The 124,645-nt window shown below is 52.9% G+C and overlaps 4 protein-coding genes across 9 annotated transcripts; 2 read left to right on the forward strand and 2 right to left on the reverse strand.

Moving 5' to 3' along the window:
• Positions 1–33,295: 33,295 nt before the first annotated feature.
• On the reverse strand, positions 33,296–74,416 carry LOC309890522 (ATPase family AAA domain-containing protein 2-like). Of its 5 annotated transcripts, XR_014319430.1 has the most exons (12): positions 73,786–74,416; positions 72,827–72,899; positions 70,570–70,680; positions 70,025–70,130; positions 69,089–69,211; positions 68,758–68,860; positions 68,422–68,537; positions 67,288–67,462; positions 66,834–66,922; positions 66,342–66,501; positions 66,074–66,214; positions 65,826–65,973 (listed from the first exon to the last, which is right to left on the reverse strand). XR_014319430.1 is itself a non-coding variant. In XM_082784951.1 (11 exons), the coding sequence occupies exons 3-11, from the start codon at positions 70,574–70,576 to the stop codon at positions 33,306–33,308; spliced, it is 936 nt and encodes a 311-aa protein (XP_082641077.1). In that variant the 5' UTR covers positions 70,577–70,680; positions 72,827–72,899; positions 73,786–74,416; the 3' UTR covers positions 33,296–33,305. The 5 variants fall into 5 exon arrangements, 4 of the variants coding, with proteins under 4 accessions (XP_082641077.1, XP_082641078.1, XP_082641075.1 ...); XM_082784951.1 differs by lacking the exons at positions 65,826–65,973; positions 66,074–66,214 and adding an exon at positions 33,296–33,362; XM_082784952.1 differs by having other exon boundaries at positions 65,826–66,196.
• On the reverse strand, positions 74,167–81,024 carry LOC309890520 (ATPase family AAA domain-containing protein 2-like; the record flags this gene model as incomplete). Its single annotated transcript, XM_082784947.1, has 5 exons — positions 80,820–81,024; positions 77,550–77,692; positions 76,451–76,497; positions 75,346–75,451; positions 74,167–74,215 (listed from the first exon to the last, which is right to left on the reverse strand). The coding sequence occupies exons 1-5, from the start codon at positions 80,943–80,945 to the stop codon at positions 74,167–74,169; spliced, it is 471 nt and encodes a 156-aa protein (XP_082641073.1). The 5' UTR covers positions 80,946–81,024.
• A 209-nt stretch (positions 81,025–81,233) lies between these two features.
• On the forward strand, positions 81,234–90,800 carry LOC309890517 (protein N-terminal glutamine amidohydrolase-like). Of its 2 annotated transcripts, XM_082784943.1 has the most exons (6): positions 81,234–81,407; positions 81,595–81,694; positions 82,454–82,504; positions 83,714–83,862; positions 84,209–84,333; positions 90,251–90,800. In XM_082784943.1, the coding sequence occupies exons 1-6, from the start codon at positions 81,331–81,333 to the stop codon at positions 90,382–90,384; spliced, it is 636 nt and encodes a 211-aa protein (XP_082641069.1). In that variant the 5' UTR covers positions 81,234–81,330; the 3' UTR covers positions 90,385–90,800. The 2 variants fall into 2 exon arrangements, with proteins under 2 accessions (XP_082641069.1, XP_082641070.1); XM_082784944.1 differs by lacking the exon at positions 82,454–82,504.
• Positions 90,801–108,518: 17,718 nt separating this feature from the next.
• Positions 108,519–110,252, forward strand: LOC309890518 (maestro heat-like repeat-containing protein family member 7; the record flags this gene model as incomplete). The annotated part of the gene is made up of 5 exons (XM_082784945.1): positions 108,519–108,693; positions 108,778–108,879; positions 109,089–109,191; positions 109,404–109,463; positions 110,125–110,252. Exons 1-5 carry the CDS (start codon positions 108,619–108,621, stop codon positions 110,250–110,252), a joined length of 468 nt encoding a protein of 155 aa, XP_082641071.1. The 5' UTR covers positions 108,519–108,618.
• Positions 110,253–124,645: the final 14,393 nt, after the last annotated feature.

The raw sequence follows: 124,645 nt of genomic DNA on the forward strand, positions 1-124,645 counted from the left end.
AGATAATTTAACTCCAACCCCCCTGCCACAGACAGGGTGCCCCCCAATTCCTTAGGGTGCCTCTCCCTTCCCTGGGGTCCCTGGGTGCCCCCCCAATTCCTTAGGGTGCCTCTCCCTTCCCTGGGGTCCCTGGGTGCCCCCCTAATTTCTTAGGGTCCCCCCCCCTTCCTTAGGGTGCCCCCCCGTCCCTGGGGTCCCTGGATGCCCCCCCCAATTCCTTAGGGTCCCCCCCCCCTTCCTTAGGGTGCCCCCCCCTTCCCCAAAGTCCCCCGGGTGCCACCCGGTGCCAACCATCCCCATCCACCTCAGGCAGCTTCCCCCACCCCCATGTGTGTCCCCCCTCCCCCCCACGGGTGTCCCCTCACCCCCCCCACCCACGGGTGCCCCCCCAGCAGCTGCGCTCTGCCCTGCGCTCGGCGTCCTCCCCCCGGCGGTGCCCCGGGGCCTCCGTGCGCTTCGACCCCTTGGTGCTGCTGCTGGACGCAGCCCTCAACGGGGGGCTCGACGTGGTGCAGCAGGCTGTGGCCGAGGTGGGGGGGACACGGGGACACGGGGGGGGACATGGGGACACTGGGTTATGGGATGGGGACACTGGGGACATGGGGACATAGGATGGGGACACTGGGATATGGGACATGGGATGGGGACAGGGGACATGGGGATGGGATGGGGACACGGGGACACGGGGACATGGGATGAGGACATGGGATGGGGACACAGGGACACAGGCTGAGTATATGGGATGGGGACACAGGGACACGGGATGGGGACACAGGGATATGGGATGGGGACATGGGATGGGGATATGGGGACACAGGGACATGGGGTGGGGACACAGGGACGTGGGGACAGGGGATGGGAACATGGGGACATGGGCTGAGGACATGGGATAGGGACACAGGACATGGGATGGGGACATGGGGACACAGGGACATGGGATGGGGACAGGGGATATGGGATGGGGACATGGGATAGGGATGGAGTCAGGGGGACCGGGCTGGGGACACGGGGATGTGGGATGGGGACGCAGGGGGACAGGGACATGGGCTGGGGACATGGGATAGGGGCATGGGATGGGGACAGGGGACACAGGCTGGGGACACAGGGGATGCAGGGGACATGGGTTGGGGACACCAAGGACACGGGCTGGGGACATGGGGGACACTGGGGAGATGGGATGGGGACATGGGGACACGGAGACAGGGGATGGGGACATGGGGGGACAGGGCTAGTGACACTGGGATATGGGATGGGGACATGGGGACACAGGACATGGGATAGGGACATAGGATAGGGACACAGGATGGGGACAGGGGACACAGACTGCGGATGCAGGGGACACAGGCTGGGGACACAGGGGACGTGGGATGGGGACACGGAGGACACAGGCTGGGGACATGGGGGACATGGGGTGGGGAAATGGGACATGGGGACATGGGACACGGGCTGGGGACACGGGGGACATGGGGGACACGGGATGGGGACATGGGGACATGGGATGGAGAGATGGGGGACATGACGGGGTTATGGGGGGACATGGGGGTGACAGGGGTGACAGGGGGTGACACGGGGGGGTGCCACGTGGATGGGGGGGCACTGGGGGGCACGGGGATGGGGGATGAAGGGGGACGAAGGGGTACGCTGTAGGGGCAGGAGGTGGGATGGGGGGGACAAACGGGGGGCTGTGGGACAGCCCGTGGGGTGGGGGGGGCAAAGGGGTGCTGGGGACCCCCCCGAGGGTACTGGGATCCCCCCCCCGAGGATACTGAGACCCCCCCAAGGGTACTGGGACCCCTCCAAGGATACTGGAAAGACCCCCAGAGGGTACTGGGACCCCCATAAGGGTACTGGAAACCCCCCCCGAGGATACCGGGGAACCCCCCCGAGGGCACTGGGACCCCCCAGAGGGTACTGGGATCCCCCCCCGAGGATACTGAGACCCCCCCCGAGGGTACAGGAAAGACCCCCAGAGGGTACAGGGAACCCCCCCGAGGGTACTGGGAACCCCCCAGAGGGTACTAGGGAACCCCCTGACGGTACTGGGAACACCCTCAGATGGCACCGGGACCCCCAGGGACGGGCACCCCACGGCCCCCATCCCCACGGTGCCCCCCCCCTTGCCAGGACCCCCCTGCACTGCGCGGCCTCGTGCAACGACACGGCCATCTGCGTGGCCCTGGTGCGCCACGGTGCCGCCTGCTACGCCACCACCAGCGACGGCTGCCTCGCCCTGGACAAGTGCGACCCGTACCGCGACGGCTACGCCGAGTGCCACAGCTACCTCACCGGTACGGGGGGGACATGGGGACGACATGGGGACACGGGGGGGACATGGGGACATTTGGGGCCATGGGGACATGGGGACACAGGGGGACATGGGGATGACATGGGGTCTGGGAGGGCTCGCCAAGTGCCACAGCTACCTCACTGGTACGGGGCTGGGGGCATGGAGGGGCTGGGGACATGTCCCTGTCCCTACTGGTGCCCCTACTGGTGTCCCTGTCCCCACTGGTGTCCCCAAACCTCTCCTTGGCCCCACTGGTGTCCCCATCCCCATGTATGTCCCCACTGGTGTCCCCATCTCCACTGGGGTCCCCATGTGTGTCCCCGTGTCTGTCCCTGTCCCCACACATATCCCCACTGTTGTCCCCGTCCCCATGTATATCCCTATTGGTGTCCCCACTGGTGTCCCCATCCCTTCCAATGTCCCCACTGGTGTCCCCGTCCCCAGAGGTGGAGCAGAGCCTGGGGCAGCGGCACGGCGGGGTGGTGTACGCGCTGTGGGATTACGAGGCGGCGCAGGGGGACGAGCTGAGCTTCCGCGAGGGCGACCCCGTCACCGTGCTGCGGCGCCAGCCCCCCGGCGAGCACGAGTGGTGGTGGGCGGCCCTGCGCGGCCAGGAGGGCTTCGTGCCCCGCAGCTTCTTCGGGGTGGGGGGCACCGGGGGGTGGGGGATACTGGGGGGTAGGGGGCAACCCTGGGTTATAGGGGAGCACACAAGGGATGGGGTGGGGGCACCCAGAGGGTGTGGGGGGCGCACCAGTCCCAAAGATACATGTTAACGTGGAGTCTGCTTGTCAGCATCGATCCCCCCTATCGGAAGGACAGAGGCAAACACAACCTGTGCCCCTGATCCTTTACGTAGTCGTCCCAAAGCCATAAAGCCCCCTTTTTTAATACGTGTTAGTAACAAAAACTTGAACAAGGTGGGGGTAAATTAAGTTGGCTACAGCATTAAAGATGAGCTTTGCGCAGTGGTCAGTTGCTGGCTGGCTTGAGGCGCGTGGCTGAGGGTCTCTAACCAAGTGTATGACTGATTCGGGCACGTGGACAGCGCATGTGGTTACGGGGAAAGTATATGTAGCAGAGAAAAATGGCAATAAACGCCTTCTGCTCAAGAGGCACCAGGAGACCATGTCTTTCATCCCTTCAGGTCTGCCGCCTTCCAACTCAGGATATTCTATGATTCCAAGTGTGGAACCCAGCATTTGGCCTTCAATGCCACGCAGCTGGATGCGGCCCGTTGATCCAGCCTGTCCAGATCCCTCTGCACAGCCTTCCTGCCCTCATGGGGGGCCCATCCAGCCCAGGCGCGTGTCACAATGGCACCCATTGTGACGTCACTTGCTGACACCCCAGGGCTCTGCCTTATAAGAGCGCAGCCGTGGCTCGGACCCTCAGTGTCGGTGCACGGCAGTGACGGACAGGGCAGGAGCACAGGGCCTTCGAGGAGTCCCCGAGCATAGCCCACGTCCCACAATGCCGCAACCGCCCGTCCAGGGGAGCCGCCGGTTTCTCCTTGTGAGCTCTCCCACTCCAGAGGCTCTTTCTGAATGGGATGGGGAGGGAGCCATGCCCCCCAGGCAGCCCAGGCTGGCCTGGCAGGAGACCTGGTCTTCTAGGGGCAGCAACCGGCCAGCAGAGGCCATTTTGCCGGCAGAGGAAAGAACCCCGGTAGAGGCCATTTCTCCGGCAGCGGGCAGCAGCCTGGTAGAGGAGAGCAAGGACGAGTCGCAGCTGCTGGATCCCAGTGAGTCAGGGTCTTAGGGATGGGGTGGGGAGGGTTTGAGACACAGAGACCCCTGCTTGACTCCAGGACTCCTTTCCTGGGTAAAGTGGCGCTTGGGCTGATGGGGCTGGCTGATGGAGCCAGGGGAGTTTTAGGTTGGATGTTAGGAAGAACTTCTTTACTGAAAGGGTTGTGAGGCATTGGAACAGGCTGCCCAGGGAAGTGGTGGAGTCACCATCCCTGGAAGTCTTCAAAAGACGTTTAGATGTAGAGCTTAGGGATATGGTTTAGTGGGGACTGTTAGCGTTAGGTCAGAGGTTGGACTTGATGATCTTGAGGTCTCTTCCAACCTAGAAATTCTGTGATTCTGTGATTCCTCCGCAGCACCACAGAATCCCAGGATGCTTTGGGCTGGGGGGACCTCAGCGATCACGATGCTTCCCCCCAGCCCAGGCTGCCCAAAGCCCACCCAGCCTGGCCGTGGGCAGTGCCAGGGAGGGGTCACCGCAGCCTGCGCCAAGGCCTCACTGCCCTGGGCGTGAAGGAGAGAAATCCCTGCCTGTCCAAAAGAAACCTGCCCTCTTTGAGGTTAAAGCCGTCACCCCTTGTCCTGTCGCAGCAGTCCATGATGAAGATTCCCCCCCAGCTTTCCTGGAGGCCCCTTTGGGCACGGGGAGGCCGCAGCGAGGTCCCCCCGCAGCCTTCTCCAGGCTCCACAAGCCCAGCTCCCTCAGCCTCTCTTCCCAGCAGAGCTGCTGCAGCCTCTGGGCATCCCCGCGGTCTCCCCACTTCCTTCTGGGGCTGGGACCCTTCCTCTCCTCACCCCTGCATTCAGCCCCTCTCTGCAGCACTCTTTGCTTTCTTCCTTTCCAGATAAGGCATGGAAACTGCGCAAAGACTCGGCCGTGAAATTCATCAGGGCATATGTCAGACGGAAAAGAAAGGTAATGGCAGCCGCTTGCATCGCAGCTGTGCTCCTGGAGCTGCCCTCCAGGGGTCCCACACAGCTCCAGACCCCTCAAGGCTTTGGTCCTGCTGGCCGTGGGTGTCCCCCTAATGCTCTGTTGGTGTCTTTGTGGCTGCCAGGACGACGAGGAGCAGAAGATGCTGTTCCTCAGCAAAATCTGCGATCTGTGCAGGATTGTCACAGAGGAGGGTGTGCCGGTGAACTTGCATGCCTTCTACTGCAAACATAAGCTGGTGAAGAACATCATGGTGAGAGGATGTGCAGCGGGTTGGGGAAGGGGACAGGCCCCCCGGCACCAGTCCCCTGGGAGGCGAGGGCTGGGGCAGCGCTGGCTCTGCTGCTGCTGGGTGCCGGTGGCTCCAAGGTCTCATCCTGCTTGTGCTCTGCAGGCGCTGCTGGAAAAGGAGCCCGTGGACAGCTTGCGCACCGAATTCCGGCAGAAGGCCATGGAGACTGTCACCGTCCTCAGGTACGTGCCCAGCCCCTGGTTGGGCCAGCACAGCCCCAGGGCAATGCCCTGGTGGCCCTGAAGCTGGCAGGGAGGCTGCCCATCCCTCCCAGGGATGCCTGGCCAAGGGAGGTCCGTGTCCTCCTTCATAAGCCTCGAGGCACTGCGTCCAACAGGCTCCTCTCTCTCTCCTTCAGCAACACCGTACCAACAGTACTGCGTGGCAAAAAGGAGGGTCTCCTGAACGTGTGCTGCAAGAGCGTCTTCTTTCTGCCTCCGGAGTCGGATGTGCCAGAAGCAGAAAGAGCGCTCTACGCTGAGGTATGTGCTGGGTGAGGTACCGGCACCCCCAGTCCTGCTGAGCTGCTGCCTTGCTTCCCTGTGCTGACACAACCAGTGCAGGGCCGGGGCCCAGATTTGCTTTCCCAGCCTCACCCCTTCCCCTTCCCCGACCTGATCTTGTGCTGCAGGAGGTCTGCACACAGCGGCTTTTTAGCCCCAGAGCCACCCCTGAACTCCAGAGGGGCTCAGAGCCAGCTCCTAGGGGTAAGAAGGACCACAGAAGTAATTCGATGCTCTTCTGTCCTCCCTGCAGACTATGAGTGCCATGGACCTCATGCTGGCGGCCTTCGTACACAACTGTCCCAACACCAGTTCCACCAGAGAGTTGCAGAATATCTTGCAGGTTTGGCATTTGCAAAGAATTTCCAGAGAATCCTCTCAGGTTACATTTGCAGACCACTGTCAACCCAGCAACTTCTCTCCTCGCAGGTGCTGCTGGCCTTTGCCCACTCCAAAAACCCAGCTGTGCGTGAGAGAGCTATGAGGAGGATTGAGAGGCTGGCTGATTTCATCGTCAGGTATTTTGTGACCGAGGTAAGGCACAAGGAACCCTCCACCCTTTCCTGCATCCCAGAGCATCCTGCCACTCAGGGGTGCCTGCGAGGCAAGCCTGGATGCACGTGAGTGCCTCAGCACTGTGAAGCGAGGGTCTTCGTCCCTCCTTTGCCCCTGCTCTTCCCTCCTCAGGCCCTGCTATCTCAGGGGCTGGCTCTGCCTCCACTAAGCCCTTTGTCTCTCCTCCCTTCCTCACCCAGAACTCAGATGACTATGAAGACAGCCACGATGATTCCAGACAGATCTACATCCCCATCCTGGGACAGCTGCTGGGCCACCTCTTCATTTTCAGCAATAGCGATGATTCCTTCGGACGCGCAACCGTGGATGCTCTTTTTTGGTTCTACAAAATCGTCACAGAAGGAAGAGGTAAGAAGGTGTGGTGGGCAACGTCCGTCTGCACACAGATATCTACTGGTTTGTCTGCCTGTTCTCCCCGAGTATTGTGAAGGATTATTCTTTTGCTTGGTGGAGGCTGCCCACGGAATTCTGCCAGGTTCCCTGACCTCCTCTGCTCCTCACAGCAGCTTCCCGCAGCATTCTGGCTATCGTTTTCCGCAGAAGCTGGACGCTCACCTGACGTCCAGGAGCAGTTCTCTGCTGCTGTCCTTCCCAACCCTCCCCAGATCACCTACCACGCTGTTTTGTGGTCTCCCCCAGTCTAAGCCATCAATCGATGAGCACTTCCCAAACCGCATCTTCCCCGAGGAGTGAACAGCAGAGCCAGCCGTGCATCAGCAGGGATGGTGACGCCCTCCAGAATTCTCCCTGACTGTTTGCTCCCTGCCGTCTTGCAAGCAGGTGTCAGGGGGCTTCCTGCACATCCTGACCCCGAGCAGAAGGGGGTCTGTGACACGCTGCTACCCCCGCGGCACCCAACGCCATTGCTTCTCCTCCTTCTGCATCATCCCTGAGGTCCCTCTTGCTCCCAGCACTCCTCGCCTTGTGCTTTACATCCCTGCCCATCACTCTCCTCACCATGGGTCTGAGCCTCCCTCCTCAACCATTCCTAGTGAAAGTGCTTTTCACCATTTGGCAAGCTTGTTGGCAGAGATGCTCTTCCCTACTGACTCTTCGCTGTTTCCCACTGTTTAGAATGGAGATTGAGAGAGGACATGGAAAATTATGCAGAGAGACACAAGAATTTGGAGGATACAACACTTCCATTTTCTATAACATCAACTCCCTGTGAAATTGCCAAGGTAATGAGCTCTGGCCTTGCTGGGGATCTTGTCCGCAGCATCAGCAGGCATCTGGTGTGAGCAAAGGGGTCCAGAACCGGTGGGGCTGGCACGGCCTCACTCGCCCTGGTGAGAGGGTTCCTCTTGTCCCCAGGCTGGGGCTATGCGAAGGCTGCTCCCCTGTGTCCCGGCAGCAGCTCCAGCCCTCCTGGCCACCAGCAAGCCCTGGTTACCTGCAGGGCCAGCACTCTGGCCCCATATGCCCCATCCTCACCCCTTCCCCCGAGGGCCTTCTCTCCGGAGCTGCCCTTGCTGCTCAGCTAAGCAGCACCCTTGGGACACTCAGGCATGTCTTCGCTCCTTCTTCTTCCCACAGGGGTTTGGAGGATACCTCTTCCCTACTGAGAGGCTGGACGTCATCCTCACAGTCCTTGAGGCTTTACAAGACTCCAGCATCCATGACAAGGAGGGGGCCTGCAGTGTGCTGGACGCAGTCCTGGAGGACCCTGACTACTGGCTGACAGATGTAAGTGGCCTGTGGCCACGGCCCTGCCCTTGAGCTCTTCCAGGCGTTGTTCCTCTCTCCTTCCCTGCCTCCCTCCCTGCCTCCCTTGCACATCGGGGTCTCCTGTGCTCCAGAAGCCACCTGAGCAATGGAAGGGGCCAAAGTTTGAGTGGCAGCTGTGGAAATGGCTGCAGTCTGCTGGTAACACCATTCCCACTTTGTCCCCTAAGGTGCCAACGATCATGGAGTGCATCAGGAGAAAACTGGGCAGCATCCACACGGCATCGGCGCGGCAGTGCCTGGACTCCCTGCTTCTCCAGCTGACCAACAAGATGTCCAGGGAAGAAGTCAAGAACCTGCTGCAGTTCTCTCCGCCATGTGACAGGTCCTGGCCTTGACATCCTTGAGGGCTTGTTCCATGTTGGGAGATGCACCTGGAGACTCTCTGCTTGCCAGAGCCATGGCAAAGAGCAGGACATCCCCAAGGAGCACAGCCCTCCTTCCCACCAATGTGTTCCAGCCCTACTGGGCCAGCCAGGGCTGCAGCAGCCCAGCTGTCCAAGGCAGCCCAGAGTCCCCCTGCCCCCAGGGAACACCAGCTCAGCCCCCTCCTGCTTGCCCAGGCTGGGCCCTCAGTGCTCCCCAAGTCACAGGGGCTGCAGGACAGCCTGGCTCCTCTGGGGCTGGCCCAGTTTGTGGCCCTGCGGCTGAGGCAGCCTCACTGACAGAGTATTCTGGGCTTGCAGCACTGACCTGGGCATGTGGGAGGTGATCCTGGCCATGCCGCAGACGTTGGAGAAGGTTTTAAACACCATGATGGAAGACTTGCCGCCGTGCGGCTGGTGCACTGGAGTAAAAGAAGACACCTGCATCCGTCGCTTGGCTGTGAGTTCCCAGATGAAACCTTGCTCCCAGCAGGGCTACGTGTGTCCCTTCAGGCACACAGGCACAGCCCTGTGCCCATCTACCCCCAAACTGCCAGCTCCCGCAGGACGTACGGACGCATGGTCCCTGGGGCCGGCAAGCCCCCGTAGCTCCCCGCGCCTGGTGCCTCTTTGGTGCCAGCTGGCGCTGCCCCATCCCTGCCCAAAGGTGGGAGAAGAAGAGGCTGCAGGGAGCCCTGCAGGCCCTGCCAGGCTCTCACTGCTCTTTCTTGCAGATGCTGGCCCAGAATCACATTTCTGAGGAGGAGTTTGGTAACCCAGTGCACCTCCAGAGCTACCTGAAGCACCCAAGCCCAGCGATGCGCTTGATGGTTCTGAAAGTGCTCTGCACCGTGTCAGAGAGCCCTGAGAAGGTGAGTGGGCCATCGTCAAGCAAAGCCATGTTGGCAGCCTGGGCCTTTGCTCTTCTGCCCTCCCGTCCCTCCCCGCTGCCAGGAAGCAAGGCAGGAGGCTGGTGCTCAGGAACCAGAGCCCTTTGCCCAGGGTGGTCTCTGAGTGCTTCACGGAAGGGAAATGGTGTCTTTCCTACAGGCAAGAAAACTTCAGGTCCTGCTGCCAGACATCGTGGAGGCCCTGCAGGACAGCAACACAGATGTCATGCTCAAGGCCCTGCTTGTGCTGAGAAACGTGATGGCTCATGTGGAGAAGAAGGAGGCCAGAGGCCTGGCTCTGCGGCTGGCTGAGAAGCTCCTGCCACTCTTTGACCACGTAAGTGTGCTGTGGGAGCCCGAGCCCACAGCTGGGCCCCCTGTAACGAGGGCTGCCCTTCAGCCCGGCCCTGTGGGCAGCACTCAGGCAGGGCCTTCCCAGTCTCCTCGTCAGCCCAGGCGCTGGGGAGCTCTGCTTGGGCATGGCTGGTGCTGCTGGTGGCGAAAGTGGGGTGGCTGGCGGGCAGCCTGCGATGGCAACCGATTGCGTTGCCCTTCACGGGCACCAGGCCTTGCAGCTGCCCCGAGCAGCTCCTCTGGGAAGGATCCAGCGCTGAAGCATCTCACAGTTCTGTGAGCTCCCTTCACATGAGCCACGCTAATGCTGAAATTCCTCCTGTCCTCCTCCCTGCCAGGAGTCCAGCCAGGTGCGGGAGCACTCCATCTGCCTCTTCCAAGCCGTGACGGAGGCTGTGCTGCAGCAAAGGAAGAAGGAAATGAAGAGGAGCGTGCAAAGGAGCCTCCTCCCACTCTTCTTTCGTATGAAAGACCAGAGTGAGAGGGTAGCAAAGGTACAGATCTCAGAGCTGAGCAGGGGACAGAGGGTCTCCTTCCCAAGGCTGTGGTGCTAATTCCCAACCTCTGCTGCTCCGCAGGCCTCTGGGGAAGCTCTCGCCACGGCTGCAGAGTTTCTGCGACGGAAAGAGCTCAAGCGCTTGGCCATAACAGAACAGACGTGGAGGATCGGGGAGTGCTTGGTAAGGACCCAACTTGGTTTGCCCCAGCTGGGCAAACGTGCCCGGCCAGAGCCCGCTGCCTGCAGCCGCATCCTCGCTCCCTTCCTTCCAGCACAGAGCCCCAGGGGGCTCTTCTGCAGGCCCCTCTGCCCTCCCTGCCCCCAGGATGCTGGAGGAGACCCTGGAGAGGCTGTGCAAGCCCCGTGACCTTGCGTTCTCTCTCTCTCCAGCTGCAGCAGGACAGAGGCAGAGTAGAAGAATACCTGCAGCAGAGCCAGCCCTACCTGCAGGACACTCAGACCAACTTGCGACTTGAGGCCGTCAGATTCATTGGTGAGCCCAGCCCCTGGGTCCCTCTTGGGGCAGCCTTTGGCAGCCCCAGGCACTGCCCTGGCAGTGAGGCCCAGCCCTGTTGCCCCCAGAGCCCCCCGACTGGGCCCTTGCTCCAGGGTGCAGGAGGGGGCACAGCCTGGCTGGCCAGGCCAGGGGCTGCGCTGCTGGGAGCGTGCTGGGGAGCGGGGCTCTGATGGGATCTCTGTGTCTAGGTCTTGCTGCGCGCTACTGCAAGGACCAGAGCGAGGAGAAGCTGAATGAAATCCTCAGCGGTGAGTGAGGGCAGTGGGGGGTGTGCTAGGGCTGGGGGGACAGCGGCAGAGGCCCCCGTGCCTTGCCCTGCTCCAGGGAAATGCTGAGGAGGGCGGAGGAGCAATGCAGGCATAGGAACGAGGGAGAGGAGACGGGGTGGCCTGTGGTGTCAGGGAATGGCCTCCCAGCCTGGAGCTGGGCAGTGCCGCTGAAAGGGTTGAGTGTCCCTGAGGAAGAGTCAGGGGAAAGGGCAGTAAGGCTGACAGAAGGTGGGAGCCTGTTGTAGAGCACGCAACCAGGACGAAGAGGGAGATGAAACAGCCTACAAGCAGCTAGGAGCAGGGTCATGATTGCTAGCCCTTGCTCTCATGGGGAAGCACAATAGCGAGAGGAAAGAGTCCAGGAGATTCCTGGAGTGTGTGAATCCTCCCAGGGGATGGAGGCAGGTGGTGAGGGAACCAGCTTGTGAAGGTGCCCCACTTGACCTGTGGTGCGCGGGTGGGGAAGGACTGGTGGGTGCATTTGGGACATTGCTGAGCAGCAGCTTTCAACGGATTCCTTTGTCCCTCCTGCTCCTCCTGGCCTGGGGAAGAGTCGAGTGGGGCTGGCATGGTCTGCAGGAGATGCCTGGGGATCTCTGCAAGGAGTGGGTTTTCATCTCTGCTCTTCTTTCTTTGGCAGCCCTCCAGCCTTCAGACAGCGACCCGGAACCCATGGTCCGTTCCCTGGCAGTTCAAACCACCCTGATCCTGACGTCAAGGCATAACGCAATGTCAGGACGGAGATTTCCACTGCTGTGGTGCTGCTAGCCCCGCAGCAGTCCTCAAAAGAGCAATATATATTTTAATAGAACTAGGCTGTTGTCTCATTATTCCAGCAGCTCCTTCAAAGTGACTCGGTGCCATGACACTGAGCTAACTTGGAGGCCACCAAGGACGTCTTTTCCCTGGGCCCGGCGACTGCTTGGCGCCTACTCAACCAATGAAAGAGTCACAGAACCCTTGTGCTTGGAAAAGGGCCTTCAGCTCAAGGCCAAGCGTCAGCTAACACTACCAGGCCCACCACAAAACCACGGCCCTTAGCGCCAAGTCCACGCATTTCTTTAATAGCTCCAGGCCTGGGGACTCCAGCAGTGCCCTGGGCAGCCGGTTCCACCCTTTCCATGAAGAAATTCTTCCTGACATCCCATCTAAATGTCCCCTGGCACAACTCGAGGCCGTTTCCTCGTGTCCAGGTCTCAGGCTGCAGGGTGTGCGCGTGTGTTCTGTCAGGGTCTGAGGGCAGTGGTGAGTCCACCTGTGGTAGGTGCGCCCAGGTAGAAGAACTGCTCAGCCTCCTGGCAGAGCTTCGGGAGGAGGTGGGCAGGCTGAGGAGCACCAGGGAGTCGGAGAAGGTTGAACTGTACTCTGCCAGCCTTGGGACAGATGCGTCAGGCAGACACAGCAGAGGAAATGGAGGATCCCCTACCCTCTGTCCGTCAGGTAGAAGGAGTGGATCTCAGTGACGAAGGGATGGAAGTTGAGATCTGCTCGGGGCAGCAGGCGAACCCCTCCTTGCCTACCTCACCTTCCTTTCAGGTGCCCTGAAACAACAGACTCTGGAACTAATGGACACACAAACAATGATGTGCATGAAGGTCCGTCCAGGTTGGAGGCGTGTTCAAGGGCAAGTCAGCCTTCCCCAGTATCACGACCACCTCCATCAAGAAAAAGAGAAGAGTTACTGTCATAAGCGACTCCCTTCTGAGCAGATCAGAGGGCTGCATATGCCGACCTGACCTAACCCATGGAGAAGTCTGCTGCCTCCCAGGAGATCAAGGTAAAAGATGTTTCTAGAAAGCTCACTTGCCCCGTAAGGACCTCTGAGCATCATCCATTATTGTTCTGTCCCGACAGAATCTGCTAAGTGGCACACCAAAATGGGAGGGACTGTGTGCTAGTGAGATCCTTCTGCCTGCTCCATGCCACGCTGGGTACACTGGAGCACATTTGGAATGTTTCTGCACCGATGCACCCAGCAGGAGGGATAAGCAGGAGGAGCTGGAAGCTTCAGCTCCGTCCCAGAACAAGCGAGACTTGGTGTGCTGTGATGGACGGTTATGGGCTCTTCAGGAAGGATAGGCAGGGAGGTGAGGCAAGGGGCTGGCACAAGGACGCGGCTGAGAGCCTCTGGGTAAGGATTAAGGGAGAAACCAATCACTTGGATGTTGCAGTGGGAGCTTGCGATACCAATGAATTATTCGCTAAGGAACTAAGAGAGACCTCTCTTAGCTCAACTGCCCTTGTCCTGATGGGGGACTTCAACTTGCCAGACATTACCTGGGAAGACCACACAGCTGATACAAGCAGGTCCAGGAGATTCCTCACACACCTTGATGACAACTCCTTGGTACAGCTACTGAGGGAGACAACAAGGAAAGGCGCCATCCTAGACCTGTTGCTTGTGAACACAGAGGGTGCGGTGGGTGAAGTGGTGATGGGCGGCCATCTTGGCCATAGCAATCATGAAGCAGTTGAGTTTAAAAATCTTTGGCGATAGGAGGAAAACTGCCAGTACACCTGCTTTTGGCAGGGGGGTTGGACCCGATGATCTCTTGAGGTCCCTTCCAACCCCTCCAATTCTGTGAACTTTGGACACGGGGAGGGCAGAGTTCAGGCTGCTCAGGAAGATCCCCTGAGAAGCTGTTTTGGAAGGTATTGGGGTCCATCTTTTTAAGCACGACCTCCTAAGAGCACAGGAGCAGGCGATTCCAAAATGTCGGAAGTCAAGCAGGCGGGGCAGGAGGCCAGCTTGGCTGAGCAGGGATCTTCTTCTAGAGCTTAAGTGGAAAAAGAAAGTGTGTGGCCGCTGGAAGCGAGGTCGTGTGACATGGCAGGGCTACAGAGGTGCTGTTTGCCTCTGTTGGGAGAAAATTCCGCCACACACCAGCCACAGGACTCATCCCACCAGGTTTCGCTTATGCCGATAATGTCGTAGCTGTGGGACAGGGCCAAGACTTCTAGCTCATCCATTTGATTCCTCATAGTGCCTGCGTTTGTGTAGAAGCACTTCAAATGCGCCTCCCTACACGCAGCGCCTTGTGGAGCTGACCGCAGGACCTCACTAGCACACCGTCCCTCTGATTCTAGCGCACCATCCCTCAGCTCATCAGCGGCGTGTCTGGTTCTATCCCCTTCCTCCTTCGACTCTAGTTTAAAGCCCTATCTATCAGCCCTGCCAACTCCTGAGCAAAAATCCTTACCCCTCTCTGAGAGAGTGTGGTGGTTTTACTTGGGTGGGCAGCCGAGCTTCACCACGACCGCTCGACAAAAGCACCTTCTCCCCCATCTACCCTCTTCCACCTCCTCCCCCCGAGCAGTGCAGGGGAACGAAGGAACGGGGGTTATGGTCAGTCTACAGCGTATCTTCTCCGCCGCTCCTTCTCGGTCATTCTCGTCCCTTTTGCTGTGGGATCCCTCCCACGGGATGCAGTCCTTGCTGAACTGATCCGGCGTGGGCTTCTCACAGGCAGCAGTTCTTCCAGAACTGCTCCAGATATGGGTCCGTAGCATGGGGTCCATCCCTCAGGAGCAAACTGCTCCAACCTGGGTCCCCCACGGGCAGCAGCTCCTGCCAGGTCACCTGCTCCTGCGTGGGCTCCTCTCCACGGGCTACAGGTGTGGCCCGGAATCTGCTCCGGCAGGGGTCTTCCACGGGCCGCAGCCTCCATCGGTGCAGGTCCACCTGCTCCACCGTGGTCTCCTCCACATGCTGCAGCGTGGAACCCTGCTCCACCGTGGTGCTCCATGAGGCTGCAGGGAGACAACCTGCTTCACCAGGCTCCTCACCACAGGCCGCAGGGGACTTCTGCTCCGGCGCCTGGAGCACCTCTCCCCCTCCTTCTACACGGACCATGGCACCTGCAAGGCTGTTCCTCACTCCCTTCACTCTCCCGGCTGCTGTGTGGCGCAGCGTTTTTTTCCCTGTCTTAAATATGCTCTCACAGAGGCGCAAAACAGCATCGCTTATTGGCTCGGATCTGGAAAACAATGGGGCCCTTCCCAAACATGGGGCAGCTTCTAGATCTTTCTCACAGAAACCACCCCTATGGCCCCCTGCTACCAAAACCTTGCCACGTAAACCCACTACACAGAGAAAATCAACCAATTCCAGTCACATTGAGATTGGAAATAAGAAATTCAATGAAATCTTTATTATTATTATTATTATTATTATTATTATTATTATTATTATTATTATTATTATTATTATTATTATTATTATTATTAAATTTGGAAACCTAAATTTCCACTCCAGTGACTGTTTGATAATTAAGTGTCCTAGGTGCAACCTTGCAATGCGAGCCATTTAGTAAAGAAGAAGCATAGGTGTAGAATGAATTTCAAGGGGAAATGCCTGTTTTGTAAGGGGGTTGCAAACTCAGGGCCATGTTTGTATTGTGTATCAAGGTACTGCTGAGCGCTGGCAGCTTCCCAGCTCTGTGGTGTTGCGGTGCCCATCAGCAAAGCCTGCAAAGCAAGTGAGCTACTACTTCCAATTGCATCAGCTTGCCTTTGCTATGGGCTAACTTTACTCCCACAGTCATGAACCAAATCTCAGCTGATGCATTTACTGGCCTGTGTGAAGCTGACCACAAACGTAAGCCCTTAGACACTTGCAAAATGTGTCCACCAACCTCAGTGAGAACAAAGATGTCCATTGAAGAGGACCTACAGAGCGGCTCCACAGGAAGAGCTCTCCTAGAAAAATAAATGAACAAGATCTCTGTAAGAGCGTGATTTTCCTCCAAAATGACGGTCTCTTCTCTGAATCAATGGAGCCAGCTGAAAAAGTGGAGTTAGAAAACCTAGGAAAGGAAGCTTTTTCAGGAGGTAAAGACTTCATGGCTGTGTTATAAAACCATGCTCCATCTTCTGTAGTTGCTGTCATGTACAGCCAAGTGTTTCCCTCTCTCCATCAATGAGATTGCCCAAGATGTGCCTCAGCACGGGACCATGCTGAGCTCCCTCTTCCCAACATATGGCTGTGGGCAGCTCACCAGCCCAGCCATGAGCTACCAGTGATCTCCCAAGCAGAGATCTTGAGGACTTTTTATTTCTAGGGTTTGTCACCATGTAACGGGTATGCTTCCTCCAAAGCTTTGCATGTCACATTGCAACTTTTCTTGTTTTAACCTCACAGAATTGTGTCTCCACAGAGCAAAGAGCCTTTCTGGGGTCAACATTTCCCCCAAAGGAAATACTCAGATTTCCAGTCCTGTGTCTTCACTGTGAACATCACTGCTCTTGCCATTAAGCAGAAGGTTTTGGTGCTTCAGTGTGAGGTGTTTCCTCTGTTCCAGGGTTTTGTATATTCCCTTCCTACCCATTTTAGTTACTCAACACCCTCTTCGAAGTCTTGTCTGCATCTCGGTTTTGAATGACCAGCCTGATTGACGAGGGGAAGAGCAGCGGCTGCTGTCTACCTGGACTTCAGGAAGGCCTTTGTCACTGTCTTCCTGACTGACAGAAAGGGATCTGGGGGTCCTGGAGGACAGCAAGCTGAACAAGAGCCAGGCGTGTGCTTTTGCCACAAAGAAGGCCAATGATATCCTGGGCTCCCCAGTACAAGAGACACAGAACTACTGGAGAGAGTTCATGAAGAGGCCCCGAAGATGATGAGATGCTAAGAGATATAGGACTCTAGCTTAGAAGAAAGAAGGCCCGGGGTGGATCTTATCAACATATATACCTGAAGGGAGGGTGCAAGGAAAATGGAACCATGCTCTTCTCAGTGATGTCCAGTAATAGGACAAGAGACAGTGGCACAAACTAAAATACAAGTGGTTCTGCCTGAATGTCAGAAAATCCTTCTGTACTGTGTGGGTGATGGAACAGGGGAACAGGTTGCCCAGTGAGGTTGTGAAGTCTTGCATTGTCTGGATTTAACCTGGCAAAACTGCAGCTGCTTGTCATAGAGATCCCTTTTTGTGCCAGCATTCCCCCCACACAGAGGATATTCTTATATGTAATCCTGTCGCTTCAGTGTTTTTCTTTTAAGCCATTAGACCTTCAATTTTTTTGTGGGTCTAGAATCAGAACGCGCTGCAGCAATACTGCCCTGACCAGACGCAGCAAATAGGAGGTGGAGTGGAGAATGGCAGGCAGGGTGCCACAACCCCGGGAGGTACCTGGGAACTTCTGGTGGCCTTTGGTGGAGTGCTTTACAAATGGCACTGTGAAAATCAGGCACCAGCAACAGCAACTTGAGTCCATGTTAGGTCAGAAAAAAAAAGAAAGGATTGCATAAGGAAGACGCACCTGCAAAAATGATTCAAGCTAGAGGTGGTGAAGGACCAACATTTCACCCACACAGCAAGAACCTAACAGCTTGCAGAAGGAAAAACTTCTCCTTTCTGTTCATCAAAATCAAACCAGCCAAGTCCTTCCCTTGTTTAATGTCTTCCTACATCGAGTCCTAGTTAAGGGTTTCAATAATGCAGTTGCAGAATGGTTCCTCAGATAATTTTGCACCCGCAGGGGCTGCTCAGGGACCCCTCCTAGTCCTTGGCACATGGGTTGAGCTCCTGCCAGGCAGTGGTGCTGGCAGTGAGGGCTAGGACACTCTGTGTCCCATCAGGGGCACCACACCTGTGGAGAAGGTAAGAGGCTGAAAAGGCTTTTCTGAGCCTGAGCCCTGCTCAGGGCTCCATCAGCTTCAAGGGCAGACCCAGTCCTACAGGGCCATTTGATTCTTGCTTTGTGGGAAAGATCACAGGAGGCTGTGGGATGGTGCATGAGACAGTCAGCTCATCTTGGTTCTCGTGCTACACGCTCGTCGTGAGCAGCTGCCTTTGCTTCATGCTGGCAGCGACACAGGAGATTTCTTGCTGTCCCTGGCTGGCACCAGCATTATGGCACCTTCCACCACGGGCCTTGAGGAAGGCCATCAGAGGCATCTCAACCACCAAGAAGGTGGTCAAGAAGGTGCTGCCTTGGATGGTCCCTTCTGGGGTCCCATTTGCAGCCATAGGCAGCCCTGAGGACATGGGGGATCCCGTAAGCTGTCATGATCCTTCCCTCCACTGAGCAGCAGAGGACAAAACAAAGCCCTGACCCAGAGAATCCCACTGGTTTGGAGCCAACTTTTATCCCTGGTGGTTCCATGGGCTGTAGGATTTCTAATTGTAATTTCCTTCTGTCACTGAAACTGATAGAAAACAAACACCAAGTATGAAAGGCAGTGGTCTATGGGGGACAAAGTTTTGACTCCAAATGCAGGGGCACGTGGTTTCTAACCCTAAAGTAAGGTTAGAGGCAGACACCCCCAGCTGCAGACAGCTAATGGGAATGTCAGTTCTCTGGTCCAGAGACTCAGCTGTTGGATGCTGCTTCTCAACAAGGTATTTAATGCCATTTCATCCATAGAATTGTAGAATCATAGAATGTCTTGAGTTGGAAAGGACCCTAAAGATAATTTAACTCCAACCCCCCTGCCACAGACAGGGTGCCCCCCAATTCCTTAGGGTGCCTCTCCCTTCCCTGGGGTCCCTGGGTGCCCCCCCCAATTCCTTAGGGTCCCCCCCCCCTTCCTTAGGGTGCCCCCCCCTTCCCCAAAGTCCCCCGGGTGCCACCCGGTGCCAACCATCCCCATCCACCTCAGGCAGCTTCCCCCACCCCCATGTGTGTCCCCCCTCCCCCCCACGGGTGTCCCCTCACCCCCCCCACCCACGGGTGCCCCCCCAGCAGCTGCGCTCTGCCCTGCACTCGGCGTCCTCCCCCCGGCGGTGCCCCGGGGCCTCCGTGCGCTTCGACCCCTTGGTGCTGCTGCTGGACGCAGCCCTCAACGGGGGGCTCGATGTGGTGCAGCAGGCTGTGGCCGAGGTGGGGGGGACACGGGGACACGGGGGGGGACATGGGGACACTGGGATATGGGATGGGGACACTGGGGACATGGGGACATAGGATGGGGACACTGGGATATGGGACATGGGATGGGGACAGGGGACATGGGGATGGGATGGGGACAGGGGACACGGGGGGGGACATGGGGACACTGGGATATGGGATGGGGACAGTGGGATATAGGGACGTAGGATGGGGACACTGGGATATGGGATGGGGACACTGGGATATGGTACATGGGATGGGGACAGGGGACATGGGGATGGGATGGGGACACGGGGACACGGGGACATGGGATGAGGACGTGGGATGGGGACACAGGGACACAGGCTGAGTATATGGGATGGGGACACAGGGACACGGGATGGGGACACAGGGATATGGGATGGGGACATGGGATGGGGATATGGGGACACAGGGACATGGGATGGGGACACAGGGACGTGGGGACAGGGGATGGGAACATGGGGACACGGGCTGAGGACATGGGATAGGGACACAGGACATGGGATGGGGACATGGGGACACAGGAACATGGGATGGGGACAGGGGATATGGGATGGGGACATGGGATAGGGATGGAGTCAGGGGGACCGGGCTGGGGACACGGGGATGTGGGATGGGGACGCAGGGGGACAGGGACATGGGCTGGGGACATGGGATAGGGGCATGGGATGGGGACAGGGGACACAGGCTGGGGACACAGGGGATGCAGGGGACATGGGTTGGGGACACCAAGGACACGGGCTGGGGACATGGGGGACACTGGGGAGATGGGATGGGGACATGGGGACACGGAGACAGGGGATGGGGACATGGGGGGACAGGGCTAGTGACACTGGGATATGGGATGGGGACATGGGGACACAGGACATGGGATAGGGACATAGGATAGGGACACAGGATGGGGACAGGGGACACAGACTGCGGATGCAGGGGACACAGGCTGGGGACACAGGGGACGTGGGATGGGGACACGGAGGACACAGGCTGGGGACATGGGGGACACGGGGTGGGGAAATGGGACATGGGGACATGGGACACGGGCTGGGGACACGGGGGACATGGGGGACACGGGATGGGGACATGGGGACATGGGATGGAGAGATGGGGGACATGACGGGGTTATGGGGGGACACGGGGGTGACAGGGGTGACAGGGGGTGACACGGGGGGGTGCCACGTGGATGGGGGGGCACTGGGGGGCACGGGGATGGGGGATGAAGGGGGACGAAGGGGGACGCTGTAGGGGCAGGAGGTGGGATGGGGGGGACAAACGGGGGGCTGTGGGACAGCCCGTGGGGTGGGGGGGGCAAAGGGGTGCTGGGGACCCCCCCGAGGGTACTGGGATCCCCCCCCCGAGGATACTGAGACCCCCCCAAGGGTACTGGGACCCCTCCAAGGATACTGGAAAGACCCCCAGAGGGTACTGGGACCCCCATAAGGGTACTGGAAACCCCCCCCGAGGATACCGGGGAACCCCCCCGAGGGCACTGGGACCCCCCAGAGGGTACTGGGATCCCCCCCCGAGGATACTGAGACCCCCCCCGAGGGTACAGGAAAGACCCCCAGAGGGTACAGGGAACCCCCCCGAGGGTACTGGGAACCCCCCAGAGGGTACTAGGGAACCCCCTGACGGTACTGGGAACACCCTCAGATGGCACCGGGACCCCCAGGGACGGGCACCCCACGGCCCCCATCCCCACGGTGCCCCCCCCTTGCCAGGACCCCCCTGCACTGCGCGGCCTCGTGCAACGACACGGCCATCTGCGTGGCCCTGGTGCGCCACGGTGCCGCCTGCTACGCCACCACCAGCGACGGCTGCCTCGCCCTGGACAAGTGCGACCCGTACCGCGACGGCTACGCCGAGTGCCACAGCTACCTCACCGGTACGGGGGGGGACATGGGGACGACATGGGGACACGGGGGGGACATGGGGACATTTGGGGCCATGGGGACATGGGGATACAGGGGGACATGGGGATGACATGGGGTCTGGGAGGGCTCGCCAAGTGCCACAGCTACCTCACTGGTACGGGGCTGGGGGCATGGAGGGGCTGGGGACATGTCCCTGTCCCTACTGGTGCCCCTACTGGTGTCCCTGTCCCCACTGGTGTCCCCAAACCTCTCCTTGGCCCCACTGGTGTCCCCATCCCCATGTATGTCCCCACTGGTGTCCCCATCTCCACTGGGGTCCCCATGTGTGTCCCCGTGTCTGTCCCTGTCCCCACACGTATCCCCACTGCTGTCCCCGTCCCCATGTATATCCCTATTGGTGTCCCCACTGGTGTCCCCATCCCTTCCAATGTCCCCACTGGTGTCCCCGTCCCGAGAGGTGGAGCAGAGCCTGGGGCAGCGGCACGGCGGGGTGGTGTACGCGCTGTGGGATTACGAGGCGGCGCAGGGGGACGAGCTGAGCTTCCGCAAGGGCGACCCCGTCACCGTGCTGCGGCGCCAGCCCCCCGGCGAGCACGAGTGGTGGTGGGCGGCCCTGCGCGGCCAGGAGGGCTTCGTGCCGCGCAGCTTCTTCGGGGTGGGGGGCACCGGGGGGTGGGGGATACCGGGGGGTAGGGGGCAACCCTGGGTTATAGGGGAGCACACAAGGGATGGGGTGGGGGCACCCAGAGGGTGTGGGGGGCGCACCAGTCCCAAAGATACGTGTTAACATGGAGTCTGCTTGTCAGCATCGATCCCCCCTATCGGAAGGACAGAGGCAAACACAACCTGTGCCCCTGATCCTTTAAGTAGTCGTCCCAAAGCCATAAAGCCCCCTTTTTTAATAAGCGTTAGTAACAAAATCTTGAACAAGGTGGGGGTAAATTAAGTTGGCTACAGCATTAAAGATGAGCTTTGCGCAGTGGTCAGTTGCTGGCTGGCTTGAGGCGCGTGGCTGAGGGTCTCTAACCAAGTGTATGACTGATTCGGGCACGTGGACAGCGCATGTGGTTACGGGGAAAGTATATGTAGCAGAGAAAAATGGCAATAAACGCCTTCTGCTCAAGAGGCACCAGGAGACCATGTCTTTCATCCCTTCAGGTCTGCCGCCTTCCAACTCAGGATATTCTATGATTCCAAGTGTGGAACCCAGCATTTGGCCTTCAATGCCACGCAGCTGGATGCGGCCCGTTGATCCAGCCTGTCCAGATCCCTCTGCACAGCCTTCCTGCCCTCATGGGGGGCCCATCCAGCCCAGGCGCGTGTCACAATGGCACCCATTGTGACGTCACTTGCTGACACCCCAGGGCTCTGCCTTATAAGAGCGCAGCCGTGGCTCGGACCCTCAGTGTCGGTGCACGGCAGTGACGGACAGGGCAGGAGCACAGGGCCTTCGAGGAGTCCCCGAGCATAGCCCACGTCCCACAATGCCGCAACCGCCCGTCCAGGGGAGCCGCCGGTTTCTCCTTGTGAGCTCTCCCACTCCAGAGGCTCTTTCTGAATGGGATGGGGAGGGAGCCATGCCCCCCAGGCAGCCCAGGCTGGCCTGGCAGGAGACCTGGTCTTCTAGGGGCAGCAACCGGCCAGCAGAGGCCATTTTGCCGGCAGAGGAAAGAACCCCGGTAGAGGCCATTTCTCCGGCAGCGGGCAGCAGCCTGGTAGAGGAGAGCAAGGACGAGTCGCAGCTGCTGGATCCCAGTGAGTCAGGGTCTTAGGGATGGGGTGGGGAGGGTTTGAGACACAGAGACCCCTGCTTGACTCCAGGACTCCTTTCCTGGGTAAAGTGGCGCTTGGGCTGATGGGGCTGGCTGATGGAGCCAGGGGAGTTTTAGGTTGGATGTTAGGAAGAACTTCTTTACTGAAAGGGTTGTGAGGCATTGGAACAGGCTGCCCAGGGAAGTGGTGGAGTCACCATCCCTGGAAGTCTTCAAAAGACGTTTAGATGTAGAGCTTAGGGATATGGTTTAGTGGGGACTGTTAGCGTTAGGTCAGAGGTTGGACTTGATGATCTTGAGGTCTCTTCCAACCTAGAAATTCTGTGATTCTGTGATTCCTCCGCAGCACCACAGAATCCCAGGATGCTTTGGGCTGGGGGGACCTCAGCGATCACGATGCTTCCCCCCAGCCCAGGCTGCCCAAAGCCCACCCAGCCTGGCCGTGGGCAGTGCCAGGGAGGGGTCACCGCAGCCTGCGCCAAGGCCTCACTGCCCTGGGCGTGAAGGAGAGAAATCCCTGCCTGTCCAAAAGAAACCTGCCCTCTTTGAGGTTAAAGCCGTCACCCCTTGTCCTGTCGCAGCAGTCCATGATGAAGATTCCCCCCCAGCTTTCCTGGAGGCCCCTTTGGGCACTGGGAGGCCGCAGCGAGGTCCCCCCGCAGCCTTCTCCAGGCTCCACAAGCCCAGCTCCCTCAGCCTCTCTTCCCAGCAGAGCTGCTGCAGCCTCTGGGCATCCCCGCGGTCTCCCCACTTCCTTCTGGGGCTGGGACCCTTCCTCTCCTCACCCCTGCATTCAGCCCCTCTCTGCAGCACTCTTTGCTTTCTTCCTTTCCAGATAAGGCATTGAAACTGCGCAAAGACTCGGCCGTGAAATTCATCAGGGCGTATGTCAGACGGAAAAGAAAGGTAATGGCAGCCGCTTGCATCGCAGCTGTGCTCCTGGAGCTGCCCTCCAGGGGTCCCACACAGCTCCAGACCCCTCAAGGCTTTGGTCCTGCTGGCCGTGGGTGTCCCCCTAATGCTCTGTTGGTGTCTTTGTGGCTGCCAGGACGACGAGGAGCAGAAGATGCTGTTCCTCAGCAAAATCTGCGATCTGTGCAGGATTGTCACAGAGGAGGGTGTGCCGGTGAACTTGCATGCCTTCTACTGCAAACATAAGCTGGTGAAGAACATCATGGTGAGAGGATGTGCAGCGGGTTGGGGAAGGGGACAGGCCCCCCGGCACCAGTCCCCTGGGAGGCGAGGGCTGGGGCAGCGCTGGCTCTGCTGCTGCTGGGTGCCGGCGGCTCCAAGGTCTCATCCTGCTTGTGCTCTGCAGGCGCTGCTGGAAAAGGAGCCCGTGGACAGCTTGCGCACCGAATTCCGGCAGAAGGCCATGGAGACTGTCACCATCCTCAGGTATGTGCCCAGCCCCTGGTTGGGCCAGCACAGCCCCAGGGCAATGCCCTGGTGGCCCTGAAGCTGGCAGGGAGGCTGCCCATCCCTCCCAGGGATGCCTGGCCAAGGGAGGTCCGTGTCCTCCTTCATAAGCCTCGAGGCACTGCGTCCAACAGGCTCCTCTCTCTCTCCTTCAGCAACACCGTACCAACAGTACTGCGTGGCAAAAAGGAGGGTCTCCTGAACGTGTGCTGCAAGAGCGTCTTCTTTCTGCCTCCAGAGTCGGATGTGCCAGAAGCAGAAAGAGCGCTCTACGCTGAGGTATGTGCTGGGTGAGGTACCGGCACCCCCAGTCCTGCTGAGCTGCTGCCTTGCTTCCCCGTGCTGACACAACCAGTGCAGGGCCGGGGCCCAGATTTGCTTTCCCAGCCTCACCCCTTCCCCTTCCCCGACCTGATCTTGTGCTGCAGGAGGTCTGCACACAGCGGCTTTTTAGCCCCAGAGCCACCCCTGAACTCCAGAGGGGCTCAGAGCCAGCTCCTAGGGGTAAGAAGGACCACAGAAGTAATTCGATGCTCTTCTGTCCTCCCTGCAGACTATGAGTGCCATGGACCTCATGCTGGCGGCCTTCGTACACAACTGTCCCAACACCAGTTCCACCAGAGAGTTGCAGAATATCTTGCAGGTTTGGCATTTGCAAAGAATTTCCAGAGAATCCTCTCAGGTTACATTTGCAGACCACTGTCAACCCAGCAACTTCTCTCCTCGCAGGTGCTGCTGGCCTTTGCCCACTCCAAAAACCCAGCTGTGCGTGAGAGAGCTATGAGGAGGATTGAGAGGCTGGCTGATTTCATCGTCAGGTATTTTGTGACCGAGGTAAGGCACAAGGAACCCTCCACCCTTTCCTGCATCCCAGAGCATCCTGCCACTCAGGGGTGCCTGCGAGGCAAGCCTGGATGCACGTGAGTGCCTCAGCACTGTGAAGCGAGGGTCTTCGTCCCTCCTTTGCCCCTGCTCTTCCCTCCTCAGGCCCTGCTATCTCAGGGGCTGGCTCTGCCTCCACTAAGCCCTTTGTCTCTCCTCCCTTCCTCACCCAGAACTCAGATGACTATGAAGACAGCCACGATGATTCCAGACAGATCTACATCCCCATCCTGGGACAGCTGCTGGGCCACCTCTTCATTTTCAGCAATAGCGATGATTCCTTCGGACGCGCAACCGTGGATGCTCTTTTTTGGTTCTACAAAATCGTCACAGAAGGAAGAGGTAAGAAGGTGTGGTGGGCAACGTCCGTCTGCACACAGATATCTACTGGTTTGTCTGCCTGTTCTCCCCGAGTATTGTGAAGGATTATTCTTTTGCTTGGTGGAGGCTGCCCACGGAATTCTGCCAGGTTCCCTGACCTCCTCTGCTCCTCACAGCAGCTTCCTGCAGCATTCTGGCTATCGTTTTCCGCAGAAGCTGGACGCTCACCTGACGTCCAGGAGCAGTTCTCTGCTGCTGTCCTTCCCAACCCTCCCCAGATCACCTACCACGCTGTTTTGTGGTCTCCCCCAGTCTAAGCCATCAATCGATGAGCACTTCCCAAACCGCATCTTCCCCGAGGAGTGAACAGCAGAGCCAGCCGTGCATCAGCAGGGATGGTGACGCCCTCCAGAATTCTCCCTGACTGTTTGCTCCCTGCCGTCTTGCAAGCAGGTGTCAGGGGGCTTCCTGCACATCCTGACCCCGAGCAGAAGGGGGTCTGTGACACGCTGCTACCCCCGCGGCACCCAACGCCATTGCTTCTCCTCCTTCTGCATCATCCCTGAGGTCCCTCTTGCTCCCAGCACTCCTCGCCTTGTGCTTTACATCCCTGCCCATCACTCTCCTCACCATGGGTCTGAGCCTCCCTCCTCAACCATTCCTAGTGAAAGTGCTTTTCACCATTTGGCAAGCTTGTTGGCAGAGATGCTCTTCCCTACTGACTCTTCGCTGTTTCCCACTGTTTAGAATGGAGATTGAGAGAGGACATGGAAAATTATGCAGAGAGACACAAGAATTTGGAGGATACAACACTTCCATTTTCTATAACATCAACTCCCTGTGAAATTGCCAAGGTAATGAGCTCTGGCCTTGCTGGGGATCTTGTCCGCAGCATCAGCAGGCATCTGGTGTGAGCAAAGGGGTCCAGAACCGGTGGGGCTGGCACGGCCTCACTCGCCCTGGTGAGAGGGTTCCTCTTGTCCCCAGGCTGGGGCTATGCGAAGGCTGCTCCCCTGTGTCCCGGCAGCAGCTCCAGCCCTCCTGGCCACCAGCAAGCCCTGGTTACCTGCAGGGCCAGCACTCTGGCCCCATATGCCCCATCCTCACCCCTTCCCCCGAGGGCCTTCTCTCCGGAGCTGCCCTTGCTGCTCAGCTAAGCAGCACCCTTGGGACACTCAGGCATGTCTTCGCTCCTTCTTCTTCCCACAGGGGTTTGGAGGATACCTCTTCCCTACTGAGAGGCTGGACGTCATCCTCACAGTCCTTGAGGCTTTACAAGACTCCAGCATCCATGACAAGGAGGGGGCCTGCAGTGTGCTGGACGCAGTCCTGGAGGACCCTGACTACTGGCTGACAGATGTAAGTGGCCTGTGGCCACGGCCCTGCCCTTGAGCTCTTCCAGGCGTTGTTCCTCTCTCCTTCCCTGCCTCCCTCCCTGCCTCCCTTGCACATCGGGGTCTCCTGTGCTCCAGAAGCCACCTGAGCAATGGAAGGGGCCAAAGTTTGAGTGGCAGCTGTGGAAATGGCTGCAGTCTGCTGGTAACACCATTCCCACTTTGTCCCCTAAGGTGCCAACGATCATGGAGTGCATCAGGAGAAAACTGGGCAGCATCCACACGGCATCGGCGCGGCAGTGCCTGGACTCCCTGCTTCTCCAGCTGACCAACAAGATGTCCAGGGAAGAAGTCAAGAACCTGCTGCAGTTCTCTCCGCCATGTGACAGGTCCTGGCCTTGACATCCTTGAGGGCTTGTTCCATGTTGGGAGATGCACCTGGAGACTCTCTGCTTGCCAGAGCCATGGCAAAGAGCAGGACATCCCCAGGGAGCACAGCCCTCCTTCCCACCAATGTGTTCCAGCCCTACTGGGCCAGCCAGGGCTGCAGCAGCCCAGCTGTCCAAGGCAGCCCAGAGTCCCCCTGCCCCCAGGGAACACCAGCTCAGCCCCCTCCTGCTTGCCCAGGCTGGGCCCTCAGTGCTCCCCAAGTCACAGGGGCTGCAGGACAGCCTGGCTCCTCTGGGGCTGGCCCAGTTTGTGGCCCTGCGGCTGAGGCAGCCTCACTGACAGAGTATTCTGGGCTTGCAGCACTGACCTGGGCATGTGGGAGGTGATCCTGGCCATGCCGCAGACGTTGGAGAAGGTTTTAAACACCATGATGGAAGACTTGCCGCCGTGCGGCTGGTGCACTGGAGTAAAAGAAGACACCTGCATCCGTCGCTTGGCTGTGAGTTCCCAGATGAAACCTTGCTCCCAGCAGGGCTACGTGTGTCCCTTCAGGCACACAGGCACAGCCCTGTGCCCATCTACCCCCAAACTGCCAGCTCCCGCAGGACGTACGGACGCATGGTCCCTGGGGCCGGCAAGCCCCCGTAGCTCCCCGCGCCTGGTGCCTCTTTGGTGCCAGCTGGCGCTGCCCCATCCCTGCCCAAAGGTGGGAGAAGAAGAGGCTGCAGGGAGCCCTGCAGGCCCTGCCAGGCTCTCACTGCTCTTTCTTGCAGATGCTGGCCCAGAATCACATTTCTGAGGAGGAGTTTGGTAACCCAGTGCACCTCCAGAGCTACCTGAAGCACCCAAGCCCAGCGATGCGCTTGATGGTTCTGAAAGTGCTCTGCACCGTGTCAGAGAGCCCTGAGAAGGTGAGTGGGCCATCGTCAAGCAAAGCCATGTTGGCAGCCTGGGCCTTTGCTCTTCTGCCCTCCCGTCCCTCCCCGCTGCCAGGAAGCAAGGCAGGAGGCTGGTGCTCAGGAACCAGAGCCCTTTGCCCAGGGTGGTCTCTGAGTGCTTCACGGAAGGGAAATGGTGTCTTTCCTACAGGCAAGAAAACTTCAGGTCCTGCTGCCAGACATCGTGGAGGCCCTGCAGGACAGCAACACAGATGTCATGCTCAAGGCCCTGCTTGTGCTGAGAAACGTGATGGCTCATGTGGAGAAGAAGGAGGCCAGTGGCCCGGCTCTGCGGCTGGCTGAGAAGCTCCTGCCACTCTTTGACCACGTAAGTGTGCTGCGGGAGCCCGAGCCCGCAGCTGGGCCCCCTGTAACGAGGGCTGCCCTTCAGCCCGGCCCTGTGGGCAGCACTCAGGCAGGGCCTTCCCAGTCTCCTCGTCAGCCCAGGCGCTGGGGAGCTCTGCTTGGGCATGGCTGGTGCTGCTGGTGGCGAAAGTGGGGTGGCTGGCGGGCAGCCTGCGATGGCAACCGATTGCGTTGCCCTTCACGGGCACCAGGCCTTGCAGCTGCCCCGAGCAGCTCCTCTGGGAAGGATCCAGCGCTGAAGCATCTCACAGTTCTGTGAGCTCCCTTCACATGAGCCACGCTAATGCTGAAATTCCTCCTGTCCTCCTCCCTGCCAGGAGTCCAGCCAGGTGCGGGAGCACTCCATCTGCCTCTTCCAAGCCGTGACGGAGGCTGTGCTGCAGCAAAGGAAGAAGGAAATGAAGAGGAGCGTGCAAAGGAGCCTCCTCCCACTCTTCTTTCGTATGAAAGACCAGAGTGAGAGGGTAGCAAAGGTACAGATCTCAGAGCTGAGCAGGGGACAGAGGGTCTCCTTCCCAAGGCTGTGGTGCTAATTCCCAACCTCTGCTGCTCCGCAGGCCTCTGGGGAAGCTCTCGCCACGGCTGCAGAGTTTCTGCGACGGAAAGAGCTCAAGCGCTTGGCCATAACAGAACAGACGTGGAGGATCGGGGAGTGCTTGGTAAGGACCCAACTTGGTTTGCCCCAGCTGGGCAAACGTGCCCGGCCAGAGCCCGCTGCCTGCAGCCGCATCCTCGCTCCCTTCCTTCCAGCACAGAGCCCCAGGGGGCTCTTCTGCAGGCCCCTCTGCCCTCCCTGCCCCCAGGATGCTGGAGGAGACCCTGGAGAGGCTGTGCAAGCCCCGTGACCTTGCGTTCTCTCTCTCTCCAGCTGCAGCAGGACAGAGGCAGAGTAGAAGAATACCTGCAGCAGAGCCAGCCCTACCTGCAGGACACTCAGACCAACTTGCGACTTGAGGCCGTCAGATTCATTGGTGAGCCCAGCCCCTGGGTCCCTCTTGGGGCAGCCTTTGGCAGCCCCAGGCACTGCCCTGGCAGTGAGGCCCAGCCCTGTTGCCCCCAGAGCCCCCCGACTGGGCCCTTGCTCCAGGGTGCAGGAGGGGGCACAGCCTGGCTGGCCAGGCCAGGGGCTGCGCTGCTGGGAGCGTGCTGGGGAGCGGGGCTCTGATGGGATCTCTGTGTCTAGGTCTTGCTGCGCGCTACTGCAAGGACCAGAGCGAGGAGAAGCTGAATGAAATCCTCAGCGGTGAGTGAGGGCAGTGGGGGGTGTGCTAGGGCTGGGGGGACAGCGGCAGAGGCCCCCGTGCCTTGCCCTGCTCCAGGGAAATGCTGAGGAGGGCGGAGGAGCAATGCAGGCATAGGAACGAGGGAGAGGAGACGGGGTGGCCTGTGGTGTCAGGGAATGGCCTCCCAGCCTGGAGCTGGGCAGTGCCGCTGAAAGGGTTGAGTGTCCCTGAGGAAGAGTCAGGGGAAAGGGCAGTAAGGCTGACAGAAGGTGGGAGCCTGTTGTAGAGCACGCAACCAGGACGAAGAGGGAGATGAAACAGCCTACAAGCAGCTAGGAGCAGGGTCATGATTGCTAGCCCTTGCTCTCATGGGGAAGCACAATAGCGAGAGGAAAGAGTCCAGGAGATTCCTGGAGTGTGTGAATCCTCCCAGGGGATGGAGGCAGGTGGTGAGGGAACCAGCTTGTGAAGGTGCCCCACTTGACCTGTGGTGCGCGGGTGGGGAAGGACTGGTGGGTGCATTTGGGACATTGCTGAGCAGCAGCTTTCAACGGATTCCTTTGTCCCTCCTGCTCCTCCTGGCCTGGGGAAGAGTCGAGTGGGGCTGGCATGGTCTGCAGGAGATGCCTGGGGATCTCTGCAAGGAGTGGGTTTTCATCTCTGCTCTTCTTTCTTTGGCAGCCCTCCAGCCTTCAGACAGCGACCCGGAACCCATGGTCCGTTCCCTGGCAGTTCAAACCACCCTGATCCTGACGTCAAGGCATAACGCAATGTCAGGACGGAGATTTCCACTGCTGTGGTGCTGCTAGCCCCGCAGCAGTCCTCAAAAGAGCAATATATATTTTAATAGAACTAGGCTGTTGTCTCATTATTCCAGCAGCTCCTTCAAAGTGACTCGGTGCCATGACACTGAGCTAACTTGGAGGCCACCAAGGACGTCTTTTCCCTGGGCCCGGCGACTGCTTGGCGCCTACTCAACCAATGAAAGAGTCACAGAACCCTTGCGCTTGGAAAAGGGCCTTCAGCTCAAGGCCAAGCGTCAGCTAACACTACCAGGCCCACCACAAAACCACGGCCCTTAGCGCCAAGTCCACGCATTTCTTTAATAGCTCCAGGCCTGGGGACTCCAGCAGTGCCCTGGGCAGCCGGTTCCACCCTTTCCATGAAGAAATTCTTCCTGACATCCCATCTAAATGTCCCCTGGCACAACTCGAGGCCGTTTCCTCGTGTCCAGGTCTCAGGCTGCAGGGTGTGCGCGTGTGTTCTGTCAGGGTCTGAGGGCAGTGGTGAGTCCACCTGTGGTAGGTGCGCCCAGGTAGAAGAACTGCTCAGCCTCCTGGCAGAGCTTCGGGAGGAGGTGGGCAGGCTGAGGAGCACCAGGGAGTCGGAGAAGGTTGAACTGTACTCTGCCAGCCTTGGGACAGATGCGTCAGGCAGACACAGCAGAGGAAATGGAGGATCCCCTACCCTCTGTCCGTCAGGTAGAAGGAGTGGATCTCAGTGACGAAGGGATGGAAGTTGAGATCTGCTCGGGGCAGCAGGCGAACCCCTCCTTGCCTACCTCACCTTCCTTTCAGGTGCCCTGAAACAACAGACTCTGGAACTAATGGACACACAAACAATGATGTGCATGAAGGTCCGTCCAGGTTGGAGGCGTGTTCAAGGGCAAGTCAGCCTTCCCCAGTATCACGACCACCTCCATCAAGAAAAAGAGAAGAGTTACTGTCATAAGCGACTCCCTTCTGAGCAGATCAGAGGGCTGCATATGCCGACCTGACCTAACCCATGGAGAAGTCTGCTGCCTCCCAGGAGATCAAGGTAAAAGATGTTTCTAGAAAGCTCACTTGCCCCGTAAGGACCTCTGAGCATCATCCATTATTGTTCTGTCCCGACAGAATCTGCTAAGTGGCACACCAAAATGGGAGGGACTGTGTGCTAGTGAGATCCTTCTGCCTGCTCCATGCCACGCTGGGTACACTGGAGCACATTTGGAATGTTTCTGCACCGATGCACCCAGCAGGAGGGATAAGCAGGAGGAGCTGGAAGCTTCAGCTCCGTCCCAGAACAAGCGAGACTTGGTGTGCTGTGATGGACGGTTATGGGCTCTTCAGGAAGGATAGGCAGGGAGGTGAGGCAAGGGGATGGCACAAGGACGCGGCTGAGAGCCTCTGGGTAAGGATTAAGGGAGAAACCAATCACTTGGATGTTGCAGTGGGTGTTTGCGATACCAATGAATTATTCGCTAAGGAACTAAGAGAGACCTCTCTTAGCTCAACTGCCCTTGTCCTGATGGGGGACTTCAACTTGCCAGACATTACCTGGGAAGACCACACAGCTGATACAAGCAGGTCCAGGAGATTCCTCACACACCTTGATGACAACTCCTTGGTACAGCTACTGAGGGAGACAACAAGGAAAGGCGCCATCCTAGACCTGTTGCTTGTGAACACAGAGGGTGCGGTGGGTGAAGTGGTGATGGGCGGCCATCTTGGCCATAGCAATCATGAAGCAGTTGAGTTTAAAAATCTTTGGCGATAGGAGGAAAACTGCCAGTACACCTGCTTTTGGCAGGGGGGTTGGACCCGATGATCTCTTGAGGTCCCTTCCAACCCCTCCAATTCTGTGAACTTTGGACACGGGGAGGGCAGAGTTCAGGCTGCTCAGGAAGATCCCCTGAGAAGCTGTTTTGGAAGGTATTGGGGTCCATCTTTTTAAGCACGACCTCCTAAGAGCACAGGAGCAGGCGATTCCAAAATGTCGGAAGTCAAGCAGGCGGGGCAGGAGGCCAGCTTGGCTGAGCAGGGATCTTCTTCTAGAGCTTAAGTGGAAAAAGAAAGTGTGTGGCCGCTGGAAGCGAGGTCGTGTGACATGGCAGGGCTACAGAGGTGCTGTTTGCCTCTGTTGGGAGAAAATTCCGCCACACACCAGCCACAGGACTCATCCCACCAGGTTTCGCTTATGCCGATAATGTCGTAGCTGTGGGACAGGGCCAAGACTTCTAGCTCATCCATTTGATTCCTCATAGTGCCTGCGTTTGTGTAGAAGCACTTCAAATGCGCCTCCCTACACGCAGCGCCTTGTGGAGCTGACCGCAGGACCTCACTAGCACACCGTCCCTCTGATTCTAGCGCACCATCCCTCAGCTCATCAGCGGCGTGTCTGGTTCTATCCCCTTCCTCCTTCGACTCTAGTTTAAAGCCCTATCTATCAGCCCTGCCAACTCCTGAGCAAAAATCCTTACCCCTCTCTGAGAGAGTGTGGTGGTTTTACTTGGGTGGGCAGCCGAGCTTCACCACGACCGCTCGACAAAAGCACCTTCTCCCCCATCTACCCTCTTCCACCTCCTCCCCCCGAGCAGTGCAGGGGAACAAAGGAACGGGGGTTATGGTCAGTCTACAGCGTATCTTCTCCGCCGCTCCTTCTCGGTCATTCTCGTCCCTTTTGCTGTGGGATCCCTCCCACGGGATGCAGTCCTTGCTGAACTGATCCGGCGTGGGCTTCTCACAGGCAGCAGTTCTTCCAGAACTGCTCCAGATATGGGTCCGTAGCATGGGGTCCATCCCTCAGGAGCAAACTGCTCCAACCTGGGTCCCCCACGGGCAGCAGCTCCTGCCAGGTCACCTGCTCCTGCGTGGGCTCCTCTCCACGGGCTACAGGTGTGGCCCGGAATCTGCTCCGGCAGGGGTCTTCCACGGGCCGCAGCCTCCATCGGTGCAGGTCCACCTGCTCCACCGTGGGCTCCTCCACATGCTGCAGCGTGGAACCCTGCTCCACCGTGGTGCTCCATGAGGCTGCAGGGAGACAACCTGCTTCACCAGGCTCCTCACCACAGGCCGCAGGGGACTTCTGCTCCGGCGCCTGGAGCACCTCTCCCCCTCCTTCTACACGGACCATGGCACCTGCAAGGCTGTTCCTCACTCCCTTCACTCTCCCGGCTGCTGTGTGGCGCAGCGTTTTTTTCCCTGTCTTAAATATGCTCTCACAGAGGCGCAAAACAGCATCGCTTATTGGCTCGGATCTGGAAAACAATGGGGCCCTTCCCAAACATGGGGCAGCTTCTAGATCTTTCTCACAGAAACCACCCCTATGGCCCCCTGCTACCAAAACCTTGCCACGTAAACCCACTACACAGAGAAAATCAACCAATTCCAGTCACATTGAGATTGGAAATAAGAAATTCAATGAAATCTTTATTATTATTATTATTATTATTATTATTATTATTATTATTATTATTATTATTATTATTATTATTATTATTATTATTATTATTATTATTATTAAATTTGGAAACCTAAATTTCCACTCCAGTGACTGTTTGATATTTAAGTGTCCTAGGTGCAACCTTGCAATGTGAGCCATTTAGTAAAGAAGAAGCATAGGTGTAGAATGAATTTCAAGGGGAAATGCCTGTTTTGTAAGGGGGTTGCAAACTCAGGGCCATGTTTGTATTGTGTATCAAGGTACTGCTGAGCTCTGGCAGCTTCCCAGCTCTGTGGTGTTGCGGTGCCCATCAGCAAAGCCTGCAAAGCAAGTGAGCTACTACTTCCAATTGCATCAGCTTGCCTTTGCTATGGGCTAACTTTACTCCCACAGTCATGAACCAAATCTCAGCTGATGCATTTACTGGCCTGTGTGAAGCTGACCACAAACGTAAGCCCTTAGACACTTGCAAAATGTGTCCACCAACCTCAGTGAGAACAAAGATGTCCATTGAAGAGGACCTACAGAGCGGCTCCACAGGAAGAGCTCTCCTAGAAAAATAAATGAACAAGATCTCTGTAAGAGCGTGATTTTCCTCCAAAATGACGGTCTCTTCTCTGAATCAATGGAGCCAGCTGAAAAAGTGGAGTTAGAAAACCTAGGAAAGGAAGCTTTTTCAGGAGGTAAAGACTTCATGGCTGTGTTATAAAACCATGCTCCATCTTCTGTAGTTGCTGTCATGTACAGCCAAGTGTTTCCCTCTCTCCATCAATGAGATTGCCCAAGATGTGCCTCAGCACGGGACCATGCTGAGCTCCCTCTTCCCAACATATGGCTGTGGGCAGCTCACCAGCCCAGCCATGAGCTACCAGTGATCTCCCAAGCAGAGATCTTGAGGACTTTTTATTTCTAGGGTTTGTCACCGTGTAACGGGTATGCTTCCTCCAAAGCTTTGCATGTCACATTGCAACTTTTCTTGTTTTAACCTCACAGAATTGTGTCTCCACAGAGCAAAGAGCCTTTCTGGGGTCAACATTTCCCCCAAAGGAAATACTCAGATTTCCAGTCCTGTGTCTTCACTGTGAACATCACTGCTCTTGCCATTAAGCAGAAGGTTTTGGTGCTTCAGTGTGAGGTGTTTCCTCTGTTCCAGGGTTTTGTATATTCCCTTCCTACCCATTTTAGTTACTCAACACCCTCTTCGAAGTCTTGTCTGCATCTCGGTTTTGAATGACCAGCCTGATTGACGAGGGGAAGAGCAGCGGCTGCTGTCTACCTGGACTTCAGGAAGGCCTTTGTCACTGTCTTCCTGACTGACAGAAAGGGAGCTGGGGGTCCTGGAGGACAGCAAGCTGAACAAGAGCCAGGCGTGTGCTTTTGCCACAAAGAAGGCCAATGATATCCTGGGCTCCCCAGTACAAGAGACACAGAACTACTGGAGAGAGTTCATGAAGAGGCCCCGAAGATGATGAGATGCTAAGAGATATAGGACTCTAGCTTAGAAGAAAGAAGGCCCGGGGTGGATCTTATCAACATATATACCTGAAGGGAGGGTGCAAGGAAAATGGAACCATGCTCTTCTCAGTGATGTCCAGTAATAGGACAAGAGACAGTGGCACAAACTAAAATACAAGTGGTTCTGCCTGAATGTCAGAAAATCCTTCTGTACTGTGTGGGTGATGGAACAGGGGAACAGGTTGCCCAGTGAGGTTGTGAAGTCTTGCATTGTCTGGATTTAACCTGGCAAAACTGCAGCTGCTTGTCATAGAGATCCCTTTTTGTGCCAGCATTCCCCCCACACAGAGGATATTCTTATATGTAATCCTGTCGCTTCAGTGTTTTTCTTTTAAGCCATTAGACCTTCAATTTTTTTTGTGGGTCTAGAATCAGAACACGCTGCAGCAATACTGCCCTGACCAGACGCAGCAAATAGGAGGTGGAGTGGAGAATGGCAGGCAGGGTGCCACAACCCCGGGAGGTACCTGGGAACTTCTGGTGGCCTTTGGTGGAGTGCTTTACAAATGGCACTGTGAAAATCAGGCACCAGCAACAGCAACTTGAGTCCATGTTAGGTCAGAAAAAAAAAGAAAGGATTGCATAAGGAAGACGCACCTGCAAAAATGATTCAAGCTAGAGGTGGTGAAGGACCAACATTTCACCCACACAGCAAGAACCTAACAGCTTGCAGAAGGAAAAACTTCTCCTTTCTGTTCATCAAAATCAAACCAGCCAAGTCCTTCCCTTGTTTAATGTCTTCCTACATCGAGTCCTAGTTAAGGGTTTCAATAATGCAGTTGCAGAATGGTTCCTCAGATAATTTTGCACCTGCAGGGGCTGCTCAGGGACCCCTCCTAGTCCTTGGCACATGGGTTGAGCTCCTGCCAGGCAGTGGTGCTGGCAGTGAGGGCTAGGACACTCTGTGTCCCATCAGGGGCACCACACCTGTGGAGAAGGTAAGAGGCTGAAAAGGCTTTTCTGAGCCTGAGCCCTGCTCAGGGCTCCATCAGCTTCAAGGGCAGACCCAGTCCTACAGGGCCATTTGATTCTTGCTTTGTGGGAAAGATCACAGGAGGCTGTGGGATGGTGCATGAGACAGTCAGCTCATCTTGGTTCTCGTGCTACACGCTCGTCGTGAGCAGCTGCCTTTGCTTCATGCTGGCTGCGACACAGGAGATTTCTTGCTGTCCCTGGCTGGCACCAGTATTATGGCACCTTCCACCACGGGCCTTGAGGAAGGCCATCAGAGGCATCTCAACCACCAAGAAGGTGGTCAAGAAGGTGCTGCCTTGGATGGTCCCTTCTGGGGTCCCATTTGCAGCCATAGGCAGCCCTGAGGACATGGGGGATCCCGTAAGCTGTCATGATCCTTCCCTCCACTGAGCAGCAGAGGACAAAACAAAGCCCTGACCCAGAGAATCCCACTGGTTTGGAGCCAACTTTTATCCCTGGTGGTTCCATGGGCTGTAGGATTTCTAATTGTAATTTCCTTCTGTCACTGAAACTGATAGAAAACAAACACCAAGTATGAAAGGCAATGGCCTATGGGGGACAAAGTTTTGACTCCAAATGCAGGGGCACGTGGTTCCTAACCCTAAAGTAAGGTTAGAGGCAGACACCCCCAGCTGCAGACAGCTAATGGGAATGTCAGTTCTCTGGTCCAGAGACTCAGCTGTTGGATGCTGCTTCTCAACAAGGTATTTAATGCCATTTCATCCATAGAATTGTAGAATCATAGAATGTCTTGAGTTGGAAAGGACCCTAAAGATAATTTAACTCCAACCCCCCTGCCACAGACAGGGTGCCCCCCAATTCCTTAGGGTGCCTCTCCCTTCCCTGGGGTCCCTGGGTGCCCCCCCAATTCCTTAGGGTGCCTCTCCCTTCCCTGGGGTCCCTGGGTGCCCCCCTAATTTCTTAGGGTCCCCCCCCCTTCCTTAGGGTGCCCCCCCGTCCCTGGGGTCCCTGGATGCCTCCCCCAATTCCTTAGGGTCCCCCCCCCCTTCCTTAGGGTGCCCCCCCCTTCCCCAAAGTCCCCCGGGTGCCACCCGGTGCCAACCATCCCCATCCACCTCAGGCAGCTTCCCCCACCCCCATGTGTGTCCCCCCTCCCCCCCACGGGTGTCCCCTCACCCCCCCCACCCACGGGTGCCCCCCCAGCAGCTGCGCTCTGCCCTGCGCTCGGCGTCCTCCCCCCGGCGGTGCCCCGGGGCCTCCGTGCGCTTCGACCCCTTGGTGCTGCTGCTGGACGCAGCCCTCAACGGGGGGCTCGACGTGGTGCAGCAGGCTGTGGCCGAGGTGGGGGGGACACGGGGACACGGGGGGGGACATGGGGACACTGGGATATGGGTTGGGGACACTGGGGACATGGGGACATAGGATGGGGACACTGGGATATGGGACATGGGATGGGGACAGGGGACATGGGGATGGGATGGGGACACGGGGACACGGGGACATGGGATGAGGACATGGGATGGGGACACAGGGACACAGGCTGAGTATATGGGATGGGGACACAGGGACACGGGATGGGGACACAGGGATATGGGATGGGGACATGGGATGGGGATATGGGGACACAGGGACATGGGATGGGGACACAGGGACGTGGGGACAGGGGATGGGAACATGGGGACACGGGCTGAGGACATGGGATAGGGACACAGGACATGGGATGGGGACATGGGGACACAGGGACATGGGATGGGGACAGGGACATGGGCTGGGGACACGGGATAGGGGCATGGGATGGGGACAGGGGACACAGGCTGGGGACACAGGGGATGCAGGGGACATGGGTTGGGGACACCAAGGACACGGGCTGGGGACATGGGGGACACTGGGGAGATGGGATGGGGACATGGGGACACGGAGACAGGGGATGGGGACATGGGGGGACAGGGCTAGTGACACTGGGATATGGGATGGGGACATGGGGACACAGGACATGGGATAGGGACATAGGATAGGGACACAGGATGGGGACAGGGGACACAGACTGCGGATGCAGGGGACACAGGCTGGGGACACAGGGGACGTGGGATGGGGACACGGAGGACACAGGCTGGGGACATGGGGGACACGGGGTGGGGAAATGGGACATGGGGACATGGGACACGGGCTGGGGACACGGGGGACATGGGGGACACGGGATGGGGACATGGGGACATGGGATGGAGAGATGGGGGACATGACGGGGTTATGGGGGGACACGGGGGTGACAGGGGTGACAGGGGGTGACACGGGGGGGTGCCACGTGGATGGGGGGGGCACTGGGGGGCACGGGGATGGGGGATGAAGGGGGACGAAGGGGGACGCTGTAGGGGCAGGAGGTGGGATGGGGGGGACAAACGGGGGGCTATGGGACAGCCCGTGGGGTGGGGGGGGCAAAGGGGTGCTGGGGACCCCCCCGAGGGTACTGGGATCCCCCCCCCGAGGATACTGAGACCCCCCCAAGGGTACTGGGACCCCTCCAAGGATACTGGAAAGACCCCCAGAGGGTACTGGGACCCCCATAAGGGTACTGGAAACCCCCCCCGAGGATACCGGGGAACCCCCCCGAGGGCACTGGGACCCCCCAGAGGGTACTGGGATACCCCCCCGAGGATACTGAGACCCCCCCCGAGGGTACAGGAAAGACCCCCAGAGGGTACAGGGAACCCCCCCGAGGGTACTGGGAACCCCCCAGAGGGTACTAGGGAACCCCCTGACGGTACTGGGAACACCCTCAGATGGCACCGGGACCCCCAGGGACGGGCACCCCACGGCCCCCATCCCCATGGTGCCCCCCCCCCTTGGCAGGACCCCCCTGCACTGCGCGGCCTCGTGCAACGACACGGCCATCTGCGTGGCCCTGGTGCGCCACGGTGCCGCCTGCTACGCCACCACCAGCGACGGCTGCCTCGCCCTGGACAAGTGCGACCCGTACCGCGACGGCTACGCCGAGTGCCACAGCTACCTCACCGGTACGGGGGGGGACATGGGGACGACATGGGGACACGGGGGGGACATGGGGACATTTGGGGCCATGGGGACATGGGGACACAGGGGGACATGGGGATGACATGGGGTCTGGGAGGGCTCGCCAAGTGCCACAGCTACCTCACTGGTACGGGGCTGGGGGCATGGAGGGGCTGGGGACATGTCCCTGTCCCTACTGGTGCCCCTACTGGTGTCCCTGTCCCCACTGGTGTCCCCAAACCTCTCCTTGGCCCCACTGGTGTCCCCATCCCCATGTATGTCCCCACTGGTGTCCCCATCTCCACTGGGGTCCCCATGTGTGTCCCCGTGTCTGTCCCTGTCCCCACACGTATCCCCACTGTTGTCCCCGTCCCCATATATATCCCTATTGGTGTCCCCACTGGTGTCCCCATCCCTTCCAATGTCCCCACTGGTGTCCCCGTCCCGAGAGGTGGAGCAGAGCCTGGGGCAGCGGCACGGCGGGGTGGTGTACGCGCTGTGGGATTACGAGGCGGCGCAGGGGGACGAGCTGAGCTTCCGCGAGGGCGACCCCGTCACCGTGCTGCGGCGCCAGCCCCCCGGCGAGCACGAGTGGTGGTGGGCGGCCCTGCGCGGCCAGGAGGGCTTCGTGCCGCGCAGCTTCTTCGGGGTGGGGGGCACCGGGGGGTGGGGGATACCGGGGGGTAGGGGGCAACCCTGGGTTATAGGGGAGCACACAAGGGATGGGGTGGGGGCACCCAGAGGGTGTGGGGGGCGCACCAGTCCCAAAGATACGTGTTAACGTGGAGTCTGCTTGTCAGCATCGATCCCCCCTATCGGAAGGACAGAGGCAAACACAACCTGTGCCCCTGATCCTTTAAGTAGTCGTCCCAAAGCCATAAAGCCCCCTTTTTTAATAAGCGTTAGTAACAAAATCTTGAACAAGGTGGGGGTAAATTAACTTGGCTACAGCATTAAAGATGAGCTTTGCGCAGTGGTCAGTTGCTGGCTGGCTTGAGGCGCGTGGCTGAGGGTCTCTAACCAAGTGTATGACTGATTCGGGCACGTGGACAGCGCATGTGGTTACGGGGAAAGTATATGTAGCAGAGAAAAATGGCAATAAACGCCTTCTGCTCAAGAGGCACCAGGAGACCATGTCTTTCATCCCTTCAGGTCTGCCGCCTTCCAACTCAGGATATTCTATGATTCCAAGTGTGGAACCCAGCATTTGGCCTTCAATGCCACGCAGCTGGATGCGGCCCGTTGATCCAGCCTGTCCAGATCCCTCTGCACAGCCTTCCTGCCCTCATGGGGGGCCCATCCAGCCCAGGCGCGTGTCACAATGGCACCCATTGTGACGTCACTTGCTGACACCCCAGGGCTCCGCCTTATAAGAGCGCAGCCGTGGCTCGGACCCTCAGTGTCGGTGCACGGCAGTGACGGACAGGGCAGGAGCACAGGGCCTTCGAGGAGTCCCCGAGCATAGCCCACGTCCCACAATGCCGCAACCGCCCGTCCAGGGGAGCCGCCGGTTTCTCCTTGTGAGCTCTCCCACTCCAGAGGCTCTTTCTGAATGGGATGGGGAGGGAGCCATGCCCCCCAGGCAGCCCAGGCTGGCCTGGCAGGAGACCTGGTCTTCTAGGGGCAGCAACCGGCCAGCAGAGGCCATTTTGCCGGCAGAGGAAAGAACCCCGGTAGAGGCCATTTCTCCGGCAGCGGGCAGCAGCCTGGTAGAGGAGAGCAAGGACGAGTCGCAGCTGCTGGATCCCAGTGAGTCAGGGTCTTAGGGATGGGGTGGGGAGGGTTTGAGACACAGAGACCCCTGCTTGACTCCAGGACTCCTTTCCTGGGTAAAGTGGCGCTTGGGCTGATGGGGCTGGCTGATGGAGCCAGGGGAGTTTTAGGTTGGATGTTAGGAAGAACTTCTTTACTGAAAGGGTTGTGAGGCATTGGAACAGGCTGCCCAGGGAAGTGGTGGAGTCACCATCCCTGGAAGTCTTCAAAAGACGTTTAGATGTAGAGCTTAGGGATATGGTTTAGTGGGGACTGTTAGCGTTAGGTCAGAGGTTGGACTTGATGATCTTGAGGTCTCTTCCAACCTAGAAATTCTGTGATTCTGTGATTCCTCCGCAGCACCACAGAATCCCAGGATGCTTTGGGCTGGGGGGGACCTCAGCGATCACGATGCTTCCCCCCAGCCCAGGCTGCCCAAAGCCCACCCAGCCTGGCCGTGGGCAGTGCCAGGGAGGGGTCACCACAGCCTGCGCCAAGGCCTCACTGCCCTGGGCGTGAAGGAGAGAAATCCCTGCCTGTCCAAAAGAAACCTGCCCTCTTTGAGGTTAAAGCCGTCACCCCTTGTCCTGTCGCTGCAGTCCATGATGAAGATTCCCCCCCAGCTTTCCTGGAGGCCCCTTTGGGCACGGGGAGGCCGCAGCGAGGTCCCCCCGCAGCCTTCTCCAGGCTCCACAAGCCCAGCTCCCTCAGCCTCTCTTCCCAGCAGAGCTGCTGCAGCCTCTGGGCATCCCCGCGGTCTCCCCACTTCCTTCTGGGGCTGGGACCCTTCCTCTCCTCACCCCTGCATTCAGCCCCTCTCTGCAGCACTCTTTGCTTTCTTCCTTTCCAGATAAGGCATGGAAACTGCGCAAAGACTCGGCCGTGAAATTCATCAGGGCATATGTCAGACGGAAAAGAAAGGTAATGGCAGCCGCTTGCATCGCAGCTGTGCTCCTGGAGCTGCCCTCCAGGGGTCCCACACAGCTCCAGACCCCTCAAGGCTTTGGTCCTGCTGGCCGTGGGTGTCCCCCTAATGCTCTGTTGGTGTCTTTGTGGCTGCCAGGACGACGAGGAGCAGAAGATGCTGTTCCTCAGCAAAATCTGCGATCTGTGCAGGATTGTCACAGAGGAGGGTGTGCCGGTGAACTTGCATGCCTTCTACTGCAAACATAAGCTGGTGAAGAACATCATGGTGAGAGGATGTGCAGCGGGTTGGGGAAGGGGACAGGCCCCCCGGCACCAGTCCCCTGGGAGGCGAGGGCTGGGGCAGCGCTGGCTCTGCTGCTGCTGGGTGCCGGTGGCTCCAAGGTCTCATCCTGCTTGTGCTCTGCAGGCGCTGCTGGAAAAGGAGCCCGTGGACAGCTTGCGCACCGAATTCCGGCAGAAGGCCATGGAGACTGTCACCGTCCTCAGGTACGTGCCCAGCCCCTGGTTGGGCCAGCACAGCCCCAGGGCAATGCCCTGGTGGCCCTGAAGCTGGCAGGGAGGCTGCCCATCCCCCCCAGGGATGCCTGGCCAAGGGAGGTCCGTGTCCTCCTTCATAAGCCTCGAGGCACTGCGTCCAACAGGCTCCTCTCTCTCTCCTTCAGCAACACCGTACCAACAGTACTGCGTGGCAAAAAGGAGGGTCTCCTGAACGTGTGCTGCAAGAGCGTCTTCTTTCTGCCTCCGGAGTCGGATGTGCCAGAAGCAGAAAGAGCGCTCTACGCTGAGGTATGTGCTGGGTGAGGTACCGGCACCCCCAGTCCTGCTGAGCTGCTGCCTTGCTTCCCTGTGCTGACACAACCAGTGCAGGGCCGGGGCCCAGATTTGCTTTCCCAGCCTCACCCCTTCCCCTTCCCCGACCTGATCTTGTGCTGCAGGAGGTCTGCACGCAGCGGCTTTTTAGCCCCAGAGCCACCCCTGAACTCCAGAGGGGCTCAGAGCCATCTCCTGGGGGTAAGGAGGGCCACAGAAGTAATTTGATGATCTTCTGTCCTCCCTGCAGACTATGAGTGCCATGGACCTCATGCTGGCGGCCTTCGTACACAACTGTCCCAACACCAGTTCCACCAGAGAGTTGCAGAATATCTTGCAGGTTTGGCATTTGCAAAGAATTTCGAGAGAATCCTCTCAGGTTACATTTGCAGACCACTGTCAACCCAGCAACTTCTCTCCTCGCAGGTGCTGCTGGCCTTTGCCCACTCCAAAAACCCAGCTGTGCGTGAGAGAGCTATGAGGAGGATTGAGAGGCTGGCTGATTTCATCGTCAGGTATTTTGTGACCGAGGTAAGGCACAAGGAACCCTCCACCCTTTCCTGCATCCCAGAGCATCCTGCCACTCAGGGGTGCCTGCGAGGCAAGCCTGGATGCACGTGAGTGCCTCAGCACTGTGAAGCGAGGGTCTTCGTCCCTCCTTTGCCCCTGCTCTTCCCTCCTCAGGCCCTGCTATCTCAGGGGCTGGCTCTGCCTCCACTAAGCCCTTTGTCTCTCCTCCCTTCCTCACCCAGAACTCAGATGACTATGAAGACAGCCACGATGATTCCAGACAGATCTACATCCCCATCCTGGGACAGCTGCTGGGCCACCTCTTCATTTTCAGCAATAGCGATGATTCCTTCGGACGCGCAACCGTGGATGCTCTTTTTTGGTTCTACAAAATCGTCACAGAAGGAAGAGGTAAGAAGGTGTGGTGGGCAACGTCCGTCTGCACACAGATATCTACTGGTTTGTCTGCCTGTTCTCCCCGAGTATTGTGAAGGATTGTTCTTGTGCTTGGTGGAGGCTGCCCACGGAATTCTGCCAGGTTCCCTGACCTCCTCTGCTCCTCACAGCAGCTTCCCGCAGCATTCTGGCTATCGTTTTCCGCAGAAGCTAGACGCTCACCTGCCGTCCAGGAGCAGTTCTCTGCTGCTGTCCTTCTCAACCCTCCCCAGATCACCTACCACGCTGTTTTGTGGTCTCCCCCAGTCTAAGCCATCAATCGATGAGCACTTCCCAAACCGCATCTTCCCCGAGGAGTGAACAGCAGAGCCAGCCGTGCATCAGCAGGGATGGTGACGCCCTCCAGAATTCTCCCTGACTGTTTGCTCCCTGCCGTCTTGCAAGCAGGTGTCAGGGGGCTTCCTGCACATCCTGACCCCGAGCAGAAGGGGGTCTGTGACACGCTGCTACCCCCGCGGCACCCAACGCCATTGCTTCTCCTCCTTCTGCATCATCCCTGAGGTCCCTCTTGCTCCCAGCACTCCTCGCCTTGTGCTTTACATCCCTGCCCATCACTCTCCTCACCATGGGTCTGAGCCTCCCTCCTCAACCATTCCTAGTGAAAGTGCTTTTCACCATTTGGCAAGCTTGTTGGCAGAGATGCTCTTCCCTACTGACTCTTCGCTGTTTCCCACTGTTTAGAATGGAGATTGAGAGAGGACATGGAAAATTATGCAAAGAGACACACGAATTTGGAGGATACAACACTTCCATTTTCTATAACATCAACTCCCTGTGAAATTGCCAAGGTAATGAGCTCTGGCCTTGCTGGGGATCTTGTCCGCAGCATCAGCAGGCATCTGGTGTGAGCAAAGGGGTCCAGAACCGGTGGGGCTGGCACGGCCTCACTCGCCCTGGTGAGAGGGTTCCTCTTGTCCCCAGGCTGGGGCTATGCGAAGGCTGCTCCCCTGTGTCCCGGCAGCAGCTCCAGCCCTCCTGGCCACCAGCAAGCCCTGGTTACCTGCAGGGCCAGCACTCTGGCCCCATATGCCCCATCCTCACCCCTTCCCCCGAGGGCCTTCTCTCCGGAGCTGCCCTTGCTGCTCAGCTAGGCAGCACCCTTGGGACACTCAGGCATGTCTTCGCTCCTTCTTCTTCCCACAGGGGTTTGGAGGATACCTCTTCCCTACTGAGAGGCTGGACGTCATCCTCACAGTCCTTGAGGCTTTACAAGACTCCAGCATCCATGACAAGGAGGGGGCCTGCAGTGTGCTGGACGCAGTCCTGGAGGACCCTGACTACTGGCTGACAGATGTAAGTGGCCTGTGGCCACGGCCCTGCCCTTGAGCTCTTCCAGGCGTTGTTCCTCTCTCCTTCCCTGCCTCCCTCCCTGCCTCCCTTGCACATCGGGGTCTCCTGTGCTCCAGAAGCCACCTGAGCAATGGAAGGGGCCAAAGTTTGAGTGGCAGCTGTGGAAATGGCTGCAGTCTGCTGGTAACACCATTCCCACTTTGTCCCCTAAGGTGCCAACGATCATGGAGTGCATCAGGAGAAAACTGGGCAGCATCCACACGGCATCGGCGCGGCAGTGCCTGGACTCCCTGCTTCTCCAGCTGACCAACAAGATGTCCAGGGAAGAAGTCAAGAACCTGCTGCAGTTCTCTCCGCCATGTGACAGGTCCTGGCCTTGACATCCTTGAGGGCTTGTTCCATGTTGGGAGATGCACCTGGAGACTCTCTGCTTGCCAGAGCCATGGCAAAGAGCAGGACATCCCCAGGGAGCACAGCCCTCCTTCCCACCAATGTGTTCCAGCCCTACTGGGCCAGCCAGGGCTGCAGCAGCCCAGCTGTCCAAGGCAGCCCAGAGTCCCCCTGCCCCCAGGGAACACCAGCTCAGCCCCCTCCTGCTTGCCCAGGCTGGGCCCTCAGTGCTCCCCAAGTCACAGGGGCTGCAGGACAGCCTGGCTCCTCTGGGGCTGGCCCAGTTTGTGGCCCTGCGGCTGAGGCAGCCTCACTGACAGAGTATTCTGGGCTTGCAGCACTGACCTGGGCATGTGGGAGGTGATCCTGGCCATGCCGCAGACGTTGGAGAAGGTTTTAAACACCATGATGGAAGACTTGCCGCCGTGCGGCTGGTGCACTGGAGTAAAAGAAGACACCTGCATCCGTCGCTTGGCTGTGAGTTCCCAGATGAAACCTTGCTCCCAGCAGGGCTACGTGTGTCCCTTCAGGCACACAGGCACAGCCCTGTGCCCATCTACCCCCAAACTGCCAGCTCCCGCAGGACGTACGGACGCATGGTCCCTGGGGCCGGCAAGCCCCCGTAGCTCCCCGCGCCTGGTGCCTCTTTGGTGCCAGCTGGCGCTGCCCCATCCCTGCCCAAAGGTGGGAGAAGAAGAGGCTGCAGGGAGCCCTGCAGGCCCTGCCAGGCTCTCACTGCTCTTTCTTGCAGATGCTGGCCCAGAATCACATTTCTGAGGAGGAGTTTGGTAACCCAGTGCACCTCCAGAGCTACCTGAAGCACCCAAGCCCAGCGATGCGCTTGATGGTTCTGAAAGTGCTCTGCACCGTGTCAGAGAGCCCTGAGAAGGTGAGTGGGCCATCGTCAAGCAAAGCCATGTTGGCAGCCTGGGCCTTTGCTCTTCTGCCCTCCCGTCCCTCCCCGCTGCCAGGAAGCAAGGCAGGAGGCTGGTGCTCAGGAACCAGAGCCCTTTGCCCAGGGTGGTCTCTGAGTGCTTCACGGAAGGGAAATGGTGTCTTTCCTACAGGCAAGAAAACTTCAGGTCCTGCTGCCAGACATCGTGGAGGCCCTGCAGGACAGCAACACAGATGTGCTGAAGGCCCTGCTTGTGCTGAGAAACGTGATGGCTCATGTGGAGAAGAAGGAGGCCAGAGGCCTGGCTCTGCGGCTGGCTGAGAAGCTCCTGCCACTCTTTGACCACGTAAGTGTGCTGCGGGAGCCCGAGCCCGCAGCTGGGCCCCCTGTAACGAGGGCTGCCCTTCAGCCCGGCCCTGTGGGCAGCACTCAGGCAGGGCCTTCCCAGTCTCCTCGTCAGCCCAGGCGCTGGGGAGCTCTGCTTGGGCATGGCTGGTGCTGCTGGTGGCGAAAGTGGGGTGGCTGGCGGGCAGCCTGCGATGGCAACCGATTGCGTTGCCCTTCACGGGCACCAGGCCTTGCAGCTGCCCCGAGCAGCTCCTCTGGGAAGGATCCAGCGCTGAAGCATCTCACAGTTCTGTGAGCTCCCTTCACATGAGCCACGCTAATGCTGAAATTCCTCCTGTCCTCCTCCCTGCCAGGAGTCCAGCCAGGTGCGGGAGCACTCCATCTGCCTCTTCCAAGCCGTGACGGAGGCTGTGCTGCAGCAAAGGAAGAAGGAAATGAAGAGGAGCGTGCAAAGGAGCCTCCTCCCACTCTTCTTTCGTATGAAAGACCAGAGTGAGAGGGTAGCAAAGGTACAGATCTCAGAGCTGAGCAGGGGACAGAGGGTCTCCTTCCCAAGGCTGTGGTGCTAATTCCCAACCTCTGCTGCTCCGCAGGCCTCTGGGGAAGCTCTCGCCACGGCTGCAGAGTTTCTGCGACGGAAAGAGCTCAAGCGCTTGGCCATAACAGAACAGACGTGGAGGATCGGGGAGTGCTTGGTAAGGACCCAACTTGGTTTGCCCCAGCTGGGCAAACGTGTCCGGCCAGAGCCCGCTGCCTGCAGCCGCATCCTCGCTCCCTTCCTTCCAGCACAGAGCCCCAGGGGGCTCTTCTGCAGGCCCCTCTGCCCTCCCTGCCCCCAGGATGCTGGAGGAGACCCTGGAGAGGCTGTGCAAGCCCCGTGACCTTGCGTTCTCTCTCTCTCCAGCTGCAGCAGGACAGAGGCAGAGTAGAAGAATACCTGCAGCAGAGCCAGCCCTACCTGCAGGACACTCAGACCAACTTGCGACTTGAGGCCGTCAGATTCATTGGTGAGCCCAGCCCCTGGGTCCCTCTTGGGGCAGCCTTTGGCAGCCCCAGGCACTGCCCTGGCAGTGAGGCCCAGCCCTGTTGCCCCCAGAGCCCCCCGACTGGGCCCTTGCTCCAGGGTGCAGGAGGGGGCACAGCCTGGCTGGCCAGGCCAGGGGCTGCGCTGCTGGGAGCGTGCTGGGGAGCGGGGCTCTGATGGGATCTCTGTGTCTAGGTCTTGCTGCGCGCTACTGCAAGGACCAGAGCGAGGAGAAGCTGAATGAAATCCTCAGCGGTGAGTGAGGGCAGTGGGGGGTGTGCTAGGGCTGGGGGGACAGCGGCAGAGGCCCCCGTGCCTTGCCCTGCTCCAGGGAAATGCTGAGGAGGGCGGAGGAGCAATGCAGGCATAGGAACGAGGGAGAGGAGACGGGGTGGCCTGTGGTGTCAGGGAATGGCCTCCCAGCCTGGAGCTGGGCAGTGCCGCTGAAAGGGTTGAGTGTCCCTGAGGAAGAGTCAGGGGAAAGGGCAGTAAGGCTGACAGAAGGTGGGAGCCTGTTGTAGAGCACGCAACCAGGACGAAGAGGGAGATGAAACAGCCTACAAGCAGCTAGGAGCAGGGTCATGATTGCTAGCCCTTGCTCTCATGGGGAAGCACAATAGCGAGAGGAAAGAGTCCAGGAGATTCCTGGAGTGTGTGAATCCTCCCAGGGGATGGAGGCAGGTGGTGAGGGAACCAGCTTGTGAAGGTGCCCCACTTGACCTGTGGTGCGCGGGTGGGGAAGGACTGGTGGGTGCATTTGGGACATTGCTGAGCAGCAGCTTTCAACGGATTCCTTTGTCCCTCCTGCTCCTCCTGGCCTGGGGAAGAGTCGAGTGGGGCTGGCATGGTCTGCAGGAGATGCCTGGGGATCTCTGCAAGGAGTGGGTTTTCATCTCTGCTCTTCTTTCTTTGGCAGCCCTCCAGCCTTCAGACAGCGACCCGGAACCCATGGTCCGTTCCCTGGCAGTTCAAACCACCCTGATCCTGACGTCAAGGCATAACGCAACGTCAGGACGGAGATTTCCACTGCTGTGGTGCTGCTAGCCCCGCAGCAGTCCTCAAAAGAGCAATATATATTTTAATAGAACTAGGCTGTTGTCTCATTATTCCAGCAGCTCCTTCAAAGTGACTCAGTGCCATGACGCTGAGCTAACTCGGAGACCACCAAGGACATCTTTTCCCTGGGCCCGGTGACTGCATGGCGCCTACTCAACCAATGAAAGAGTCACAGAACCCTTGCGCTTGGAAAAGGGCCTTCAGCTCAAGGCCAAGCGTCAGCTAACACTACCAGGCCCACCACAAAACCATGGCCCTTAGCGCCAAGTCCACGCATTTCTTTAATAGCTCCAGGCCTGGGGACTCCAGCAGTGCCCTGGGCAGCTGGTTCCACCCTTTCCATGAAGAAATTCTTCCTGACATCCCATCCTGTGAGTCCACCTGTGGTAGGTATGCCCAGGTAGAAGAACTGCTCAGCCTCCTGGCAGAGCTTCGGGAGGAGGTGGGCAGGCTGAGGAGCACCAGGGAGTCGGAGAAGGTTGAACTGTACTCTGCCAGCCCTGGGACAGATGCGTCAGGCAGACACAGCAGAGGAAATGGAGGATCCCCTACCCTCTGTCCGTCAGGCAGAAGGAGTGGATCTCAGTGACGAAGGGATGGAAGTTGAGATCTGCTCGGGGCAGCAGGCGAACCCCTCCTTGCCTACCTCACCTTCCTTTCAGGTGCCCTGAAACAACAGACTCTGGAACTAATGGACACACAAACGATGATGTGCATGAAGGTCCATCCAGGTTGGAGGGGTTTTAGTTACAGAATCACAGAATTTTCTAGGTTGGAAGAGACCTCAAGGTCATCGAGTCCAACGTCCAACCTAACGCTAACAGCCCTCCACTAAACCATATCCCTAAGCTCTACATCTAAACGTCTTTTGAAGACTTCCAGGGATGGTGACTCCACCACTTCCCTGGGCAGCCTGTTCCAGTGCCTCATAACCCTTTCAGTGAAGAAGTTCTTCCTAACATCTAGCCTAAAACTCCCCTGGCTCAACTTAAACCCATTCCCCCTCGTCCTGTCACCAGGCACGTGGGAGAACAGGCCAACCCCCACCTCACTACAGCCTCCCTTGAGGTACCTAAAAAGAGCGATAAGGTCGCCCCTGAGCCTCCTCTTCTCCAGGCTGAACAAGCCCAGCTCCCTCAGCCGCTCCTCGTAGGACTTGTTCTCCAGGCCCCTCACAAGCTTCGTCGCCCTTCTCTGCACCCGCTCAAGCACCTCGATGTCCTTCTTGTAGCGAGGGGCCCAAAACTGAACACAGTACTCGAGGTGCGGCCTCACCAGAGCTGAGTACAGGGGGACGATCACCTCCCTAGCCCTGCTGGTCACACTGTTCCTGATACAAGCCAGGATGCCGTTGGCCTTCTTGGCCACCTGAGCACACTGCTGGCTCATATTCATCCAACTGTCCACCATCACTCCCAGGTCCTTCTCTGCCTGGCAGCTTTCCAACCATTCCTCTCCCAGCCTGTAGCTCTGCTTGGGGTTATTGCGCCCCAGGTGCAGGACCCGGCACTTGGCCTTGTTAAACTTCATGCAGTTGACCTCAGCCCATCGGTGCAGCCTATCCAGATCCTCCTGCAGAGCTTTCCTACCCTCAAGCAGATTGACACACGCACCTAACTTGGTGTCATCTGTGAACTTACTGAGGGTGCACTCGATGCCCTCGTCCAGATCATCGATGAAGATATTAAAGAGGACCGGCCCCAGCACCGAGCCCTGGGGGACGCCACTAGTGACTGGCCTCCAACTGGACTTGGCTCCATTCACCACGACTCTTTGGGCCCGGCTATCCAGCCAGTTTCTAACCCAACGAAGCGTGCGCCAGTCCAAGCCAAGAGCAGCCAGTTTCTTGAGGAGAATGCTGTGGGAGACGGTGTCAAAAGCCTTGCTGAAGTCAAGGTAGACCACATCCACAGCCTTTCCCTCATCCACCCAGCGCGTCACTCTGTCATAGAAGGAGATCAGGTTCATCAGGCATCTAGGCATCTAGTTTTCTAGGGCAAGTCAGCCTTCCCCCATTAGTCAGAACTTCCCCCAGAATTTCGCGCAGGCACGGCGAGCAGGTAGGGCTCCTTGCCCATAAGAACAAATCCTCTAATGGCTGTCTTCTCACTAGGTAGGCTACAACGGTCTACACCAGGCATAGAACTCTCCCTAGGAGGTCTGTATCCACCCAGAGTGAGTGCCCTCTCAAAAATGTAGCAGTTCAGGTCTACAGATGCAGGGAGTGCCTGAGCCTGTTGCTGCCCTCTGGGGCGGCGGAGACACTGTGTGTGTGAGGTGCTGGCAGGTGGATGACCAAGGTCACAGGACAGCCATCATCGGAGGCAGCTCACACTGCCGGCCAGAGATCCCCCAGAGCAACCCTGTGGTGTCCGCACAGCCTTGCCCACGTAACTGCTCAGCTCTGAGATCTGTACCTTTGCTACCCTCTCACTCTGGTCTTTCATACGAAAGAAGAGTGGGAGGAGGCTCCTTTGCACGCTCCTCTTCATTTCCTTCTTCCTTTGCTGCAGCACAGCCTCCGTCACGGCTTGGAAGAGGCAGATGGAGTGCTCCCGCACCTGGCTGGACTCCTGGCAGGGAGGAGGACAGGAGGAATTTCAGCATTAGCGTGGCTCATGTGAAGGGAGCTCACAGAACTGTGAGATGCTTCAGCGCTGGATCCTTCCCAGAGGAGCTGCTCGGGGCAGCTGCAAGGCCTGGTGCCCGTGAAGGGCAACGCAATCGGTTGCCATCGCAGGCTGCCCGCCAGCCACCCCACTTTCGCCACCAGCAGCACCAGCCATGCCCAAGCAGAGCTCCCCAGCGCCTGGGCTGACGAGGAGACTGGGAAGGCCCTGCCTGAGTGCTGCCCACAGGGCCGGGCTGAAGGGCAGCCCTCGTTACAGGGGGCCCAGCTGCGGGCTCGGGCTCCCGCAGCACACTTACGTGGTCAAAGAGTGGCAGGAGCTTCTCTCATGTGAGAGAAGCTTCTCTCTTCCAACCAGCCTCTTGTGCTGGCCTGGGGAGTGGGACTGGCCCTGTGGGGTGTAATACACCATGAATGTTTGTTCATTGTCTTTTGTATTATAAAAACAAGGAGTTCTGTTTGAGGAGCGGGAGTTGCGAAAGCTCCCTGTCTGAATTTAAGAAGAGATTGGACTGTGCACTTAGTCACATGGTCTGAACTTTTGGGTAGACCTGTGCGGTGTCAAGAGTTGGACTTGATGATCCTTAAGGGTCCCTTCCAACTCAGGATATTCTAGGATTCTATGATTCTAAGTAAGGAGCTGTATAATGCTTGGCTAGACACTATGAAAATTCTTTTGCTTAATGTAACAAAAAAAGAGAGCCCCCTCCCCTTCTCTCCCTCTGCATCTCAGTTGCCTCTTTTGTTCAAAGACACTGTTGCAAAGCTCATGTAACCACCTCCTGATAAGTTGCTCAACTAGTGTATCAACATCCTGCCTTCCTGTCTCATGCTGGGCCAACATGACCAAATAAAAAAAAAAAAGAAGTTGCACCACAACGCCGAGGAAGACTACTGCCTTCATCTTCACGACCACCAGAGGGACAGAGACGACCGCCTAGCAACAGCGCGCACAGTCGCAGAATATCCCAGGATGTGCTGCGTAATCCCGGAATTACCAAGATATAAAAAGGGACCCTGGCAGGGGTGAGGTGCGCACCGTTGGCGGAGCCGAGACTCCCCGGCCGCCCAGCACTGTTTTGCTTGCTGTTTGCTTACTCAATAAATTCCTTTCTATGATTAATACAATGCTTTCTGAAAATTAATTAAGGGGGCAATTTATAACATGGGGCACAGGCACTCTGTGCTGGGGATCTCCCAGGCAAGAGACCAGGGCTCCGGCAGCTTCACGGACCTCTGTTCCCTGAGCCATGGCTGGCCCCAGCACGGGGGCTGCTAGGGAGGCCCAGAGCCGCCGTTGTCCCAGCAGCTGTGGTGCCTTTCAAGGGGCAGGAGCTGTGGTGGCCATTCCCAGAGCCCTGCAGCAGCCTGTGGTTGGGCCCCGCCCTGGGTCAAGCCCAGCCTGGGCTGCTGGGCTGGGCTGGGCTGGGGAGAGGACAGGGAGGTGGGGAGAGGTGGGCAGGGGCTGGGCTGGGCTGGGCAGTTCCCAGCACAGGGCAACAGCAGCGTCAGGGAGCGGTGGCAGCATTTAGGGGAGGGCTCCCAGCAGGGCTTGGTGCTGCAGAGCCAGGGCTGCACAAAGGGAGCCCAGAGCTGCAGGGGCAGGGGAGAAGAGGCCACTCTGCGCCCTTGCTGGCCTGGGCAGAGCAGGAAGGGGGCCCAGGGCATTCATCCCATCACCGCAACCTGTCAGGACCTGCAAGGCACTCATGGAGCATCCAAAGCCAGGCTCTACAGTGTGGCCACAAGCCCTGCCTGCTCCTCCTGCTGCCACACTCCCTGTGGTGGCTGCAGCAGAGGGGACCCCCAGCCAGCCCCTGTATGGGGCTCTGCCACCCGCCTTACCCCAGCCCTCTCCAGCGCCCTTCTTGCTGCTGTCTGATGCATGCCAGGACCTCCCAGTGCGTGCTTTTCTGGCCGTCTGTCTGGACCTATGCACCTCCCATTGTTCTCCTGGTTTGCCTTCCCCTTACTCTTTCATCACTCAGACTGCTCTCACTGACCCACTTGCTGCTTTGAGCTTTGAAGTAGAAGCAGCCCAGCTTGCCCGTCTATCAGCAGTCTGTCTAATTGTTTCCTTACCAAGATCCTTATCATTTGTCATTGAATTCATATGATATGGGTTAATACTAACACTATAATTTTTAATTTCCTATCTATCAGTATAAAATACTTATTGTACAGTCATCCTTGTAGGAAGGTAAACTTCACAGGATGTCGAGGGATTTTTGAAACAGCAAAGATCCCATGACTTGCTGCAGCTGAGCAAACCAAGCTACCAGAACGACTATGAGAAGTTCCCATGACAGTGTTCCCACATTGCCCGATTGAGGAATTTAGAAAAATATTGTTGCCAGCAGCTGGCTTCAAGGACGGGATCTACGTGACTGCTAATCACAAGGGGGTTGTTTTCTTGCAGGTGGGGTTGTTTTCTTCCATTTGTTTGTCTGAGTGCTTTTGACCAATAATCTTGTGTGAGAAACTATCTGCTCCTGTTAAGTTTGCTATAAGAGTCAGGCTATTCGGGTAATAAAGGGAGAGCATGATCTGACCATACTAATGTCTGTTGTGTTTTCGGCCGTTCTTCCTGCAACAACAGGAGGCATACATGTTGAGCTTGCTTTGTTTTTTGGATAATTGCTGCATGTTTTCATGTTCTTTGGTTGGAAATAGGAAAAAGCCTTCTGCACCTTTGTGCTGCCAGGTCTCTAAGGAAAGCAGGAGGGCGCTGGTGCAAAGGAGCTGTAACATCCAGCGACAGACCGGCACAGAAATCTGGTGTAAGGAAAGTAAGTGATGAAGGCACCAGATGACCAATGGGAGAAATGGCAAGGCTGGGGTGGTGAGGAGCAAGGTTGTCCATGCAGTGTCAGACATCAAGAGTCTGCTTGTCTTCCCTATTCAGGTCTCAAAAGAAGACACTCTGGGTCAGTGTCAATTAGACAATAATGCTCCAAATCAAAATTCAAATAAATGCATCCTTTAAAATGGGAAAATATTTTTATTAGGTGCTTTTTGAAATATTCCTCCTTATCTACAACAGGAAAGCTCTCCAATTAGCTGAAAAAGTTTTGAAGACTTGAAGAAAACTATGTAAGATGTTTTAGGAGTTTCTGCATTTTAATGAGTTCCATGGTGTACATGTATTTTGGTGCTCAGTCTATGAAGCTCAGGTACTGAGAGGAGAATGATGCAATTGCTTGAGAAAGTAAAGTCAGAAGGAAAAGTTGAAGTGACAGAGTATTAATGGGCCCCACTGAGGACTGTTACTAACAAAACCTCCCCAGGGACATGTTAGGCAGCTACTTGGAGGCCTTGATTACAGAGAGGCAAAGGCACTGTGAGGAGAAATATTTTCATTAAGCAGAAGGGCCAAAGCCAGATACCAGATACTGGAGGGGAGATCCTGCACCCCCATGTCTGGCTCAGGGCTCTTCCTGGGGTCTGTGGGTTGTGGTGGGCAGTGTGACACCTCCGTGCCTCTACACAGAGTAGCAAGGAAGCAATGAGGCTCCATTGCAATGAGTATAATATGTCTCCTCATGAGCTCTAGCCAAGGAGACAAAAATGTCAGGGCTGTTGGGGCCTGTCATTCTTGCCAGCACCCTCTGCCTTCTGCTCTTCAGGCTTTCCTATGCTGTCCCACAGTTTGACCTATTTTCTTGAAGTCTGCAGACACCCATCTCTGTTTCACCCATCTCATTTCACCAATGTCTCATCAACCTTCACTAGATAATCCTTGAAATACAAAGCCAGGATCTGATCACAGACACTCTTTGGGTGACCTCTGGTGCCACAGCACTAACTTTTGAGGGACATTTCGTCTTCCTTGTGGCCACTGCCACCCTTTTAAGGTGCACTTCATGGCAGTTTTTTCTATCCTGCTCTTTCCTACTATGAAAGAAAGCTCCATCAGGTTGGAATCCACTCATAAAGTAGGCATCGAACCCATCAGGATTCTTGTGTTCAAAACCATTAGCTTCTGCTGTCCAAGCTCCTCTTCCCTCCCCAAAATCTCACATCTCTCCTGTCTAGGCTTATCCTGAATTCACTGTATCAGTCATCTTCTTAGAGGCAGCTTTCTGATGACTTTCATGAACACAGAGTATCTGTCTTACCTCTGCTGGCTACTCTGTTCCTGAGAAAGAAGCAGCTTCTAAGCCAGTATGAAGAAGGACACAAAGGGTCTGTAGGAGCACCTTGCACAATGTGCCCAGCAGCTCTGCACCACCACAAAAGTGCACATCCTGCCTACAAGTTTTGGTTCCAGAATGGCTCCTATGGATCCAGGGTAACTTCCCAGGCCCTTATGTATGCTTCAGTTTCCCCCAGGCATCTTGAAGGCAGTAGCTGCCTCTGTGTAGAAAACTGAAAGCAGCCCTGAAGGATGACTTTAGGCAAAAGCTGACACTTCTGACATAACCCCTATCCAAGACCTCTTCCTTTATGGGGCCTACCCAGTACTTAGGAAGAGTGGAACTCACAACCTGTATGCTTAGCAGGTGCCTTCTTCTGGTCTATCACTGACACTGGCAGATGTGAGCCTAAAGGCACATATCCCAGTCAAGAGTCAAGGGATGACCTGTTGGCTACTTCAGAAAGAGCTCAACTCACAATCCACTTTACAGATATTCCCTTAGGAATGGATTAGGAATTTCTGAAGCACCACCAACTTTGTGATACCACATCTACAAAACACATACTTTCTTTCAAAATCATTAGTTTCTGCTGCCCAAACTCCTCTTCCCGCCCCCAAATCTCACATCTCTCCTGGCCAGCCTTCTCCTAACCTCCCCATATCGGTCATCTGTTTGGGAGCAGGATTCTCATGACATTCATGATCTCAGGGTATCTGTCTCACCTCTGCTGGCTAATCTGTTACTGAGAAAGAAGCAGCTCCTAAGCCAGCATGGAGCACCCTGCACAATGTGCCCAGCACCACCACAGAAGTGTGCTGCCTACAAATTTTGGTCCCCAAATGGCTGCTTTGGATCCAGGGTAACTTTTTCCCAGGCCCTTATACATGTTTCATTTTCCCCCAGGCATCTTGGCAGTGGCTCCCTCTGTACAGAAAACTGAAAACAGCCCTGAAGGATGACTTCAGGCAAATGCTGACACCTCTGACATGACAACCCCGATCCAAGACCTCTTCCTCTTTGGGGCCTACCAGGTACTTAGGAAGAGTGAATTGCATGAACTACATGCAAAGCAGGTGACCTGTGCTTGCCTTTCAGGTTAGGGTTAGGGTTCTCTTAGGGTTAGGGTTCTCTTAGGGTTAGGTTTAGGGTTAGGGTTAGGGTTAGGGTTAGGGTTAGGGTTAGGGTTAGGGTTAGAGTTAGGGTTAGGGTTAGGGTTAGGGTTAGGGTTAAGATTAGCGTTAGGGTTAGTGTTCTCTTAGGGTTAGGGTTAGGGTTAGGGTTAGGGTTAAGGTTAGGGTTAGGGTTAGGGTTATTGTTAGGGTTAGGGTTAGGGTTAGGGTTAGGATTAGGGTTAGGGTAAAGGTTAGGGTTAGGGTTAGGGTTAGGGTTAGGGTTAGGGTTAGGGTTAGGGTTAGGGTTAGGGTAAAGGTTAGGGTTAGGGTTAGGGTTAGGGTTAGGGTTAGGGTTAGGGTTAGGGTTAGGGTTAGGGTTAGGGTTAGGGTTAGCGTTAGGGTTAGGGTTAGGGTTAGCGTTAGTGTTCTCTTAGGGTTAGGGTTAGGGTTAGGATTGGCGTTAGGTTTAGGGTTAGGATTAGCGTTAGGGTTAGCGTTAGTGTTCTCTTAGGGTTAGGGTTAGGGTTAGGGTTAAGGTTAGGGTTAGGGTTAGGGTAAGGGTTAGGGTTAGGGTTAGGGTTAGGTTTAGTGTTCTCTTAGGGTTAGGGTTAGGGTTAGGGTTAGGGTTAGGGTTAGGGTTAGGGTTACGGTTAGGGTTAGGGTTAGGGTTAGGGTTAGGGTTAGGGTTAGGATTAGCGTTAGTGTTCTCTTAGGGTTAGGGTTAGGATTAGCGTTAGGTTTAGCGTTAGTGTTCTCTTAGGGTTAGTGTTAGGGTTATGGTTAGGGTAAGGGTTAGGGTTCGGGTTAGGGTTAGGGTTAGGATTAGCTTTCATGTTTTCTTAGGGTAAGGGTTAGGGTTCTCTTAGGGTTAGGGTTAGGGTTAGGGTTAGGGTTAGGGTTAGGGTTAGGGTTAGGGTTAGGGTTAGGGTTAGGGTTAGGGTTAGGGTTAGGGTTAGGATTAGCGTTAGGGTTAGCGTTAGTGTTCTCTTAGGGTTAGGGTTAGGGTTCTCTTAAGGTTAGGGTTAGCGTTAGGGTTAGCGTTAGGGTTAGGGTTAGGGTTAGGGTTTGGTATAGGATTAGCGTTAGTGTTCTCTTAGGGTTAGGGTTAGGGTTAGGGTTAGAGTTAGGGTTAGGGTTAGGGTTAGGGTTAGGGTTAGGGTTAGGGTTAGGGTTAGGGTTAGGGTCAGTGTTAGGGTTAGTGTTAGAGCTAGGGTTAGGGTTAGGGTTAGGATTAGCGTTAGGGTTAGGGTTAGGGTAAGGATTAGGGTTAGAGTTAGGGTTAGGGTTAGGGTTAGGGTTAGGGTTAGGGTTAGGGTTAGGTTTAGGGTAAGGGTTAGGGTTAGGGTTAGGGTTAGGGATAGGGTTAGGGTTAGGGTTAGGGTTAGGGTTAGGATTAGCGTTAGGGTTAGGGTTAGGGTTAGGGTTAGGGTTAGGGTTAGGGTTAGGGTTAGGGTTAGGGTTAGGGTTACGGTTAGGGTTAGGGTTAGGGTTAGGGTTATGGTTAGGGTTAGGGTTAGGATTAACGTTAGTGTTCTCTTAGGTGTAGGGTTAGGGTTAGGGTTAGGGTTAGGGTTAGGGTTAGGGTTAGGGTTAGGGTTAGGGTTAGGGTATGGTTTAGGATTAGGGTTAGGGTTAGGGTTAGGGTTAGGGTTAGGGTTAGGGTTAGGGTTAGGGTTAGGGTTAGGGTATGGTTTAGGATTAGGGTTAGGGTTAGGGTTAGGGTTAGGGTTAGGGTTAGGGTTAGGGTTAGGGTTAGGGTTAGGGTTAGCTTTAGTGTTCTCTTAGGGTTAGGGTTAGGGTTAGGGTTAGGGTTAGGGTTAGGGTTAGGGTTAGGGTTAGGGTTAGGGTTAGGGTTGGGGTTGCCTTAGGGTTAGGATTCGGTTAGCATTAGAGTTAGGGTTAGGTTTAGTTTCTGACTACAGATACTGGAATAACCAATAAAAATCTTCCGTACGAGCATGTCAATGGCTTCTATATCATCAATTAATTGTACATGCCCTTGGAAATAGCCAAAGCAATAACACCCTTGCCTTGAGCAGTATCCAATTGCAGTTATGTATACCATCTGTAGCAGCAGCTATTATTAGACAGGGAGAAGGAGGAACTTTGCCCACTGAAATTCGAAAATGTATTTGGGATAATGCTCCAGAATTTGAAAAAGATTTTCCAGCTTGGTGGCAATTAATCAACTTTACCCTTTCTGCAGAAAATGATCAAATTTTTGCCTTTATACTTACTATAAGTAATGCCACCGTATGCAATGTATTGCCAGTCGTTGCATTAGGACTCAATCATAATGTAACTATATTTTATCCTAAAGAGCATAAAGTATGGGCCCATCGAAAGGGAGGAAAGTGGCAAACAATTGATATAAATGCATGCATTTTGCGTGAACAAAAAGTTCTGTGAAAGTCACACGCTGGAATCACGAGACATTTGTCTTGACATTGAGCAAAATATTTGCCACTTTGAAATATATGAAACCCTTGAAACTGTACTTGTATATATTGGGAAAGGTTGTGTTTGCATGAGAAGTCATTGTGATTCTATAGTCGTAGATAATACAGTGGTAGGTACCAGCAATCAATCTAACGTTTGTGTTTGTAATTTTACCAAAATTCTAGGATGTGATTTTAAATACTCAGTTCCTGTCACTTCTTATCAACTTATTGCATCTAATTATATTCTGCTTCATGAACTGCTGCCTACTCCTATTGGAATGAACCGCACCTTGGTGAAGAAATTGCTGCTACATGAGGACCTGAAGCAGCTGATGACACAAGCCCTAGAAAATGGATGAAAGACTCTGATTACTGTCCATCATTGCAACCATGGGTTTGTGTTGCCATGGAAACCATGGGGTTGTGTTGCCATGCTAACCATAGGGTTGGGTTGACATGGCAACCCTGGGGTTTTGTTACCATGACAACAACGGGATTGTGTTGCCATGGCAACCATGGGGTTAAGTTTCAATGGCAACAATGGGGTTATGGTTCCATGGTAACCATGGAGTTGTGTTGCCATGGCAATCATGGGATTGTGTTTAAATGGTAAGCATGGGGTTCTGTTGCCATGGGAACCATGCGGATTTCTTGCCATTACAACCATGGGGTTGTGAAGCCACCGTAACCATGGCATTTTGTTGCTATGGTAATTACGCGATCGAGTTTCCATGGCAACCATGGGGTTGTGTTGCCATGGTAACCATGTGGTTGTGTTGCCATGCTAACCATGGGGTTTTTGTTTCAATGGCATCCATGGGGTTGTGTAGCCATGGTAACCATGGGGTTCTGTTGACATGGGAACAATGTCGTTTTGTTACCATGGCAACCATAGGGTTGTGTTTCCATGGCAACCATGGAGTTGTGTTGCCATGGTAACCATGTGGTTGTGTTGCCATGGTAACCATGTGCTTTTTGTTTCAATGGCAACCATGGAATTGTGTTTCCATGGTATCTATCGGGTTCAGTTGCCATGGCAACAATGGGTTTCTTTTGCCATGGTAACCATGGGGTTGTGTTGCCTTGATAACAACGGGGTTTTATTGCCATGCCAACCATGGCATTTTGCTTCCATGGTAAGTATGCGGTTGGGTTGCCATGGTAAACATAGGGTGGTGTTTCCATGGCAACCATGTTGTTGCGTTGCCATGGCAACCATAGAGTTGTGTTGCCATGGCAACCATAGGGTTTTGTTGCCATAACTACCCTGGGGTTCTGTTGCCATGGTAACCACTGGGTTGTATTGCCATGGCAACCATGGGGTTATGTTGCCATTTTGACCATAAGGTTTTGTTGCTATGGCAACCATGGGGTTGTGCTGCCATGGTAACCACGGGCTTGTGTTTCCATGGCAACCATGGGGTTCCGTTGCCATGGTAACCATGGGGTTGTGTTGCCATAGGAACCGTAAGGTTTTGTTTCCATGGAAATCAAGGGGTTGTGTTGCCACGGTAACCATGGGGTTGTGTTGCCATGGTAACCATGTGGTTGTGTTGCCATGGTAAGAAATTGTTTGGGTTGTTATGGCAACCATGGGGTTGTTTTGCCATGGCAACCACGGAGTTTTGTTGCCATGGTTACCATGGGGTTGTGTTGCCATGGCAACCATGGGGTTGTGTTAACATAGTAACCATGGGTTTGTGTTTCCACGGCAAACATAGTTTTGTGTTTCCATGGCAACCATGGGGTTGTGTTTCCATGGAAACCATGGGGTTGTGTTGCCATGGTAACTATTGGGTTGTGTTTAAATTGCAACCATTTCGTTATTGTATCCATGGTAACCATGTGGTTGTGTTTCCAAGGTTACCATAAGGTTTTGCTATCATGGCAACCATGGGGTTGTGTTTCCATGGTAACCATGGGGTTGTGTTGCCATGCCAACCATGGGTTTGTGTTGCCATGGTATCTATGGTGTTGAGTTGCCATAGCAGCATGTGGTTGTGTTACCATGGCAACCATGGGGTTGTTTTGCCATGGCAACCACGGAGTTTTGTTGCCATTGTAACCATGGCGTTGTGTTGCCATGGCAACCATGGGGTTGTGTTAACATAGTAACCATGGGGTTGTGTTTACATGGCAAACATAGTTTTGTGTTGCCATGGCAACCATGGGGTTGTGTTGCCATGGCAACCGTGGGGTTGTGTTGCCAAGGTAAATATTCGGTTGTGTTTAAATGGCAACCATTGCGTTTTTGTATCCATGGTAACCATGGGGTTGTTTTTCCATGGTTACCATGGGGTTTTGTTTTCATGGCAACCATGGGGTTGTGTTCCCATGGTTACCATAGGGTTGTGATGCCATGGCAACCATGGGGTTGTGTTGCCATGGTAACCATGTGGTTGTTGTTTCCATGTCAAACATGGGGTTGTGTTGCCATGATAAGCATGTGGATTTGTTACCATGGCAACTATGGGGTTGTTTTGCCATGGCAACCATGGGGTTGTGTTTCCATGGCAACCATGGGGTTGTGTTGCCATGCTAACCATGGTGTTGTGTTGCCATGGTATCAATTTGTTTGGGTTGCCATAGCAACCATGTGGTTGTTTTGCCATAGCAACCATGGGGTTGTGTTGCCATGGCAACCATGGGTTTGTGTTTCCACGGTAACTATGGTGTTGAATTGCCATAGCAGCATGTGGTTGTTTTACCATGGGAACCATGGTGTTGTGTTGCCATGGTAACCATGGGGTTGTGTTGCCATGGCAACCATACTGTTGTGTTGCCATGGCAACCATGGGGTTGTGTTGCCATGGCAACCATGATGTTGTGTTTCCATGGTAACTATTGGGTTGTGTTTCCATGGCAACCATTAAGTTTTAGTATCCATGGTAACCATGGAGTGGTGTTTCCATTGTTACCAATGGGTTGTGTTGCCATGGCAACCATGGGGTTTTGTTGCCATGGCAACCATGGGGTTTTGTTTCCATGGTAACCATGGGGTTGTGTTTACATGGTAACCATGGGGTTGTGTTGCCATGGCAACCATTGGGTTGTGGTGCCATGGTAACCATGTGGTTGTTGTTTCCATGTCAAACTTGCGGTTGTGTTGCCTTTGCAACCATAGTGTTGTGTTTCCATTGCAAACATGGCGTTCTCTTGCCATGGTAACCATGGGGTTGTGTTCCCATGGTAACAATGGGGTTGTGTTTCCATGGCAACCATGTGGATTTGTTACCATGGTAACCATGGGGTTGTTTTGCCATGGCAAGCATGGGGTTGTGTTTCAATGGTCACCATGGGTTTGTGTTGCCATGGTAACTATTGTGTTGAGTTGCCATAGCAGCATGTGGTTGTGTTTCCGTGGCAAAAATGCTGTTGGGTTGCAATGGTAACCATGGGGTTGTGTTGCCATGGCAACCTTGGGGTTGTGTTAACATGTTAACCATGGCGTTGTGTTGCCATGGCAACCATGGGGTTCTGTTGCCATTGTAACCATGTGGTTGTTGTTTCCATGTCAAACATGGGGTTGTGTTGCCATAGTAACAATGGGTTTGTGTTGCCATGGTAACTATGGTGTTGAGTTGCCATAGCAGCATGTGGTTGTGTTACCATGGCAACCGTGGGGTTGTGTTTCCATGGCAACCATGGGGTTGTGTTTCCATGGTAACTATGGTGTTGTGTTGCCATGGTATCAATTTGTTTGTGTTGGCATGGCAACCATGGGGTTGTGTTGCCATGGCAACCATGGGTTTGTGTTGCCATGGTAACTATGGTGTTGAGTTGTCATAGCAGCATGTGGTTGTGTTACCATGGCAAACATAAGGTTGTGTTTCCATGGCAACCATGGGGTGGTGTGGCAATGGAAACCATGGTGTTGTGTTGCCATGGTAACCATGGTGTTGTGTTGCCATGCTAACAATTTGTTTGGGTTGCCCTGGCAACCATGGGGTTGTGTTGTCATTGTAACTATGGTGTTGAGTTGCCATAGCAGCATGTGGTTGTGTTACCATGGGAACCATGGTGATGTGTTGCCATGGTAACCATGGGGTTGTGTTGCCATGGCAACCATGGGGTTTTGTTTCCATGGCAACCATGGGGTTGTGTTCCCATGGTTACCATAGGGTTGTGATGCCATGGCAACCATGGGGTTGTGTTGCCATGGTAACCATGTGGTTGTTGTTTCCATGTCAAACATGGGGTTGTGTTGCCATGGTAAGCATGTGGATTTGTTACCATGGCAACTATGGGGTTGTTTTGCCATGGCAACCATGGGGTTGTGTTTCCATGGCAACCATGGGGTTGTGTTGCCATGGTAACCATGGTGTTGTGTTGCCATGGTATCAATTTGTTTGGGTTGCCATAGCAACCATGTGGTTGTTTTGCCATAGCAACCATGGGGTTGTGTTGCCATGGCAACCATGGGTTTGTGTTTCCACGGTAACTATGGTGTTGAATTGCCATAGCAGCATGTGGTTGTTTTACCATGGGAACCATGGTGTTGTGTTGCCATGGTAACCATGGGGTTGTGTTGCCATGGCAACCATACTGTTGTGTTGCCATGGCAACCATGGGGTTGTGTTGCCATTGCAACCATGGGGTTTTGTTTCCAAGGCAACCATGGTGTTGTGTTGCCATGGCAAACATGGGGTTGTGTTGCCATGGCAACCATGATGTTGTGTTTCCATGGTAACTATTGGGTTGTGTTTCCATGGCAACCATTAAGTTTTAGTATCCATGGTAACCATGGAGTGGTGTTTCCATTGTTACCAATGGGTTGTGTTGCCATGGCAACCATGGGGTTTTGTTGCCATGGCAACCATGGGGTTTTGTTTCCATGGTAACCATGGGGTTGTGTTTACATGGTAACCATGGGGTTGTGTTGCCATGGCAACCATTGGGTTGTGGTGCCATGGTAACCATGTGGTTGTTGTTTCCATGTCAAACTTGCGGTTGTGTTGCCTTTGCAACCATAGTGTTGTGTTTCCATTGCAAACATGGCGTTCTCTTGCCATGGTAACCATGGGGTTGTGTTCCCATGGTAACAATGGGGTTGTGTTTCCATGGCAACCATGTGGATTTGTTACCATGGTAACCATGGGGTTGTTTTGCCATGGCAAGCATGGGGTTGTGTTTCAATGGTCACCATGGGTTTGTGTTGCCATGGTAACTATTGTGTTGAGTTGCCATAGCAGCATGTGGTTGTGTTTCCGTGGCAAAAATGCTGTTGGGTTGCAATGGTAACCATGGGGTTGTGTTGCCATGGCAACCTTGGGGTTGTGTTAACATGTTAACCATGGCGTTGTGTTGCCATGGCAACCATGGGGTTCTGTTGCCATTGTAACCATGTGGTTGTTGTTTCCATGTCAAACATGGGGTTGTGTTGCCATAGTAACAATGGGTTTGTGTTGCCATGGTAACTATGGTGTTGAGTTGCCATAGCAGCATGTGGTTGTGTTACCATGGCAACCGTGGGGTTGTGTTTCCATGGCAACCATGGGGTTGTGTTTCCATGGTAACTATGGTGTTGTGTTGCCATGGTATCAATTTGTTTGTGTTGGCATGGCAACCATGGGGTTGTGTTGCCATGGCAACCATGGGTTTGTGTTGCCATGGTAACTATGGTGTTGAGTTGTCATAGCAGCATGTGGTTGTGTTACCATGGCAAACATAAGGTTGTGTTTCCATGGCAACCATGGGGTGGTGTGGCAATGGAAACCATGGTGTTGTGTTGCCATGGTAACCATGGTGTTGTGTTGCCATGCTAACAATTTGTTTGGGTTGCCCTGGCAACCATGGGGTTGTGTTGTCATTGTAACTATGGTGTTGAGTTGCCATAGCAGCATGTGGTTGTGTTACCATGGGAACCATGGTGATGTGTTGCCATGGTAACCATGGGGTTGTGTTGCCATGGCAACCATGGGGTTTTGTTTCCATGGCAACCATGGGGTTGTGTTCCCATGGTAACCAAGTGGTTGTTGTTTCCATGTCAAACATGGGGTTGTGTTGCCATGGTAACTATGGTGTTGAGTTGCAATAGCAGCATGTGGTTGCTTTACCATGGCAACCATGGGGTTGTTTTGCCATGGCAACTACGGAGTTTTGTTGCCATAGCAACCATGGGGTTGTGTTTCCATGGCAACCATAATTTTGTGTTGCTATGGTAACCATGGGGTTGTGTTCCCATGGCAAACATGTGGTTTTGTTATCATGGCAAACATGGGGTTGTGTTTCCTTGGCAACCATGGGGTTGTGTTGAAATGGCAAGCATGGAGTTGTGTTGCCATGGCAACCATGGGGTTGTGTTTCCATGGCAACCATGGGGTTGTGTTGCCATGGCAACCTTGGGGTTGTGTTGCCATGGTAAGCATGTGGATTTGTTACCATGGCAACTATGGGGTTATGTCGCCATGGCTACCATGGTGTTGTGTTCCCACGGCAACCATGGGTTTGTGTTGCCATGGTTACTATGGTGTTGAGTTGCCATATGTCGTGGTTCCGCTGGAGTGGGCAGCCGAGCTCCACCACAGCCGCTCTCTCACTCCCCCTCCTCAAAGAGGAATGGGGAGAAAATATGTGAAAAGTGCTCAAGGATTGAGATAAGGACGAGAAAATCACGCAATAATTATTGTAACGGGCAAAACAGACTCGGCATAAGGAGGTAGTAAGATTTATTGCCTACAACTAACAAGCGAGAGAAGTGAGAAAACAAAGGAAAAAAAAAAACAAAAACACCTTCCCCCCCCATCCACCCTTTTCCACCTCCTCCCCCCGAGCGGCGCAGGGGAACGGGGGAATGGGGGTTATGGTCAGTCTACAGCGCTTCTTCTCTGCCGCTCCTTCTCGGTCACTCTCGTCCCTTTTGCTGTGGGATCCCTCCCACGGGATGCAGTCCTTGATGAACTGATCCGGCGTGGGCTTCCCACAGGCAGCAGCTCTTCCAGAACTGCTCCAGATATGGGTCCGTACCACGGGGTCCATCCCTCAGGAGAAAACTGCTCCAACCTGGCTCCCCTACGGGCAGCAGCTCCTGCCAGATCACCTGCTCCTGCATGGGCTCCTCTCCACGGGCTACAGGTGTGGCCCGGAATCTGCTCCGGCAGGGGTCTTCCACAGGCGGCAGCCTCCATCGGTACAGGGCCACCTGCTCCACCGTGGTCTCCTCCACGCGCTGCAGCGTGGAACCCTGCTCCACCGTGGTACTCCATGGGCTGCAGGGGGACATCCTGCTTCACCATGGTCCTCACCACAGGCCGCAGGGGACTTCTGCTCCGGCGCCTGGAGCACCTCTCCCCCTCCTTCTACACTGACCTTGGTGCAAGGCTGTTCTCTCACTCCCTTGACTCTCCCGGCTGCTGTGTGGCGCAGCGTTTTTTCCCTGTCTTAAATATGCTCTCACAGAGGCGCAAAACAACATCGCTTATTGGCTCGGATCTGGAAAACAATGGGGCCCTTCCCAAACATGGGGCAGTTTCTAGATCTTTCTCACAGAAACCACCCCTATGGCTCCCTGCTACCAAAACCTTGCCACGTAAACCCACTACACATGGTAGCACTAACGTTGAATTTAAGTTCTCACCTCTTTATTTGGCAAGTTGAAGAGGAACTCTCTGTCAAAGCGTCCTGGTCTTCGTAAAGCAGGATCTATAGAATCCAGTCTGTTGGTAGCTCCGATTACCACAATCTCCCCTCTGTTAACTATGCCGTCCATAAGGGTCAGAAGAGTTGAAACAATGGAACTAATAGAAAAATATAAGTTTTACTTACTGGTTCAGTAAATTTTGTTACATTCCACATGACTTTCTTCCATGAGTAGTCAAAAAGGACAAGCTTTAAGGACAAGACTCATTTTAAGACATAAAAAATAGGTAAGTTAACGCAGACCACATGCTGATATCAGGCTTAGTAAACTGGTTTCAACTATTGTTTAGAATCACCTGTTTTGGCATTGAGTTACAAGTTTTCAGGATAAATTAACGTGTTCACAGTAAATTAAACAGGTCATCATCTTTTTTTTTTTTTCATTCCCCAAAGATCAAGCAGATTTTATGTAGCTGCAAAACTGTAATACCTATGAATGTGGTCTTGTTTACTGGAGCGCACAGGAGCGAGACCATCTATCTCGTCAAAGAAAATAATTGAAGGTCGCATCTGATAGGCCTAGCAGGAAAACACAGAGTAAAACAGCATTATTTAAAGGAAAAATGCACAAAAACATCATGGTTGGAATGTCATCTAAACTAGATTTTTCACTTTAGCCTCTGGGACCTCTACTGATAGAGCTACTGGAGTATCTGAACAGAAGACAGCAGTCTGTGTCAACCCACTGTATCCGGGTGACAGGAAGCAAATCGTTCTAGTAGTTCTTACAGCTGACATTCACAGCAGAAACACTGGCATTTCCATTTCAGTGGGAAAAAAAAACTAAAAATATACAAAAAAAGAGCAAGTGCTACTTAAAAACGTTGACCACAGAAAATAACGGTTTCAACTCTGACAGAATACACTGTGCATTTCAACCTTACCTGTTCAAATAACACACGAAGTTGGCGTTCTGATTCCCCCACGTATTTTCTCATGCAGTCCGAAGCGTTTCTCAGAAAAAATGATATTTTCCTGTCACTTCGACTATATTCACTGGCAAGTGCACGAGCAACTAGTGTTTTCCCTGTTCCTGGGGGGCCATAAAATAGACAACCTCTGCAATAAAAAAGATCCAGATAGGAAAAAAAACATCATGATGAGTACCTCCTACAACCATCGTCTCTAGAACAAACTCGTCTTTCCTAACCAAAACATGTCATGTACAAGACAGCAGTAATAGCTGAAGTGTGGGTAGAGGCAGAACAGATAGAAGTTCTGCGTTTTTACGTTTCACAAGAAAATTCATTTTTTTCACCCAAAGAAATGAATAAGGGGGTAACTCAAACGTATAAAACCTTCAAAAGAAAGCATACTGTCCCAGAAGGACACTTCCGAAACTGCTGACAAACAGGATGATTACAGCAAACCAGAGCCAAATGGGCAAACTTCAGCACAGAATCTGAGAATGGGCTGAATGGTGAATCACCAGTTCATTTTGCAGCAATAAACTGCATATTCTTGCTTTCACAATATGCAGAATCTGATACTAAAGCATTTAATGCTCCTTTCAAAAGCATTAAGTTACTGGATTTGGTCTCTCAGACCATCTATTGCTGATGGCAAGTGAGGAAGCCTAAAGCTGGAAGGAAAAGCGATGCCTTAGCACTCAGAGGAAAAGAAAAAAAAAAAAAAAAAAAAGAAAGCAAAAGTAGGCAGGAAAAACAACTGGGCTTCCAGGCAACATATTACAATTGACTTCCACTAGATAATCCCTTCTTGCTTACAGACTAATCAAGCTGACTTGTACATAAAACTGAGAACAAAACCACTCCAACCCAACTAACCCAACTTTTTAAAGACACCAGATGGTAAAACTTAAAATTTTAAGACTTTGCTTATATTTTTAACCTACAAATATTCTGGATTCTATCCATTTTTAAGAAACCACTTTTTGCTACTACTAAAACAAACGTTCACCACTGCCAAAAATGTTGAAGCATGGAAGCATATTGATACCTTAATTGAACTTTCTCCTGAAAACAGCTGACTTACGATTTATCACTTTAATGAGTTACCTTGGGGGCTGAATATTGAACCGCTGAAAAACTTCTGGATACAGCAGGGGAAAAATCACCATCTCTTTCAAAGCTGCGATGTGTTCGGAAAGACCACCCACGTTCTCAAATCCAATCTAAAGAGAAATTCAACACAACAGAGTTCGTATGTTAAAGAAAGCAGCAACCTAGATCAAGGTTTCATCAGAAATTATCTCAGCACAACGGAAACATTCTGGGCAATTTTTGAAGTTGCTTTAGAGAAAACCATCAACAAAGGTAGTTGTAGATGGCACACTGAGATCTTTCATAATCACTGGAAACACTCGCTGACACGATGATTAGTTTAAGACTTACCGCACTATCTATTTGCATTGCATCTCCCTGACTTCCTCCAACTTTCTTTTGATCCCTCTGAACTCTCTTTAGGTCCTGTTTCTGACGTTTCACTCGAAAAGTTCTGATTTGAATTAAGGAGAAGTTATAGGGCTTCTTTTTCTTTAAGATGCAGCTCGAAGATTTTTGTTTTTCATAATAATGCCAAGCAAATGTAGAAGACATTAATTAATATATAGAAGACCTAATTAATTGACATAAACTTACACAGTTACATTTAGATAAACTTAAACATGGCTAAATATTCATTTGAAGGAGATTCATCCCTCCCCTATTCTCTAATGACAGCAACCTTCTTGGAGATGTGCTCTCGCTGTCCTCACCGCTCTCACCACCCTCCTCCGTATCACACGTGCTAAGCAAGGGAGATGAGCAAGAGGGTGTAGAATCACTGATGTCGTCTGCACGTCTCCATCTGCAGGCAAGCATATAAACCAGAAAGTTAAAAAGAAAATAGAGCAGATACTAAGTAACACCAAAAATTAAGGGAATTCTATCTCAAAATTTACTCTGAGATCTATTTTCCAGTCCATTGTACTCCTTAGGAATCTGATTTCAAAGGTCATGACATGATTTTCCTCGTGACAACTGTCTGCTTTCAAGAATGCTCAACAAAATATCTGGCAATCAACAGCATTCTCTACGCACTAACTGCTTACAGAATCCAAAAAGCCTTTATCATTACTAAGGCAATTTATGATTTCATTTAGATCTTTTATTGTTTAAGGTTAACTTCATATAGAAACATTAGTTGGTTCCAAACAGAAACTAGAGTCAGTATTTGAGTGATAACTTCTTTTTTTTTTTTTTTTTTAAATCTAACAAAACTTCCATAAAGCCTCTCCCTCTAAATCGAATAAAATTATTTTCGGTTTTAAGAAAATCCTTTGTATCCTTCCAGATTAAATAGTCTGACTAAGATTTTTAAGGGGAGATTCCGGCTTCAGTTCCAGAACCAAAGAATTTCAGTTACAGAAACTCAGACACTACCTCCATAATCATCTTATCAGCGACCCACAAATATTGGATTTAAAGAAGAAACCAACTTAAAAGTATCCACCTCCTCCCCTCCAAATAGTTCTTTCCTCTCTATCCTCAGACTACCAAAGTACCGATCATAAACTTACTCTGTAATTACCACTAAACTGAAAACCCTTTGAAGCATTATGCAGTAAGGAGACTCACAGCTCTACAGATAAGTAAGAGCTATCACTAGCCATACACCAACCTGGCACGTCTTCTATATTTTTGTGACCCAGCATTTTCAAGTGACTCTTTCTGTCTGACAGAACAGGGCTGGCCCGAGTTAGTCCTCTCTCGATCTCTTTGTCTTACTGAAAGGAAAGAATTTAGAATAATGATAAAGACACATTTAAGAGAGGAGGATATCAAAAGATAAAAAAATGCCACATGTTTCACTCATCCCTAATTCCAGAAGAATTTTTAACTGTTTTTGCTTTTCATCAGTGCATGGTACAAGTGGAAAACTACGCCCTGTTTAAAGGTGAACTGAAAATCACAAGAGCAAGACTATTAAGTGTGATTAATTACTGTTATAGCAAGGATACATAGCACTAAGTACACCAAACAGCAAAGAAATACAATGTGCACAGGACACACGTGTCTGATAAAAACAGGGAAGTTCATGTGCAGAATGAAGGTACAGAACTGAAATAGAACTGTGTGCGCAAACACATGTATTTGCATTCAAAAATTTTATCTCACTTATGTGCAAGAAATAAGGTTTTAAGAGAAACTGTGCGTTCAACCTACTTTCCATAGGAGCTTGGTAGCGGTCAACAGGTTTCCTCTGTCGAAGGTTGTAACGCCTTGGGACATCTTCACCACCATTTTCTTTGTTCTCACTTCCTCTTGATGTTTGTACTGTACCACAAAATGACACCGAATAGTTAAGTACTTTTGCAAATTATATGAAATCCAAAATGCATTACACAGATGCCTGTAAGTTTTATTATTAGCATTATTTTAATGACACGGTGGATCCTGCAAAACCTTAAGATGAATTTATGCAAGTCACGTTTCAGAAATCACAAATCCTAGCAGATGAGCATGCATCTGGACATTGTTCTGTGCTCTCTGAAACTGCTGATGGACTTGTCGTCAGCCTCAGTGTTTAACGACAGGCAAAATTCTGTCATATTGCTTAGCTAAGATGCAGATCTTCTGAAAACAGCTATTTCAGAAAGTCACTTCTTAGTTTGAGACAGTATTTAATGGAAAGGGTTTTAATAATCTGGAGTGCTAAGACTAAGCATAGTAATCTAAGTCCAAGTCTAGCTCTGCCACAAATTCTGTGAGCAATAATGGGCCAGACACAGGCTTGAAGCTCACCAATGAGAAAACAATGCCAAATGCACATAAGCTTGGGTCATTAGCTTCTGTCAAGTAACCTGAAGTTGTTTCATGAAAGATGGTAAAAAACGCAAGAACCAGAGTGCAATTATCTACTGGGTTCTGGTGAATATCCTCTCACGTTAACAACAGCAGGACACCGAGGAAGGAACGTACATACTCCGTTCACCTACCTGTTTGCCAAAAGGACCTATCTTTTTTTCTTGGAAAGCACTGCCCTCTTTGGTTTTTATTTTTTAAACCCCAAAGGTTGCATTGCTTTCTGAATGCGAGGTAGGTGCCTTTGGGTATACAGACAGCACACAGAAAACTGAGCGATCAGTAAATGAGTTTGTGATCACTACCATCTCCAGTCCTTGGTGTTCCAACACTTCTATCACAAAAGCATGAATTTTTCTGCTTTACTGCTCCTTTAACCCTTTCCTTTGTTCCAATAACTTCCTTTATAACAACACTGACACTTTCCTCACTCTTTTCTGGCGTATTTTTCATTATAAAAGTATATTCTAGCTCTTTCCTGATTTAAAATTGTAGTTTGCATTTTGATCATCAATTAATTGCCCCGGGCTCATTTCCCATTCAACGTGCTATTTAAAATTCCTCTCTACAAGTCTCTACTGCACAGCTCCCTGAAACCCACACACTTTAACCAAGCTTCTCCCTCTAGACTGGCCCCCGCCTTGTATTCAAGCTACTCTTATTAAGACTTTGAGCTAATGTTTTCCTAACTAAACCTCCAAAGGAGTCAACTCTGCTTCTCCCTTACTAGTCCATGGCCCAGCCATTCTTCCTCTGAAGAACTTCCCTCGGGTTCCCACCTGCCACTGTGCATCTCTCTGCTCCTCTGGGCCTCTGAAGGGAGGGAGCAAGTATTTTCTGGGGCTCAGCCTCCTGTCACTGTCTCTCTGAGCTCCTTTGCAGGTGTGCAGGTGAGCTCTATCACATAATCTAACTCGTCAGCTCATCTACTGCAACACCCTTTTCGGTCCTTAAGTACAGTCTTGCCCTGTTCTGATCTGTTTAGATCATCCTCATAGGAGCTTTCTAATTTACTGCCTTAATCACAACTAACATTCTTCTTAAAAACTGTAAGTTTTCCCATCGCTTCCAAGTTAATATGGCCTTTTGTGGCTTAACCTCATTCCACAAGTCACTGAGTACCCAGATGACAGCTCCTAATTACAGGCCCTGACAGCAGCTTACAGTGACTGCCTCCTAAACACAGAAATGCACAACGCTATCTTCCCTCCTGCTGAGCTTCACACTTGGGAGGAGCTTTTCATACACATCTGGCAGCCTATCTATCTTGCTTCCTGAAAATTCTTGCTGTGCTGCTCAAAACCATGAAAACTGTCACGCTCCTGCTGTAGCGGTATCACCGTTTCGCATGCTGAGTAATGCTGTCCATTTCTAATGCTGTCTACAACCATCTGTTGCCTTTTATCTTGTAAGCAGTTTGGAAAAGCGCTGTATTTTTTTTTCACCTGTTCTGAGCTCACTACAGTACAGCCCTAGAGCTCATACTAAGGCTTGTGAAGTCAATAGCAATACAGAATTTTTACAGAAGACAAATACCCAGTAGATTAGCTTGTTTCAATTGTTTAAGACAAGGCTTTTGGTTAGAACAGAGTAAAGAAAACTTAAAACCAGAACTCACCAATCTCATCTGGACTACCAGATCCAGTTCTTTCAAAGTCCGACTTCACACAGGTCAAGATATCAAGGTTCTCCTAATTCCAAGCAGCAAGAAAGATCGGTCACAAACGTGCAGAAAAAGATGTGCATACGCATACATACACTGACAGACACGTCTGTCTGTTGATGCTTACACAGTAACATTATCGAGGCACCCCACATACACACAAAAAATAAATTATTGCACAAGAGGAGAGAATGGGAATATGATTGCGTGCACCCACAATCAGTAACAAGAATTTCTGCTCTAAACCAGGGCTCAGTACATGCAGTGGTTAAATACTTGCCCAGATACAAAACTGAGTGCATTAGTTAATCAGAGGTTAATAACCTACAGCGTGACAGAACCAAGGAAAAAGAACTACCTTCCTAGCAGACATACCAAAAGAAATCATACAGGCATGTGAGAGATGCTAATAAAAAGTACTGTGGACAATTCTGGATTCATTTCACAGCCCTGGGCAACCAGCTCTAGGTGTCCCTGCCTGAGCAGGGGAGCGTTGGACCAGGTGACCTCCAGAGGCCCCTTCTAACCTCAACCATTCTGTGATTTGAGAGAAAAAAAAGGGAATTCAGAGCTAAACAAAAAGCTATGAAAGTAGGTTATCGGGAAGTTTTAAAATGATGTGCCTATCATTCAAAAGAACAGTAATTTAATAAAATAATTTAATAGAGCAAAACTAAGACAGAGGAAGTATGATTGCTGCATACAACTTTAACAGGGGTTCCTCTAGAGACAGGGGTTTATTTAAGCTCTCAGGCAAGGCCAGCACACGAACAAATATACATAAAGTAGCCATCAGTTCATTCAGCTGGAAATTTGAAAGGCTTCAAGTTCCTGAAAACTCTGGGAGCAGTTTGCAACCAAGGAAGAATTCTAAAATGCAAGTTAGGTCAATTAAAGAAAACAGCTCCATTTGCCTGTAACAGATGATTAAAGCCACATGATACTGGAGATTCTTTGCGAGCTCTCAGGAAAAAAAACGTTCAATCAAAATTCGAGCGAGTGACCAACACAGGAAGCTATGCACTGCCTTTTGTTAAGCTTTCCAAGTAAGTGCGTTCCTGAGCATGACGAGAAATAGGATCTAGGAGTTAAGGATAAAAAGCTAAACAGCTTAAACTGCCAAGCTGATGGAAAGCACCAGCCTTTTTGCATATTCAGTCCCCCAGGCAGAGCTTTTAGTAACATTTGGAGTAAAAACCCAAGTCCGAAACAGCTGTTTGTAAACAGTGTCCATTCAAAAAGCAGAAGGCAATTCAGAAACCGGAGTGGAAGACATGCATTTCAGCATCTCCCCGTTATCCCACATCTTCTGCAGAAGATGCTTCCTCCACTCTGAAAAGATATCTAGAGCACAACCGTATCAGTAAGACATGAAGATATAACCAGAGAGCAAGACCAAATGGTAGTTTAGACCACACTATTCTTTGAAAGGAAGTTATTTCAGTTCAATTAAAATTACAACTAAGTTACTTCCCTACGGGAAATACTCTATAAAAATGGCAAACTGACGGAGTATTTGCTCTGTCATTTGTACCTCAACATCTTCCCAACATCTACACATCTGCTCCATTTCATCCATTTTTTGTAGCACAACTTCCGCAGTACTAAGATACAAAGTTGACATGTAAGAGCAAAGTTAGGCACGTATGAAAAAAATAAAACAGCACACACAATCAACAAGAGATTTTAATGTAGTATGCACAAAGCAAAAGTCATTGACACTTAGCCAAGATTTTAGGCATTACCAAAAAATTAGGTCAAATCTTTATTTTTGATAGAGATTTAAGAACAAGCTTTTGAGGATTTGCAAACACGCTGTTTTCAGGTTTATTTTCCCCTCTTACTGAGCACATTTAAAATATATATATATTTAAATGCAGGAGGAAAATAAGAATTCTGACATCCTAGTAAGATGTTATAAAAAAATTATGTCAACTTTTAATCCTTCTTAAGTTGCTCTGCACAGTAGCATTAAGTCATTTTTTGTTAACTGAGGAAAGGCTGTTTGTTCTTCTCTACATGGGAATCTAAGTTTCGTGTTGTATAAAATGATGAAATGAAAGGAAAGCAAATTCTGAAGCAGAAAACAATTTTGGCTTCAGAAACAGAAATAAACCATGGACAGAAATGCAGAATCGCTAGGACTACTTTGCTTTGACTGTATCAAACCATCCTCAGTTTCTTAACCAAGCATTACATTCACTTTTGTGAGTATGGAACAAAAAGTTCATTAAAAATGAAGGCACTTCTGATGCTAAGAAAACTGCCAAATGGGGAAAACTCAACGAATTGAACTCTCAATGCCAGGAGCAGCCATACCTCTTTGCTGTCAAACTAAAGAGCAAGTCGAGGCCAACATCATGCCATAGTGCAAAGGCTTGCTAAGAAAGATCATTCTAAGAGGTCTGCAAGAAAAGATGACTTACTTTGTTATAAGTTTGTCAAATAGAATGGACGAGTTAGTAGTCGAGTACCGACTGTGTCCGACTCTACAGCTGCGGCGCAGCTCCAAGTCCCAGTTTTCTCCGTGGACTCGTCTCACAGTTTTTGCACCACCTCTACTCCTCAATGTTCTGGTGACTGAAACGCAGAAACAAAGGATTTTGAAACAGTGAAGATGGGATTCTCCTTATTTCACCGTTGCTCTTGTAAAATGGAAACAGACAAACAAAAAAGGCACCCTGAAGTGGACTGATTTTTCTTTAAATTTCAGATCAGAAGTTGTTGTCACAACCACTGCATTCCACTTATTTATCGCTCTGCACGTTTAAACTGTCTACTTAAAACTGGGACCTGTAGAGAAATTCTTAAAGAGACTGAAAGCTAGCCAGACAAAAACAAACGTGCAACTTTTGTTCCATACAGGAGGGAAATCTACTCCAGTTATTTCTGTCTTGGAAAAGTGAGAACAATCAACACCTTTCTCTAAAGTGTTTTCACTCCATTCGTGTAAAACTGTATCTAACAGTGCTCAAAACAAACACTATGACATTGCAAGCCTCTTCCTAAGAGGTGTATGTTTTATTACTCTGTTTATGCATGCAGCACTTTCATTTCCTGCATTATGATCTAACAGCTCAAGGAGGTAAGAATCGTTTCAAGAGAAACACCCAAACACCAAATAACTCAAACTCATGCTTTTTAGAAAAAAAGCCTGCCCATTGTTTACCATACAGCACCCTTTGGCACAGGTTTGTTGCTTGCACTGTCATTAAAAGAGCCAAGAGGACAAGGGGAAGGGAAGAGCTACACCACTGTGCTGGTAGGATCACAGCTAAGGTTTACTTTTGTGGTTGCCAACTATAGAACTAAGTTTGAACTTATCAAGTATCCATTTACTTTGCACAATTAGAACAGTTTGCTTTGTGCCTACCAAGCTGCAATTCACACTGCTCCCTCCCCAAGGAATTCATAAAATCTCCTATTTGCACCTACCTCTCTTCACAGAAAAGTCACTGAGGAGTGAATTCAGCTGACTACAGAAGGCTTTGGGGCCAAATCAAAGCGATGGAGTGACCAAGTGCCATCCTCTTGAGTAACCAGCATAAATAGGTATCCCGGGGAGTTACAGCCACTTACCTGTGTTATATTCTTTTTTTCGTTCCAATTTCGGCTTTCTCAACTGCCTACATTAAGAAAGAGGACAGGGGAGAGAAGGGAGAAAAGACTTTTTGTATTAGACCCATCAAGGATGGGAAATTTCACCATGTTTACAAGCCAGTGCTCCATGGTATACAAAGAGAAGCCTGTAGGCCTCACGCAGGATCCACATCCCAAGTCTGTTGCGTGCCATATACACGCGGTTCTGTATGTACCCACATTTCCTAGCTTGCTCATGTTGAATTCTCAAAATTATGACCAACAGCACCCAAGTGGAAAAGATACATGTCCTGGTTTCAGTTAGGACTGTTAGTTCTCCTAGTAGCGGGTAGGTTTCTATGTTTTGGCTTAGGATGTGTGAAAGGATGTTTAGAAGAGTGCTGATACCACCCCGATGTTTCAATTGCTGCAGAGCAGTACTTACAACAAGCCAAGGACCTTTCGGTGTCTCACTGTCCTACTGGCGATCAGAATCGGCGCACAGCAACAGCTGCGAGGGGACAGACTCAGGATGGCCGACCCCAACTGGCCAAAGAATTCTATGCCTTATGGCAACACGCTGCACCATGGATAGGGCGGGGCAGCCGGGCTGCTAGGGGGTACGCTGGGCACTGGTCAGCGGGTAGTGAGCAACTGCATTGTACATCACTTGTTTTGTACACATTACTAGTAGCAGTACTATCATCATCATCATCATCATTATTATTATTTTCCTGTCTTAATAAACTGTCTTTATCTCAACTCGCGGGCTTCACTTTCCCGTTTCTCTCCCCCATCCCAGAGAGGGAGGTGGGAGGGTTGCAGAAGGGCTGCGTGGTGTTTAGCTGCCGGCCGGGTTAAACCACAAGAACACCTCAAAGGGGTTGGGAAAAAAAAAACAGGTTTTTTTAGAAAAGCAGAAGACTTTCACTGAGAAAAGGGATTCTAGTTTTAAGGTACTGGTACGCCATCAGCATGCTCATAGGCCTCTGCTGATTTTAGCCGGAGGTTTATCAGGCCACAACTCACTGCACATGCTTTCTCTCTTGCTTTTCAATCTACAAATCGAACAGAGATTGAACATATAGAAATACAGTACCTTGAAAAGCATCTTCTCTTGACATTTCCCCTCAGTATCGCCATACTTTCTTCAAAGCTGGAGACTGAACACCGCAGGATGCTTTTGCTCATTGATCTTAAACGGTGTCTGTTGAAACATTCAATACTGGTAGAAGAATAATCCTAGGGAAAGAAGGAAACGAGAATATATTTATGTGAACCACGTAGATTCAGATAAAGAAATTCTGCCTCATGCAAGTTTAATTGACCCTCCTGACTTGGTAGTGGGGCAACTAATGGCAGGCAGACACTGAAACGCTGCTGTGCTCAAGAAAAACCTGGAGAAAAAAGAAAAAAAAAAAAAAAAAAAAAAAAGCTTTCAAAACTAAAGCTTCCCTCTCCCCATCGTTTTCTTGTGGATAACTTAAGCTTAATATCCTTGGCAAAAAGATATTGCAGCAAAACCTTTCACATAAACTTAGTGTTTCGTGAAAAACAACAACAACAACAACAAAACTATAAATTCATTTGGAATTTTTTTCAATAAATTCAATCGGAATTTAAATTCAAAACTTTAAATTCAGTTGAATTTAAATTAAAAAAGTAAACTAATTAATTTAAATTTAAAAAAATTAAATTCAATTGACTGTTCAGAGGAACAGTCAAGCTTGACATCATGCATCCTAGAACTAAAATCTAGTTTGAGTTTTTCTCCCATCTCTAGACCTTGCTAAAGATGCTTATTAGGAACTCTGTCAAAAAAAAAGTATAAGGCTTGTTATATCAAAGCTTCGAACCCTTCTTACTGCCCTTGACCTTCTTCACATTGCTGCTCCTACAAGGGTGAGTACTATCATTTTTAGTACGGGAGGGAAGCTGTGATATCCTTGAGTGGGGTGTCATTCTGTTTACAAAATGAAGTTCCAGTAAGAGTACATTAAATGAAATTTCACTCAAAAGTCAGAAAATAGACAAGATTCTTCTGCTTCCCGGCACCAACTTTACTAAGAGCTTAGTTAGTGTTTGTTCAAGGTAACAGCAAAGGCATGAAGAAGTTAGAGGAGGGCACTGGTAAGGGCACGTGGGAGAAAGCTTTTCTTCCTCCTGTTCTCTGTGCTGATAGAAAGGGGCCTCACGAGATGCTTGCCCTAGCACAAGGCATCTGAATTGAATCTGAATTGAATCCAGGCATCTGAAACAACTCTTGACGACATTTTTTATTCCCCAGACCCAGCAGAGATGAAACAAGACCTAAAGCTTGATGAAACCAGCCTGGTCTGCCACAGTGATGTTTAATGTTTTTCCTCTGGGAGGCTTAAGAAAGAAAAGAGTGGAATAACTCAGGAGACCTCTGTACACATAGTTATGCATTTATTTGATGACTTCTCTGCAACAAGCACAGTGCCGTGTACTCATGTTATTCTTTATCAGCTCTTCTTTTATCTTCACCTTGTCTCAAACAAGGGCACAGCCAGGAACAATGGATCAGGAACCCTGATCATCCTCTGGCTCCTATGAAAGCATCCCAAGTCAGTGAGACAGCAGACACTGAGAAGCACTACGTTACCTGCAGCAGGCTGCCAGCAGGGCAGAACTGGCTCATATCAGTCATACAAGGCTGAAAAAACGCACTCAAGAAGTGAAATTCAGCAGAAGCAAGTGGCTAAACCAGAGCAAGGAAACTGCAGGAAGGAATTTTGTAGTAGTTTGAAAGTTATTTTCCTCCTACTACGGGAAGTGATCAACAATTGCTTCTAAGAAGTTAGCTGTTGGGTGTCTCTAAGGAAGCAAGCAGATGCTCAAGTGCCAGCCAAACAGCCAACAAGTGTGTTTAGGCTACGAGCTCTGGTGTCAAGTCCCTATGCAGATGACTCAGGAAGGCTCAGCAGAGAAAAGGGCCACTTCCCACATTCCCCAAACAAAAAGGGAACTCTGGAGCACACAGGTGTCAAGTACAGGTCACAACAAAACGACCTTGTTCGGCCTGAGGAATCACAGCGGGGTTGTAAAGCTGCAGACAAACAGTCTCCAGAGGGACAGCCGCCGCTTACGGTCTGCCACAGGACTCCTTGGGACTGGAAACTTGGGAGAAGACGAAGCCATCAGACTCCAGTTTACCTGAGACTTTCTGCTGCATGCTCCTTAATCTAGATGGATGAAATACGCCGAATAACTGAAGGTAAATGGCTTGCTGGTATCGGGGAAACTGCAAAAGCTGCTATTGCCAAGTCTTTGCGCACCAGAAAGTTAGGGAAGAGACATTAGGACGTGAACAAGCAGCTAGGAGCAGGATCGCCATCTCTGTCATCTAGGGCACTTCTACATGTCTCTGCTATTTGAATGCTCCAGCAAAGGCTGGCGGTCCTACAAATGAAACAGGAGTGACTCTGCCTCAAAGCATGGGAAAGTTCTGCAAAGAGGTGAAAAAACACAAAGAAAGAAACCAAACCAAACACACCTTACAACCTGTTTCATGAGAAGGATTCTGCTTTCACTTCAGTGAAAACTTTACATTTAACTTCCTCATTCCTGGTCCCACAACGAAGGCGGGCCGGCTGCTTGCCCTGCCTAACTGCACAGCCTTCCCTCACGTGCCACGGGCAGCTCAAGTCCTTGCAGGCTTTGACAACCGCTTCTCGTGCACACTGCAACAGCAAAGTGGAGATATTGAAGCAGCCTCCAGCGCCTGCTTGCAAAGAGACGACACCCCAAGGGCTGCTTCCTGCTTAGTTCAGTAGACTTGAAATGAGAAGGGGGAAGAGAAAAAACAAAACAAAACCCCAGCCTGAACCCAAACAGCCGAGAACGCTGAGCTCGGCGGCACGGAGAGCTGAAAGCATCGCTCGGAGGCAGGGCTCGCCCTGAGAGCTGTGAGGGGGTTGGAGGTGGTTCTGCTCTGCCTTTGGGAAGAGCAGAGCTTGAGCTCTAGCTAGCTGTGTGTACAGCAGCCAATTCCTTCAGGTGATGCTGAGCGGGGATGGGAGCAGCAAGACGGAGCTGGAAATGGTGTGGATGAAATACCAGACACACAAATCGTCCCTAAGAGCAAATTAGGGTTTTCCCTAACACCATCAACCCCTTAAGGGAAGTCGTAACCACGTTACACCCCCTAACTAACGGTTTTTTTTTTTTTTTACTTCAGCACTAATTAACCCTGATTTTTAGCCTTGCTCTCCGAGCCCCCTCAGCACGCCCCCCGCGTGCACCTGCCCGCGGGACCGCCTGAGGGGGGGGGGGGGAGAGCTGGTGAACGAAACCCCCCCAAGCTCCCCGCCCGGGCTCGCTCGGAGGGAACCCCGCGGGAACTCACGGCCGGGGCTGCTCTCTGCCTGCTCGTCCTCCTGCCGCCGGGCTGCAGCGAGAGGAACTCGGAGCTCGAGTCCATGGCGGCCAGGGACTGCGGGCGGCTGCCGGCGCTGCGCCTCAGCACCCCCATGGCGGCGCGGCGCCCACTGAGGAGGCTCCACGGCCCGCTGCGGATCCCTCCGCCTCACACGGAGCCCTCCATCTCCCTCCTCCCCCCTTTCTTCCTCCCCTTTCTTCCCTCCTCGCCGCGGCTCCCTCTCCCCGCCCTCACTGAGAGCCGGCCCTCGCCCGCTCTTTTTATTTTTTTTATTTTTTGGAAGTATTTTTTAAATCTTTCCCGGCGGAGGGTTACACGCGGAGGTGGCAGAACCGTTTGAGCCTTTTGGCGGGCGGGAAGCGGCGCGTGCCGCCCCTTCAGGCGAGCGCCGCCTCCTCACGGGCTCCTCGCCCGCCCTCAGGCGGCTCCCTCAGGAGCCCGGCCCCGTTCTCCAGCACGAGAAATCTCCCCCCGGAGCATGGCGGAGCTGGATGAGGACCGGTACCGGCCGGCGGTGCCTCCCCGAGCCGCCTGCGCTTACACCGGCTGCTACTGGTAAGGGAGGCGCCTCAAAATGGCGGTCGGCGCCTGACTGGAAGCTGGCGGCGCGCTGAGGGGGGGAGTTGAAAGCGGAGCTAAAAACCCCGCAGGGAAACCTTCCCGGCCCGGTTTGGGTTGCTGGAAGTGAAGGTGAAAAGGGGATTGAAAAGAAAACGGTGCCGTCGACGGGTGTGTTTTGCAGTGAGGAAAACGTGTGGAAGCTGTGCGACTACATCAGGAGTCGGGGGGAACGCCCTGTGGAGGAGTTCTACGCGGTTTTCATCTCCAACGAGAGGAGGATGGTGAGTGGGTGAGTTGTGCGCTCCGTGGGGGTGGTAAACCACAGGCGGGGGGAGGTGGGAGGCCCTTTAACTACCCCAGGCCTTTTAACTACAGCCTGGGGTAGGTGAGACTTGGCCCCAGGCCCCCCTGCAGCAGCTCAGAGGCGTGCAGGCAGCGCCACCTGGGAGCGTGAAGAATTTCATTTGTTTCTGGCTTCCAGACCCCACGCAGTATTTGCTCAAGACATGAAGGCAACACCAGAACCTGAGAAACAGTAAAAGGAAACAGCTCGGACTGCTGCACCAAAAGAGAGCCCTGCTCTCTCCTCTAGAAGCCCCAAGGATAAGGATACCCTCAGGGGAACAAAAGGTTCATGGCATTCTGTCCAAGCTTAAAAGAAGTTGCCGTAAAACAACAGATTAATCTTAGTTAAAGGTTAAAGGTTGGGCTAGCTGATCTTAAAGGTCTCTTCCAACCTGAATGTTTCTATGAATGTCCTTACCTGACACGCTTGGATTGTGGGAAGAAGGAATCACGGTGCCCCTAAGGGCTGTGGGATGATTTTTCCCTGTCATCCATCAAGTTAGGGGGAATATTACATTATATGGTCCAGAATAGCGTCCAGTTTAATGTTTCTGAAAGATAAAAACTGGAGCAAGCTTTCTGACAGCAGTACTGATACAAGCTGATGAAATGCAGAGTTTAGCAAAGAACTTTCTCAACCCGAAACTAATCTCTGAAAGTCAGGAGTGGTTTATGCCAAATTGCTTAACTTTCAGATCCCGCTCTGGAAACAGAAGTCAGGGCATGGAGATGAGCCTGTTGTCTGGGTAAGGCCCTCTGTTCTTTCTTTGTCAGTATTTAAGTGCATGCCTCTGCAGCTGAGGTCTGCAGGATCAGATGTGGGCAGTGTTAGATACCTCTGCTGGAATGAATTTAGGTTTATGTCCCCCCTGAGCATCAGGAAACACTCTCACTGTGCCAGAGGTCCCTTCTGACCTCAGCCGTCCTGTAGTTCTGTATTAGTATTTATTCTTCTTCTACAGCAGCCTAAATGCAGCCCTCCTTTTATTGTTCACAGGAAAATAGCAGTGAGATGGCCCATAAAACCGCCAGGTGACAAAGCTTAGTTAGCATTGGTAAGAGTGCACAACAGTTCTGTGAAAATTACTGTCTGGTTTTGTTGGGGCCCGCCAGCTTTGTAGGATGTTAAATAGATGTCTTGTAACAAGCTGATAGGTGAAAATATCCATATAGGTCTGACATGGGATGGAAAAACGTGAGCAATACATGTCTTCAGGTGCCAGCATGTATGGAAGCTCTTCCAGAGTTTTTGGCGTGTCGTTTAATTTAATGTAGTTCAGTAGTTGCCACTACAGAATTCCTTTTAAAGATGTGTAGTTATGGTTATACTGTACGGGAGGGAAAAAATCAATTTTGCGTGGCAATTTATTTCAGAAATTCTGTTTAAAAAAAAAAAATCTGTGAATTTCTGAAATTCTGTCATTACAGAATCACTTTCTGGATAATTATCAGTGTGTTTATATTGTAAAAAAGGCTTGGTTTAAAAAGAGGTCCAAGTGTTATCGGGATGATCTGAGAAGGAATAGGAGTTAACAACAACTATCTTCAATTTACTTTTTGGAAAACTGCAATGAATGTAAGTAACTAACACTGAAAATAGTAACTGGAGTTTCTCCAACCCCCTGCCATACCCGTGTTTCCTACATCTTAAGGAATCAAAGATGTGGTATGAGGACTAGTGTACTCTTCAGGTTAGCTGCCCAGGCTGATATCAAAGAAGGCTACAAGTAATGGGGAGAATAGCAAGGCTTACCAAAAGGCACAAGGGCTGAGGCAGGCGTTAGGAAACCTCTCTCCTGGTGCTGGAACATCACAGGCCTGATACCCAAGCATCAGAAAGCAGTCTCTAAAGAAGAGAAGCTGTAGCCTCAGCTTCCAGGAGGCTTTTTTTCTACTCCCTGTGCCGGTTTCTGGTTAACAACTGTTTAACTCCTGACAATTACCGTTCTTCCCAGGACTACCACGTTATCCTACTTCATGTTTCCAGTGGGGAGCAGAACTTCATTTATGATCTTGACACAGTGCTGCCATTCCCCTGTCCTTTTGACATGTACAGCACAGAGGCCTTTAGGCTGGATGACAGCCTTCATCCTGAATTTCACAGGTGAGGACAAAAAAAAAAAAGATGAAGAGCATGAATTTTATTTCATGAAGTTCAAGTTGATGTTGTCTCTGTGGATATATACTGATAGAAGTCTTCTGTTATACTCCAAGAAACTAAATGCACTGCATTATTTTTCTAAAGCTCTTTAATTGTTGTTGTTTAATCATCAAAAGCCTTTCCTTGCTGATGTTTATTCTTAACAGCCCAGCAGCTTAGCCCAGTGTTTCTGAGTGGAGTATTTAACTAAGCTAAGGCTCCCTGGGAGGAAGAAAGGGCTCTTCTCCAGAGTGGCTAATGCAGCGTTATGTACATATATCTCTTGATACAATTTTGCATTGTTGTTTAGGAAAATCCGGATGATACGAGCAGATCTGTACCTGGAGACGTTTGCTTCGGACAGATCTCACATGAAAGATGCAGATGGGAAATGGCAGAAACCTCCTCCCTCGTACCCCTGCATTGAAACAGCAGGTGAGCTGGCAGGACTCCTTTTTCCTTTTAACAGAGTTGAATGATTCAGTCAGGTGGGTGCAAAAAATAAATGTGCTTTTGGACATGTGCTTTGGAAACGTATCCAGCCAGCGCAGTGTGTGGGGACAAAATGGGGCTCTGCAGTGCTTGCCTTTTCCGAACATGTAAAGTGTAGCGTGCTTGCTGGCAGCTGCCACTGCTGTTATCAAACACGAACTGCTGGTCTTCAGAAACTGTGCAGAGAATAAGAGGTATGAAATGTTGCAATGGGGAGGTGAAACAGAGGCCAAGCAACCTGCCTAGGGTTGGAAAGGGAATTTTTAACACAGTGATTACCCCACTTTTTTTATCACACGGCATTTCAGCTTACTCGAACCACGTGTTTGCCAAGCTGGCTAATGTTTGCCGTGTGTTTGTTCTCTCCTTTTCTTCCCAGATGGAGAGAAGTGTGGTGAAGTTTTGTTTTGGTGGAGTTTGTTGATGCTGTGCACGTTTGGTTTTGCTGCTTTTTTAATAATACAATGCTACCATATATTTCTGTTAGAGAAGGTGTGGTCAAAGGAACATGTCTTGTGTCTAGAGCCAAGTTTATTGTGGTTTGAAGCTGCAGGCAAGTTAATTCACAGTGTTCGTGTTGCTTTCTAAGAAAGTTTGGCGTTTCACTTGGGTATAAATGAGTTATGAGTGGGGGTGGGAGCACAGGTACAGCCTTGTGAAGCATTTTTAGAAATTCCAGGCTATGAAACACCTGTCTCAGCCAGCCTCCAGGTCATCCTTGGGATGTTGGTAGGTAGCTAAAGATGCAGAGACTTTGATTGCTCCCGTACTTCATTCCTTAGCTTGTACCTTGCCAGGCTGGGAGGAGCATCCCCAAGTCATCCAGTCCAGACCCTGCTCAAAGCCGGTGCAATTAGACTGAGGGGCTTTAAGACTCTGTCTGGTCTAGCCTGGAACAACTCCAGGGACGGACATTGCACCACCCCTCTGGGCACAGTGTTCCAATATTTGATCCCAGGCATGAATTAAATACAATTCCAGTATGCAACCAGAGTTTCCTTTGTTCCCACTCGAGTGCTTCGCTTCTTGTCGTGTTGCCAGCCACCTGGAAGGCTCTGAGTGCACCTCTGGTGATGTGCTCTTGTCTGGGCAGTCACCTGGGTGTTGCAGGGGACGGTGACTGCTTACCCTGCGCCCACCCAAGGTGGAGGATCGCTGACTGGGTAGCTCTGGGATTGGGGTCAGAACAGGAGGAGACTCTGTCAGGTCTAGGACATCTCGTTCACACTGCCTTTCGCTCAGTGCAAGTTTCTCAGGCTTTGGTTTTGTTTTTCCTTTCCTCACCTGAGACACCTCGTAATGGTGTGTGCTTCAATGTATGCACAGTCTTATCAGGCATAAAGCACCTGATTTCAAACTTGATAGGAAGCTGGGTGGCTGACCTTTGGTTAGCATAAAAGAGCCTGGGACATTGATGTTTATCCACGCCAAATGCCTTTATGGATAACTGCTTCCTCCTCACTTAGAGTACTCTCTTTTCCATGCTAATTTGTGTTTGTGGAAGATTAAATTGCTCGCTGCTGGTGTTAGAGGTGACTGTAATTTAACAGCTGGTGGAACTGATCACGTATATGGCTTTAGTGCCAATTTATTTGTGAGATCAGAGCATTACATTACTCCTTGAGGTTATATTGCTGTCATTTAGAGAAGCCAGAGTCATAAGCTTTTGAGAAGATGACTACAAAAGCTTATCAGTTACAAGGACTTATATTACATCTATTTGCTCTGTCTTTGATGCTAAACAAATGCTTGAAGACTGAAAAAATAGCATAAATACATATTTTTTTTTTTAATGTATATGAGCATTGTGCTGTTAAAAAGAAATGAGTTTGTGAACTTAGGGTATTTAAAGAAAATCAGCGCTCTGGTGCTGCTGCGTCTTAAAGGATGTTAGTTACACTCAACACACCCTGCTTCTCTTATCCAGTGGGGTTTTAAAGCTTTTAGTAAACTTAAAAAGGTGGGAGGTTTTGTTCTTGATACTGAAATATTGCCTTTTCAGGACAGAGCAGATGCTGAGCCCAAATAGAGCACTTTGAGCAAGGAAATTCTGTAGCATTTAAGTAAAATGTAGGCCAAATAGGGTAATGTAAATACCCACTGTGGTGCTGGGACAAGACACTGGGACCAGTGATGCCTTGTTATGAAGTTTACCAGGAAGTGTTAAAGGACTGTGAAATTCCTGTTGGAATTCAACCAATAAACTATCAGGAACCAGTGAAGCATTTTTTTTTTTCCTAATACTAACTCAAAAGGAATAATTCTTGTGTTGGAATAAGTCTTGTGTTGGCAGTGCTCTGGCCTCTGTTCCTCTGCTGTGGGTGCTCATCCTGCTTTTTTAAATAAAACTAAACAAGATCTGTTTTGAGGTGGGGATTCACCATTCTGAAGCTGGCTAGCCCAGCCTGGGGTTTTCTTTTAAGTCTTCCTCCTACAAATGAATGAGGTTTGATTCTGCATGGTTTAAGTCCCGATGAGATCAGCCCTCCTTGCTGCAAGCCTGTGTAAAATCCAGCTTGCACCCTGCAGTTGCTCAGGTCTTACTGCTTCGATACAACTGGTAGCACCAGCTCCTAATGCTGAAAAGCCTCACTTTGATTTTCACTTCTCCCCAGGTGTTTGGCAGCACACAGGTAGAATGGATGTGTAAAGGCTTTTTGTTCTTTTTATTACTACTGAAATCCCTAGAAGCCATGAATTCTGGGGGTTTATTTCTGAAGAATGCAGGTAGGGCAGCTGAGGAACTGTGTGGGTGCCGTGTGTGATGTGTTTCTGTAACAGGCAGCTGCGAGACAGGGCAGGCAGGTGGCTGCAGTTCCCTTCTGTACCTTCTCCACAAGGTAATGGCAGGATCCTAGCGGAAGGAAAGAAGGACTGATACAGATCTAAGCAGCTCATGCGCGCTATAACCTGATTCCCATTTGAAAATAAAACTGTTGTGAGAAACATCTCAAATAATTTTCTTCAGACAGGATCTTCTGTGAAGTTATTTTATCTGCAAGTGCAATGGCATGCGGCCTGTCAATCAGGAGCGCATTTCAGTAAACAAACCATAACCTTTTATTCCCTATTACCCGATGCCTGATCACCTCCCGTTTCCTCATTGAATCCTCTCTGGATTTATTCTTCATTCCCCCTCAGCCACTAGATGCCCTAAATATTTGACTTCTCTTTTTCTACAAATTTTAATTTATTTTCCAATCCTTTCAAGCCCTGTTTTCCCAGAAATTCGAATAGCTTGTTAGTGCCTTCCTTCACAGCTGTTTTCTCCTGTCCTAACAATAAAAGATCATCCACATATTGTAACAGCAACACCCCCTTTGGAGGTTGGAATTACTCCAAAAACTCCTGTTGGCAGATGCCACAGGTATCGTGGCTGTTAGGCTGTGCACTGTCAGATGGCATTTTTGTTTTGTCCCTGCTCAGGGCAAAAGTGTCAGACTTGATCAAAAAAGAAATGAATACGTGCAAGGATCTCGGAATGCACCAGGTAGGTCTCACGGACTGTAAACAAAGTGAGTTTGGGCAAAGAGGAAGCCTTAGCTCTGTGGGTGCCCAAATGCAGACTAGTGTAACACCTACAGCATCAGAGGAGGACTGTGAGCGTGTTGTAAATCTTAAAAATAAACAGCAGATTTTTTATTATTATTTTTTGCCACTTTTTATCTGCTTCAGAAAAAGGCTTTTGTGGTGGTCTGTGTTTTTGTGGAGCTATTGCCTAAAGCTGTAAGGTCTCACATAAGTGCACAGCCTTCAGATGTGGCACGTGAATAACAAGGATGACAAAGGGGGGACTTCTGTCTCCTGAACCGAAGGAGATGGGAGAGCACTTGTGTTTTCCTACAGGCAGTTACGTGGCTCTCATACTGCTTTAGTGCCACCTACTGACTGGTCTTTAGACCATCTGCTCTTCACGGGACGGTGAAGCTTGTTTCTTCTTCTTGCTTGCCTGTTACAACAGGTTTTGCTCTCATTAAACTCCTGATGCACTGTGTTATGCCCTGCCACCACCCTCCCAAATGTCAGAGACTGTTTCCCTTCCTACAGACAGTGTGACAGCAGCTCCCAAGTTGCTAACAGCAGCTGCTTTGGTTGTGACTGCTGGAACAATCCCCCTTGGGCTTCTTCACCATTCGCAGAACATTTTAATTAAATTATTCTTCTGCTATGCTCAGTGCACATAAAGCAGGGACTTGTTTATCTTTCAGATCTTAAACTACATGAGTAATCACATTAATTGTAAAATAAAAGCATCTGAGAGGAAAAGACAAGCTGGGGATTGGAAAACAAGCTTACCAGGCTACCTGCATGCTGGAACTGTTATCCTCTGCTGGTTGTTCTGGAGTTTGAACAGCAAATTGCTGGGCTTGTGCTATTTTAAATCCCCACGTAGTCGAGTAGAAAGTGACCTTGTGCTGGCACTTGTGGCAGCAGTGGGACTGTGGTTGAGAGAGTTTTTAATGTTCAGTACCCAAAGGGGCTGACAAGGAAAAGGTCAAGTTAGGGGCCAGACCTTGCAGGTGCTGAGAGCTGGGGCTCAGAAAATCCCAAAGCTGTGCTGCGGTGTAGATATGGTGCAAACAAGAGGGCTGCAGGGGCTGCGTGTTGTCTGGGACTGCTGGGTATGGGATTCCCAAACGTTGTCTTCCCTTCCTCGCTTACACTATCTGTAATGGTGAGCCTGATTACACAGGCTTTTTGCAGCTGGAGCAAATTCCATTTCTAATCCATTCGTTAGAGCCCACTCTGGTTTGCTTCTTAATCCTTAAATGTGCACAGGAATCACCCATGTTAAATAAATAGAGCAGAAAAGCTGTAGCACTAACCCCATGGGCTCCCCCACTCTGTTTTGTAAACTCAATCTCTTCATTTTCCTTTAATGTCTATTAAAAAGGATTATTTGCACAGGTTGTCAGTGAGAACATAACAACAACAAACCCAGGGGTGGTGGTTGTCAGAGCTGAAGTCAAAAATGTCTGATCAGTGTGGTGCTGAGTCAGCAGCTTGCACCAGCAAAAAAAGACAGCTTGCTGTAGAAAAAAGACACAGGAGGTGCCTCAACCCCAAACCACAGAGCAGCACGTTCCGCTGAGCAGTCTGGGATCCACAACCAAGGCAGAATGGTTTCTGCCTCTCCTGCAGGGAGAAGTCAGGAGTCAAAAAATAAAAAGCGTTTGTGCCCTCTTAGCCTGAGCCTCCCTCTAGGCTCCAGGCTGGGCTGTGTCAGAGCTTTCTTCCTGCCTTGCGGGGCTGGGCCAGTGTGCAGCAAAGACAAAAGTTTGGGGCTGGAAGGAAAGAAAGCACGAAGGTAAGCAGCCTGGGGAGTAACAAGCTCTGGGTGTGCCAAGAGGCTTCTGAAAGGCAGCAGGCAGCTCCTTGCTCGGGCTGCTGCTGTGACCCGTCCGTTGTCGCTAAAGAAGCTGCCTTGAGCAGCTGGGTGTGTGTGAGGGCAGGGACTGAGGCACCTGCTGCTCTGCAGCTCTACGTTCCGGTTGTTGGCTGCACTCCGGTTCTCTGATGCTCCTCAACTCTTCCGCATTGCTGTTGCAGGGAAAAATAAAATCTTTTCTCATGCTCACTGTTCCTTAGGACTAATGAGACTTGCTGATCAGGTAACGGGATTACAGCCATGGGCAGAGGGCAGCTTCAGGACTTATGCCACACTGCAGGCGCTGGAAATAGAGGTTCTGGTGGCTCTGTACGGTCTGCAGAGCTGATGGACTGCTGCTCAGCAAGCGTGCTGTGAGCTGCTCTGAGTTATACTTTGAAACGTTTTTTCTTGGGATTTTCATGGTAGCTGTATGTGCTACAGAAGCTGAATCGGGAACTCTGACATTTCACTTCTCTGCTCTTGTTTTAGACTCCAAGATGAACTTGGATGATTTCATCAGTATGAATCCCAAAGTGGGCTGGGGCTCAGTGCTGCCCTTACCGGACTTTGTGCGCCAGTTTGGCAGACAGACTCATCTCAGCTGCTCCGTGAAAGCACAGTGAAGTAAAGAAGCTCTTTCTGCTGCAGGTTGCAGGTGGTTTGATTTGTTTTGCTGCTCTTACATTGTATTTATGAATGGTTTACATTTCTTTATATGGAATAAGCATTTGGGCAAATAGAGTACCCAGGGTACACTGAACTGAATAAAGTCTTTTATTTTTATTACAAAAGAGTGAACTTCTTTTTTTTAATAAATCAGATCAGAGGTTGACATTCCACCGTAAACGTGTTGCTCTGTTGTAAACAGAGGCCATCCTTGCAGCTCCCCCCACTACCAAAACCTCGCCTCGTAAACCCAGCACCTGGGTGTCGCTCAACAGAGCCGTTGAGCTGTAGAACTTCAGGTTGTCATCCCTCCAGACACGAGTTTGCCCCTTGATTAAACTACTGAGCTACCATCCTGAGCTGGTTCCTGGTGGCTGAAATCCATGGCATGCTCCCTTTAGTGAGGCTCAGATAGGAGAATTTGCCACGTTTGGTCTAATTTCAGGATCAAGGCTGTTAAGGAGAACAGAGACAACCATTATTCAGAATGTAGAAGTTAAAAATCAGCATGAAGAAACGTTCCTTTTTCTCTTTAATCACTCTTTAGCTTGTCCTTTCCCACAGAGAAGTCCTGACTTTCTGTAGTCCATTCCTATTACAGTATTTATGTGCTGAGAGTCCCCGTGTGGTGGCTTTTTGGACTCGGTCACCCTTGAATTAGGCATTGAACAAACAGAAAAAAGTTCCTCACAGTCCCACTCTCTCCTGGCTTCTCTGTGCTGGTGGTCACTGGAAATTCTCCAGTAACCCAACACTACAACATTTGCTACTGAAAATGTTAGGGCAAGGCCCTGACAGCCTTACATCCACGCTGGGGTCACCCTGTCCCACGGGTCAGTCTTCTCACTTCCACCAAACTATGGATGCAGTGAGCTGGGATGGAACAGAAGACCCATGTCTGTCCTGCCTCTTTCTCCTCTGCTGCTTCCTTTTTGTTAAGAATATCATTTATTCAATTCAACCTCTTTTATGTGCCTGTTTGGGACTTTAGGGGAAAAAAAAAAAAGCTCTATTTTTCTGACACGCATTTTCTCGGTCGGTGCATTTCTGCAGGCCCGTCTTGTGGAAATAAAATTTTTCAGTTGGCCAGCAGAGAGAGCAGTCGGCACACAGCAAGCATGCGGCCAGCTCCCTGCTGGCATGGTGTGCCAGGAGCTGTTACAGCTCAAAACAAATCATCCCACACCGGCGCAGAGGTGATCTGTGTCTCACAGGGTTGGGGCACCGGGTTTCGTGTTGCCCTTGTCAGCCTGAGCCCCTGAGGGCATCGAGGAGCGTGCCAAGGCCTTCAAACTAAGCCTTTGGATCAAACCAGCCTTTGTAATTCCTACTGAAATGGGTGTGTGGCACCTGAGGATGTCAAACTAATCGATATATGGATTTCGGGGGCTAAATTTAGGCACCCGGGAGGCTGCAATCTGATCTGCACCATTAAGTAGAGCGGCTGGGAGGCACCGGGCTGCACTCGTATGAATCAGATTCCAGGATCAGAGCCTGGGTTGGAACATTTTGGCCTGCGGGGCCCTTCCCGGCTCGCCCGCTCGGCGTCATCCAGCCAGGACCTCACGCGTGCTTGAAAACGGTCAGCTCTAGGGTCTGCTTTTCCATTGTTAGGATGAATTGGGCTGAATTTCCCCGTTTTACGGTGCCGTGAGGTTGTTTTCTCCTTTTCCCCTTGCCTTTCCAGCAAACGCGGGTGGTGGGTTGAAGGACATGGCAAGGAGCAGGCAGGAGGTGTGAAAACCCTGCCAAGTCCTTGCCGTAGCCCCCAGCAGCCAAGCACCTGCCTCCACCTCTTAGGGCACTTAGGATTCGCAGGCTCGGGGAATCTCAACATGAAACCCATCTCCACGTCCGCCTGTGGTAATTTCCTGCTCAGAAATTGGAGGGAGCAAACGCCGGTGATTTTCTTCTCCCTCCTGGCTTCCCCCATGCTGGCCCAGCCGAGGTCAAGGTGAATGAGGCATACCCGGGGAGTGAGTGTCTGGAGGCATCCGCACAGCTTTGCTCAGCAGCTGCCTGCGCCCTTGCCCCTGGAGCTCGGCGAAGATCTGAGCGAGGGTTTTTTGTCATCATGGTTTCAGCAGAGAAGCACTCGCTGGAAGGGCAGCCTCTCAAAGCGCAGCTGCAGCAGCGGTTCTGGAAAATCTCCCCAGTTTGACCTAAGATAAACAAATATGGCAGCTGAAGCGTCCTCAATGTTTCCTTATTCTTACAGTAGGAAATACCTTGGATGCTGAGGGCAGCTAAAACAAATCTTGCCTACTTATCTAAGGCCTCTGGCAAGTCCCTGAGTTTCTGGGGGAGCTAAGCCGCTTCCCATGCGGGAGGCACACAGAGCTCGGGTTCGTGCCGCCGAAAATCAGCACGCAAAGGACCTGAGCTGTGGACTGGTGCTTGCCAGGCCCGAGGGAGGTGGCATTGCTGGGTGTGATGAGCAGGGTGTTTCCAGCAGGCCAGATTCTTGACATTACATGACTTAAAAGCAGGAAATGCTCATTTGGCTCCCTCCAACCTCATACCTGCCTTCCTATGCAGGGCTATATCTGGAAGCCAAACACTACAATAAGGCAGGAATCATTATATGTTACTTTTTTTTTTTTTTTTTTTTAACCAGCCTACACGGTAAGAATATGGTGGTTAGCTCAGCCTTCCCCTCTTCCAAGTTTGTAATTGTGGTGGCACGCTTCCCACCGCCTCGGCATGGCTGGTCGGGTGGCAGAGCACCAGCTTCACACTCAGAGCCCTCCAGAAAAACCACTCTGCCACGGCTTTTAACGATTTAGCTGTAAAACCTCCCTCCGCTGCCATGGCTTCTGACTTGCAGGGGGGAACAAGGGTTTCCAGCCCGTGTTTATAGCTCCTGTAATCAGTAAGGCTATTTTCACTGTACTCATGCACTCATCATAGAGTGCTTTGCTGTATGAAATGGTCGTGGTTATATTTATCCCCGTGCAAAAACAAAGTCATCACAAACTCGGGCAGCAATGTTCGGCGTGTTTTGCCCTTGCTGTGTGCTGCTGTTTCTTCAGCAAACGGAGCATCTACCAGCCTGAGCCACGCTCCTAGCACAAAAACCCCAGCCTGCTGTACGTCAGGAACGCCACTGGTGTTTTTCTCTACTTATTTTTTTTTTGTCTCGTGTGAAGTAAACACAACTATTTAGTAAACTTTGCTCAGCTGCTACCTCGGTACGAATACGAGGTGATGCCAGCAAAGTCCACAGGGTTCTATTAGTAGAGCTGAAAGCCGAGTTTGATCCGTTCTGCCAGAAGTACTAAAAATACCTTCTAATATGCTAAGGTATGTGTCTAGCCAGAAGATGTTTTCAGATGCCTTGTTCCAGGGAGCTGCTACACAGTAAACGGAGCCCGAGCAGCTCGGTCCTGAGGTGCAGAGGAAGAAGAGAAGAGGAAGGCCAAGTGCCTCCAGCCTGGCTCTAGACCGGGGTAGCAGCACCGTGTTCCCCCCACGTTGGTCCCAGCAGCAGGGTGGGAAGAGGGGACCTGGAGGGGGTTACAGTGTCCTACCTGCCATATGAACCAGTGGTGTTTTACTGGGAGGAATTAGATGCTTAATCCCTCATTTAGGGCTTTCTCCGTGGCCTCTGCACTGCTTGGCATGGCAGCTGGGAGAAATGGGCTGGGACTGCCTTCCTCCACCAGTGTCCTGCTCCAAGAGACTTTGAGGGTTTACACGTGCTCAGGGAGAGGGACTAAAATGAAGGCCCTCAGAAAACCTGTGTCCTTTTCTGTTCAGATTTCCACCTCCTCTGGAAATCAAATGCTGTTTCTGGTTGCTTTAGACAGTCTGGCAGAGTGTACTTACCTCCAGCAGAATACATTCGTGAAAAAGACAAGTTCGTGATTAATGCAGAAAGATTTCTTCCCCACCACAGTATGAGCCACGTCTTAAAACCTTTCCTTCAAGAAAAGCTGCTGCTGACAAGAAATTACTGACCTCCATTACTCATGCTGCAGCGCCCAGCATCTAAAAGTCATCGAGTAATTATTTGCACGTAATGTGTGTGCATGTGCCCTTATCGATCCCATGGGCAGTTGGCACCTCCTGAGAAATGCTCACACCTTAGCTGCTGCTGCCTGGCAACATTTACGGGATTTGGGGCCAAAATTTGCAGCGCTGTTAGTCATTTTAACTCCCATTGTCACCCCATCACATAGCCCTTTGGAAATGTTTCAAGATTTTATTTTTATTTTTTTTTCCATGCCAAAGCTTGGTTCCTTTAGGAAGACAACCTGGCAGTGGAAACACTGACAAAAGCACAGGCTAATGCTGTATTGCTTAACATCCTTTCTTTAGACTGCTCCATCAGGGGGAGTTGCTTGTTTGGTGTTGGGTTTTGTTGTTTTTGTTTTGGATGGCACTAAAGAAGCCATAAAATTAGTTACAGTACTGCTTCAGGGATCTGCACACTTCAGCCACATCTGCCTTCAAAATAAGAAGAGGATCACAGTAAAATGAAGGACAGGAATGGCGCTAACCCTGCTGCCACCAGTCGGGCAGGGCAGGCCGGTGGCAGGGCAAGGCCTCGCTGCTGTGCCTCGGGGACAGGGGTTTCTGGCAGGCTGACAGCATGCACAGGGACATTTGGCTCAGGCAGAACATTTCAAACGAGGGGGATGAGGAGCATGAGATAAACGGGGTCCCATCCTGTATTGTAGCAGAGGCACTGATAAAGACGAACTGAATTCACAAATACTAAAAAACCTTGAGGCTCTAGCCTGAGGAGAAGGGGTTTAAGGTGCCCAGATGAGTTACAAACTGCGAGGCCTAGGACTGAGCGCGCAGAGGCTGTGCTACCTGCAGCTCTGCTCTCTGTGTGTGTGTGTGAGAAATGAGTTACCCAGCCTCTTTTCCTTCAAATGTTCACAAGAAGCAGGGAATAATAAAACACAACTGTAATACACAATAAATGTTTGTTCATTGTCTTTTGTATTATAAAAACAAGGAGTTCTGTTTGAGGAGCGGGAGTTGCGAAAGCTCCCTGCTGAAGTAAGGAGCTGTATAATGCTTGGCTAGACGCTATGAAAATTCTTTTGCTTAATGTAACAAAAAAAGAGAGCCCCCTCCCCTTCTCTCCCTCTGCATCTCAGTTGCCTCTTTTGTTCAAAGACACTGCTGCAAAGCTCATGTAACCACCTCCTGATAAGTTGCTCAACTAGTGTATCAACATCCTGCCTTCCTGTCTCACGCTGGGCCAACATGACCAAATAAAAAAAAAAAAAGAAGTTGCACCACAACGCCGAGGAAGACTACTGCCTTCATCTTCACAACCACCAGAGGGACAGAGACGACCCCCGTAGCAACAGCGCGCACAGTCGCAGAATATCCCAGGATGTGCTGCGTAATCCCGGAATTACCAAGATATAAAAAGGGACCCTGGCGGGGATGAGGTGCGCGCCGTTGGAGGAGCCGAGACTCCCCGGCCGCCCAGCGCTGTTTTGCTTGCTGTTGCTTACTCAATAAATTCCTTTCTATTATTAATGCAATGCTCTCTGAAAATTAATTAAGGGGGCAACTTATAACAGTCTACGCTTCGCTTTAACTCCCACTACGTACTTCTCTTCAATATGCTGTGTTTCCACATACCGCTGCTTTTAGCAATGTTTTTATCTCAGATGCTAAAAGTTGATCTTTTCCCCAAGTCAGAAAAAACAGAATGGGGCTTCTGGGAACCCTTAGCTGTGACAGCTGTTCATGTAGAACCGTGATTTACACCTTTATATATATATATATATTTAACTGTGAAGATCTTCTTCTTCTCTCCAGACTAATAATGGGGAGAAGTTTGCCCAAAACTTTGAAGAGCAAAAGTTTTGATGCCAGGAACTCTCCTGCTTCCTCATTGCCTGTCATTCCCTCTTAAGTATGAAATTTTCCAGTTGTAATGCAATGAGCTGACTGTGGTTCCATAGGTAAAGATGCATTTAGGATGCCAGGTTTTCAACATTGTCTTGAAGTGGATAAGAAGAAACACATTTTTTCCTCAGTGATATTTTTTTTTCCTCTCCTTTGCCTGGAGATGCACTGAAAGCTTCCTGTTGTCCGCTCAACACAGGCATCTTCTTCATGGTAGCTTTTTAAATACAGTGCTAACAACACAGCTCTTTGTTCCCTTCTGTACATGTACTGAAACGCAGATTAGGTGCCAGGCGTAGGTCAGACTTGGAAAAAGCTGCCACTGATTCAAAGATCGAAGCCGAAATTCCTTGAAGTGGTATATTCTTTATTGCAGCGCTGGATGCACGGGGGATCTCTCCACCTATCGTGCATACCCAAAGCGGAAAGCAGTCTTGAATTTATACAATCAATCTATCAATATTCTACAAGCGCCTATACATATTCATTACCTATCCCTGCCTTCCCTCGCTTCTCATGCTAATTAGCCTTTTGGCACCTTGCGCCTGCGTAGAGCCTCCCAAGAATTGTGGGCAGGGGTCTTTGGGATGTGGGCAGGGGTCTTTGGGAGGAAGACCCCGAGTCTTCCTCACAGTGTACTTTTCACCTTTGGTCAGGAATCTGCTGAATTGGCATGTTTCTTAATTGCAAGAGCTGGTTGTTGCTAATTCTTCCATTTGTTGTATCTTTATAATGAATTCCAAGGTCCAGTTTTGAGATTTACAGTCCTTACGTTTGTTTCTCTGTCCGTCTGCCGCTTCCTTATCATGAGTTCCAGTGTCTTGTTTCGAGATACACAGTCCATGTCTGGGGATTGTCCTTGCCTCCCCAATGCCTCCCCAATACCTCCTTAATCACTACTTCACTGGGAAGCCTGTTCCAGTGTGTGACCACCCTCTTGGTGAAGAACCTCTTCCTGATGTCCAGCCAAAACTTCCCCTGCCTCAGCTTAACACCTTTCCCACGGGTCCTATCACTGGTGATTACGGAGAATAGGTCACCTGCCTCTCCACTCCGCCTCGCAAGGAAGTTGTAGACTGCGATGAGGTCCCCCCTCAGCCTCCTCTTCTCCAGGCTGCACAGGCCCAGTGCCCTCAGCCGCTCCTCATATGTCTTCCCCTCTAGGCCTTTCCACCCTCATCCGAGTCCACAACTCCTCCAAGTTTGGTTTCGTCGGCAAATTTCCTCAAAACACCTTCTAGTCCTACATCCAAATCATTTATAAAAGCATTGAAGAGGACTGGCCCTAAAATGGAGCCTTGAGGGACCCCACTAGTGACCATCCGCCAGCCAGATGTGGCCCCATTTACCACAACCCTTTGAGCCCTGCCCGTCAGCCAGCTGCTCACCCATCGATGTTTTTGTTAAGTTGTATGCTGGGCATTTTGTCCAGTAGGATCCTACGGGAAACCGTGTCAAAAGCTTTGCTGAACTCCAAAAAGATCACATCAGCTGGTTTCCCTTGATCAACCAGATGGGTGACTTTATCATAAAAGGAAATCAAATTTGTTAGGCAGCACCTACCCCTCATGAACCCATGGTGGCTGGGACCAATGACTGCATTGTCCCCCAGGTGCGCTTCAATAACTTCAAGGATCATCTTCTCCATAATTTTACCAGGCACTGACGTGAGACTGACAGGCCTGTAATTGCTAGGGTCTTCTTTCTTATTACACTTCTTGAAAATTGGCACGACATTTGCCAGCTTCCAGTGTACTGGGACCTCTCCAGATTCCCAAGATCGTTGAGAAATAATTGAGAGAGGTCCCGCAATGACGTCAGCCAGCTCTTTAAGCACCCTGGGATGAATTCAAGCCGGACCCATGGAGTTGCACGGATCCATGTGGAGCAGTAAATCCCGCACACATTCAGGGGCGGTTGGGAGTCCCAGCTCAGGGCACCCTGGGTCCCAAAGCCCATCATCAATGTTGAAGATGGAGGCGAAGAAGGCATTAAATGTGTCTGCTTTGCCTATGTCATTTTCTTCTGTGAGGAGACCTTCCCCAACAAGTAGCTTGTTTTCTTTGGTTCTCCTTTTTTGATGGATACCCATCAATGCTTTCTTTGGTTCTCCTTTTTCTGTTCACGTATCTAAAAAAAACTTTTTTATTGTCTCCCACAGACATGGCCAGCTTCAACTCTAGTTGGGCTTTGGCCACACCAATTTTCTCCCTACAAACAAGGAGCAGCTGAGGGAGCTGGGCTTGTTCAGCCTAGAGAAGAGAATGCTCAGGGGATGACCTTATCACTCTCAACAGGTACCTTAAAGAAGGCTGTAGCGAGGTGGGGGTTGGTGTGTGCTCCCACATGCCTGGTGACAGGATGAGGGGGAATGGGCTTAAGTTGCGCCAGGGGAGTTTTAGGTTGGATGTTAGGAAGAACTTCTTTACTGAAAGAGTTGGAATGGGCTGCCCAGGGAAGTGGTTGAGTCACCATCTCTGGAGGTCTTTAAAAGATGTTTAGATGTAGAGCTTAGGGATATGGTTTAGTGGAGGACTTGTTAGTGTTAGGTCAGAGGTTGGACTTGATGATCTTGAGGTCTCTTCCAACCTAGAAATTCTGTGATTCTGTGAAACCCTAATAGCATCCCTGTATTCCTTCCTCGTCGCCTGACCCTCCTTCCAGCAGTCGTACACTTTCTTTTTTCACCTAAGCTCCAGTAGAAGATCCCTGGTCAGCCAGGCCAGCATTCTGCCCCGCCTGCCTGACTTCCGATATTTTGGAATTGCCTGATCTTGTGCTTTTAGGAGGCAGTGCTTAAAGACTGACCAGTACTGATGGACGCCGATGCCTTCAAAAGCAGTTTTGCAGGGGACCTTGCTGACTACTTCCCTGAGCAGCCTGAAGTCTGCTTTCCCCATATCTAGGGCCGAAGTTTGGTGGCAGTTTTCCTTCTGTAACCATGAATTTTAAACCTTACCACTTCATGGTCACCAGTTGGCCACCAATGGCCACCACTTGCCACGTCTCCCACAAGCCCCTCTCTGTTCTCCAGCAATAGATCTAGGAGGGCACCTTTCCTAGTTGGCTCCCTTTGCACCTGCACCAAGAGGTTATCATCTAGGTGCTCTATGAACCTCCTGGACTTGCTCGTGTCAGCTGTGTGGTGATCCCAATTGACGTCTGGCAAGTGGAAATCCCCCATAAGGACAAGGGGAGTTGATCTCGAGGCATCTCTTAGTTCCGCAAAGAACAATTCATCGGCGTTGTCGTCCTGGCCAGGTGGTCTGTAATAGACTCCCACAACGATATCCCCTTTATTTGTTCATCCCTTAATCCTTACCCAGAAGCTCTCAACTTTGCCATTGCCCACGTGAAGTTCCACACAGTCCAGCCCATGCTTCACATAGATCGCCACCCCGCCACCTCGCCTACCCCGCCTGTCCCTCCTGAAGGGCCTGTAACCATCTATTGCAACACACCAGCCACAGGACTCATCCACCCTGGTTTTGCTTATGCCGATGATGTCGTAGCTGTGGGACTGGGCCAAGACTTCTAGCTCATCCATTTGATTCCTCATAGTGCCTGTGTTTGTGTAGAAGCACTTCAAATGCGCCTCCCTACAGGCAGCGCCTTGTGGAGCTGACCGCAGGACCTCACTAGCACACAGTCCCTCTGATTCTAGCGCACCATCCCTCAGCTCATCAGCGGCGTGCCTGGTTTTATCCCCTTCCTCCTTCGACTCTAGTTTAAAGCCCTATCTATCAGCCCTGTCAACTCCTGAGCAAAAATCCTTACCCCTCTCTGAGTGTGGTGGTTTTACTTGGGTGGGCAGCCGAGCTTCACCATGACCGCTCTCTCACTCCCCCTCCTCAAAGAGGAACAGGGAAAAAATACGATGAAAAGGGCTCAAGGGTTGAGATAAGGACGAGGAGATCGCACAGTAATTATCGTGACGGACAAAACAGACTCAGCATAGGGAGATAGTAAGATTTATTGCTTATTACTAACAAGCTAGAGAAGTGAGGAACAAAGCAGAGAAGCCAAAAGCACCTTCTCCCCCATCTACCCTCCTCCACCTTCTCCCCCCCGAGCAGCGCAGGGGAACGAAGGAACGGGGGTTATGGTCAGTCTACAGTGCTTCTTCTCTGCCGCTCCTTCTCGGTCACTCTCGTCCCTTGTGCTGTGGGATCCCTCCCACGGGATGCAGTCCTTGCTGAACTGATCCGACGTGGGTTTCCCACAGGCAGCAGCTCTTCCAGAACTGCTCCAGATATGGGTCCGTAGCATGGGGTCCATCCCTCAGGAGCAAACTGCTCCAACCTGGGTCCCCCACGGGCAGCAGCTCCTGCCAGGTCACCTGCTCCTGCGTGGTCTCCTCTCCATGGGCTACAGGTGTGGCCCGGAATCTGCTCCGGCAGTGGTCTTCCACAGGCCGCAGCCTCCATCGGTGCAGGTCCACCTGCTCCACCGTGGTCTCCTCCACGCGCTGCAGCGTGGAACCCTGCTCCACCGTGGTGCTCCATGAGGCTGCAGGGAGACAACCTGCTTCACCAGGCTCCTCACCACAGGCCACAGGGGACTTCTGCTCCGGCGCCTGGAGCACCTCTCCCCCTCCTTCTTCACTGAGCTTGGCGCCTGCAAGGCTGTTCCTCACTCCTCTCACTCTCCCAGCTGCTGTGTGGCATAGTGTTTTTTTTTTCCTGTCTTAAATATGCTCTCACAGAGGCGCAAAACGTCATGACTTATTGGCTCAGCTCTGGTCAGCAGAGGGGCCCTTAGCAAACATGGGGCAGCTTCCAGATCCTTCTCACAAAAGCCACTCCTATGGCCCCGTGCTTACAAAACCTTGCCACGTAAACCCACTACAGGGAGGCGCATCTCATCTGGTGGTAGCAGGCCAGTGTCACATAGACCCTCCCATGATCAACAAGCCCAAAGTTCTACCAGTTGCACCAGTCCCGAAGCTACGTGTTAACGTGGAGTCTGCTTGTCAGCATCGATCCCCCCTATCGGAAGGACAGAGACAAACACAACCTGTGCCCCTGATCCTTTAAGTAGTCGTCCCAAAGCCATAAAGCCCCCTTTTTTACTAGGTGTTAGTAACAAAATCTTGAACAAGGTGGGGGTAAATTAACTTGGCTACAGCATTAAAGATGAGCTTTGCGCAGTGGTCAGTTGCTGGCTGGCTTGAGGTGCGTGGCTGAGGGTCTCTAACCAAGTGTATGACTGATTCGGGCACGTGAACAGCGCATGTGGTTACGGGGAAAGTATATGTAGCAGAGAAAAATGGCAATAAACGCCTTCTGCTCAAGAGGCATCAGGAGACCATGTCTTTCATCCCTTCAGGTCTGCCCCCTTCCAACTCAGGATATTCAGGATAGGGCTACGAAGATGGTGAAAGGCCTTGAGGGGAAGACGTACGAGGAACGGCTGAGGTCACTGGGCCTGTTCAGCCTGGAGAAGAGGAGGCTGAGGGGAGACCTCATCACAGTCTACAACTTCCTCGTAAGGGGGTGTCGAGAGGCAGGAGGCCTTTTCTCCATTAACACCAGTGACAGGACCCACGGGAACGGGGTTAAGCTGAGGCAGGGGAAATTTAGGCTGGACGTCAGGAGGGGGTTCTTCACAGAGAGGGTGGTTGCACACTGGAACAGGCTCCCCAGGGAAGTGGTCACTGCACCGAGCCTGTCTGAATTTAAGAAGAGATTGGACTGTGCACTTAGGCACATGGTCTGAACTTTTGGGTAGACCTGTGTGGTGTCAAGAGTTGGACTTGATGATCCTTAAGGGTCCCTTCCAACTCAGGATATTCTATGATTCTATGATTCCATTCTATGATTCCAAGTGTGGAACCCAGCATTTGGCCTTCAATGCCACGCAGCTGGATGCGGCCCGTTGATCCAGCCTGTCCAGATCCCTCTGCACAGCCTTCCTGCCCTCATGGGGGGCCCATCCAGCCCAGGCGCGTGTCACAATGGCACCCATTGTGACGTCACTTGCTGACACCCCAGGGTGCCTTATAACAGTACAGCCGTGGCTCGGACCCTCAGTGTCGGTGCACGGCAGTGACGGACAGGGCAGGAGCACAGGGCCTTCGAGGAGTCCCCGAGCATAGCCCACGTCCCACAATGCCGCAACCGCCCGCCCAGAGGAGCCGCCGTTTTCTTTTTGAGAAGTCTCCCGCTCCAGAGTCTTCTTCTGAATCTGATGAGGAGGGAGCCATGCCCCCCAGGCAGCCCAGGCTGGCCTGGCAGGAGACCTGGTCTTCTAGGGGCAGCAACCAGCCAGCAGAGGACAGCTTGCTGGCAGAGGACAGAACCGCAGTAGAAGCCATTTGTCTGGCAGAAGACAGCAGTCCAGCAGAAGACAGCAGCCCGGTAGAGGCCATTTTGCTGGCAGAGGACAGCAGCCCGGCACAGGACAGCAGCCCGGCAGAGGACAGCTTAGTGGCTGAGGACAGCAGTTCGACAGAGGATAGCAAGAAGGAGTCGCAGCTGCTGCTGGATCCCAGTGAGTCTTAGGGATGCGGTGGGGAGGGTTGGAGACACAGAGACCCCTGCTTGACTCCAGGACTCCTTTCCTGGGTAAAGTGGCGCTTGGGCTGATGGGGCCGAGCTTCCTCCGCAGCACCACAGAATCCCAGGATGCTTTGGGCTGGGGGGGACCTCAGCGATCACGATGCTTCCCCCCAGCCCAGGCTGCCCAAAGCCCACCCAGCCTGGCCGTGGGCAGTGCCAGGGAGGGGTCACCACAGCCTGCGCCAAGGCCTCACTGCCCTGGGCGTGAAGGAGAGAAATCCCTGCCTGTCCAAAAGAAACCTGCCCTCTTTGAGGTTAAAGCCGTCACCCCTTGTCCTGTCGCTGCAGTCCATGATGAAGATTCCCCCCCAGCTTTCCTGGAGGCCCCTTTGGGCATGGGGAGGCCGCAACAAGGTCCCCCCGCAGCCTTCTCCAGGCTCCACAAGCCCAGCTCCCTCAGCCTCTCTTCCCAGCGGAGCTGCTGCAGCCTCTGGGCATCCCCGCGGTCTCCCCACTTCCTTCTGGGGCTGGGACCCTTCCTCTCCTCACCCCTGCATTCAGCCCCTCTCTGCAGCACTCTTTGCTTTCCTCCTTTCCAGATAAGGCATGGGATCTGCACAAAGACTCGGCCGTGAAATTCATCAGGGCGTATGTCAGACGGAAAAGAAAGGTAATGGCAGCCGCTTGCATCGCAGCTGTGCTCCTGGAGCTGCCCTCCAGGGGTCCCACACAGCCCCAGACTCCTCAAGGCTTTGGTCCTGCTGGCCGTGGGTGTCCCCCTAATACTCTGTTGGTGTTTTTGTGGCTGCCAGGACGACGAGGAGCAGAAGATGCTGTTCCTCAGCAAAATCTGCGATCTGTGCAGAACTGTCACAGAGGAGGGTGTGTCGCTGAACTTGCATGCCTTCTACTGCAAACATAAGCTGGTGGAGAACATCATGGTGAGAGGATGCGCAGCGGGTTGGGGAAGGGGACAGGCCCCCCGGCACCAGTCCCCTGGGAGGCGAGGGCTGGGGCAGCGCTGGCTCTGCTGCTGCTGGGTGCCGGTGGCTCCAAGGTCTCATCCTGCTTGTGCTCTGCAGGCGCTGCTGGAAAAGGAGCCCGTGGACAGCTTGCGCACCGAATTCCGGCAGAAGGCCATGGAGACTGTCACCGTCCTCAGGTGCGTGCCCAGCCCCTGGTGGCAATGCCCTGGTGGCCCTGAAGCTGGCAGGGAGGCTGCCCATCCCCCCCAGGGATGCCTGGCCAAGGGAGGTCCGTGTCCTCCTTCATAAGCCTCGAGGCACTGCGTCCAACAGGCTCCTCTCTCTCTCTCCTTCAGCAACACCGTACCAACAGTACTGCACGGCAAAATGGAGAGACTCCTGAACGTGTGCTGCAAGAGCGTCTTCTTTCTGCCTCCGGAGTCGGATGTGCCAGAGGCAGAAAGAGCGCTCTACGCCAAGGTATGTGCTGGGTGAGGTACCGGCACCCCCAGTCCTGCTGAGCTGCTGCCTTGCTTCCCCGTGCTGACACAACCAGTGCAGGGCCGGGGCCCAGATTTGCTTTCCCAGCCTCACCCCTTCCCCTTCCCCGACCTGATCTTGTGCTGCAGGAGGTCTGCACACAGCGGCTTTTTAGCCCCAGAGCCACCCCTGAACTCCAGAGGGGCTCAGAGCCAGCTCCTAGGGGTAAGAAGGGCCACAGAAGTAATTTGATGATCTTCTGTCCTCCCTGCAGACTATGAGTGCCATGGACAACATGCTGGCGGTCTTCGTACGCAGCTGTTCCGTTGCCAGTTTCAGCACAGAGTTGCAGAATATCTTTGAGGTTTGGCATTTGCAAAGAATTTCCAAAGAATCCTCTCAGGTCACATTTGCAGACCACTGTCAACCCAGTAACTTCTCTCCTCACAGGTGCTGCTGAACTTTGCCCGCCACAAAATCTCAGCTGTGCGTGAGAGAGCTGTGAGGATGATTGAGAGGCTGAGTGCTTTCATCCCCTGCTATCTTGTGGCCAAGGTAAGGCACAAGGAACCCTCCACCCTTTCCTGCATCCCAGAGCATCCTGCCACTCAGGGGTGCCTGTGAGGCAAACCTGGATGCACGTGAGTGCCTCAGCACTGTGAAGCGAGGGTCTTCGTCCCCCCTTTGCCCCTGCTCTTCCCTCCCCAGGCCCTGCTATCTCAGGGGCTGGCTCTGCCTCCACTAAGCCCTTTGTCTCTCGTCCCTTCCTCACCCAGATCACAGATGACTATGAAAACTATAGCGATGATGATCCCAGAGAGCTCTACATCCCCATCCTGGGCCAGCTGCTGGGCATCCTCTTCATTTTCACCGGTGACAAAGATTCCATCAGATTCACAGCTTTAGAAACTCTTTCTCACATATACAAAATCATCAGAAAAGGAAGAGGTAAGAAGGTGTGGTGGGCACTGTCCATGTGCACACATACATCTGCTGGTTTGTCTACCTGTTCTCCCCGAGTATTGTGAAGGATTCTTCTTGTGCTTGGTGGAGGCTGCCCACGGAATTCTGCCAGGTTCCCTGACCTCCTCTGCTCCTCACAGCAGCTTCCTGCAGCATTCTGGCTATCGTTTTCCGCAGAAGCTAGACGCTCACCTGACGTCCAGGAGCAGTTCTCTGCTGCTGTCCTTCTCAACCCTCCCCAGATCACCTACCACGCTGTTTTGTGGTCTCCCCCAGTCTAAGCCATCAATCGATGAGCACTTCCCAAACCGCATCTTCCCCGAGGAGTGAACAGCAGAGCCAGCCGTGCATCAGCAGGGATGGTGACGCCCTCCAGAATTCTCCCTGACTGTTTGCTCCCTGCCGTCTTAAAGGCAGGTGTCAGGGGGCTTCCTGCACATCCTGACCCCGAGCAGAAGGGGGTCTGTGACACGCTGCTACCCCCGCGGCACCCAACGCCATTGCTTCTCCTCCTTCTGCATCATCCCTGAGGTCCCTCTTGCTCCCAGCACTCCTCGCCTTGTGCTTTACATCCCTGCCCATCACTCTCCTCGCCATGGGTCTGAGCCTCCCTCCTCAACCATTCCTAGTGAAAGTGCTTTTCACCATTTGGCAAGCTTGTTGGCAGAGATGCTCTTCCCTACTGACTCTTCGCTGTTTCCCCCTGTTTAGCATGCTCACTGACAAAGGACATGGAAAATTATGCAGAGAGACACAAGAATTTGGAGGATACAACACTTCCATTTTCTATAACATCAACTCCCTGTGAAATTGCCAAGGTAATGAGCTCTGGCCTTGCTGGGGATCTTGTCCGCAGCATCAGCAGGCATCTGGTGTGAGCAAAGGGGTCCAGAACTGGTGGGGCTGGCACGGCCTCACTCGCCCTGGTGAGAGGGTTCCTCTTGTCCCCAGGCTGGGGCTATGCGAAGGCTGCTCCCCTGTGTCCCGGCAGCAGCTCCAGCCCTCCTGGCCACCAGCAAGCCCTGGTTACCTGCAGGGCCAGCACTCTGGCCCCATATGCCCCATCCTCACCCCTTCCCCCGAGGGCCTTCTCTCCGGAGCTGCCCTTGCTGCTCAGCTAAGCAGCACCCTTGGGACACTCAGTGAGGCATGTCTTCGCTCCTCCTTCTTCCCACAGGGGTTTGGAGGACACCTCTTCCCTGCTGAGAGGCTGGACATCATCCTCATAGCCCTTGAAGCTTTACCAGACTCCAGCATCCATGACAAGCAGGGGGCCTGCAGTGTGCTGGACGCAGCCTTGGAGGACCCTGACTACTGGCTGACAGATGTAAGTGGCCTGTGGCCATGGCCCTGCCCTTGAGCTCTTCCAGGCGTTGTTCCTCTCTCCTTCCCTGCCTCCCTCCCTGCCTCCCTCGCACATCAGGGTCTCTTGGGCTCCAGAAGCCACGTGAAGCCAGCAGAGAGCAATGGAAGGGGCCAAAGTTTGAGTGGCAGCTGTGGAAATGGCTGCAGTCTGCTGGCAACACCATTCCCACTTTGTCCCCTAAGGTGCCAACGATCATGGAGTGCATCAGGAGAAAACTGGACAGCATCCACACGGCATCGGCGCGGCGCTGCCTGGACTCCCTGCTTCTCCAGCTGACCAAATTGATGTCCAGGCAAGAAGTCAAGAACCTGCTGCAGTTCTCTCCGCCACGTTACAGGTCCTGGCCTTGACATCCTTGAGGGCTTGTTCCATGTTGGGAGATGCACCTGGAGACTCTCTGCTTGCCAGAGCCATGGCAAAGAGCAGGACATCCCCAAGGAGCACAGCCCTCCTTCCCACCAATGTGTTCCAGCCCTACTGGGCCAGCCAGGGCTGCAGCAGCCCAGCTGTCCAAGGCAGCCCAGAGTCCCCCTGCCCCCAGGGAACACCAGCTCAGCCCCCTCCTGCTTGCCCAGGCTGGGCCCTCAGTGCTCCCCAAGTCACAGGGGCTGCAGGACAGCCTGGCTCCTCTGGGGCTGGCCCAGTTTGTGGCCCTGCGGCTGAGGCAGCCTCACTGACAGAGTATTCTGGGCTTGCAGCACTGACCAGGGCATGTGGGAGGTGATCCTGGCCATGCCGAGGACCTTGGAGAAGGTTTTAAACACCATGATTGAAGACTTGCCGCTGTGCAACTGGTGCACTGCAGTAAAAGAAGACACCTGCATCCGTCGCTTGGCTGTGAGTTCCCAGATGAAACCTTGCTCCCAGCAGGGCTACGTGTGTCCCTTCAGGCACACAGGCACAGCCCTGTGCCCATCTACCCCCAAACTGCCAGCTCCCGCAGGACGTACGGACGCATGGTCCCTGGGGCCGGCAAGCCCCCGTAGCTCCCCGCGCCTGGTGCCTCTTTGGTGCCAGCTGGCGCTGCCCCATCCCTGCCCAAAGGTGGGAGAAGAAGAGGCTGCAGGGAGCCCTGCAGGCCCTGCCAGGCTCTCACTGCTCTTTCTTGCAGATGCTGGCACGGAATCACATTTCTGAGGAGGAGTTTGGTAACCCAGTGCACCTCCAGAGCTACCTGAAGCACCCAAGCCCAGCGATGCGCTTGATGGTTCTGAAAGGGCTCTGCACCGTGTCAGAGAGCCCTGAGAAGGTGAGTGGGCCATCGTCAAGCAAAGCCATGTTGGCAGCCTGGGCCTTTGCTCTTCTGCCCTCCCGTCCCTCCCCGCTGCCAGGAAGCAAGGCAGGAGGCTGGTGCTCAGGAACCAGAGCCCTTTGCCCAGGGTGGTCTCTCACTGCCTCACGGAAGGGAAATGGTGTCTTTCCTACAGGCAAGAAAACTTCAGGTCCTGCTGCCAGACATCGTGGAGGCCCTGCAGGACAGCAACACAGATGTGCTGAAGGCCCTGCTTGTGCTGAGAAACGTGATGGCTCATGTGGAGAGGAGGAAGGCCAGTGGCCCGGCTCTGCGGCTGGCTGAGAAGCTCCTGCCACTCTTTGACCACGTAAGTGTGCTGCGGGAGCCCGAGCCCGCAGCTGGGCCCCCTGTAACGAGGGCTGCCCTTCAGCCCGGCCCTGTGGGCAGCACTCAGGCAGGGCCTTCCCAGTCTCCTCGTCAGCCCAGGCGCTGGGGAGCTCTGCTTGGGCATGGCTGGTGCTGCTGGTGGCGAAAGTGGGGTGGCTGGCGGGCAGCCTGCGATGGCAACCGATTGCGTTGCCCTTCACGGGCACCAGGCCTTGCAGCTGCCCCGAGCAGCTCCTCTGGGAAGGATCCAGCGCTGAAGCATCTCACAGTTCTGTGAGCTCCCTTCACATGAGCCACGCTAATGCTGAAATTCCTCCTGTCCTCCTCCCTGCCAGAAGTCCAGCCAGGTGCGGGAGCACTCCATCTGCCTCTTCCAAGCCGTGACGGAGGCTGTGCTGCAGCAAAGGAAGAAGGAAATGAAGAGGAGCGTGCAAAGGAGCCTCCTCCCACTCTTCTTTCGTATGAAAGACCAGAGTGAGAGGGTAGCAAAGGTACAGATCTCAGAGCTGAGCAGGGGACAGAGGGTCTCCTTCCCAAGGCTGTGGTGCTAATTCCCAACCTCTGCTGCTCCGCAGGCCTCTGGGGAAGCTCTCGCCACGGCTGCAGAGTTTCTGCGACGGAAAGAGCTCAAGCGCTTGGCCATAACAGAACAGACGTGGAGGATCGGGGAGTGCTTGGTAAGGACCCAACTTGGTTTGCCCCAGCTGGGCAAACGTGCCTGGCCAGAGCCCGCTGCCTGCAGCCGCATCCTCGCTCCCTTCCTTCCAGCACAGAGCCCCAGGGGGCTCTTCTGCAGGCCCCTCTGCCCTCCCTGCCCCCAGGATGCTGGAGGAGACCCTGGAGAGGCTGTGCAAGCCCCGTGACCTTGCGTTCTCTCTCTCTCCAGCTGCAGCAGGACAGAGGCAGAGTAGAAGAATACCTGCAGCAGAGCCAGCCCTACCTGCAGGACACTCAGACCAACTTGCGACTTGAGGCCGTCAGATTCATTGGTGAGCCCAGCCCCTGGGTCCCTCTTGGGGCAGCCTTTGGCAGCCCCAGGCACTGCCCTGGCAGTGAGGCCCAGCCCTGTTGCCCCCAGAGCCCCCCGACTGGGCCCTTGCTCCAGGGTGCAGGAGGGGGCACAGCCTGGCTGGCCAGGCCAGGGGCTGCGCTGCTGGGAGCGTGCTGGGGAGCGGGGCTCTGATGGGATCTCTGTGTCTAGGTCTTGCTGCGCGCTACTGCAAGGACCAGAGCGAGGAGAAGCTGAATGAAATCCTCAGCGGTGAGTGAGGGCAGTGGGGGGTGTGCTAGGGCTGGGGGGACAGCGGCAGAGGCCCCCGTGCCTTGCCCTGCTCCAGGGAAATGCTGAGGAGGGCGGAGGAGCAATGCAGGCATAGGAACGAGGGAGAGGAGACGGGGTGGCCTGTGGTGTCAGGGAATGGCCTCCCAGCCTGGAGCTGGGCAGTGCCGCTGAAAGGGTTGAGTGTCCCTGAGGAAGAGTCAGGGGAAAGGGCAGTAAGGCTGACAGAAGGTGGGAGCCTGTTGTAGAGCACGCAACCAGGACGAAGAGGGAGATGAAACAGCCTACAAGCAGCTAGGAGCAGGGTCATGATTGCTAGCCCTTGCTCTCATGGGGAAGCACAATAGCGAGAGGAAAGAGTCCAGGACATTCCTGGAGTGTGTGAATCCTCCCAAGGGATGGAGGCAGGTGGTGAGGGAACCAGCTTGTGAAGGTGCCCCACTTGACCTGTGGTGCACGGGTGGGGAAGGACTGGTGGGTGCATTTGGGACATTGCTGAGCAGCAGCTTTCAACGGATCCCTTTGTCCCTCCTGCTCCTCCTGGCCTGGGGAAGAGTCGAGTGGGGCTGGCATGGTCTGCAGGGGATGCCTGGGGATCTCTGCAAGGAGTGGGTTTTCATCTCTGCTCTTCTTTCTTTGGCAGCCCTCCAGCCTTCAGACAGCGACCCGGAACCCATGGTCCGTTCCCTGGCAGTTCAAACCACCCTGATCCTGACGTCAAGGCATAACGCAACGTCAGGACGGAGATTTCCACTGCTGTGGTGCTGCTAGCCCCGCAGCAGTCCTCAAAAGAGCAATATATATTTTAATAGAACTAGGTTGTTGTCTCATTATTCCAGCAGCTCCTTCAAAGTGACTCGGTGCCATGACGCTGAGCTAACTTGGAGGCCACCGAGGACCCTGAGAAGTTCCCTCTGTTCCCCTGAGAAGGCAACTTCCTTGTGAGGGGAACAGAGGGCCCTATTTGTCAGCCTGACCCTACCCGTAGGGAAGTCTGCTGCCTCCCTGGGGCTAGGGTCAGGGACATTGCCAGAAATCTTCCCAACCTGGTTTGCCCCTCTGATTACTATCCTCTTTTGATAGTCCAGGCTGGCAGTGATAATATTGAAGATAGAAGCCTGAAGACTATCAAGCTGGACTTTAGGGGACTGGGACGGGTTGTGGATGGAGTGGGAGTTCAGGTTGTGTTTTTGTCCACCCCTACAGTGGCAGGGAGGGGTACAGAGAGGACTCACGACTCACTGGTATCCAGAAACTGCGACTCCTTCTTGCTGTCCTCTGTCAAACCTCTGTCCTCTACCACTAAGCTGTCCTCTGCCGGTCTTCTGTCATCTGCCAGGCTGCTGTCCTCTACCGGGCTGCTGCCCTTTGCCAGCAAGCTGTCCTCTGCTGGGCTGCTGTCCTCTGCCAGCAAAATGTCCTCTACCGGGGTTCTGTCAGAACAGACAGAGAAAGCTCGGCCCCGTCAGCCCAAGCGCCGCTTTCACCAGGAAAGGAGTCCTGGAGTCAAGCTGAGATATCACTGTCCCCAACCCTCCCCGCCGCATCCCTAAGACTCACTGGGATCCAGCAACTGCGACTCCTTCTTGCTGTCCTCTGTAGAACTGCTGTCCTCAGCCACTAAGCTGTCCTGTGCCGGGCTGCTGTCCTGTGCCGGGCTGCTGTCCTGTGCCGGGCTGCTGTCCTCTACTGGGCTGCTGCCCTCTGCCAGCAAAATGGCCTCTACCGGGCTGCTGTCTTCTGCCAGCCAAATGGCTTCTACTGTGGTTCTGTCCTCTGCCAGCAAGCTGTCCTCTGCTGGCTGGTTGCTGCCCCTAGAAGACCAGGTCTCCTGCCAGGCCAGCCTGGGCTGCCTGGGGGGCATGGCTCCCTCCTCATCAGATTCAGAAGGAGCCTCTGGAGTGGGAGACTTCTCAAAGAGAAAACGGCGGCTCCTTCGGACAGGCATGGGCTATGCTCGGGGACTCCTCGAAGGCCCTGTGCTCCTGCCCTGTCCGTCACTGCCTTGCACCGACACTGAGGGTACGAGCCACAGCTGCAGTCATATAAGGTGGACCTCTGGGGTGTCACCAAGGGAGGTCACAATGGCTGCCAGTGGCTGGATGGGCCCCACCGGGTGCTGTAAGTTCGTGGGCGACACCAAGCTGGGCAGGAGCGTTGACCCGCTTGAGGGCAGGCAGGAAGGCTGTGCAGAGGGATCTGGACAGGCTGGATCAACGGGCCGCATCCAGCTGCGTGGCATTGAAGGCCAAATGCTGGGTTCCACACTTGGAATCATAGAATATCCTGAGTTGGAAGGCGGCAGACCTGAAGGGATGAAAGACATGGTCTCCTGGTGCCTCTTGAGCAGAAGGCGTTTATTGCCATTTTTCTCTGCTACATATACTTTCCCCGTAACCACATGCGCTGTCCACGTGCCCGAATCAGTCATACACTTGGTTAGAGACCCTCAGCCACGCGCCTCAAGCCAGCCAGCAACTGACCACTGCGCAAAGCTCATCTTTAATGCTGTAGCCAAGTTAATTTACCCCCACCTTGTTCAAGATTTTGTTACTAACGCTTATTTAAAAAGGGGGCTTTATGGCTTTGGGACGACTACTTAAAGGATCAGGGGCACAGGTTGTGTTTGTCTCTGTCCTTCCGATAGGGGGGATCGATGCTGACAAGCAGACTCCACGTTAACACGTAGCTTCGGGACTGGTGCAACTGGTAGAACTTTGGGCTTGTTGATCATGGGAGGGTCTATGTGACACTGGCCTGTTACCACCAGATGAGATGTGCCTCTCTATAGTGGGTTTACGTGGCAAGGTTTTGTAAGCACGGGGCCATAGGAGTGGCTTTTGTGAGAAGGATCTAGAAGCTGCCCCACGTTTGCTAAGGGCCCCTCTGCTGACCAGAGCTGAGCCAGTAAGTCATGATGTTTTGTGCCTCTGTGAGAGCATATTTAAGACAGGAAAAAAAAACCACTATGCCACACAGCAGCTGGGAGAGTGAGAGGAGTGAGGAACAGCCTTGCAGGTGCCATGGTCCGTGTAGAAGGAGGGGGAGAGGTGCTCCAGGCGCCGGAGCAGAAGTCCCCTGCGGCCTGTGGTGAGGAGCCTGGTGAAGCAGGTTGTCTCCTTGCAGCCTCATGGAGCACCACAGTGGAGCAGGGTTCCACGCTGCAGCGCGTGGAGGAGACCACGGTGGAGCAGGTGGACCTGCACCGATGGAGGCTGCGGCCTGTGGAAGACCACTGCCGGAGCAGATTCCGGGCCACACCTGTAGCCCATGGAGAGGAGACCACGCAGGAGCAGGTGACCTGGCAGGAGCTGCTGCCCGTGGGGGACCCAGGTTGGAGCAGTTTGCTCCTGAGGGATGGACCCCGTGCTACGGACCCATACCTGGAGCAGTTCTGGAAGAGCTGCTGCCTGTGGGAAGCCCACGTCGGATCAGTTCAGCAAGGACTGCATCCCGTGGGAGGGATCCCACAGCACAAGGGACGAGAGTGACCGAGAAGGAGCGGCAGAGAAGAAGCGCTGTAGACTGACCATAACCCCCGTTCCTTCGTTCCCCTGCGCTGCTCGGGGGGGAGAAGGTGGAGGAGGGTAGATGGGGGAGAAGGTGCTTTTGGCTTCTCTGCTTTGTTCCTCACTTCTCTAGCTTGTTAGTAATAAGCAATAAATCTTACTATCTCCCTATGCTGAGTCTGTTTTGTCCGTCACGATAATTACTGTGCGATCTTCTCGTCCTTATCTCAACCCTTGAGCCCTTTTCATCGTATTTTTTCCCTGTTCCTCTTTGAGGAGGGGGAGTGAGAGAGCGGTCGTGGTGAAGCTTGGCTGCCCACCCAAGCAAAACCACCACACTCAGAGAGGGGTAAGGATTTTTGCTCAGGAGTTGACAGGGCTGATAGATAGGGCTTTAAACTAGAGTCGAAGGAGGAAGGGGATAAAACCAGGCACGCCGCTGATGAGCTGAGGGATGGTGCGCTAGAATCAGAGGGACGGTGTGCTAGTGAGGTCCTGCGGTCAGCTCCACAAGGCGCTGCCTGTAGGGAGGCACATTTGAACTGCTTCTACACAAACGCAGGCACTATGAGGAATCAAATGGATGAGCTAGAAGTCTTGGCCCAGTCGCACAGCTACGACATCATTGGCATAAGCAAAACCAGGGTGGATGAGTCCTGTGGCTGGTGTGTTGCAATAGATGGTTACAGGCCCTTCAGGAGGGACAGGCGGGGTAGGCAAGGTGGCGGGGTGGCGATCTATGTGAAGCATGGGCTGGACTGTGTGGACTTCAAGTGGGCAATGGCAAAGTTGAGAGCTTCTGGGTAAGGATTAAGGGATGAACAAATAAAGGGGATATCGTTGTGGGAGTCTATTACAGACCACCTGGCCAGGACGACAACGCCGATGAATTGTTCTTTGCGGAACTAAGAGATGCCTCGAGATCAACTCCCCTTGTCCTTATGGGGGATTTCCACTTGCCAGACGTCAATTGGGATCACCACACAGCTGACACGAGCAAGTCCAGGAGGTTCATAGAGCACCTAGATGATAACCTCTTGGTGCAGGTGCAAAGGGAGCCAACTAGGAAAGGTGCCCTCCTAGATCTATTGCTGGAGAACAGAGAGGGGCTTGTGGGAGACGTGGCAAGTGGTGGCCATTGGTGGCCAACTGGTGACCATGAAGTGGTAAGGTTTAAAATTCATGGTTACAGAAGGAAAACTGCCACCAAACTTCGGCCCTAGATATGGGGAAAGCAGACTTCAGGCTGCTCAGGGAAGTAGTCAGCAAGGTCCCCTGCAAAACTGCTTTTGAAGGCATCGGCGTCCATCAGTACTGGTCAGTCTTTAAGCACTGCCTCCTAAAAGCACAAGATCAGGCAATTCCAAAATATCGGAAGTCAGGCAGGCGGGGCAGAAGGCCGGCCTGGCTGACCAGGGATCTTCTACTGGAGCTTAGGTGAAAAAAGAAAGTGTACGACTGCTGGAAGGAGGGTCAGGCGACGAGGAAGGAATACAGGGATGCTATTAGGGTTTCACAGAATCACAGAATTTCTAGGTTGGAAGAGACCTCAAGATCATCAAGTCCAACCTCTGACCTAACACTAACAAGTCCTCCACTAAACCATATCCCTAAGCTCTACATCTAAACATCTTTTAAAGACCTCCAGAGATGGTGACTCAACCACTTCCCTGGGCAGCCCATTCCAACTCTTTCAGTAAAGAAGTTCTTCCTAACATCCAACCTAAAACTCCCCTGGCGCAACTTAAGCCCATTCCCCCTCATCCTGTCACCAGGCATGTGGGAGCACACACCAACCCCCACCTCGCTACAGCCTTCTTTAAGGTACCTGTTGAGAGTGATAAGGTCATCCCCTGAGCATTCTCTTCTCTAGGCTGAACAAGCCCAGCTCCCTCAGCTGCTCCTTGTTTGTAGGGAGAAAATTGGTGTGGCCAAAGCCCAACTAGAGTTGAAGCTGGCCATGTCTGTGGGAGACAATAAAAAAGTTTTTTTTAGATACGTGAACAGAAAAAGGAGAACCAAAGAAAGCATTGATGGGTATCCATCAAAAAAGGAGAACCAAAGAAAACAAGCTACTTGTTGGGGAAGGTCTCCTCACAGAAGAAAATGACATAGGCAAAGCAGACACATTTAATGCCTTCTTCGCCTCCATCTTCAACATTGATGATGGGCTTTGGGACCCAGGGTGCCCTGAGCTGGGACTCCCAACCGCCCCTGAATGTGTGCGGGATTTACTGCTCCACATGGATCCGTGCAACTCCATGGGTCCGGCTTGAATTCATCCCAGGGTGCTTAAAGAGCTGGCTGACGTCATTGCGGGACCTCTCTCAATTATTTCTCAACGATCTTGGGAATCTGGAGAGGTCCCAGTACACTGGAAGCTGGCAAATGTCGTGCCAATTTTCAAGAAGTGTAATAAGAAAGAAGACCCTAGCAATTACAGGCCTGTCAGTCTCACGTCAGTGCCTGGTAAAATTATGGAGAAGATGATCCTTGAAGTTATTGAAGCGCACCTGGGGGACAATGCAGTCATTGGTCCCAGCCACCATGGGTTCATGAGGGGTAGGTGCTGCCTAACAAATTTGATTTCCTTTTATGATAAAGTCACCCATCTAGTTGATCAAGGGAAACCAGCTGATGTGATCTTTTTGGAGTTCAGCAAAGCTTTTGACACGGTTTCCCGTAGGATCCTACTGGACAAAATGCCCAGCATACAACTTAACAAAAACATCGATGGGTGAGCAGCTGGCTGACGGGCAGGGCTCAAAGGGTTGTGGTAAATGGGGCCACATCTGGCTGGCGGATGGTCACTAGTGGGGTCCCTCAAGGCTCCATTTTAGGGCCAGTCCTCTTCAATGCTTTTATAAATGATTTGGATGTAGGACTAGAAGGTGTTTTGAGGAAATTTGCCGACGAAACCAAACTTGGAGGAGTTGTGGACTCGGATGAGGGTGGAAAGGCCTAGAGGGGAAGACATATGAGGAGCGGCTGAGGGCACTGGGCCTGTGCAGCCTGGAGAAGAGGAGGCTGAGGGGGGACCTCATCGCAGTCTACAACTTCCTTGCGAGGCGGAGTGGAGAGGCAGGTGACCTATTCTCCGTAATCACCAGTGATAGGACCCGTGGGAAAGGTGTTAAGCTGAGGCAGGGGAAGTTTTGGCTGGACATCAGGAAGAGGTTCTTCACCAAGAGGGTGGTGAAGAACCACCCTCTGGAACAGGCTTCCCAGTGAAGTAGTGATTAAGGAGGTATTGGGGAGGCAAGGACAATCCCCAGACATGGACTGTATATCTCGAAACAAGACACTGGAACTCATGATAAGGAAGCGGCAGACGGACAGAGAAACAAACGTAAGGACTATAAATCTCAAAACTGGACCTTGGAATTCATTATAAAGATACAACAAATGGAAGAATTAGCAACAACCAGCTCTTGCAATTAAGAAACATGCCAATTCAGCAGATTCCTGACCAAAGGTGAAAAGTACACTGTGAGAAAGACTCGGGGTCTTCCTCCCAAAGACCCCTGCCCACGTCCCAAAGACCCCTGCCCACAATTCTTGGGAGGCTCTACACAGGCGCAAGGTGCCAAAAGGCTAATTAGCGTGAGAAGCGAGGGAAGGCAGGGATAGGTAATGAATATGTATAGGCGCTTGTAGAATATTGATAGATTGATTGTATAAATTCAAGACTGCTTTCCGCTTTGGGTATGCACGATAGGTGGAGAGATCCCCCGTGCATCCAGCGCTGCAATAAAGAATATACCACTTCAAGGAATTTCAGCTTCGATCTTTGAATCAGTAGTCACTGCACCAAGCCTGTCTGAATTGAAGAAGTGATTGGACTGTGCACTTAGTCACATGGTCTAAACTTTTGGGTAGACCTGTGCGGTGCCAGCAGTTGGACTTGATGATCCTTATGGGTCACTTCCAACTCATGATATTCTGTGACTCTGTGGTTAACTGGAACAGTGAGTCGAACCCTAATTAGGACCCTAAATAACATGTACGGCGCCACTTTCTCACATCAAAAAGTGCTCCCAATGCAAGCTTTTGCCTACACCAGAATTACTGTGGGCAGTTTTTAACCAACACCACACAACAGGACTCTGCGCTTTCTCTCTCTTTCCAAACACTAACAACTCTAACCCTAACCCAACCCCACCCTTACAATACAACTAACCCTAAACGTCCAGAGCTAGCCCTGTGCAGCTAACCCTAAACCTAAAGCTAAATCTGACACTAACCCTAACCCAAGCCCGAACAATAGCCCTAACCTTAACCCTAACCCTAATCCTAACCCTAGCCCAAAGCCTAACTTATCCTAACCCTGACACTAAGCCTAACTGCACTCTAGATCCTCCACAGTTCTACCAGAGCCAACCAGCACCACCTAGCTCCAACGGAAAGCCTCCCAGTGAAACCCTCTGTCGTCTAGGGTGCCCTAGAAGCCCCCCAGGGCACTCGACGGTGTCCTACGAGCGTGTTGTTGAAACACAGAGGCAAAATAAGGACTGTTCCTGGAATCCAGTGGCATCTGGAGGCCTCACAGCGCTCTCTAGTGCACTCTCGGGCACGCTGCAGGCCTCTTGTGCTCCTCTTCACTCTAAATTTTCTGCAGGTCTACCAGGGCCACCCAGTGCACTCCAGCTGCCCCAGAAAGCCTCCCAGTGACCCCCAGTTTCCTCTAGGATGCTCTAGAGGCCTCCGAGGGCACTCTAGGATGCCCTACGAGCCTAGTCCTACGAGCACCAAACAGAAGACTTTGCGTACATCTGAACTCCCTTGGGGAGTCTTTACGCAACCCCACACACAACAGGGTTGTCCCCCCATATCCCCCTGTCCCCATATCCCTATATCCCTGTCCCTATTATCCCCCTCTACCCAATATCTCCTGGCCCCTATATCCTTCATCCCAATATCCTCCGTCCCCATATCCCCCTGTCCCTATATCTCCATCCCCATATCCCTCTGTCTCTATATCCCTGTTCCTATATCCCTGTCCCTATAGCCCCCGTCCCAATATCCCTATATCCCTCTCCCTATATCCGTGTCCTGAAATCCCCACCATTCCCATATCCCCCTGTCCCTATATTCCTGTCCCTATATCCCCATCCCTATATCACCCTGTCCCCATATACCCCCTTCCCTGGATCCTCATCCCCATATCCTACTGTCCCTATATCCTCATATCCCCATGTCTGTGTCCCAATATCCCCCCATCCCTATATCCCCTCGTCTCCATATCCCCTTTATCCATATTCTTATCCCTATATCACTCTGTCCCCATATCCCCCTGTCCAAATATACCCCTGTCCCTATATCCCTATACCTATATCCCCTGTCCCTATATCCCCCAGTCCCCATATCCCTATATCCCTATATCTCTGCCTCTATATCCCCATCCCTCTATACCCCCATCCCCATATCCTCCTGGTCCTATATCCCCGTCCCCATGTCCACCTGTCCCCATAACCTTGTCCCTATATTCCCCTGTACCCATATCCCTATATACCCATCTCTATATACCGCCATCCCCCCATGCCCATACCCCCTGTCACCATATCCCCTGTCCCATATTCTGCGTCCCTATATCCCTGTCCCTTTATACCCAATCCACATATCCCTGTATCCCTATATCCCTGTCCCCATATCCCCCTGACCCTATATCCCTGTTGCCATACCCTTGTCTCTATATCCCCCCGTGCCCATATCACCCCATCCCCGTATCTCCCTGTCCCTATATCCATTCCCTTATCCCCCATCCCTTTATTGCTATCCCTACATCCCTGTCCCTATATCCCGCGTCCCCATAATGCCATCCCTATATCCCCCCATCCCCATATACCTCTGTCCCTATATCCCCGTTCCTATATCCCTCTCCCTATATCCCCATCGCTATATCCCCACATACCCATATCCCACTACCCCTATATCCACTGAATTCCGTATTCCTCTGTCCCTATACCCCGTCACTATATCCCCATCCCTATAGCCCCCTGTCACCACAACCTTATATCCCTATATACCTGTCCCTATATGCCCATCCCTATATCCTCCCCAAACTAATATCCCCCTGTCCCTATATCCCCATATCCCTATATCCATGTCCCTATATCCCAGCGTCCCCATACACCCCTGTCCCTATATACCTGTCCCCATATGCCCCCATCCATACATCCCTGTCCCTATATCCCATCCCTATAGCCCCCGTTCCCATATCCCCCATCTCCACTTCCCTATATCCCTGTCCCTATACCTCTATCCCTATATCACCCCTTTGCCATATCCCCCCATCCCTATATACCTGTCCCTATATCCCCATCACAATATCCCCCCTGTCCCTATATCCCCACCCCTATATCCCCCATCCCCATATCCCCCTGTCCCTATATCCACCTTCTCCATCTCCTTATACACCTGTCCCTATATCCCTGTCCCCATACACCCCTGCCCCTATATCCCCCATCTCCATATCCCTATCCCCCTGTCCCTATACTCCCCCACCCCTATATCCCCCATCCCTGTATCCCCCCATCCCCATATCCCCGTCCCCGTACCCTCCTTTCCTTACAGCCAGCGTCCTCATATCCCCTGTCCATATATCCCTGTCCCTCTATCCCTCTCACCCTATATACTCCGTCCCTATATCCCCTACCCCTATATCCTCCCGTCCCCATATCCCTGTCTTCATATCCCCCCATCCCCATACCCCACTGTCCTTATACACCTGTCCCTATATCCCCATCCATATATCCCGTCCCCATATCCTCCTGTCCTTCTATACCTGTCCCTATATCCCCTCTCCCTATATTCCCCTGTCCCCAAATCCCTGTCCCTATATCCATGTCCTGATATCCTGCATCCCTATATCCCCCGTCCTATATCCCCCTGTCCCTATACCCCCTGTCCCCATATCCACCAATCACCATGTACCCCTGTCCCTATATCCCCATGCATATATCCCCCATCCGCATATCCCCGTCTCTATATCCCCATCCCTATATCCTCCTATCCCCATATCCCCCCGTTCCCATATCCCCCCATCCCTATACACCCCTGTCCCTATAGCCAGCGTCCCTATATCCCCCTGTCCATATACCCCTGTCCTTATATCTCTCTGACCCTATATCCCCCGTCCCTATATCCTCCCATTTCCATATACCCCTGTCTATATATCCCCCATCCCCATACCCCCCTGTTGCTATACACCTGTCCCTATATCCCTTTCCCTATATCCCCATCCCCATATCCCCCTGTCCCTATATCCCTGTCCCCACATCATAGTCTGTATAACCCCCCATCCCCATATCCCCCGTTCCCTATATTCCCCTGTCCCCATATCCCTATATCTCTATATCCTTGTCCCCATTTCCTCATCCCCATATCCCCCTGTCCCCATATCCCTGTCCCTATATCCCTGTCCCAATAACCTGCATCCCTATATCCCCTGTCTCTATATCCCCTGGCCCCATATCCTGTCCCCATTTCCCCCAATCACCATATCCCTCTGCCCCTATATCCCTGTCCCTATATCCCCTTCTCTATATCTCCCCCTTCCCCTTATCCCATTGCCCCTTTATCCCCATCCCTATATCCCTGTCCCTATATCCCCACCCCTATATCCCCCTAGCCCCTCACACCCATATTCCCTTGTCCCTATATCCCTGTCCCTATATCCCCACTCCTATATCCCCTGTCCCCATATCCCCCCATCTCCATACCCCCTTGTACCTATATCCTCCATCCCTATAACCCCTGGCCCTATATCCCCCTTCCGTATATCCTCCCATCCCCATATCTCCGCATCTCCTTATCCCCCCATCTCCATAACCCCCTGTCCCCATCCCCCAGTCCCTATACCCCCTGTCCCCATATCCTTGTCTGTATAACCCCCCATCCCTATATCCCACTGTCCCTATACCCTCCTGTCCCTATATCCCTGTCCCTATATCACCCTGTTCCTATATGCCCCTTTTCCATCTCCCTATATCCCCATCCCTATATCCCACTGTCCCCATATCCCCCCTTTCTATACCCCTGTCCCTATATCCCCATCCATATATCCCCCATCCCCATATCCTCCTGTCCCTATATCCCTGTCCTCATATCCCCCCATCCCTATATCCCTGTCCTTATATCCCCATCCCTATATCTCCCTGTCCCTATATCCCATCTCCATCTCCCTAGACACCTCTCCCCATATCCCCCTGTCCTTATATCCCCGTCCCTATGTCCGTGTCCCTATATCCCCGTCCCTATATTCCCCCATCCCTATATCACCTGTTCCTATGACCCCTGTCCCTATATCCCCCCGTCCCCATATCCCCCCGTTACCATATCCCCTCATCACCATACCCCCTGTCCATATATCTCTGTCCCTATATCCCCCGCCCCTGTATCCCCCGTCCCTATATCCTCCAGTGCCCATATCCCCCTGTACCCATATCCCCCCATCCCCATACCCCCCGTCCCTATCTCCCTGTCCCTATCTCCCCATCCCTATGTCCCCCCGTCCCCATATCCCTCCGTACCTATATCCCTGTCCCTATATCCCCATCCCTATAACCCCTGTCCCCATATCCTCCCATGCCCATATACCTGCGTCCCCATATTCCCCCTGTCCCTATATCTCTGTCCCTATATCCCCATCTCTATATCCCCCATCCCCAATTCCACCTGTCTCTATATCCCTATCCCCATATACCCGCATCTCCATATCCCCCTGTCCCTATATCCCCATCCCCATATCCCCCTGTCCCTATATGCCCATCCCCATATCCCCTTGTCCCTATAATCCCATATCCCTAGATCCCTGTCTGTATATTCCCCCCCAACATATCCCTCTGCCCCTATATCCCCGTCCCTATATCCCCATCCCTATATCCCCGTCCCTATATCCCCGTCCCTATATCCCCGTCCCTATATCCCCGTCCCTGTATCCCCGTCCCTATATCCCCCCGTCCCCATTCCCCTCCCTCCCCCCTCCCACCGCCCCTCCCCTCCCCATCTCCGGCCCCCCCCGGCCCCTCCCCCCCTCGCCCCCTCCCCGCGTGGGCGTGGCTTCGGCCTGGCCCCGCCCCCCTGCTGTCTCCATGGCAGCTGCGGCTCTGACCGCGGCGCTGCGCGGTGATTGGCTGGGGCGGGGGCGGGGGTTGGGGGCTGTAGCCGAGCTTATAGCCAGGGATGGGCCTATAGGGGTACCTATAGGGGGCCTATAGGGGTACCTATAGCCAGAGGTGAGCCTAGAGGGGTTACCTATAGGGGTTACCTATAGTGGTTACCTATAGCTGTACCTATAGCCAGGGATGGGCCTATAGGGGTACCTATAGGGTGCCTATAGGGGTACCTATAGCCGTACCTGTAGCCAGAGGTGAGCCTAGAGGGGTTACCTATAGGCAGGGATGGGCCTTTAGAGGTACCTATCGCTAGGGATGTTCCTATAGGTGTACCTGTAGGTGTACCTATAGCCAGGGATGCGCCTATAGAGATACTTATAGGTGTACCTATAGAGGTACCTAATAGCCATACCTATAGCCAGGGACATGCCTATGGATGTGCCTATAGCTGTGCCCATGGATGTGGCTTTAGCTGTACCTATGGATGTACCTATAGGAGTGCATCCTATAGGGACGTGCCTATGGACATGCCCGTAGGTGTACCTATAGGTCAGGATGTACCTATAGCCATGCTTATAGCCAGGAACGTGCTTGTAGATGTACCTATAGTTGTACCCATAGCTGGACCTATAGGTGTGCTTATAGCCAGGCTTGTGCCTATAGCCAGGGATGTGCCTGTAGCTGTACCTATAGCCGTACCTACAGGTCGGGATGTGCTATGGCCATGCCTATAGTCATACCTATAGCCGTACCTACAGCTGTACCTATAGCCAGGGACATGCCTATAGCTATACCTGTACCTATAGTCATACCTATAGTTACTGCTGTACTTGACATACTTATAAACTTGTCTATAACTGTGCTTGCAACGTGCCTATAGCTGTACCTATAGCCGTACTATAGCAGCACCTATAAATGTGCCTACAGCCTCCCCTATAGCTGTACCTATAGCGGCACCCAGGGACCTAGCCACAGGGGCACCCCCAGCCACATCTGCAGCCATGCGTAGGGAGGTGCCTATAGCCATCCCCATAGCGGTACCCGCAGGTGCCCCTATGGATGCCATACCTTTAGCCATACCCGCAACTGCACCTATGGATACACCCACAGCAGTACCTACAGCTGCACCTATAGCTGCATGTATAGGTGCACTTGTATCTACAGCTGTTCCCACAGCAGTGCCCAAAGCTCCACCTATAGCCTTCTTTATAGTCCCTATAGCCATACCTATACGTGCATGTAAAGGCATCCCTGTGGATGCAGTACCTATAGCAGTAGTCATCCACATACCTACAAACATGCCTATAACCATAACTGCACCCATAGCTATACCTATAGCGGTACCTATAGCAGTACCTATAGCGCTATACGTAGCCGTGTGTACAGAGTACCTATGGATGTACTTATAGCAACACCTGCAGCCACACATGTAGCTACACCTTGGGGTGTTCTCATGCTGATACCTACAGCGGTGAGCACAGCCCCACCTATAGGTGCACCTATAGCTGTAACAGCTGTACCCACCACGGGAACTGCGCGTATAGCTGCGGTTCCTATAGCTTTGCCTATAGCAGTGCGTATAGCCAGACCCATAAACGAGTGTGCAGCCATGTGAACAGATGAGGCCGTAACAGTACCTATAGGGGCACCTATAGACATACTTAGAGCTGCACCGAGGGTTGTACCCACAGCAATACCGGTGCACGGCAGTACCTATAGCAGTACCTATAGGGGCACCAATGGGGGTACCTATGGGGCACATACAGCAGTACCCAGAGCGGTATCTGTAGGGGCACCTATAGCCCTACTTATAGCTATACTCCTTAGGGCTGTACCCACAGTGGTACCGATGTACAGAGGTGCCTATAGCAGTACCTATAGGGGCACCAATAAGATACCTATAGGGTACACTTAGTGGCACCTATACGGCACGTATAGGGGTAGCTATAGGGTATCTGTAGAGCACATATAGGGTGTGCATAGGGCACACATGCGATACCATAGGGCGCATATAGGGGTCTCTATAGGGGTCTCTATAGGGGTTCCTATAGGACCCCCATAGGCCCCCACAGCTGCACCCACGTGGGCACGGCGCGGGCCCGCGCGCCCGGCTGGATACAGCGCGGCGCGCGGCTTCCGATTGGCTGCTGCGGCCCGCGGCGCCGTCCAATAGGAGCGCGGCGGCGCGGGCCAGCCGGGGGAGGGGCGGGGCCGGGGTGAGCGGCGGGGCAGGGCGCGCGGGGGGGGGCGGGGTCAGGGGGTCAGGGCCGGGCCGGGGCGGGGGGGGGGGGAGCGGGGGCGCCTTTGGGGTCCCCCCCTGAAACCGAGCCCCGGGCGCGGGGGGTTCCGGGGGGTGCCGGGGTCCGGGCCCGGTAAGGCCGGGGGCGGCGGGCGCCGATTCGCCGGGGCTCGGAGGCGCCTGGTTGGCCCCGGCCGCTGTTACCGGGGCTCGGAGCCCAAAAAAAAAAAAAAAAAAATTAAAACCTTCCCCTGGAAACGGCGGGAGGGGGGAGGGGGGGGCTCCGCCCGCCTGAGCCGC

Source organism: Aythya marila (genome assembly GCF_965140915.1).
Source record: "Aythya marila genome assembly, contig: HAP1_HAP1_SCAFFOLD_61, whole genome shotgun sequence".
Taxonomy (NCBI): Eukaryota; Metazoa; Chordata; class Aves; order Anseriformes; family Anatidae; genus Aythya; species Aythya marila.

Excerpts from the sequence above, each read along its gene's own strand:
- LOC309890522 (XM_082784951.1), bottom strand. Across the intron at positions 68,538-68,757 it reads CAATGCAAATAGATAGTGCG|ATTGGATTTGAGAACGTGGG; the intron begins GTAAGTCTTAAA and ends ATTTCTCTTTAG. Across the intron at positions 67,463-68,421 it reads TTCAATATTCAGCCCCCAAG|AGGTTGTCTATTTTATGGCC; the intron begins GTAACTCATTAA and ends TTTTTATTGCAG.
- LOC309890517 (XM_082784943.1), top strand. The coding sequence starts at position 81,331 with ATGGCGGAGCTGGATGAGGACCGGTACCGGCCGGCGGTGCCTCCCCGA. Across the intron at positions 81,408-81,594 it reads GCTTACACCGGCTGCTACTG|TGAGGAAAACGTGTGGAAGC; the intron begins GTAAGGGAGGCG and ends TGTGTTTTGCAG. Across the intron at positions 83,863-84,208 it reads CTTCATCCTGAATTTCACAG|GAAAATCCGGATGATACGAG; the intron begins GTGAGGACAAAA and ends ATTGTTGTTTAG.